The sequence below is a fragment of the Rhinopithecus roxellana genome, chromosome 14 (genome assembly GCF_007565055.1).
Source record: "Rhinopithecus roxellana isolate Shanxi Qingling chromosome 14, ASM756505v1, whole genome shotgun sequence".
Lineage (NCBI taxonomy): Eukaryota > Metazoa > Chordata > Mammalia > Primates > Cercopithecidae > Rhinopithecus > Rhinopithecus roxellana.
In genome coordinates, this window is record NC_044562.1 from 66,155,137 (window position 1) to 66,256,905 (window position 101,769).

The 101,769-nt window shown below is 50.9% G+C and overlaps 5 protein-coding genes across 12 annotated transcripts; 1 reads left to right on the forward strand and 4 right to left on the reverse strand.

The window, feature by feature from the left end:
• Positions 1-11,208: 11,208 nt before the first annotated feature.
• Positions 11,209-43,706, reverse strand: EIF4E2 (eukaryotic translation initiation factor 4E family member 2). 3 transcript variants are annotated; one of them, XM_010354554.2, is made up of 8 exons: positions 43,552-43,706; positions 37,779-37,893; positions 36,292-36,426; positions 30,477-30,581; positions 27,875-28,027; positions 27,642-27,778; positions 20,520-20,598; positions 11,209-13,854 (listed from the first exon to the last, which is right to left on the reverse strand). In XM_010354554.2, the coding sequence occupies exons 1-7, from the start codon at positions 43,569-43,571 to the stop codon at positions 20,553-20,555; spliced, it is 711 nt and encodes a 236-aa protein (XP_010352856.1). In that variant the 5' UTR covers positions 43,572-43,706; the 3' UTR covers positions 11,209-13,854; positions 20,520-20,552. The 3 variants fall into 3 exon arrangements, with proteins under 3 accessions (XP_010352856.1, XP_010352857.1, XP_010352855.1); XM_010354555.2 differs by lacking the exon at positions 20,520-20,598 and having other exon boundaries at positions 11,210-13,854; XM_010354553.2 differs by lacking the exons at positions 11,209-13,854; positions 20,520-20,598 and adding an exon at positions 25,642-25,907.
• A 5-nt stretch (positions 43,707-43,711) lies between these two features.
• TIGD1 (tigger transposable element derived 1) lies at positions 43,712-46,318 on the forward strand. Its single transcript, XM_010354556.2, has one exon. The coding sequence runs from the start codon at positions 44,407-44,409 to the stop codon at positions 46,180-46,182; it is 1,776 nt and encodes a 591-aa protein (XP_010352858.2). The 5' UTR covers positions 43,712-44,406; the 3' UTR covers positions 46,183-46,318.
• A 2,856-nt stretch (positions 46,319-49,174) lies between these two features.
• On the reverse strand, positions 49,175-55,164 carry CHRNG (cholinergic receptor nicotinic gamma subunit). 2 transcript variants are annotated; one of them, XM_010354557.2, is made up of 12 exons: positions 55,110-55,164; positions 54,781-54,920; positions 54,487-54,531; positions 54,201-54,310; positions 53,382-53,537; positions 52,381-52,478; positions 51,815-52,015; positions 51,508-51,622; positions 51,200-51,314; positions 50,340-50,553; positions 50,018-50,148; positions 49,175-49,404 (listed from the first exon to the last, which is right to left on the reverse strand). In XM_010354557.2, exons 1-12 carry the CDS (start codon positions 55,162-55,164, stop codon positions 49,231-49,233), a joined length of 1,554 nt encoding a protein of 517 aa, XP_010352859.1. In that variant the 3' UTR covers positions 49,175-49,230. The 2 variants fall into 2 exon arrangements, with proteins under 2 accessions (XP_010352859.1, XP_010352860.1); XM_010354558.2 differs by lacking the exon at positions 53,382-53,537.
• A 3,255-nt stretch (positions 55,165-58,419) lies between these two features.
• CHRND (cholinergic receptor nicotinic delta subunit) lies at positions 58,420-68,861 on the reverse strand. 4 transcript variants are annotated; one of them, XM_010354561.2, is made up of 12 exons: positions 68,754-68,861; positions 68,345-68,490; positions 67,600-67,644; positions 66,702-66,779; positions 66,385-66,540; positions 66,070-66,179; positions 64,915-65,115; positions 63,619-63,730; positions 63,425-63,539; positions 60,947-61,151; positions 60,740-60,858; positions 58,423-59,952 (listed from the first exon to the last, which is right to left on the reverse strand). In XM_010354561.2, the coding sequence occupies exons 4-12, from the start codon at positions 66,749-66,751 to the stop codon at positions 59,770-59,772; spliced, it is 1,251 nt and encodes a 416-aa protein (XP_010352863.1). In that variant the 5' UTR covers positions 66,752-66,779; positions 67,600-67,644; positions 68,345-68,490; positions 68,754-68,861; the 3' UTR covers positions 58,423-59,769. The 4 variants fall into 4 exon arrangements, with proteins under 4 accessions (XP_010352862.1, XP_010352863.1, XP_010352861.1 ...); XM_010354559.2 differs by having other exon boundaries at positions 66,670-66,779; XM_010354560.1 differs by lacking the exon at positions 67,600-67,644 and having other exon boundaries at positions 58,420-59,952; positions 66,670-66,779.
• Positions 68,862-69,312: 451 nt separating this feature from the next.
• Positions 69,313-74,604, reverse strand: PRSS56 (serine protease 56). 2 transcript variants are annotated; one of them, XM_010354562.2, is made up of 13 exons: positions 74,297-74,604; positions 73,566-73,673; positions 73,139-73,189; positions 72,845-73,034; positions 72,392-72,491; positions 72,157-72,316; positions 71,813-71,955; positions 71,438-71,600; positions 71,071-71,244; positions 70,813-70,977; positions 70,646-70,708; positions 70,176-70,282; positions 69,313-69,812 (listed from the first exon to the last, which is right to left on the reverse strand). In XM_010354562.2, exons 1-13 carry the CDS (start codon positions 74,391-74,393, stop codon positions 69,522-69,524), a joined length of 1,812 nt encoding a protein of 603 aa, XP_010352864.1. In that variant the 5' UTR covers positions 74,394-74,604; the 3' UTR covers positions 69,313-69,521. The 2 variants fall into 2 exon arrangements, with proteins under 2 accessions (XP_010352864.1, XP_030772796.1); XM_030916936.1 differs by having other exon boundaries at positions 71,071-71,247; positions 74,297-74,529.
• Between the last annotated feature and the right edge of the window lie 27,165 nt (positions 74,605-101,769).

Genomic DNA, 101,769 nt, shown 5'->3' on the forward strand with positions numbered 1-101,769 from the left:
ATGCCTGTAATCCCAGCGCTTTGGGAAGCTGAGGCAGGCAGATCACCTGAGCTCAGGAGTTCAAGACCAGCCAGGGTAGCATGGCAAAACACCGTCTCTACAAAAAATACAAAAATTAGCCAGGCACGGTGGCGTGTGCTTGTAGTTTCAGCTACTTGGGAGGCTGCGGCAGGAGAATCACTTGAGTCCAGGAAGCAGAGGTTGCAGGGATGCCACTGCACTCCAGCCTGGGTGACAGAGCGAGAGAGACCCCATCTCAAGATCTGGGTGTAAGGTGTACTCATTGCTACTGGGTGTCACTGCCTCCAGTCTGTCTTAGAGGACAAATCTTGGGAATATGTCTACCTATATTAACCCACATGTACACACATATCTATATGTCTGTATCTGTCTGTGTGTCTATTTAACATGATTGTAGGCTATGTCCTACTCTGATCCAGCATTACATGGTTCATTCCAGTCTCATGTAATTTTGAAGGCTCTGTGGTGGTGGTAAATGCTGTAGGCTGCTGGGAGGCTACAGTAAATGGCAGTTATCCCTGATGACTTCAGTCTTTCATCTCCAGGTACCCTTGACCTGGCAGACATTTTGCTGCTTGACATTGGACTCATCAAGATGAGCTGATGTGCTGCCAGAAGGACCCTTCTGCGCCCAAACTCATCCTGGATCTGCCCTGAGGCGCAAGTGATCTTAACTAAGCAGAAACAGAGCCGGGACTAGGAAATCGGGTCTGGGCTGTTAGCACCACACCCGCACTGTGCTGCCCTGTCATTATTGAGGCACCAGGAAAAGGCTAGGAAGTCCATGTGGTTGGGCCTAAGATGAACTGACAGGGTCTCTTGCATTTAATTCATGCTCCCTACTTCAGTGGAAAGTTTAACAGCGACATAAGTTAGGGCAGCAATTTATAACTGCAGCTGACACTGGACTCATGGGGGCCGGGTCCAGACCCTGCTGATGATAAGGCACAATCAGGACTAAGATGTACTGAGCTAAGGGATGGTGAGGGCAGGCTTTAACCCTGGCTTTGGTCTTTCTTTGATCTTCAACATGTCATGATCCCGGGAGACATCCCGGACCCATACCTCCCCGCCTTCATGGTTCCTTGGTCCAAAGCATCCGGCCTACCAGCCGCCCTCTCCCGTGGTTGCCCTCTGGCCTTTGCCATCACCTGAAATTGCTCTTTCTGGAATGACTTTCCTTCTAGTTGTCTTCTTCTCTGACTCTTATGCTACCTGCTGTTTGCCTCACTAGGGCCCCCAGAACCCCTAACCCTCCCTGTTACTCTGCCATAACTCACCTCCCTCGCCTGCTGAGGCCCCTTGGTCAATCACTTCAGGTACCGTGACTGGGGCCTTCTTCAGCTTGTGCCCTCTGTCTCCAGCCCACCAGTTCTGCCAATTCCTGAACCTGGGGATCCAGACTGGATTAGTTCCTTCCTGGTTTGAGCCATGAATCCATGTCCTCGGCACTCCCGAGCATCCTTGTGTGCAGGTGTCGTGGGTTTCCATCTCCCCACCCCCTGCCCTACGGCTCTTTCAAACCTTTAGTCTTCTCTATAAATAGATCCAGGTTTTATAGGAAAGGGCTTTCAAGTATGAGTCAATCTCCCGAAGTCATAAAAAGAAAGACTGATTCATTCAAATACATAGCAACAAGACTTTGGATGTAAAAACCCGTTGGGCGAAACAAGACAAGCTTGGAAAGAACACCTGCAGTGCTGCTGGTCAGCTATTGCAAGGAGAGCAAACAAAATCACCCAACACCCCAACAGACCAGAGCAAAGGACTGTCTGTAGAAGACAATGACCATTAAATAGAGGAGAGAACTAAGCAAATCAGCAATTCACGGCCAGAATCCTCATTCACCCAGTCCAGAGGGACAAGAGACAGTGGAGCTGGACAGGTCATCAGTCCCCACCAGCAGGAGGCGGCTGGAACTCCTCCCACTAGGAAGAGAGGCAAAATGCTTGCATCACCCTCTTGGTACCTGGGCTGCTTATATCCTGGAGGCTCCAAAATAAGTTATCTAGGCAGCCACTTTAGAGTCAAGCTTGCCTGCATAACAACAGGTTTTCCTGTTCAGATACAACTCATCTTTGACTCTCTTGCCCACCCTTAGCCACCAGCACGGTAAATGCCTCATCCTACAACACTGGGTAAGCCATCCTGGACTCCTCATTCAATTGTGTTGGTTCCTGCTCTGGTCAAGCTAATATTACAAACAAAGGGATAATCTCCTTAATATATAAAAAACCCCTATTAGTCAATAAGAAAAAGACCATCAACTCAATAGAAAAATGGTCAAGTTATGAACAGAAAACCCAACACAAATTGTCCTTAAATATATGAAAAGAAACTCAATCTCACTCATAAAAAGAATGACATAGAAATACCATTTTTTACCTATCATATTAGCAAAAATCTAAATTTTATAATATATTCTCTTTGTGGGGCTGAGACAAAACACATGCATTGCTGGTGAGGGTGTAACCTGGGGAGCAATTTGACAATATTTATCAAATCAAATATCATGTACTCTTTGACCCAACCTATATGTGTATGTATGAGGAGACTTATTATGGGAATTGGTTCAGGTGATTATGGAGGCTGAGAAATCCTACCATCTGCCGTCTGCAAGCTAGAGGGCCCGGGAAATGCAGTCTGAGTCTTAAAGCCTGAGAACCAGGATCGAGAACCAGGAGCTCCAATGTTGGAGGGCAGGAGAAGATGGATGTCCCAGTTCAAGAAGAGAAAGCAAGTTTGCCCCTACTCTGCCTTTTTGTTCTGTTCAGCTCTCAATGGATGGATGATGCCCACCTACACTGGTGAGGGTGAATCTTTACTTAGTGTATCAACTCTAATCTTCATCTCCTCCAGAAACATCCTCACAGACACACCCAGAAATCATGTGTTACCAGCTATGTGGTCATCCCTTGGCCCAGTCAAGTTAACACACGAAATTAACCACCACACAGTCCAACAATTCAAGTTCTAGAACTGATCCTACAAATATGTTCCACACATGCAAAATAATGGGTGTATATACAAAGCTATTCACTTCTTTCAGCAAAATACTGGAAATAATCCAAATGTTCATGAAATCAGTAGACAGGACGAAGCACAAAGGGAACCCATGTAATCCTTGTTACTTGGGAGACTGAGGTAGGAATATTGCTAGAGCATGGGAGTTCAATGCTGTAGCGCACGGTGATCATGTCTGTGAATAGCCACTGTGCTCCAGCCTGGGCAACATTAGCGAGACCTCAACCTCATCTCTTAAGAAAAATTAGGTTACAAAAACATGGTACATCCATATACTCTCCCATACAACTTTTAAACTTTCTCTTCTTCTTCTTTTTTTTTTTTTTTTTTTTTTGAGACAGAGTTTCTGTCTTGTTGCCCAGGCTGGAGTGTAATGGCGGGACCTTGGCTCACCGCAACCTCTGCCTCCTGGGTTCAAGCGATTCTCCTGCCTCAGTCTCCCGAGTAGCTAGGATTACAGGCATGCGCCACCATGCCCAGCTAATTTTTGTACTTTTTTAGTAGAGATGGGGTTTCACCATGTTGGCCACGCTGGTCTCAAACTCCTGACCTCGTGATCTGCCCACCTCAGCCTCCTAAAGTGCTGGGATTACAGGTGTGAGCCACCACGCCCGGCTCTTCTCTTCTTTAACAGGACAGAATACATTTCAGCTCCAAAACCAGCATCGTATTTAATGGGATTTCATTTAATCCTAGAGGCATTCCCATCAAGTTAGGAACAAGACAGCACGACCACTGTTACCAGTGTGAATCAACAATGTACTGGAGGTGCTAACCAACACAATGAAGTAAGGCAAAGAAAACAGATAGGAAAGTTGGAAAGGAGAAAGTAAAACCTTCATAATTTGAAGATAATAAGATTATAAAGCCAGGAATGGTGGCTCACACCGGTAATCCCAGCTCTTGGGGAGGCTGAGGTGGGAGGATTACTTGAGCACAGGAGGTCCAAGACCAGCCTGGGCGACATAGTGAGGCCTCATCTCTACAAAAAATACAAAATTAGCTGAGTGTGGTGGTGTGCGCTTGTAATCCCAGCTGAAGTGGGAGGATCCCTTAAACCCAAGACGTGGAGACTGCAGTGGGCCAAGGTGGTACCACTGTACTGCAGCCTGGGGCACAGAGCAAGGCTATGTTTAAAAATATATATGTGTGTGTATATATGTGTGTGTATGTATATGTATATACAGGTGTGTGTGTGTGTATATATGTGTGTGTATGTATATGTATATATATGTATACACATGTATACACACATATATATACATATATGTATATGTATATATATGTATACACACACACACACCTGGCAAATGCAAGCAAACGATCTGTGAAATGCTACAAATAGCAATAATTAATTAATTATCAGTGAACAAACCTCAATCATAGAGGTCAGCAGCTCTCACATTCCCGCTTTAGGATGATGGGGTACCAGTAAGACCAGGGACCTCCATAAACATGAGCCTGAGGGAAGAACATGTAATTTCCCTCTACCTTCATAAGTTGATAGCTGGAACAAGCCTTCTGTAACAAAAGACAGATTAACAAGAGAAAAGCCATTTTTATGTTAATGTGCACAGTTTACATCACCTGGGAGGAGCCTCAGTTGAAAGGTGTAGCTCTCAAGGCAGTGGCTTGAAGCTCTGCCTTATATAGTATTTTATCAAAAAGCCATAAAGCTTTTTTATTTTATTTTATTTTATTTTATTTTTGAGACAGAGTCTCGCTCTGTTGCCCAGGCTGGGGTGCAGTGGCCGGATCTCGGCTCACTGCAAGCTCTGCCTCCGGGGTTCACGTCATTCTCCTGCCTCTGCCTCCCGAGTAGCTGGGACTACAGACGCCCGCCACCACGCCTGGCTGATTTTTTGTATTTTTAGTAGAGACGGGGGTTTCACCGTGTTAGCCGGGATGGTCTCGATCTCCTGACCTCATGATCCACCCACCTCGGCCTCCCAAAATGCTGGGATTACAGGCATGAGCCACCGCGCCCAGCGAAAAGCCATAAATCAGCCATAAATCATAGAGTGTTGACATGACAAAGGAGAGTCTTGCAAAAGCAGGAAAACTCTGGGAAGAGAGTAAAGTTAGCTCCCAAATTTCCCTGGTCCCATTGGCACCATCTCTGAGTTGATGAGTGAGTTGTTTGAGGAACTTTTCCATCTCTGCTTTTACACAGGAAAGCTGGAGGGGAGGTAGAAGGATCTCTTGTCTCTTTGAGTTGCTGTCCTGCCATCACGGAAGCAGAGGGAAAGGCTGAGTGCCCTCCTGCATTTAGCCTTCTTCAGCCCAACAATCACAGCATTTTATTTATTAATTAATTAATTATTTATTTATTTAGAGATGGAGTCTCACTCTGTAGCCCAGGCTGGAGTGCAGTGGCACGATCTCGGCTACTGTAACCTCTGCCTCCCGGGTTCAAGTGATTCTCCTGCCTCAACCTCCCAAGTAGCTGGGATTACAGGCGTGAGCCACCATGTCCGGCTAAGTTTTGTATTTTAGTAGAGCCTGGCTATGTTGGCCAGGCTGGTTTTAAATGCCTGAGCTCAGGTGATCTGCCTGCCTCGGCCTCCCAAAGTACCGGGATTACAGGTGTGAGCCACTGCGCCCGACTGGCAGTATTTTAATTAGTTTATTTATGTAGTGTTTTACGCTTATGTAACACTCAGTATTTTAGAGAGAAATATTTAGGTTTCCTTCAAGCCCACTGCTGCACTTCATTTGCTGTGAGATGAGTTATTCGGTGAGAAGCAGTGCTAGGTGGAACAGCACACGATAACTAAGGCATTTTATAAATCTGTTTGGCAGGAAGTTCTCGGCAGCCGGCATCCATGCCAGGCCTGTTCAGAGATGAGGAAGTTGTGGTCCCTGCCTTCTTGGAACCTACCCCAGCAGCCAGAACAGACAAGGACACCTGCGGTTCCAATCTCTTGGGCCCAGTGCTGTGGGAACATAGGAGGTGCCCATGATTAGGGCGGGAGGGGACCAGGGGCTCCCTGGAAGAGGCAGTACGTGAAGGGTGGCGGAGGTGGGCAGGGTGAAGGGTGGAGCAAGGGCCTTCTACAGCAGGGAATGAATGGCATGACAGCAGGGAACAAGGATGTATCTGAGGAACCCTGGGAACTCTGGTCAAAACTGATATGGTAGGGCTTTCAATGAAGCAGCATACGAGGTCCTTCAACAGTGCCAGGCTCAATGGCATGAGCACGACATGGACTGGGGCTGGCCAAGGGTGTTGCAGGGGGCAGGAGCACATCGATTAGATGCGGGGGAGATACTGGGGATGCGTGTGTGTAAAGTTGTCCAAGGAGGCCAGGGCATAGGTCCAGGGGTGGTAAGGAAGGAGGGTCCCTCCAAGGTCATAGTCCTGACCTGGGCTGCCCATCTGAGCCTCCCACGAAGCACTGCGCTAAGATGAGGAGCAGGATCTCCTCCCAGGGCCTCTGGCCATTCTGTCACACAGGAGGGACCAGCCACCTGTCCTCTGTAAAAGGGTCTTGGAAATCACTCAGAGATAAAGTGAGAACTGGTCAGGAGACAGAGGTGTGCGTGCTGCCCATGGGTGGGGCAGGAGTGAGCTGAGGTGAACCTGTGGTGGAACTGGTGACAGCAAAGGAGCCTGGCAGTGAGTCAGCCAGGGTGGCTGCAGCCAGGGCAAGGTGGGCACTGTGAGCCACAGAGCATGGGGTGGGAGGCCAGACCCCCGAGCCCTTCCAAGAGCCTGGTGCTAGGTGGTACCCAGCCAGCCCGGCCACAGATGAGCTCAGCCTCTGCAGGGGCTCTCACCACGTTCTGGGAAATATCCTGAGGGGGGTCAGGGGGCTGGGACCCTGCGAAGAAGAATACACGAGGCCACAGGACAGGGCTCCGGCTCTTGGGGCATCAATGTTAACAGTCCTCTTGTCAGGGACAGGAGGAAGGTCACCTGGAGGGGGACGTTGGATTGACCTACCTGCCTTCTTGGGCTCACAGGGGAGAAGACCTTGATGCCCCTTTCTCTGTCCATTTGGAGTCCTGAGAGGGTGGAGGATGGCAGGTAGAGGGTGCTCTGAGCATTCCTCCCCTGCCGCCTCACAGAGACGTCAAGATGGAGGGCAGGCCCTGGTGTGAAATACTATTGTCTATGTTTACTACAAGGAAGAGGTGGGGTGAGATGAAGAAAGGGAAGTTTTGCTCTCAGGGTGGGAATTTTACTTCCCATACAGTTCACGGAGAGGGTCTGACAGGGCCCGCTGGACAAATGTGGAGAGAATAATTCGGGCAGAGCCAGGCATGGCAGCATGTGCCTATAATCCCTGCGACTCAGGAGGCTGGTGCTGGAGTATCACTCAAATACAGCCTGGGCTACATACCAAGACCTCACCGTAAATTTTTTTTTTTTTTTTAAATAAGGTCAGGCACAGTGCCTCATGCCTGTAACCCCAGCTTTGGGAGCTTGAGGCAGGAGAATCACTTGAGGCCAGGAGTTCAAGACCAGTCTGGGGAAGGATGCAAAACCCCACCAGGGACCTCCATAAACAATGCAAAAAAAAAAAAAAAAAAAAAAAAAAAAAACCACCGGGGCAGGGTCGGGCAGAGGGACTTTAAGGGAGTATTTATGGTCTGGTTGTGGAAATAGGGAACAGAGATGCCTGGAATCTACATGCCATGGATTTAGGGTAAGGCCAATACTCAGGTCAGGAGGAGGGTGTGGGATTAGGGGAAAGGACAGAAAATGTCACCTTGCTGGCAAAGCCCTGTGCCCTCTTGGCTGTTCCCAGGGCCCCAGGAGAGGCTGCCTTGCTCATGGCTCATGGCTCTTGATCCTCCTTGGCCAGTGGGGTGGGGCCTCTGATCTACTAGGATCACTCTGCGGCAGCAGGAGTCATTTTGGAGCTACATCTGATTCAAAGCCCTCTTTCCCAGCAATGAAAATGACTTGCAGACTAGGTGAGCTATAACCTATCCATGTGACAGGCTTAAGAGCTCTGGAATTCTAAATCAAATCCCATCTCTGCCCTTACATGGTGAATGACTTTTTGCGTTACTTAACCTCTGCCTGTTTCTTCATTTGTGAAATGGGGAACCCACAGGGCTCTTGTGAGATTTAAATGAAATATGCATGTAATTTTAGTGTCTAGCAGTTTTCAATAAATGGTACACTTTACAACATATGATACTAATCTCACCCATAGGCAACATCTCCAGCATGAAGCCCACTGGCCTCATGTCTGCACTTCTGGAGTCCAGATGAGTGAAGGTCACCTGCCCACTGGACTTGGCCCACATGGAGTACACCTGAGCCGCCAATCCTCTTGGAGGCCTTCTTGCCTTTATTTGCTGCATTCCTTCTTCTCCCCTTTGGGCTGCGAGCTCCTCAAGGGAACAGCCTATAGCTTCCTATTCATCTCCCACTCACCCTGCCTGCCACACTGGCCAGCCCACTGGATGGGAGGTAACAGTGTGCTGGACAGACATTCTGAGGGCTGCAGAGGCCCCCTGTGGACCCTGCTCTCCTGCAGCTGGCCCATCAGTGTGCTCTACTTCTACAAATTGTTGGAATGGAGACAGGTTTTTTGTTTTTTTTTTTCAGGATATTTGTTTGAGTCAAAATGATCTTGACGGGGAGCTCACTGTTACAGGTCTCATGGAAATAGGCCTGGGGGACAAGATTTGGCTGAGGCTTTCAAGTGACATCAGACAAGACTGCAATCAAGGGAAAGCAGACCTGGGGCCCATGGGCAATCACATGAGATGAGAAATACCAAAAATGTGGACCGTCCAGGTAGCTGGGGGACACAGCTCCAAAAAAGTGATGGTGATGCTGGATTAGTTCCATTGCCCTTTGGCAAACCATGTAAATAGATGCATATTCTAGATGTGAATTTGCATCTCCTGCTTCTCCCAGCATGATCACCCGTGGACTAATGGAATGCCTTACTCACCAGCATAGTATTCCATATTGCTTTTAATCAAGAAACAAATTTCACAGCAAAGAAAATGAGGCAATGGGCTTGTGACCAGGTAATCAGTCATACCACATCTCAGTAGGAGGAAGCAGCTGGACAAACATTAGAGCGAAACGCCTCATGAAGACTCTGTTACAGCACCACTTGGGAGACCACCTTTGGGTGCTGCCCCAAAGGTTCTGCTTTGCATGTATTGTCTCTCCCATAACCAGGATTCATGGGTCTGGGAATCAAGGGATAGAAGTAGCAGCGGTTCCTCTCACCTGTCCCCTCAGCTGGAGTTCTGCTGGTTTGGAGGGCTTGGTTTTTAAAGGAGGAATGCTTCCAGGGAACAACGGCTCACTGAATCGTATCCTGAGGCTCACCTGCTGTTTTGGGCCCTTCTGGGCACTGAATCAACAAGCAAACAAGGGGTTTAGTGACTCGGGTGTATTACCAAGGGAAAACAAACGCTGCTACATTCCAGGGCCAGGGAGAACTGTCTAGAACCCATAATTTTCTGGGGTCCCTTTTACAAAAACAAAAGACTGTAACAAAGGAAGGACAACTAATTCAGACACCTTAGGAATAAAGGTTTGGATCAACCATACCCAAAAAAGAATCCTGAGCAGTGGAGATCCTGGCTGAGGGCAAAGGAAATACAGAATAGGCAGTGGAAAAGGAAGTGATACATAACCGACAGCTTCATGATCATTATAGATGATGTACATATTTTTTTTTTTCTTTTTTTGAGATGGAGTCTCACTCTGTCGCCCAGGCTGGAGTATAGTGGCGCTATCTCGGCTCACTGCAACCTCCGCCTCCCAGGTTCAGGCGATTGTCCTGCCTCAGCCTCCTGAGCAGCTGGGGCTACCGGAGCACGCCACCACGCCCACCTAATTTTTGTATTTTTAGTAGAGACAGGGTTTCACCATATTAGCCAGGCTGGTCTCGAACTCCTGACCTCATGATCCACCCACCTCGGCCTCCCAAAGTGCTGGGATTACAGGCATGAGCCACCGAGCCCGGCTGATGTACATATTCTTGCTTGTTATGTGCACAAATTTTCTTCTCTCATCATTTCATGCAAATTTTTCTGGAAGTAAACTTTACCCTTTAGTGTTTCGGTACCATTCTCTTGTTCTGTATTCTATTCAGAAGGGATTGAAGCTGAATTAGATGAGTCAACACAGCTCTGAGATTGACAGTGACAGGTGGGCTTCACATGTCCTCATTTTTGAGAGAGGGTAACAGCTTCCAATTAATTACATCTTCTTGGGCACAAATAATTGCTTTTCTGGTGGGACAGAAGTTCAAAGGTGTAGAAGGCTGTGCGCAGATGCTGAGTGGCTAACAGGGGCTGTGCCAGTTAGGAAGCTCTTGTCTCTCAGTTCCACACCCGCTCTTTTTAGCTCTGCCTTTGTGATACCAGGGATAGAACTCCACAAACATCTCTGCTTTGCCAGCTGGCATCCTGTTGGATTTTTCCAGTAGATGCCAGTAGAGGGAAGCGTCCACGCTGCAGGTGATCCCAGTTGTCATTTCTGACCTGCTCAGAACCAGCTTCATGATGGGCTCAAAGACCCATGACCAGGTGAGCAACACCCATCCTCAGAGCACTTCTGGAAACTGCTACTTCATTCTTGTGTGGGTTTTTTGCTTTTTTGGTTAGTGTGTCAGTAATTCTTTTTATCACATTATTGAACTGGCATGGTTTCTGTCTCCTATTTGGACCATGACTGACAGACAGAGAGGAGATTTCTATCTACAGAAACTAAGTCTCAAGACTGTATTGTTTTAAATCCTTTGTCAACAATAACTGAGACTCAGCAAAGCCTCTTTCTCCCTCAGTGTTTCATGTGGGCACCAGCCATCGGCATGCCCATGTGTCCCTCCTTAGGCTAAGCTACTTAATATAACAAAAACATTCCAAGCTTAGGCTGAGTGATTTTTACATCAAAATCAAATTCTTTAAACTTTCTTCTATTCCAATATTCCTTACCCCAAGTTAAGGAGAGTTACCAACTATATTTTGATAATAAAAATGTAAATTGAGTTGTGGCAATGATTAATATCAATCAGAGAATATTTCCACAATACATTTGTGTCACTGAGATTGACATTGCCTGGACTATTCCACATATTTCGTTTTGGGATGCTGCTAAGCTTGAGACTCATACACTGAAGGACAGAATTAGTAACAGTACCCCCGGTTCCCTTGTATTAACAAGTCCACAACCTGGTTCTTGCTGATATTTTCCATTTATTACTGCAGTAGATAATTGCTCTGAAAGTGCAACACTAAATCACTCTTGTCATAGCCTCTGCTCCATTTCCACTGGCAAATACTTGGAAATTCATTCTTCGAGCATTGTGGACCACAAGCTTCTCTCTGGGTGGAAAATTATTGCCACTGCCAGTATCACAGGGAAAACACACACACACACACACACACACACACACACACACGAACAGGAGGATTCAAAAAGCAGAGCACTGGAGAGGAGTAGGGGCCAATTTCAAACAGAAAACCCAGCAAAGGGGTTAGAGGAGAACAGCCCCAACTGTGCAAAGTGGAGACCGACTCTCCACTCTCCTCACATTCTGGTTACGTTGGCCCTGGTAGACCTTTCTCCCTTTGTCTCTATAACAGGTGATACCATAATCATAACCGTATCACATCTCAGCATATCAGAGGCCCATGGAGTAAAAGTAGATGAAAAGACCTCTCAAGCTAGTTGGGAAAAATAGAGGGTTTAGATAAACTATTTAATCTCCCACTTAAACCTGTTAGGCAGAACATCTGGGAGAACACTGGGGGTAAGATGCTGCCTAACAGACATAACCCCTTGCTCTAACCAGCCTAAGGCCAGTATGTTTTTGATGGAAAAGACAACTGTCAAATACTACAACGACAAAGAGGAAGGGGAAACATGAGCAGCTCTAGAAAACATAAGATTCAAAACTCTGAATTAAAAAAAAAAAAAAAGAAAAGAAAAAGAAAAACTATGGACAACACACCTAACCAGTAGGCTTGACCACTCACTCACTCCTAAGCATGCTGTACACATACACACTGACTTCCCCACACACACAACAGTCAGGTAGACGCCCAAAGGAGGGCAAATCCAAATATCAGATCTCTTTGGAATTTTCATGGCAAATCTGAGTTTAGGCAAAAGTGAAGACCTTCCTGGGGTTTTCAAAGACAGCCTTTGCTCCCCATGTAGCCAATGGTGCTCTTGTATTTGCCGAGCCCTTCACAACTGTCTGGACACTAGAATGCACTCTTCATATTCCTGGAATTTAAATCACTGCTAGATCTTATTTAACTTGACCTGTAATAGAAGCACCTCCCTTTTGGCCCCTGTACTCCCCGTTCTTTCAGGAAAAAAGCATCCCCAAAACAGTGGTAATTAGAGGGTGTTCAGGAATGGAAAAGTAGGAGGAGAGTAATATAAATACAATAAGGAAATGCCTGTTATTCTCGTATGATTTCTCTAAGACCAGGTGGCCAAGGATCCCCTAGTCTTCTAGGATATGTTTTAAAGAGAGGCCTTAATTTAAGGTACTGCAGTCTTTGCTCACAAGAGCCAAATAAGACAGTGCTACTTGGAGGTTGCTATAGGACTCTGACTCAATTTATTTGAATCCTAGGTGCTCTTTTGACCTCTCTGACTTCAGTCCTTCGGGAGTCAGATCACCCAGCTTCTCTGATGAGTGACTGGTCATTTTTAAAGCATGTCTGCAGTAGTCTTCAAGAGGTTTCTGCCTGCGCATCACGATCAGCACACATTTGCTCATACACATAGCAGGTGATAAGGACTCAACCACTGCAGACAGGCAGAGCCATGCAAATAAAGCCATCCAGCAAGGTCGCCTTTTCCTCAGATGCCCGTTTCGGGATGATAGAATTTGCATACTAAGTGTTAATAGGCCTGGCAATAACCAGCTTTTGCTTCCCTTCCTCAATGAGGGACATGCCAGAAACAGGCTTGCACACAGGCTCTGCTCATACGGGAAACAGGCCTGACACACAGGCTCTGCTCATATGGGAAAATGATTTCAATCACTGTCCAAAGCTCCAAATTCTGTACTTGGAACCTAGATTATAATCCAGCTCCTAATCAAACTAGATTCTGCTCCAGTTCAGTTTACTAAGGCATTCCCTCTAAGCTGCCTCAGTGAAACCTGTAAGAGTCACTGGATTACAATTCTAAGTGTAGCTGTGCCTAAGAAGGAGAGAGTCCCACAGGAGAGGAGACTGGAGGGCATAAGGCAGGGGATGATACAAAATCCTGGACAGTCATCACATCAGTAACACAGCTTCAGAAAGTGGTGGGCTTGGAGGAGGGGAGAGAAAGAAACAAAGTGTCCCAATAATTTAATGGCATAGCTAGAAGAGAGCATTTACAGCTATTCTGGGACTCTCCAACAGAAAGCTTTTCCTGGATGCACGGACATTCATAATACTGGTAACTCTCATCAACAGCTCTGGCATCTACACGTGGCCATGGTACCCTTCGTACAGCACGGGAAGAGAACAACAGGATGCCCAAGAGGCATCTGGACAGGACACAGCGAACAGAAAGGCTGAACGCCCCCCACGGAACCCCATTAAAAAACAATGTCTATTACAAAGTCACGTTTTCCATTTCTCCGCCTTATAAAGTCAGCGATGCTGGAGGGTGTCTAGCGGAATCCGTCCTCCAGGAATGAGTGCAAAAGGGGAGCGCACGGCTCAGGGACGTCCCTTCAGTGAGCAATGGAAGGACTGGCTGGAGGCCTCCCATCCATTTCGGACAAACACACACATACAGAAAAGGATTATTGCCAGCTTGTGTACTTTCACAATGTGATTTTTGTATTTCGAAAGCTTGAATTGTCCCTGAAAGAAAAAAATGGGAGAAAATAGCGTGTTCAATACAAGGATCATCTATATAGAAGCACATATATACAGGGGGAAGCTGACTCATCAGCCTTTGGGGTCTCCATGACATATCCCGGGGCCTTCTTCACTTGCCAATCTAATGCCAAAACAGCAACCCACCTCCCAAGTCCCTTGTAAAACATCTATTCAATTTTTTTGCAACAGCAAAACATTAGAAACAATTCAAATGCAGATCACGAGGGGACTGGTTAAATATTAATGCTAGGGCACATTCATAGAAATAAAACAGGAAGCTCTCTACTGCTGTGGAAAGGGCTCCAAGAAAAACTGATAGCTTAAAGTAGAATGTGTACACACGGTATGCTACCTTCTGTGTAAGTGGGGGTAGGGAAACAAGGTTATAGGTTCATATTTGCTCATATATGGATTATGAAACTTTGCAAGGCTACAGAGGAAACCAACAACAGTGGTTACCTGGGGCAGTGGAGGTGAAAGGGGCACACTAGAAACTGGGCAGATGGAGGAAGCCTGAGAAGGAGACATTCTGTCTCTCTCCCCTTCTTCTTTTAATCTAACAACACACTTTTGAAAACATTGTGTGATTCACCTGGTCTTATGTGAACAACAACAACAAAAAACAACCAACCAACCAACCAAGTAAGAATCCTCAGTTTAAAACTTTGAGCTGCTTACAGAAGGAAAGGATATTCCAGGAAGTAAAATCTGGGTACCTTTCACTTTACAAACATGGTTCTAATTCTTATTCTTCAATATGTGTGTGTGTGTGTGTGTGTGTGTGTGTGTGTGTGTTATGTATGTGGGGGATCCCAATATGTGTCCTCTTAGTTGCCTTTTATTGGATGTAGACAGGCTTGGCCAGCCACTAGTGACCTTTCCTGTCCCACCCTAGAAATCTAATGACATCTTAGCAGGTCCATCACCATCTGAGTCTCAACATTTCAGGTTGGCAGGGACTTTAAAGGCAACCAGTTGCTGTCCTTGCCCAGTGCTTTGGACTTCAATTTGTCAGAAAACTTTACCTGGATTTTGGAGTCATTATTTCTCTTTCATTTTAAAGGGACATTCTAGAAGCTCTGGCTTTGACCTTTGTTTTGTTTTGTTTTTTGAGATAGTATCTCACTATGTTGCCCAGGTTGGTCTTGAACTCTTGGGCTCAAGTGACCCTCCGGCCATGGTCTCCCAAAGTGCTGAGATTATAAGCCCAGCCTAACCTATCTTAAAATTGTTATAATTAACGGGACATATGGCAATTGGTTCAGAGTAAATATGTGCTAAGGAAAGAATATGCTCAGCCCAGCCAAAGAGCAGTTTCTTTCTGTTACTGGCTAACAGATCCTCCTCCACGATGGCGGTCAGCTGACAGTGACCAACAGCGCCCACTACACAAAGAGAATGACTGCAGACAAGAACTGAGAAGGGAAACTGGAGCTGGGATAGGTAAACTCAGGCTGGGAATAAACTGATGCTATCTCAAAAGTTCGTTGGTATTTTATAGCTGGCATGACAACTGTGTGGTTCATTTATCAATGGCTACTTAGCACTTCAACTATCTTCAACTAAAGAGCTGAAGGTTGAAAACCAAGTTAATAGGGTGGTCATCTTTTTAAAAGGCCAATGGTATTTTAAAAAAAACTCCTTTCAAAAGGATAGACCCCTCTGAGATGCTACAAGTAGCTAGCAAAGGATAAGGAACATACCTGATCATAACACAGAGAAAAGCAAGCACAACTGCTGTGTGTGTGTGTGTGTGTTTGTGTGTGTGTGTGTGTTTGTTATTTCTGAGTTCTCTTAGGGACAATGTGCTGTGTTACAGAGATGCATTATAAAATACACTTTTTTTTGTACCTACACTTAATACTAAAGAAAGTGATTACACAGGAACAGATGGCTCTGTTCCATTTCTTCCCTTTTACTGGCACCTCTATGCTCATCTAATCATTGAACACCAGAAGTCTATCAGTAGGGATTCTGCTCTTCTTATTAAAAGAGAGACTAGAAAGTCAGGGGTATGGGAAGGTAGGAGCAGAGAATTTGCTGACTTGGAGAATTATCTATCTTGGAATGAAGGAGATGGTAAGCAAGTGTCTGGCCCCAACTCTTTCAGCTGTTTAGTGATGGAAAGAGGATTTTCAGGGTAATCATTACCATAAGCAGGTCATCTTATCTTTTGGAAGAATTCCTCTATTATGCTAGGTGGGGCAGAAATAAATTCTTTCTCTGTAGCAGATAAACTGGAGAGCTTTAAAAACACTTTCTCATCCAGATTTTTTTTTTTTTTTTTTGAGATGGAGTGTTACTCTGTCACCAGGCTGGAGTGCAGTGGTACAATCTCGGCTCATTGCATCCTCCGCCTCCTGGGTTCAAGCAATTCTCCTGCCTCAGCCTCCCGAGTAGCTGGAACTACAGGCGCGCACCACCACACCTGGCTAATTTTTGTATATTTAGTAGAGATGGGGTTTCACCATGTTGGCCAGGATGGTCTCGATCTCCTGACCTCATGATCCGCCCGCCTCGGCCTTCCAAAGTGCTGGGATCACAGGCGTGAGCCACCACGCCCAGCCTCATTCAGATATTTAATATTTTTGTTATTATAGACCACTTTATTGTCAGAAAACCTAAGAAATCATATTCTAAGGTCCATTTGCAAAGTGAAAAAGGGGAGAAAAGTAAAGGAAAAGCCAGGAGAATCCAGCTGTGCTTTTCCAATTTGATTTAAGAGGAAAACAGAACAGCAAGTGGGGGTGGCCTGCTCCTGACAGTGACAGACTAACACAGGTTGGTGGCAGTGAGGCCCTATGGCTTTGGTCCAGCCTTCTTTAAAAAAGTGGGTTGAGAACAGCTTGATGCCAAATTTGGTCTGAGGAATGTGTTCACCTCAAGCCAGCTGGGAAGTGATACTCCATTACATCCCTCACCCTGGGCTCAGTGCACAGAGAGATTAGGAGGCAGGAAAGGGAGAAGTAGACGGGAAGGGGCAGAGGCCACAGATGACCCTTTAAAAAACAACGTGCTTCTGTTCTTTTAAAAGCAAACTAAAATTTAGCAAATCCACAGTGAGCTCCTGAAAGCTGGACCTCTAGTAATCTGGCAAAGCTGTGATAGCGCATGGGCTATGCTTAGGACACCAAAGAGGACATAGAAGCTGACAGTCCCACAATGCTGGAAGAAAAAAACAGAATTCTTTCTCTACCGGATATTCCTTTGTCCTGATGATGTCTCAGAAATATCCGAGAGCCCCATTCAGAATGGCTTCCAACTTCACATTCCCAGGTATCTTGGGGAAAATAGTTGTCCAAATACTCTGAAATAGCTTTCCAATCTGCTCTACCTTAAAATGGTCATCTTTTAGTACTTTTAGAGAAATGGACAAGTTCCAACTCTGAAAACAATGAGCTACAATAGAGATTAACTCCTGAAAACGGATGACAGAGGGGCAAATTGGTCATTCAGAATGCCCCCCCCCCACTTTGGAGTTACCTGCCACTGTGCTGGTGCCTGGCAAGGACACCTAAGTGATTCTGGGTTCTCAAGTGAAAGCTGGGAGTCATCCAAAGAGGAAGGCTACCTATGTCTCTGCTCTGAAGAGTGGCTCTGAGGGGTGGCTCTGACTGATACCGTAGACCTAAGTGCACATGGTCTTCAGGAGAACATTCTTTGGCCATTAGCTGTCCACCCCAGGCCAGTTCTGGCTTCCTCTTCTCTCCCTGCATATTCAGTAAAGCTGCAAACTCTTTCTAGTTTCAGTGAGGCAAATTCCAGTCTCTCATCTTCAACTTTATTTTATTCCAACTTCATTTCCCAACAATATAGACTCACTGTTCTGTATATACCAGCCCAGACAGCTAAGTAATCAGAATCCTTTCCTAGCAGCTCACTGACACTTTTACTGAAGTCATAGTTAAAAGGACAATACTTATTTGAACGGAAGTCAAATGAAATTGTCCTAAAATACTAGCAGTCACATGTAATGACATAAAATAGCAGATAAATTGAGGAAAAGTATTTATGATTCATCAAGAATTATTTAAATAGCAGTTTTTCTGCCAAATTTCTTTATAGATCTCGATCTGTGTGAAGGAAAAAGAAAAGGGAGAGAAGGAAAGAGGGCTAAAATGTTAAGGGGCCTCTAAAATGGCAGTCCCAACAAACATAAGCTAGGGATATATATCTTCTCAGAACATCTCTTTCACTTACAGCGAGGTTAAATCAATAGAGATGCAACATGAAGTCCTTTTCAAGTCTATTAAGACAATGAAGTGAGTGGATTTTTTGTTGTTGCTGTGTAAATTCATTTTCTCCCCCACTTTCAGAATAATTTTTGGTTTAAATTCAAACACTCCTCACGGACTTCCAAGCCTGTGCTTTAAGGAAAATACCTGAACCATGAGTGTTCTCTTCGTCTGCCTCCCACACTGTATAAAAAAGACACAGGGGCCACAAAGAGACCACAAAATGGCAATTATGCAAATATATGACTTTTTACAGCAATTCAAAGATATTTTTCCTGGGGGATTAGTGTCTGCCAAGAGGGGTGGGAGTCATTTTGAGTTTTCTTCCATTCTGACTATTCCACTTTCATTTTAAAGACTTTTCACTGAACCTCAGATGCCATCAATTTTTAAAGGTACCTCATTTTATGTACTTTAAGAAATAAACACTGCCCATTAAACAGTGACAAAACCCTTTTAAATCACATTCACCGTAAGCATCCCAATTTTTTTTTTTTGGGATGGAGTCTCGCTCGGTTGCCAGGTTGGAGTACAGTGGCACGATCTCGGCTCACTGCAACCTCTGCCTCCTGAGTTCAAGTGATTCTCCTGTCTCAGCCTCCTGAGTAGCTGGGACAACAGGTGTGCGCCACCACGCCCAGCTAATTTTTGTATTTTTAGTAGAGATGGGGTTTCACTATGTTGACCAGGATAGTCTCGATCTCTTGACCTCGTGATCCACCCGCCCTGGCCTCCCAAAGTGCTGGGATTACAGGCGTGAGCCACTGCGCCCAGCCAAGCAACCCAATTTTAAGAATATTAAAAGCCTTACAGAAGGAACAGGATTGAAAAAAATATTAAAAGCCAAAAAAAATCTTAGAAATAATTAAATATGGTAGTATTTTTAAAATAGCTCCATTATAGCACCCGGCTTCTGAAAATTTAACTTAATATCTTATTTCAAATATTTACTATTTTTTAGCTTACAAATCAATGATTTCTCTACTATTAGAGCTGATACCTTTTTCCTCCCTCTTTGTGTATAGTAGCAGACCTCTTGGAATTCTATGTTGACTATATATACAGACACTTATATATATGCACAAATACACAGACATATATTTAGAAACAGGGTCTTACTATGTTGCCCAGGCTGGCCTTGAACTTCTGGGCTCAAGTGATCCTCCCACTACAGCCTCCAAGTAGCTGGGACAATAGGCACGTGCCATGATACCAGGCACTAATGTTGACTACATCTTAAAGAGAATCCTTTTAAATTTTGAACCACCAGAAGACTGAATTTATAATAAAGAAATCAAACTATCAAGACAAAAAAGGTATGGGTGGCATCACTTGTGTGTGCAGGAACTCTGCAACTAGTTTTATCTGTATATCATACCTACACCCCCGAGCTCTCAGGCGCTGGCCACCTGCTGCTATCCCTCAGAGTCTCATCTTGTCTCTTCTAGCCCATGTCTCAAGCCCTGGCCACCTGCTGCTGTCCCTCAGTGTCATCTTGTCTCTTCTAGCCCACGTGAGGGATGCAGGTCTCCTTTTCTGGAAAACACTCATCTCCTTCTTGGGAAGGGGGAATTCTGAGGTAGCTATTCCAGTTGACATATTCTGTTCCAATTTTAGAAACACTATTTCTTAGGGGCGTTAGCGGCAGGGATAGTTTGGTGTCCAGGAAAAGGCTGTCATCTCCAGCACATGCAGATATTGACCTTTCATCCATCCCTCTCATTCAGAATAAATTCACCCAGCTCCCTCTGCTACAGAGACAAACATGGACTTGATACTCTCTTAACTGAAATACAAATACTCCCAAAGTCAATGCTTTCGTTGCCTCAGTCTTTGTATCTCAGTGCCTCTCCCTGCTAGTACAGTTGCGCTGGTCTAGTGAAAGTACAGCTTGGAACAACTGCTACACACACAGCCCTGAAATCCAGCCCCGCTACTGCCATTGTTGAACCCCTGAATTTATATTACCGTTTCCTCACAACTGACACATGACACCAGCAAACAGGAGACATACCTCTCATGTAACTCATGTTGGGGCCTGTGGAAATGCCCTTTTAGTCATAGGACATTGCCAGATGGCTTAAAAATGGCATTTGAGCAAAAAAGAAACAGCATCTGTGGCACATTTACCATCATGAAATGTTAGCATCAAAAGAGATCTCACAGACGTTTTCATCCATGGAGCCTCACTTTCCAGATGAGAAAATAGGGGCGTAATAAGGTGAAGTGGCCTGCTCAGGGGTTCACCAGGAGACATGCGACCCAGGGAGGATGAGAATCCAGTGGTTTAGGACTTATGTTTTTCTCTGAGGCTCAATGTTGACAGAGGCAAGTTTGGGGGTAAATGGGAAGAGGGGTCCTATGAATGAGAGGTATGTCACAGGGTTACAGAGAAGATAGACAAGGCCCTACCCTGAGTGTGAGAGACAGAGGGGGAGCGTCCGATCAGCGGCCGCTGCTGTTCACCAGGCCATGAAACTCCTCCCAGGCCCTGGCAAACCAGAGACAAAAAAACACAATAGCACATTCAGATCAAAAGCTTTTGAACACAGAGCAGACACAATAACCCCACATCCCCCTTCAGATGCCCTCCAAGTCGAGGGGAGCCACAGGTACCTGGGAGCAGAGCAGCGAGGTCCCACTGGACTTTCCTTTCCGAGGAGCAGTGCAGCCTACCCTTTCAGGGCCAGCGGGCACTTCTGCTTGCTTCACTTGAGAAGTCTGCCCCTGTTCCCTCAAGGATTTGCACCAGTGTTCCTTCAACAAAGCTCCAGGGGAGGCCAGTAAGGTCAGAGCTGATGCTCAACTGTCACCAAAAACACTTCCAATTTACAGTAACACTCCCTGTCCTTTCTGCCTTGGGTATGTGTGCACAGGTGGCAGAAACAATTTTTCTTCATCAGGCCTCACTGAGGGTAAGGGCCAGTTCCCAACAGCATTATGTCTAAAGATGCAAGGAGGAAAGTATACACTTTCTCTGCTTTCATATTTCCAACCTTCTAACCCTTCTACACTCAGACCTTCAATGTGTCAGTTTCCACCTGTTTCTTAAGTGCTTATGTAACACTATCTGAAAATTTAAAGTCACAGCAGTTCAAAATTTCCAGGGAACAATGCCCATTACAATTTTCATGCTGATTAGCTTAATTCTGAAATTAGGTTGGGAAGGGATAAGAAATGTGACAGAGGGGGTACGTGGCCTTTCAGAATGGTGCTCCACAGAGAAAAGACTCTTGGTGACTGCTGGACTAGTCACAGGAGAAAATCAGACCCCCTATGCTTCTGGAGGCTCAAACTCAAGTTTTCTCAGGGGAGCTGATTTCCTCCCTAAGCCCTAGCCACTTTTCAGCCCCAAACTGATGAGTTCCTTGGGAATTATAAATAAAATATGGTGCTTCTAAGACTGAAGTTCCTCATTATTGTTACTCCATTCTTGGTTTAATTTGGTGACATAGTATCCAGGGTGACAATACACTACATTTATAAGTTAACCATCTACCTCTTAGAGGAGGTAGATCTGCAGTTCATGTTTTTTTCAGAGAATTATTACCAAAGCTCCTAGTGTATGTGCTAACTAAATTAAGAAAAAATGTAAGACTGCCAAACAAGTATGCCAGTCTTTGTCAATTCCCAAACTCAGTGTCCACAGCAAGACACCTGTTTCAGAGCTCTTTCTGGAAAGATGGTGATGTGATGTACTTTGTGAATCCCTGAGTGACATCAGAAGGCAATCTCATTCTTTACTCCAAATGAAGACAAGGGCAAAGCAAAATCCAGTGCTTCAGCAATGACCCAGGGTAACCCCTCACTGTAATAGTGAGATTTAAATTCCTTTTTAAACCACTTAGGTGTCAACAAGAAATTACACGGCTGTGTTGAAGCTTCATGTCATTTACCCTTTTGTTTCCAGGAAGGGCCATCCTTACACGAGCCTGCACTGAGCAGTTCTCTATCAAGAACCTGAAGAAATACGGACTTCACGGCTCCGTCCTACTCCATTCCAGTATTACATTCCCCTCCCAGTTCCTTCATTAGTATCTTCACTGTATGTTAAACCTCAACATGAAGAATCTGGGTTAAGAAATTTCCTCACGGCCGGGCACCATGGCTCATGCCTGTAATTCCAGCACTTTGGGAGGCTGAGGCGGGCGGATCACCTGAGGTCAGGAGTTCAAGATCAGCCTGGCAAACACGGTGAAACCCCGTCTCTGATAAAAATACAAAAAAATTAGCCGAGTGTGGTGGTGGGCACCTGTAATCCCAGCTACTGGGATTCTCCCAGCAGGAGAATCCCTTGAACCCAGGAGGCAGAGGTTGCAGTGAGCAGAGATCATGTTACTGCACTCCAGCCTGGGTGACAGAGCGAGACTCCATCTCAGAAAAAAAAAAAAAAAAAGAAATTTCTTCACATGGATTCAGCGGAAATAAAATACTGGGCCATAATCTTTGGTATAATCACTCTTATTCTCATAGGCCCAGAGCTCGGCCAAAAGGCAAATCTACCACCTAAAGCCAGGTGTGAATAGTCCAGCTATTTTCCATCTGGCATTCCAGGCATACTGGGTAATATTACAACTTTCTTCTTTTAAAGGTAAAGAAAGAACAAGTTAAATGTAAAAAGTATCATATGACTGGAGTTTCTAAAAACAGAAATTACTGAGATTAATATAGCCAACAGGGAATTCTGAACAGATTCAAAAGACAGAGGAACAAAGAGTTCTTTTAAGACCACTCTTGTCCCATCTCACGTACCAGAAAGCAAATCCTGTACAATTCTACACTTCCCCCTACCTCCACCCAAAGCCTGCAAGGTTCGCAGCCTTGCACTCACTAGCTCTCTATACTTAGGGAGGGGCTCAGCCTCTTGCTAATCTGGGCTCTTTGCTTTGACTACCAGTTTGGTGATACATATCACAGATGCAAAGCCAGGCCAGCAATTAAGCTGGGGTAACCTGGTGCTACTGGCCTATGATTTAGCCACGCCAGGAGAAGGGAATGGGCTGGTCCTTGCCTATATATTAAAGTTCAGTGTTGAAATACAATGATATTTAGATGTGGCAAAGTCCCCACAATTTGACCTGTCTCCCCTCTAAGATAAAGGAATAAAGAGAATCGCCCACCCTCCACTCCTGCAGAGAAGCTGGGCCAGTCTTTTCCAGTGCTGTAGTCCACTATGGGAAGTTGGCCTGTTTTCCTTTTCCATTCCAGGCTAGATGCACAAAAGGAATCAGTGGGACTAATCCAAAGAGGAGTTTCTTCACAAAAGACATTGGTGTTTCATATGGTTCCGAGCCCAGTTTTATCCTGGTAGCCTCATGATTCTCACTGCATTATGAGATTTCTCCTCAAAGCAGAGAACATGGGGAACCCACATCTATGAAAACTCGACTACAAGTTGGCCTCATTAAAAGGAGCTATGACCTGAGCAAAAACTCAGTTTAACAAGTTGTCCGCTTCTTAGGGGTGAACTGTCAGCTATAAACAAGAGCAGGAGCCCTCTGCAGCACGGCAGCTCATCACCCGCCTGCTCTGTGTGGCAGGCAGTGCCTTGTAGCACACTGAGGGGAGCAGCAGGAAAAGGCCATAAGCAGTGTGATTAGGGAAAGGCTGGAAAAACCCAACAGCTGAGGAAGGACATTGGAAACTGGGCCAAAAATAGCAAGCAGGAATCAGGAACACCTGACTGAAAAATCTAAGCCACTCCTAAAAAAACTCCCCTCACCACCAGCAGCCCTATCTTCAGAGTACTTGCAGGAAAACGAATGTTGGCTCCTTCTTCCTTCATTTTCCTTGGAATTCTTTTTTTTTTTTTTTTTTTTTGAGATGGAGTTTTGCTCTTGTTGCCCAGGCTGGAGTGCAGTGGCACAATCTTGGCTCCTTGCAACCTCCGCCTCCTGGGTTCAAGCAATTCTCCTGCCTCAGCCTCCCCAAGTAACTGAGATTATAGGCCCTGGCCACTATGCCCGGCTAATTTTATATTTTTGGGAGAGATGGGGTTTCACCATGTTGGCCAGGCTGGTCTCCTGACCTCGTGATCTGCCCAGCTCAGCCTCCCAAAGTGCTAGGATTACAGGCATGAACTACCTCGCCCAGCCTCCTTGGAATCCTTAAGTCTCAGTAGCTTCTGTTCCTTGGCTCAAAGCAAGCCATATCCATGGAAGAGCCACAAGGAATAGAAGAAAGCAGAAGTACTTCTGACTTTTGTTCATACTGACAAGGATCAGAAGGGTCTCGAGGTCAGTTTGGTGCTTTCTAATCAACATCGACTCTGGGAGGTGACAACAAGCCTCCCTCCCGGAGCAGTTACAATACAGCTGAAATTAAGCTTAATACATGTAACAATTTTTACGGGCAAGAGAAGGTAATTCTTTGACAAATACTAAAAACATAGAGAACGGGCCTTTCCATATTCCAGCAAATCTCTCATTTTATAGGGACTTCAACCAATTTTGGATACGTAATAAACAAAGATGCAATGACACAAACACCCCTAGAATATTGAGCCCACAGTGCTAATCCTAATAGGTGTTATACAGGATCTTGGGCCACATGGAGATCAGGGGTAAGGCAGGATGGTACAAGCACAGGGTATCACTGCCAAAGTGGAACAGCCACTCTGGAAAACTCAACCTTAAATCCACAGCCACTTTCACAGATCCTCTCAGGCCGACTGACCCAGTGTTTGCAAAAAAAATGATTCTTTATTATGTTTTTGGTGGTAGCTCCTAAGAAAACCTAAAGTAGCATGAGGCTTGCTGAAACTCTACATGCAGGTTAGGGGCCTAAAGGCCAAGCTGCAGCACATACAAGCCAAAGCCACAAAGCACACAAGGGGTCCGTATGTGCTACGGTCAGATATCCTACAGAGTAAACTCACACGGGATGAAGATGTTTCCCTACCCCAGATCCTGATGTGCAGTAACACCGGGCCCAGGAGAAAGGGAAGGACTATAACCCTGAGATCTTGCAAGCAGGGCTAACTCAAAGAGGAAGATGACCTGGCTCTAAAGGGAAAGCAGAAGGGAGAAGGCTAGAAAAGAGCTGTGGCTTAGGCAGCTTTGGCACCAGCAAGAAAACCCCGTTAGCACAAAGCAAGGAAGCTATATACATACAGCCACACAGACGGAAGCAGGGATTTACCTCCAAGCAAGAAATTTCTTTGAAGTAAAGGCGAATGGAAGTCAGCGAAGCAAAGGCCAAGGATCCCCCTTTCCAACCTGAACAGACTTTCAAGCTGAATTCTATATCAGAAATCACTCTGTTCTGGTCATCGGCGTGACTAGATGGGACCTCAAATTTAAGTACCAGAAAATGGGGTCTTATTTTGAAAGCTAGATGTCACCTTATTATGTCAGGCCTCAGCAGTCCTGGAACAAAACACCACATGACACTACACAATGGGCTTATGGAAATGAGGCTGCATTCCCCGGATGGCCCTCCATGGAAAAGTCTGTGCCATCCCTTAATATGGTGACAGTCAGTCCGAAAGGTCACATCTTTGATGCACCATAAAGAGCAAGAGCATGAGACAAGCTAGTTTAGCACCATTTATTAAGTGATCTCAGCTGTTGTTGTAGCTGCTGTGTGTCAGCCTGTTCTTAAAACATAAAATGCTCTTCCAATTCCTCTTGTCCAGGACAGAAGGATCTTCCAGGTAGCACGCCAACAGAACAAGAGACTCCGATGACGCCAGCTTCAATGATGGTGCCATCCAGAGAGGGAGAGGGTCATGGCACATTCAACCGCGGCTTCCAGAGGTTTTGAAAAAGGAGCCTTTGGGGGCCCAGCCTGCCTGGCATTCTAGTGGAAGTGCAAAAGGTTGGCTCATTGGGAAAGGAAAGAGAGGGGGACGCAAGGAAAAGTAGCATCTGGGTCTCAAAGAGGGTTGGTTTTCTGGTCTCTACAGCTATAGGGCTGAAGTCCCAGAGGCAGACCTCTGGATAAAGCAGGGAGCAGCAGGCCAGTCTTTCTAGCAGACTAAAGCAAAAAGCCCACAGGCTCTCCTAAACTGTGTCAGGACATGTACATATGTATCTATAAAAGTCACAAAGAACTGCCTTATGGTATTAGAAAGGGAGAACAGCAGAGAAGGGGAGAACCGATGAAAAATACCTCTTTCCCTCTCTTATCCAGGTGGAAAACTTATTTTGGGGGTGAGTGGGAGTGGGGGATATTTAGAGACCTTGAAAACAAGAATCCTAGAAAAAGGTGTAGATCTCTCCAGCCTGGACTGAATGAGGCTAGAGGTCAGAAACTACTTCTATCCCAGAACAGAGAACAAGAAAAATGTGCCTAGAGAAAAACAATACTAACACAGGACTGCTAAGGCAAGCAACCAGGGTCAAGGCTGGCCAATAACTGTTGGTGACTATGATGAGTCATGCCAGCCGTTTGATCGTGGACCAACTCCCATAGCAGTGCTCCCACTTAAAAACTGGTACTTGGCTGGTTTAAGCCAACTCTACTCATAACATTATCTGTGAATGCATGGGAAAGAGATTCCCAAACGGTCTGTCTGCTGAACATAATCGCTGGGCTCACTACTAGTCTTCAATAATAACAACATGATGATATTCTTACTAATGATGATGATGATGATAGCAATACTACTACTTGGCCCTGTAAGAGCATTCTCCATCTGAGGACCCTCAGTTAAAAGATTAAATCAGCCTAACAATAGCCTTGTTAGATAAAGTACTGTCTCTCACTTTACAGATGGAGAAACTGAAGCAAAGTTGCAAAGACGCTTGTCAAAGGCACATATTGGTACAGGGCCATAGGACAGAACTAAACCTAAGAGTCCTAACTCTTAGCTGGCTAGCTCTCCCTCCAGCTTTGAGACAATCTGACAGCCACTCCCCACACTTTTTCACAATAGCCTGAGCTTACTTCTGACACTCAATCACTGAAGGAGCAAGCCTAACAGTGATTCTCACTGTGGACAGAAAGCTCTAGTTCCCTGAGTCCTAGGGAGACTGCAAAGCTTATTTTCCCTGTGGCCTTCATGCTTCCCTTTGATTCTGCTCTCTCACACACACACTATCCCCCTTCTTCTATGAGTCAGCTCTATACACAAGGAAATGGAGTCATTCCTGATAAGCAGTCAGTATCCCAGGACAAAGAAAACAGACTGAAGCTAACGAGTTAAAAAGACATGCAGAAGTGGGGTGAGGGTGGGCAGGGTGAAATTATCTTAAAAAACAGCAAGAAAAAGAAAAGCACTTGTCTTTCATTTTAATATAGTGGTTAGAATATGAAAGACAGGATAGCCTGTAGAAATTAAGCAAGCCCAGGCAGTGCAACTGGGTTTCTGCAGACAGGCTCTCTCTGCTACAAAGCACCTGGTAGTATAGGTGGCAGGGAGCCTCGCTGACAAAGAACTGCAGCAAGTAGCCAGAAGCCCTGGAGGGAAGGCCTGGTCTGTCCCTTCTCCACAAGTAAGTCTCCTGTCCGGTCATATTCCTCTGGGCCCAACTACAGATCTACTTCTGCTAAGCTTAGGGACACATCCTCCCATAACCCCCCAACACGTACTTGATGCTGTCGGTGTGAGTTTTGTATTCCATAATGGTGTTGGGAGGTAGGTTAAGCACTCGCCGAAGTGTGTCCCGGATTCGGGCTGTGGTTGCTTGGTCACTGGCAGTCTTATTCCATATTGAAATAATGTCCTCCTACCAGAGGAACAGAGGGAATCATCAAAGCAAATCAGAGGCAGCGAGGAGAGCAAAGGCAACACAAGAAACCAGACTGGCCCATGAGTGGCTTACCTGAAAGCGGACAGACACCACAGCCCCACAGATCTCCTCCCCAACCATGAACTGTTCCCCCAGCATGGCCAAAATGAGATTCTCCCAGCAACGGGAGGCTAAGCCCTTCCGCAGCCGAATAATCCACTTGCCACCATTTTTATTTGCATCATCCTGTAAAAAGACAGAAAGCACTGAAGTTAAAATACGGTTTCACAGTTTTGTTTTGTTTTGTTTTGTTTTGTATGAAGGCAGTAAAAAGCCAATAATCTCTTAAACACTAAGAAGTCATATCATTTTCCAATTATTCAACTCTATAGAAAAACTGACGGTAGGACTACGGAGAGAAGAAATGGGGAAAAAAAGAAAAACATGGCTGGGATCCTTGGCATAAGCCATATATTAAAATGGCTTAACAGACCTTTTAAAAATAATCCCCTTTACTTGAAATACTTTAGGAATCAAAATGAAATGATGTCATATTTCAAGCACGGATCATCCCTTCACTTGCTAAAAGTACTGAGTGTCTGCTGGGCACGGTGGCTCACACCTGTAATACCAGCACTTTGGGAGGCCAAGGCGGGCGAATCACGAGGTCAGGAGATCTAGACTATCCAGGCTGACATGGTGAAATCGCATCTCTACTAAAAATACAGAAACAAAATTAGCCAGGCGTGGTGGTGGGTGCCTGTAGTCCCAGGTACTCGGGAGGCTGAGGCGGGAGAATGGCGTAAACTTTGGAGGCAGAGCTTGCAGTGAGCTGAGATGGCACCACTGCACTCCAGCCTGGGCAACAGAGCAAGACTTCGGCTCAAAAAAAAAAAAAAAGTACTGAGTGTCACTACATACCAAGTACACAGACATGAAGCTCTAATCTAGTTTTTTTTTTTTTTTTTGAGACGGAGTCTCCCTCTGTCACCCAGTCTGGAGTGCAGTGGCATGATATCGGCTCACTGCAACTTCTGCCTCTCGGGTTCAAGCGATTCTCTAGTCTCTGCCTTCTGAGTAGCTGGGACTACAGGCGCATGCCACCATACCCGGCTAATTGTTGTATTTTTAGTAGAGACAGGGTTTCACCATATTGGGCAGGGTGGTCTCGAACTCCTGACCTCGTGATCTGCCCGCCTCAGCCTCCCAAAGTGCTGGGATTACAGGAGTGAGCTACTGCGCCTGGCCGAAGCCCTAGTCGCTACTTAGATCCAGTCTAGTAGAAGAGACAGACAAGGATATTAATTACAGCAATGCTACTGTAATTTTAAGTGCTGCTGTTAACAGATATACACACTATGTTAAGGAAGAACACGACAGGTGGAAACAGTCAAGAAGGGGGTCTTTTTTTTTTTTTTTGAGATGGAGTCTCGCTGTGTCACCCAGGCTGGAGTGCAGTGGTGCAATCTCAGCTCAGTGCAACCTCCACCTTCTGGGTTCAAGTGATTCTCCTGTCTCAGTCTCCCGAGTAGCTGGGATTACAGGTGCCTGCCACCACACCTGGCTAATTTTTCTATTTGTAGTAGAGATGGGGTTTCACCATGTTGGCCAGGCTGGTCTCAAACTCCTGACCTCAGGTGATCTGTTCACCTCGACCTCCCAAAGTACTGGGATTACAGGCATGAGCCACCATGCCCTGCCAAGAAGTGGGTCTTAAGGGCAATAGGAGTGAGTCAGGAAAAGCAGGTGAAGGGCACTGCGGGCACTGGAAAGAACACGTCTGTGCACAAACTGACAGGAGGGTCCACCTGCAAGGAAGGGAAGATTTAGAGATGATGGGAGATGAGGGTTGAAAGGTAAATGAGGTGCAAGATCATGTGAGCAATGAGGAGCTGTGTAAGTTGGGTGGCGTGGATGTGACCACGTGTCTACTCAAAAAATGCCATGGCATCAGAATAGAAGATGCATTACACCAGGGCGCAGCCGAATACTGGCTCTGGAAACAGTTCTAGATCTCCAGTTACTGCCTTTAAGCTTATTTTCCTACCCACTTTAATCATATGTGTACTATGTAAAAATATTTCACACATACACAAACAAGTTCTATAGGGATAAAGGTAACTGAAAACAAAAATCCTTTAATGTTCTTTTTTTTTTTTTTTTTTTTTTTTGAGACGGAGTCTCGCTCTGTCACCCAGGCTGGAGTGCAGTGGCCAGATCTCAGCTCACTGCAAGCTCCGCCTCCCGGGTTCATGCCATTCTCCTGCCTCAGCCTCCCGGGTAGCTGGGACTACAGGCGCCACCACCTCGCCCGGCTAGTTTTTAGTAATTTTTAGTAGAGACGGGGTTTCACCATGTTAGCCAGGATGGTCTCGATCTCCTGACCTCGTGATCCGCCCGTCTCGGTCTCCCAAAGTGCTGGGATTACAGGCTTGAGCCACCGCGCCCGGCCCTTTAATGTTCTAATACCATTTTAGTCATAAAACAGTCTTTAAAAAACACCCAGCACCAACCCACACAGACAAAAAAATGGCATCAGTGCATTTCTCTAGAGGCTCAGGTTCCAAGGATATACTGGAGAGTGATGCAGTTTTGAGAGAAGACTTTAAAACACTTTTAACCTTGGCAGGCTAAGAGACAAAACAAAAAAACCCAAACTTGCTCAAAAAAGCAGTCAGAGACCATTAGTCCTTACCTCCCACATGGGTTTAATTCCTTCTTTGAAGAGATGGAAGTCACTGTGGCCTGTCAGGTCCCCGGGACGTACCATGTGGCTATAAAACCTCCAGAACTGCTCCACCTGCAGAGAGAAGACCCCAGAGGAAAAAAGATGTGTCTTGTATTTTTCTTTGAATGCATCCCGAAGTTGAGATTTAGTTAAGAACATAAGCACGGAAGACACTACACTACAGGCTGTCCTTTTCAGAGGACTCATTTTCATGTGTGGCACTGTGAGGGAAGACATATTAGAAGAAAAGTGTATCATCTAGTTTCACGAAAGAAAAAATGTAACATTAGCAATATAAGAATAAAATCTTTGGTGAGAAATGCAAGCCTGAGCCAGGAGCTTTAGTTAGTGAAACCATGTTAATACGCACTCTCCCACTCAAGCTGCAGGGCAGTCATCCCGTGCAGTAAGAGGACCAGGTTTTTGCACAGTGGAAACTCTTTAGCCTTGAGGTATATTAAGTGCCACACAGCCTCAGCCTGAATGCATTTTTTAGAACCAAATCACTTACTGATCAAAGATTGTTTAACTGGCAAATATAGCATTTGCTGAATGAAATACCTCTTAGACCTGTTAAGTTACTAAGCGTAAGTGATAGAATCAACCACTTGTACCACACATACTACTCTACATCATGGTGCTGTTGCTAAAGTCCAGGCCCATCCAAAATCGTACAGGACTTAGCTTCTCATAGCTAGGGTTTAAGGCCTTCTTCTTAGCTAGAAAAATTATGTTTCTCCTTGCTGCTCCTTCACAATCCCATGAGAAAACTAGATTTATATTTTTCTATCAAGTATATGCTTATTTGTATTCATCACAGTAGTCCCATTTTTCTCATTAGTGTCACTTCCCCCCTTAAAAAAAAGAAAAAAAAAAAAAAAAAAAAAACAGGGTCTGTGCAGCAGTATGATCATAGCTCATTACAGCTTCTAACTCCTGGTGTCAAGGGATCCTCCTATCTCAGCTTCCCAAGTAGCTGGGACTACAGGGTCATTAGTGTCTTGATAGGACAGATTATTTCCTTATTCACAGAGGGTACCTAGTAAGTACTGGCCAGTGAAGAGGCACACTTTAGGAGGAAAGAAAAAACATGGAACACTCTGATGAGAAATAGCTGGTATTTGCCAACTTGCTGAGCAGGCTCTAAATCAACATACAGCAAGATACCACAACTATGAAGCTGACAACGGGTACTGAGTAGACAAAGATTCAGGTCATACTTCTAGATTTCAGGAGCACCTAAGGAGAAATCAACCTTACACTGGGTGAAATGGCTGCCCCTTTAGTTCCTCTCTGGCACAAGAACATGTGATGCATCTTACATGTTAAAAAGAAGTCGGGAACTAACGCCATCTATAGGGCTTCAAGGCAGTGCTTCATATTCAGCAACTGCTAAGCTTAGCTGCATGTAGTGACTTGGAATAGTAAGTGGTCACATGAATACAATCGGCAATAATCTAAACCTTTATCCACCCTAACATAGTTGAAGAGAACCAAGTACACCCACAAGCAGCTCATTGTGAATAAGGAACTGAAAGGGGCTTGGTGAGGAGAAAGTATGCCAACCATCTCCAGTTCCCCAGTCAACAATCACTTTAATAGTTTGGTCTCCTCCAATGTTACAACTACACTGCACAATCTTCTTTTTTTTTGTTTTTGTTTTTTTTTTGAGACGGAGTTTCACTCTTTTTGCCCAGGCTGGAGTGCAACGGTGCAGCCTTGCCTCAGCTCACTGCAACCTCCACCTTCTGGGTTCAAGCAATTCTCCTGCCCCAGCCTCCCAAGTAGCTGGGACTATAGGCACATGCTACCACGCCTGGCTAATTTTTGTATTTTTAGTAGACGGGGTTTCACCATGTTGGCCAGGCTGGTCTCGAACTCCTGACCTCAGGTGATCCACCTGCCTTGGCTTCCCAAAGTGCTGGGATTACAGGCGTTAGCCACCACGCCTAGCCCCACTACACAATCTTATATGCAAAGAGGTGAAGTTAAACAGCTCGAGACCATCATTCATTCATTCATTCATTCATCATTCGAGATGGGGTCTTGCTGTGTTACCCAGGCTGGAATGCAGCAGTGTGATCATGGCTTACTGCAGCCTCGACCTCCCAGGCTCAAGCAATCCTCCTGGCTCAGCCTCCTGAGTAGCTAGGACCACAAGTGGGCACCACCATGCCCAGCTATTTTTTAATTTTTATTTTTTGTAGAGATGAAGTCTAACCCTGTTGCCCAGGCTGGTCTTGAAGTCCTAGATTGATCCTCTCTCCTTGGCCTCCCAGAGTGCTGGACTACAGGCATTAGCTACTGTGCCTGGCCTGAGAAATATTACCAAACTTTAAAAGATTTGACAGTTCTAATTGAAACCAAAAAAATAAGTGTTCACAGACTCAGAATATGAGGTGCAGAAAGGACTTCAGAAATCATCTCAACAACTTGTTTTATAGTTGAGAAAAGTTTCAGGACTGAGTTGCTCTAGCCGAGAGTCAAGCATCAGAATAGATGAGCTCTGATTACCAAGTCCAGTGTTCTTTCCAAGATGATGCCTTCCTAGTCACCCTGACTTTAAGAACTTTTGAATGTTGTTAATGATTAGGCTAAGAATCACTGGGAAACACTGCTTTTTGATAAAAGGATTAATAATGTAATTATTTATCTGTGATGAATTTAATATTGTAAGCCATTTCCTAATGACCTGAATTACATAATAGACTTTATTTCTATTTTCAGGTCCAGACCTACAAAGTCAAAATGACAGACTTTAAATACTGTCACACATCCAGTGAGCACTGAAGAAGCCTTAACCTGAGATAGTCCTGATGATAAACCACTCCTTAACACATACACTGAAAGAAAAGAAAAACTCTCCTTGTACAATTTCGGTAAATTCTTATATGCTTTTTTTTTTTTTTCCACAAGAGGGAAATAAAACTGCAAGAAGTATGCATAATTACTCCAATTTTTTTTTTTTTTTTCAGATAAGATCCCACTATGTTGCCCAGGCTGATTTTGAATTCCTGGCTTCAAGTGATCCTCCCACCTTGGCCTCCCAAAGTACTGGGATTACAGGAATGAGCCACCAGGTCTGGCCAAGTTCTTTAAAATTGATCTTAAACCCACCTCTTCAATGGCAGTATTCCCCAAACTGGAATCAATTCCTTCTTTCCTCCAAACTCCAAGAGCACTCTACATGCCTTTCCCATAGTACCACTTATTGTCTACCCTGTATTAGAAATTCCTGGGGACATCTTATTTCCCCAAGGACAGGATCTGTGCCTTCATTCCTTTTAGAAGCCTACTAGGGCCTTGAATTCATTCAACAAGCATTTCTTGAACCAAATATGAACCAGTACACAAGCTATATTATTTCAAAAACCTCTTCTAAGTTAGCCGATTCTAAGATAGCACTGGCGAACTAAACAAGATCTTTGCTTTAGGCTGAAATTTTATCAGCTCAGCATAGTAATGATGTTGATTTCATATTAAGCAGATTATAATTGAGTTGTAAGAGTATTCTAGATACAAGTATTAGATATGAGTTGCAATATTTTCTCCCATTTTGTAGGCTATCTTTTCACTTTCTTGATAGTGTCCTTTGAAGCAGAAAAGTTTTGAATTTTGACGAAATCCTATAGAGATAGGGTCTCACTATGTTGCCCAGGCTTGGTCTCAAACTCCTGAGCTCAAGTGATCCTCCTGCCTTAGTCTCCCAAAGTACTAGGATTACAGGTGTGAGCCACCACGCCCAGCCAAGTATTTAATCTTTTGCTACTTATGCGTTTAGTGTGTTATTTAAGAAGGCTTTGCCTAACCTAAGTTCATTAAGATGTACTAATATTTTTCTTCTAAGAATTTTATAATTTTAGCTCTTACATTTAGGTCTATGATCCATTATTAGTTACTTTTTGTACATGGTATCAGGAAGGAATGCAAGTTCATTCTTCTGCACCTGGAAATCCAGTTGCCTCAGCACTGTTTGTTGAAAAGACGATTCTTTCCCCAGTTATTGTCTTGGTACCTTACATTACTGGTTTATTGTAAACAAAGGATACAGATGAAGAGATGTGTAGGGCAAGGTATGAGGGAAGGTATGGAGGAAGGTTCAGGGAGCTTCTATGTCCCTTCTAGGCACACCACCCTCCAGGTACCTGTATTCAGCTATCTGGAAACTTCTGTACCTGAGCTTCAATTACACTGGCTCCCCCATTTAATCCAGTGAATTATGACTGACTTGAGAATTAAAAAAAAATTTTTAAGATAGGGTCTATCTCTGTTGCCCAGGCTAGAGTGCAGGGGCACAGACATAGCTCACTGTAGTCTTAACCTCCTGGGTTCAAGTGATCCTCCTGCCTCAGCCTCCTGAGTAGTTGGGGCCACAGGTGCACACCAACATGGCCAGGATTTTTTTTTTTTTTAATGTTCCCCTTTTCTTCAAGTCAGCTAATTTTACATTTTTTTGTAGAGGCAGGGTCTCGCCATGTTACCTAGGCTGGTCTCAAACTCCTGGGCTCAAACAATCTTCCTACCTCAGCCTCCCAAAGTGGTGGAATTACAGGCATGAGCCACCGTGCCCCACTGTAACTTGAGACTTTAGATCAGATACTTAACCCAAGTTTTACTTTCCTCATTTGTAAAATATGGACAATATCATGACCTCATAAGGCTATTGAAATGATGGAAGGAAATGACACAAAGAAAGTATGTGTTATACGTCCTTCCTCCTTAGCAGTTTGTTGTAGTATTTCCTACTGGAGTATTCTTTTCCAGTTTCTGCATTTTAAACGGACTTATACTTTACCAATCTCAAGAAAATGACAAACCTCACATTTGACTCTGCCCAGAGATTGAACGTACAGCACACACTGGGTACATAACAACCTTTGTTCAACTAGAGTGGTGTTAGTTGCAGATGGATTCTTGGGGTACACAAACCAAGTCACCTGGGAGAGAGATGAGACGGTCTGGGCTCTCTGACTGACAGTACCCACAAAAGCAATTATTAGAGATTTCATTTTCTTTCTGAACACAGGAAAAAGATATTTTATGTATAATCATTAACACAGCCAAAACCCTAATGGGAGCTTCTTAAATACAAAACTTTCAAAATTTTTCAGTTTACTGTTAAACTTCATGAGGATAGACAACATGTATTATAAACCTTTGTATTTATGACACTTTGAACTTAGTAAGGACTCCATAAATATCTACTTAAACAAACAAAACAAAACAACCAAAAAAACAGGGCCAGGTACAGCCGGTCACTCCTGTAATCCAGCACTTTGGGAGGCCAAGGCAGGTAGATCACCTAAGGTCAGGAGTTCGAGACCAGCCTGGCCAACATGGTGGAATCCTGTCTCTACTAAAAATACAAAAATTAGCTGGGTGTAGTGGCACAGGCCTGTAATCTCAGCTACTCAGGAGGCTGAGGCAGGCGAATTGCTTGAACCCAGGAAGTGGAGGTTGCAATGAGCCGGGATTACACCACTCCACTCCAGCCTGGGCGACAGAGCAATTAAAAAAAAAAAAAAACAAACCCAAACCTGTTCTTTTGTATTATGCCCTTCTGATCAACTCTACAATTCTCCTATATGTTGACACCTATATGCTAACCATGGATATCTAGTGAGAAACCTAAAAATGAACAAATCTGACTCCGGAGACTCAGGTCAGTCAATTAAGAAAACCAGAATCTTAAATAGGTTACTAGGAAGGTAAATTAACATCATATCAATGCAGGCATGAATGAACTACCAAGGCACACTCCATTAAATCACCAAGAACTCACAGAGGCAAAGGTGCCGATCTGTTTGATATTCTGTTCATAGCTCTGTGAGCTGGTGGGACGGCCGGGGGTTCTCCTGGAGTACCAAAAAGTGTAGTTGTACTGGAGAGGATGCTCTGCTGGTCCAGGAACAACAGCCTGGGAAGTAAAGAACGCGTGTTAGTGCTGGGCATTTGTTATATGGTCTGAGACTGAGAGAACATTTTACAGTGTCAATCTTTACCACCTCCACAATTAAAAAAGGATATACAACCTCAACTACCTGCAATGTGCCCAAGATTCTGCTTACACAGTACATTTCCTTAGTGGTTAACCGATTCCAAATTCCTGTAACCCTTTACCTGTGTTCTTATGGCCTTTGTAACTTTCTGCCTCATATAATAATAGGTATTCATGTTTGTATCTTATCTCAGCCTATGCCCAGTCCAAGCACTGCTTTCTCTATGAGATTCATCACTGTCAAGTTACTTAACCTGTTTGTGCCTCATCTTCTTACCTGCAAAATGAGGAAAATAATAACAACTATCTCACAATACTGCCGAGAGGATCAAATGAATTAGTGGATACACAATGCTGAGTAACTGGCAGAGAGTATGTGCACAACAGATGTCAGTACTGTTATTACTGGTACTATTAAACGTAAGCCCCTTCCACAGTCTCATCCCCTTGTGTCCTCTTAGCGCCTAGCAGAAAGTGGCTTGCCCTCGGAGGCTACTCAATATTGCAGAATAAACGAATTAGTGAGTGCTTTGATATTTCTTCTTTTGTTCGTTTTTTATTTTGAAACGGAGTCTGTTGCCAGGCTGGAGTGCAGTGGTATGATCTTGGCTCACTGTAGCCTCCACGTCCCGGGTTCAAGCGATTCTCCTGCCTCAGCCTCCCCAGTAGCTGGGACTACAGGCATACACCACAGCACCCAGCTAATTTTTGTATTTTTAGTAGAGATGGGATTTCACCATATTGGCCAGGATGGTCTCGATCACTTGACCTAGGGATCCGCCCACCTTGGCCTTCCAAAGTGCTGGAATTACAGGCATGAGCCACTGCACCCAGCCTGCTTTGACATTTCGAGGAAAAAATTGATCTCTCTCTCTCTCATTCCCTAAGCTTTCCCTTTTCCAAGTCACTCTCACCTTAGACTATTGTTGACTCAACTGTCTAAAATTTAAAAGGGTGTGTAGCATTTGAAACACTCAGCAGTGGCCTATGAAGCAGCTAATAGCCTTGTTAAGCTCCAGGGCTAATCTCCTCTATCTCAGGCTAGGAGAATGCTGAAAGCAAGGCAGCATCTCAAGATTTTGCGGCAAGAGAAAAGTTCTAGGTCCCAAAATGAACGTCAATGATTGTACAATGTTTTTCTGAGAACAAAGTCAGATATTTCAACACAGGATGCCATCAAGTTAATCTGATATCTTCCAGATAAACAGATTCCACAAGACAATAAAGTCTCAAGTTCAAAGGCAACTACAACTGTGCAGCGCAAAACTCACCTTTCTCTTGCTACTGCTCTGATTCTTGTCTCGTTCCGTTTTTTCCTTCTCACCATCTTTCTGTGTGCTGTTTTCTTCATTCTGATCATGGTCCCCACTGTCATCATCTTTCAAACTGAATGGAAAGGCAACATAACACAATTCTGTGATGAAGTCAATTCCTGCTTACCTAACAAAGCCACCAGGTCATATGAACTATATGTAATCAACCCAAAGTCACTCAAATTCAGGCCCTGAGATGTGAGAAGGGCAAAATAATACAGACAGGCAAATTAGGAGGATTAAACAAAAACGAAATGCCCATCAGCTAACTTGTGAACTCCAGAAAGCACTGTCTTTCTTTCAGTTTTCTAAAAAGGCACACAAAAAACCAGTTAAAGGGACTGTTTAAGGTATACAGTTTAAGGGATTGTTTTCCCTGCCAAAAATGGAGTAAAAAATGAGAAGAGTCTCTAATGCTTTGGCATTTCAAATGAAGGTTAAAAATGTACTATCTGCTTTGCCACTTCTCCTTACCACCTCTTCTACACCTCCCCACTGTCACTACTTTAGTCTAGGCCCTCTTCTCCTGATATCTCAATCATATCATAAATTCTTCAGTGGTCTTCCTGACACAAATCTCTCCCTCTCTATCCACCCTTTCACCAGCATTATCTTTTTAAGTTCAAATCTGACATTTAACTTCCATGTTTAAACTTTCAACGGTCCCTCGCTTTTTGATGCCTACCCTCTAAGATAAAGTACAGCAAAACTTAAGATCCTCTAGAATCTGACTCCTGCCAGCCAGGATCCTCCACCTCTAGCAATCTATATTCCCGTATTGGTGCCATTTGCAAACACCATCCCTTCAGTCTGCCACACCATTCCTCCCATGTCTGTTTTTCCCACCAGAGAGAGAGTTTCCTTAGAGTAGTGTCTTATTTCATCTTGGTATATCTCCTGCACCCACGGCAAGATGCTGCCTTAACATGCAGCACTAGAACTTCATGCTGCATAAATGGTAAACCAAAAGGAAAAATAAATGACTGAAAGAACAAATGTGTTCTTGCTTCATAAACACAGACTCAAACGTACTTTAGGGATTACTCTCCCTTTCATGAGCAGTGAAACTACCCCAAGGTTTTCAGGTACACCTAAAAATCACTGGATCCAGACAAAAAGATAAATGGAAGGCGAGTTTGCAAAGACAATAAGAAAACCATTTATTCTAGGGTTGGACCATTAACTCATCACAGATCTCTCCAATCATCTTTCTCGCCCCAATAACTATATATGTGGTCAAATGAAATTAGGCAGTTCTCAAGAATGGTACAAGAAATGCTCCAATTATAATTCAGATACTATCCTATGCAGATACATAAACATGTTGCAGGGTACTCTGTGGTCTGTTTTTTTTTTTTGCCCATGAATCCCCAGTGCCTGATACATTAAAAGCACCCAATAAATATTAGAATGAATGCACTAGTCACATGTTGGGGTCCCTGCTCTGCCCATTTTACAGCCCTAGCTGTAGGATATACTCAGGAGGTTATGCCCTGTGCCATGAACCTTCCCATCCCTACCCTGGTCAAGACACAACTAGGAAGGGCACCTGACCAAAGGGCAGTCCAGCCTGGGCAATAACCTATGCCCCAGGGCCTTGCTCAAATATATAAGCAGATTCGTCCCCTCAGCACTCATCTAGGAGGTGAAAGATCATAGACTCAGGAGTTGGGGCAGCCATATGGGCCCCATGCAAGAAGAATCCTGAAAGAATTAAGACAATGAGCAAAAGCAGAGAAAGCCAGTAGGAGATAAGAGAACAGAGCAGATGAGCAGAGAAAATGCAGGGGACTTTCATTTTGTTGCTGGTGCTACCATCTCTCTGGCTTTTATTCAGCCTCCCTGGACTTCCAGGAGACCATCATCTGTGCTTATGATATTCCCTTCCCCTTTATTTATTAAACATTTGGTTTCCTTTTCAAAAGGAGCCTGTCTAGCACACAAGATCTATGGATTAAAAATTACCAACATCTACCAAGTATCTATGGTGTGTATGAGCTACCAGAGTGCTTGTCCCCAAGGACCTAGCTGAGGAGAAAAGGTACACAGATATATCCACGCCTCAGCATGATGCAAAGGCCCCTGCTCTGCTCACATGTCCTAATACCATCTCCTTCCTGGTCCCAACAAACTCTTTTCACTCCAGTTGTATCATCCTAATTTTGATGCCCCAGTTTTATCCTTCTGCTGTGCTCATCATGTGGTCTCTCCTCAAGAAGTCCTTCTTTGCTAGTTAACTTGTTCTACAGGACTCAGATCGAGGGCCACTTTCTCTTGGAAACATTTCCTAACCTCTCCCAACCTAGGCTAAGTTGGGCTCTCCTCTTCTGAACTTCCCCATATAAATGTCTGCACTTGTTCCAGCTATACTCTCATGGCCAGTTCTGTCTCCTGATCAAGAACATCTCAAGAGTACTTCTGCTTAGGCCCAGGACAGCTCTCAACTCTCTTCTTTAGGGCACACCCCTGGGATGCAAACCCTATTCCTCTCTTCTTAGCTTCCAACTCCCACTATAGCCTCTGGGGTCCCTTGCATTTAGATCTTGGTTGAAGGGGGTATAGTCATCCCAGCATCTTGTTTTTGCTAGTCCCAAGAAAAGCATATACCTTCCTTTCTTTTTAGTGGTTTTGCTGCTGATCACTACCAGGAAACAGAGAAAAAACTAACAAAAATAATTGTCAGAGAAGAAACAATGTTTCTGTGATCCCTGGACCACTTCCGATTCCTTTCTAAGATAGTAAATGGGAACCCTAATGGATCTACATCTAGTGCTTTTATTACCTGAGGGTGGAACTAACCAACCACTCTGCCCTCTAAGCCTACATTTAAGGCAAATCTTATAAAGCTACTCTTTCCAGCTTCAAGCTGGATTTGAGTCAAGATACCACTCAGCCTGAAAAATCAGTGCTCTGTAAACTCAGGTAGTCAGGTAGCAACTCTGAGGCTGTCCAGACTGAGAGGAACTTTAGTTAGCTTGCTAAGCTTCTGCCCAGGTATTTCCTCACCCTCTGAACTAGACCAATTCCTTGTGGGCAGGACCTTGGTTCAATTCATCTTTATATCCCCACCATCAGACAGTGGCGTAAAACAAATTTCCATTTAACGAATGGGTCTATAGAATCAAAGCAATGAGTGCCAAATAAGTGGTTTAGACAATAGTTAGGAATGGGCCCAAAGTTAACCATATAGAATAAAAAGCAAATGATGTAAAATACGGACAAAATCAAGTACAGTTGTCTAGATCTGAAACCCATGTTTAACTATGTCAGGACTGCAGTTTTTGTGAAAGCATCTTAGGGTTTTACATATCAATAGGATCAATGGCAATGCAATCTAAGGACTTGATAGGTCTACCCCCTCTCCACAAAAGCAATTATAATCAAAGGTTTCATTCAGAGAAGTTGAGCCTATACAGTAACGGAGATTAGAGCTAATCTTTAATATGAGCCCATTAGATTATATACTACTGTACTCAGCTCCAGCCACTGGACTTCTGGAAGAATTCTGGCAAACTGGAACATGTCTCTAAGAGCAATGTGGTAAAGACTCCAAATATGCAGCAATGGCCTGAACACTGCAGAATTTCTGAATGAAAAACAACATAAAAAAATAAAAGTAGGGGCAGGAGTGCTGTTTTCAATTGCTAATTTCAAACGAAATAAAGCTTGTTTTTCTTTCTTTTTCCTGCAATTCTAGAGGGTAGATGTTAAAAGATTCTGGCTCAATATAATAGTTAATAATTCAAAGTGATTAAAATGATCCAGGTTCCTCAATCATAGAAGAGCTAAGATAAAAAAGCGGACAAGTTTAGTTTTTCTCACAAGGTGCTTGAACCAAGGTTACACAACAAACCTGGGATAGCCCTTCCTGTTGTCTTGGGCATCACTTAATCTCAGAGTCTCATTTTCCTTATCTGTAAAAGGAGATAACAAGATCCCCTTCACAGAATTGTTAGGGTAGAAATAACATATGAGGCTGGGTGTGGTGGCTCCCTCCTGTAATCTCAGCACTTTGGGAGGCCAAGGTGGGTGGATCTCTTGAGTCCAGGAATTGGACATCAGCCTGGGCAACATGGTGAAACCCTGTCTCTACAAAAAATACAAAAAAATTAGCCAGGCAGGATGGCACATGCTTGTAGTCCCAGCTACTCTGGAGGCTGAGATGGTAGGATTGCTGGTGCCCGGGAGGTTGAGTGGGCAGTGAGCTGTGATCACACCACTGCACTCCAGCCAGGGTGACACAGTGAGACCCTGGCTCAAAAAACATATATATATGAAAAGTACCTAGCAAGATCCCTGTGGAAGTCCATTATTACCATTCTTACTGCAGACCCCCAAATGATTTGGGTAGGCTTGAGCTAGATGACCCGTAAGATGTCTTCTTAGGATGAAATTTGATTTGTGCAGATCAGTGGAGGAAGGGGTATAAAGGTTCCAGAAAGCTCCACTGAGGCAGGATGTGGATCTGGAGCTAGGTGTTGCAGGGTTTACGATAGAGAGGAAATGGGGCGGCAGTGTGGGAGAGGTTCGTAGAGGGATAGGCTCAGTTAAACAGAAGGATAGAGAAGAGGTCGGGCAAAGACTTTCTCAAGTAGCAGAGACCTCTCAGCAACCAGCAAACATGCCTGAAGACCTACCTGCCTGGAGTGTTGGAAATCCAGTATTCCTTGAATTTGCACAGTACTCTCTGCATTGGAAAAACCCTAATTTCCCATCAAAAGCACAAGGTCACAACCTCAACTAATAGTAATTCCACTTTACGTTTATATCTCAGTAGTTAGCAATGTTCACAAGTATCTTTAAGCATTGCTGAGTATGATTTGACCCTTATCACACCCCGCTGTGGCAGCAGGGTACTAACCACTAACGTGGTTTGAGCAACAATGGCTCAGAGACTGGGTAACTTTTCTACAGTCAAACAGCTGGTAAGTGGTGAATCTGGGACTAGAAATCCAGGCTTTCAGATGAAGAGACAGATTTACTAGACTACTAGAACAGAGGTAGGAACATATTCTACCTCAAGATATAGTCCTTGGAGGGAGAAAAGTAAAAATACTTCTGCATTTTCCCTCTGTACCTCCAAACTGAAACTAGAAACCGGAGCGGGCAAGAGAGGGCGACAAGAATAACCAAGTCTTGGCGAGTGTGTTGGAAGACGGGAACGGGAGTGGGAGGAGAAAGAAAGTAGGAAGAGTCTCAGGAAGGTGCTAATTCCTAAGCCAGCCTTCCACCGTGTGGAGGGCAGCCGCCACGTTACCTCATTGCATCCTCCAAACTCTAAGACAAAGGGTGTTACCGTCCCCACTCTGCAGATGAGAAAACTGAGGCTCAGAGGGGAGAGGGAGTGTGTGGGGAAAGCTGGATTCAGAGACAGCGCGGCCAGACTGCGGAAACACCCAAACCGCCGAGGTCCCCACCCCTCCACGTCGTCTGCAATCCGCATCCACCGGGGCGGGGCGTCCGAAAATCTCCCCCTACCGGGCGGCACAGCCACCCCTCCCCCGGGCTCAGCTCTTCGCCCTCGGTTCGGACGGCCCTGGGGTCTCCGGGACCCCGGGATCCATCGCTCCCCAGCCCCCTCCTCCCCGCCAGCCCAGGCCAGGTCCAGCCGCAGCCTGATCCCGGCAGGGAAGCCGGGGCCGCAGGGTTTGCGCCGCCCCAGCCCCAGTGGGGGCGGGCGCGGGGGAACTGTTGGGGGAAGGGGCCCCGGGGGCGGCCACGAGCCACTCACGCGTCGAACTTGTTGTTCATCCTCTCGCCGCGGCTGTCGCCACTGCCTCAGGGAGTGACTTCCGCTCCACCGGGTCCCTCAGCCTTAGGCCCGGGTACTTCCGGTTTTGCGCGGGGCACAGCGGAACGTCCACGCGCAGGCCCGGTTTGGGGGCGGCTATCTCGGGACGCCAGCCCAGGGCGGCTGCGCAGAGGGTTGGCCTCAGCGGCGGAGCTGGCTTCAGGCCTCAGCTTTGTCGGCGTCCAGGTCCTGTGACCCGCCCGCTCTCCTAAGGGAGCGTGTCCAGGCGCCCTCCCGCAGCGCCTCCGAAAAAAGGCAGCACTGCGTCGTTGACAGCGCGGGCTCTGGACTCGCTGCTTGGTAAAAACCCTCCTCCTCCTCCAGTGCGGGACGCCCTCTCCAGTATCTCTCTTAACCTTCCGGAGGCTTTCCTTTGGCGGCAGCGCCACTATACTACGGCATACCTCGTTTTATTGCGCTTCGCAGATAGGACTTTCTAAAAACAAATTGAGGGTTTGTGGCAGCCCTGAGTCCAGCAATTGTATTAGCGCCATTTTTCCAACAGCATGTGTTCACTTCGTGTCTGTGTTACATTTTGGTAATTCTCAAAATATTTCAAACTTTTCATGATTTCTGTGTCTGTTATGGTGATCTATGATCAGTGATCTTTGATGTTGCTGTTGTCATTGTTTTGGGGTGCCACATACAGCGTCTTTTATAAGACCGTGAACTTAATGTTGTGTGTGTTCTGACTGCTCCACCCACAGATTGTTCCCCATCTTTCTCCCTCTTCTTGGGCCTCTCTATTCCCTGAGACACAACAATATTGAGATTAGGCAAATTAATAACTCTGCAATGGCCTCTAAGTGCTCAAGTGAAAGGAAGAGTCGCACGTCTCTCACTTTAAATCAAAAACTAGAAATGATTAAACTCAGTGAGGAAGGTATGTCAAAAGCCGAGATAGGCCGAAGGCTAGGCCTCCTGCGGCAAACAGTTAGCCAAGTTGTAAATGCAAAGGAAAAGTTCTTGAAGGAAGTTAAAAGTGCTACTCCAATGAACACACGAATGATAAGAAAGCGAAACAGCCTTATTGCTGATATGGAGAAAGTTTTAGTGGTCTGGATAGAAGATCAGACCAGCCACAACATTCCCTTAAGCCAAAGCCTAATCCAGAACAAGGCCCTAACTCTCTTCAACTCTATGAAAGCTGAGAGAGGTGTGGAAGCCACAGAAGAAAAGTTTGAAGCTAGCAGAGGTTGGTTCATGAGGTTTAAGGAAAGAAGCCGTTTCCACAACATAAAAGCACAGGGTGAAGCAGCTAGTGCTGATGTAGAAGCTGCAGCAAGTTATCCAGAAGCTTTAGCTAAGATCATTGATGAAGGTGGCTACACTAAACAACAGATTTTCAATGTACATGAAACAGCCTTCTATTGGAAGAAGATGCCATCTAGGACTTTCATAGCTAGAGAGGAGAAGTCAGTGCCTGGCTTCAAAGCTTCAAAGGACAGGCTGACTCTCTTGTTAGGGGCTAATGCAGCTGGTGACTTTAAGTTGAAACCAATGCTTATTTACCATTCTGAAAATCCTAGGGCCCTTAAAAATTATACTAAACCTACTCTGCCTGTGCTATATAAATGGAACAGCAAAGCCCGGATGACAGCACATCTGTTTACAGTGTGGTTTACTGAATATTTTAAACCCACTGTTGAGACCTACTGCTCAGAAAAGAAGATTCCTTTCAAAATATTATTGCTCATTGACAATGCCCCTAGTCATCCAAGAGCTCTGATGGAGATATACAAGGAGATTAATGTTGTTTTCATGCCTGCTAACACAACATCCATTCTGCAGCCCATGGATCAAGGAGTAATTTCGACCTTCAAGTCTTATTATTTGAGAAATACGTTTCATAAAGCTCTAGCTGCCGTGGATAGAGATGTCTCTGATGGATCTGGGCAAAGCAAATTGAAAACCTTCTGGAAAGGATTCACCATTTTAGATGCCATTAAAAACATTCGTGATTCATGGGAGGAGGTAAAAATGTCAACATTAACAGGAGTTTGGAAGAAGTTGATTCCCACCCTCACTGATGACTGTGATGGGTTCAAGACTTCAGTGGAGGAAGTAACTGCAGATGTGGTGGAAATAGCAAGAGAACTAGAATTAGAAGTAGAGCCTAAAGACGTAACTGAATTGCTGCAATCTCATGATAAAACTTTAACAGATAAGGAGCTGTTTCTTATGGATGCGCAAAGAAAGTGGTTTCTTGAGATGGAATCTACCCCTGATGAAGATGCTGTGAACATTGTTGGAATGACAACAAAGGATTTAGAATATTACATAAACTTAGTTGACAAAGCAGCAGCAGGGTTTGAGAGGATTGACTCCAATTTTGAAAGAAGTTCTACTGTGGGCAAAATGCTATCAAACAGCATCGCATGCTACAGAGAAATCTTTCATGAAAGGAAGAGTCAATTGATGAGACAAACTTCACTGATGTCTTATTTTAAGAAATTGCCACAGCCACCCCAACCTTCAGCAGCCACCACCCTGACCAGTCAGCAGCCATCAACCTCGAGGCAAGACCCTCCACCAGCAAAAAGAGTACGACTCACCGAAGGCTCAGATTGATCATTAGCATTTTTAGCAATAAAGTATTTTTAAATTTAGGTATGTATATTGTTTTACTAGACAATGCTATTGCACTCTTGCTAGTCTACAGTATAGTGTAAACATAACTTTTATGTGCATTGGGAAACCAAAAACATTCATGTGACTTGCTTTCTTGTGTTGGTCTGGAACTGAACCTGGAATATCTTTGAGGTATACGTCTTCCTACCTCCTTAGGTTACTGTATGGATCCCATGAGACAGTAACCTATAGTAATGGCAGCCAATTTGAGTGCTTACTGTGTACAAGGAGCTAATCCTCTGCCTTCTGAGGCTTTCAGAGAGGTTGAGAGACTTGTGCCAGATACACAGCTAGTAAGGGGCTTATGGGAAGCTGAAATGACCCCACTGATCAAAGTTCTCTCCCTGATCAAAGTTCTCCCCCAGATTCCCTCCTGATTCCCTCCCTGATCAAAGTTCTCCCCCACTCTCCCTAACTCCTCTAGGACTCTAGGGCTCTGACTCTGCTCTTGCTTCAAACACACTGCTCATGCACAAGCACAGACACACACTGGAGTAAATAAAATGAACTTGCTGCCGTGATTGAACCCCAAAGACAGCAATCCTGTGCTTGGAGGGAGGGCATATTTTCAAGGTCCCCTCCTGCGATCATATCCTTTTGTCAAGCCTTTATGTGGCACTTTCACTTTTTTTTAAGTTTTCTAATTTTTTTTTTTTTTTGAGACAGGCTCTTACTGTGTCCTCAGGCTGGAGTGCAGTCACATGATCATAGCTCACTGCAGCCTAGACCTCCTGGGCTTAAGCGATCCCCCCCACCTCAGCCTCCCGAGTAACTGGGACTACAGGTATGCATCACCACGCCCAGCTAAGTTTGTATTTTTTGGTAGAGACCGGGTGTCCCCATGTTGCCCAGGCTGGGTTCCTGGGTTCCTGGGCTCCTGAGCTCAAGCAGTCCACCACCTTGTCCTCCCAAGGTGCTGGGATTACAGGTGTGAGCCACCACACCTGGCCAGGAATGGATTATTTTTTGCACCTTATTTACCGATGAGGGAACAGGCTCAGGGAGCATAGGTGACTTGCCTAAGGGTGTCCCCTGGTTACCAGCCAAACTCTTTTTTTTTTTTTTTTTTTTTTTTTTTTTTTAGAAGGAGTCTCGCTCTGTCACCCAGGCTGGAGTGCAGTGGCCAGATCTCAGCTCACTGCAAACTCCGCCTCCCGGGTTTACGCCATTCTCCTGCCTCAGCCTCCCGAGTAGCTGGGACTACAGGCGCCCGCCACCTCGCCCGGCTAGTTTTTTGTATTTTTTTTAGTAGAGACGGGGTTTCACCGTGTTAGCCAGGATGGTCTCGATCTCCTGACCTCGTGATCCGCCCGCCTCGGCCTCCCAAAGTGCTGGGATTACAGGCTTGAGCCACCGCGCCCGGCCCCAGCCAAACTCTTGTGCCAGCTCTAATCTTAGAGCAGGACCTTGCCTCTCCCACAGGAAGACCCCAGCTTATTGCCTTACTACCTGATGAGTGTGGTCAAAGGAGGCCAAAGTCTTCTCCTGGAATGAAGAGCTTAGTGGCTTTCTGTTAACTCCAGACTCCTCTTGCCTAGCTCTTCCTTGTCTCAACCATCCTTTGGGAAGAAGGGCCTGTTTTTCAGGCCATAGAATCTTAGAATGTCAGATTGGGTCAGAGTCAGGAATTCTGGACTTCAAACCTTGTTTAGCCACCAGTGTTGTGTGGAGTCCATCTTAACTCTAGGCTCAATTTGCGTATATAACATGGGGAATAATGACTCTTGCTTGTCCATACTGCTGTGAGGAGCTCTTAATTAAAATGAAGGCCAGGTGACCTGGCGTGGTGGCTCATGCCTGTAATCCCAGCACTTTTTGGGAGGCTGAGGTGGGCGGATCACAAGGTCAGGAGTTCGAGACCAGCCTGGCCAACATGGTGAAACCCCATTTCTACTAAAAACACACACACACAAAAAAATTAGCTGGGCATGGTGGTGTGCACCTGTAATTCCAGCTACTCAGGAGGCTGAGGCAGGAGAATCGCTTGAACCCAGGAGGCAGAAGTTGCAGTGAGCCGAGATTGTGCCACTGCACTCCAGCCTGGAGGACAGAGCAAGACTCCATCTCAAAAAAAAAAAGAAGGAAGCCAGGTACAGTGGCTTGTGCCTGTAATCCCAAGGCTCAAGTGGGAGGATCACTTGAGCTCAGGAGTTCAAGACCAACCTAGGCAACATAGCAAAACCTCATCTGTACTAAAAATTTAAAAGTAGCTGGGTGTAGTGGTGCATGCCTGTGGTGCCAGCTACTTGGGAGACTGAGGCAGGAAGATCGCTTGAGCCCTGGAAATTGAGGCTGCAGTGAGCTGTGATCATGCCACTCTACTCCAGCTTGCATGACAAGAGTGAGGCTCTGTCTCAAAACTAAAAGCAACAACAACACATCAAAAACTAAAAAAAAAGGATTACAAAACTCAGGAAATCGTCTTGTGGTCAGTGGTAGAAAAATGCACATGAATGGAAAGGCCGCTGGGGCTTTTGAGAATTGGTTGTTTATTGTACCCAGAAGGCACAGTGGGGAGATGCCAGCTGGCATGGGCTGCTGCCCTGCTTTGGAGAGAGCATTGGCTGCTACTCTTCACACCTCTCTTGACTGCCCTCTTTCAGGGAGAACTTGTAAAAGGGGAGCCAGTCCCAAGCCCGAAGGTATTACACAAAACAGTCCTTTGGGCTTCAGATTGATGGGAATGAATAATGCTTGGCCTAAGTGAGGGGAGTGCGCTGAGTGGAGGAGTGGCTGGTGCCAGGACAAGCTAGCCAGTCCCGCATGCATGCTGACCGCAGCAGCACACTAACCACAGCCCACCCCCAACCACTCCCGGACGCCAGCTCAGACTCTTTCCCCAGCTTTTCTCAGGGCTGTTTGGCTCATACAGCCCTGAAGGGCACTTCCCAAAGAGTACACTTAGGACCTCAGTAGGAGAACGTGGCTGATAAGACTCAGTGTGACCCACGTGTGTGACTCCCACATGCCCCGCAGTGGTTGGTTGGCTCAGTCTGGTGAGGGCAGGTAGGGGCGTGGATCTCCAGGGAATGGCAGTGCTGGCACCCGGTTGTAGTGGGCCATGAGGAAGATGCCAGCCGTGCCACAGACGAAGAGCGAGAGCATGGCCAGGAAGCAGACACGGTCCAGCACTCGGCCCACCAGGAACCACTCCTCATTCCCCTGAGGGTGGGAGTCAGATGTCAGATGGCCTGCGGCGGCACCAGTTCTTCCCTGGGTCCCGTTCTCATCCTTGGGCTTCCAGCAGGCCCATGTCTCCATTTCTTGGGGCCCTTTTTACCTATGTCCAGGTCCCAACTGGTGGCTAATTCCATGGTCCCCTGGCCCTGAGATGTCCCCGCTGCCCCTGTTCCTTTTTCTTTCTTTCTTTCTTTTTTGAGACAGAGTCTCACGTCTCACTCTTTCACCCAGGACAGAGTGCAGTGGTGCGATCTTGGCTCGGCTCACTGCAACATCCACCTCCCAGGTTGAAGCAATTCTCCTGCCTCGGCCTCCTGAGTAGCTGGGAATACAGGTGCCCACCACCACGCCCAGCTAATTTTTGGTAGAGATAGGATTTTGCCATGTTGGCAGGCTGGTCTCAAACTCCTGACATCAGGTGAATCCACCTGCCTCGGCCTCCCAAAGTGCTGGGATTACAGATGTGAGCCACTGCTCCCGACCTCCTCTTTTTCCATCCCACTGCCCTATCTTGGCCACCTGACTCATCCTGTCTCCATCACAGGTCCAAGCCCAGGTACTCACTCCACCTCCACCCCACCCTGACTCAGCTTACATTGTCAAAGTGACTCTGCTGGTGCCGGGCACGGGCAATGAGATTGCAGGCTTCCACGCAGGCCTGGATGGCTGGGGCAGCCTGCTTCAGGCTGCCACAGAACTGGTTCGGCTCTAACTCCGGGCCTTTCTCTGATAAAGAGAAAGGATAAGGTTTGGGAATAGAATGGAGGAGAAACAGGCAGAGAAGATGGCCTCTCCTTAGGGACCCCAGCTCCTCTCTCCCTGACCTGGACACTTCTCCAGCACTCATCTGCTGTGTCTGGCTCCCCATCTGGAGTCCCAGGGGAGGAGTGTCCCCAGGCACATCTGCTATGTCTCACCTAGCTTCTCCAGCGCTGCTGCCACCAGCCCTTGCCGCTGCCACTGCTGGAAGAGGAGTTCACTGCGAGGCAGGCAGAGGGCCACCTCCTCCCCAGTTGTGATCGACCATCCCAAGGAGCCATTCTGTAGCCGGGGCTGCGTGTCCTGCACAGCTGCCGGGGCCAGCGGGCGAACGTGCATCCTCAGCAGCTGGGGCAAGAGCCTCAGGAACACCTAGAGAGGGGGTGGCTTCACTAGGGCAGCCAGGCCGAGCTTCAGAGCAGAAGCAGGAAGTTGGCGTTAAGGGCTTGTGCTGCTAGGCACATACCAGGGCAGTGACGTGGCCTTGGTAAAGCTCTGTACTGGACATGAGCCTGGGTCCCCAAACTTCAGTGCACATCAGAATCACCAGGGCACTTTTTACAAACACAGATTCCTGCCCCCAACCCTCATGCTATTCTGGCCTAGAATGCCTGGGGAAGGCCTGGGAATCTGCATGTGCAACAAGGGCCCAAGCTGAAGGCTGCAGGTGGGCTATAGATCACAGACTGAAATCAGACTGCCCTGGCAGACTCTTGCTTATTTGACTTCATAGTGCACTTTCTTGGGCAAGTTACTTAACCTCTCTGCGCCTCAATGTCCTCATCTGTAATTGGAGATGATATGGATTTTATGAAGATGAAATACATTAACATTTGTAATATCCCTGGCACCTAGGAAGCAATTTCGTTACTGTATTACTGTACTCGATTTTGGCCCATACACCCAGGATGGGTGTGCTGTGGAATGTCACAGGTGAGGAGTATGGCCAGGGGCGTGCGAGAGGGAGGCGTAGGGGAGTGGGCAGCAGGATGTTGAAGTGGGCAGGGAGGGTCCTTGCCTTGCGGACCCCTCGGGCCATGGAGTGTGTGTGTGGGGACCGCAAGGACACGTTGAGCACGACCACAGCATTCACAACAATGAGGATGGTCACCGCCAGGAGGAAGGTCAGGTACCTATCAGGGTGGGGTGGGCAGGAGCTGGCAGCCCATACTGTGATGCTATCCCCACCCTTAGTGACTGCCCCCCTCAGGCCTCCTGAATTGAGGATGGTGGGGTGGATGGAGGGCAAAAGGGCAATGCAGGGGGCCATTGTGCTCCCAAGAAGGGAGAGTGGGGTAGGCGGGTGGGCATGAAGACCAGCCTTACTTGCTGATGAGTGGCACCGCCTGGGAGGTTTCGGGCACCTTCTTGGCCACAAGGAAAAGGAAGACAGTCTGGGCCAGGAGCACGTTGATGGCGACGGTACACTTCTGGCCCCCAGCTGCCCGTGACCGAGAGGCTCTCAGAGCAGGTCCGTACCTCCCCCACCCACAGAGGAACCCCTTACCCCAGAAGTAGCCCGCTGCGTCTGTCGTGGGTCGTAATGCCACTCTGTGCCCCAGGCAGGGCCCGCCCCGGCCTCCCAGGTATCCCCTGTGCTACTGGACGGCTCTCTCCCATAGCCTCCAGGTACCCTTGGCAGGAAGGAAGTAGATGAGGATGGCGACGGAGGAGATGAGCACGCAGGGGGCGATGATGTTGATGACGTAGAAGAGGGGCTTGCGCTGGATGAGCAGGTAGAACACCACCTTCTGGTGGCCTGCCTCCTGGGCTGGCGCCGCTGGGTCCAGGAGCATCTTGGCTGGTCGGTGCTGGATGGCCCACTCCCCATTCTCTGCGGGCAGGCAGGCAGGCAGGAGTGGGCACAGAAAGTGTGGGCTAGGCAGATCCCTGCAGCCTGAGTGACCCAGCTGCAAGGGCAGCATGTGTCCTAAGGAGCACCAGCAGGGGAGGCACCATTGCGGGACAGAAGTGGGGTGGGAGATTGGATACTTGAGCCTCTCCTTCTAAAATTGGAGTCATTATCATGAGGAAAGTCAGAGCTTTGTTGGACGTTTTAAAAAACATATTTTATGGTTTGCTGTAGTTTTCATTTTGAGTTACATGGGAGGGATTTGACCTTGGTCCAGCCTTGACCACAGCTCGGTCCAGCAGGAGCCCTGGATGAGGCTGCCTGGGGAGTCCTTGGGTGGGGGTTACCTGTGAAGGCCTCAGGGTCAATGAAAATCCACTCGATGGTCTGGCCGTCTTCCTGACTCAGCTGCAGATCAATCTCATTGGTGCTGTAAGTCTGGGACCTGGGAGTCACCGAGGAAAGAGGCTAAATGTGAGTGGATAGACCTGCCATGACTGCATGGGGATGACCATCTGGGGACAAGTGTGGGCAGCTTTGCTTCAGCAAGATGCAGCCCCATGCTTCTGAGTTCTCCATAAAACCCCAGTGGTGAGAGATGGAGAGCAGGGGACCTAGGGCTCTTTGGGGTCAGGAAGATTGAGCTGAAGGCCCAGGAGGCTGCAGGGCCCTCACCTGGCTGATGGGCCCAGGGCCACTCTGCGTTTGTCCCTCCCACTGCTGTCTGACAGGAGGGGCTGGTGATGGCAATGTAGAATATACATGCCTAGCTAAGGACGACCCTTGTGTCTACCGAGGGGAGTCTCCCTGCCAGGTTTGCTTGTGGAAAGACTGCTACTCTAAGATACAGGAGAACCCTCCCTCAGGCCCTTCTCCCCACACTTAACGTTTGAGGAAACAGACCCAGAGACCCCCAGGGGTGGCTTGCTTGCATATATGCTTCCGCTGGATTCCCTGCCAGGGCCCCTCTCTCACAGAACAGCCCCGCCTCCCTGTGGGCCTGGACTGTGCAGTGGTTTCGTGTGTGCGCAGACATGCATGTTGTGTGCATGTGTGCCTTCTCACCCACGCACCCCAGGTGTGAATGTCTCCCCTTGGGGCACAGGCAAGGAAACTGAGGCAGTGAAGAAGGATGAGTGAGGGGACTCGGGCTTAGCAGGGAGAACCCGGGCACCTTCAGGCGTCTTAGCCTGAGATGGGCACAGAGGCCCAGGGGAGATGGAGCCAGGCCCTTGGCCTCTAGGTGCTGCCGGAGCCAAGGCCAGAAGCCTTGCCCAGGCCTTGCCCCACCCCTGCCCAGGGCCCTCTGAGAGCAGCTCTCTTAATCCTCCCCCATAAATGGCCTCACTGGAAGATAAGGGAGCAGTTCTGCCAGTCGAAGGGGAAGTAGGTGACTGAGATAGAGCAGGCGGAACGGAAGATGGCAGGCGGCAGCCAGTAGATACAGCCGTCAGGGGACACGAGCACGTTGCAGTAGAGGGCCACCTCGAAGACACCGTCCACGCTGTGTGCACAGAACAGGCCAGGCCACGAGGCTGTGGGCTCAGCCCCCGACACCCCAGCCCCAGACCAGCCCCTCTGCCCCATGTGGATAGGGGCCTGGGGACACAAGTTCCTACCAGCCTGTCATGCCCTGAGTGCTTCCCACCCGGACCACTAGGTCCCCCCAGCAATCCTCCTGCCACCCCTGCCCCAGACAGACTTCCTCAGGCACCACCTCCTAATTTCTGCTTCTCTTTCTCTCTCTTGTTTTAATAATAATAATAATAATAATAATAATAATAATATAATAGTGACTAACGTGTTAAGCCCACACCATGTGCCAGCCCCCAAGTGATGCACTTTTCATGCCTGTCTTATTGACTCCCACCAGCTTCTGTAGGACCCGTCAGTGGCCCCATGTTACAGGGAAGGGAGCAGCCCACCAGGTGGCCCAGCCCAGAGGGGATGGAGCCTGGCGTAGGGTCTGGTCTGCTGGCCCTGGGGTCAGAGGCCATACCCAGGGCCCTGCCCTTGGCACCTGCTCCATCCACTTCTTCCCTAGCCGCACAGGTGCCCGACTTGCACCCCCTGCTCATCTTTCTCTTTTCCCAGAGCCCCCTTGTTCTGCTGGGCCCAGACCCTGTGTTCTTTGTCCCCCACACCCCTGCCTGCGCCCCCTCCTCACTTGTTCTCCAGCACGATATCCGGCCGCCACACCATGGTGGACGGAACCCTCAGCACCCACAGGCCTTCGTAGTCTCGCGGATCCCAGCGCAGGCGATAGTCGCACCACTGCTGCAGGGGGAGGGGCAGTTGCTAGGCCTCTGCCCTCTGCTGCACCACACCCCTAGGAGTGGGCATCCAGCCCAAGAGGACAGAAGAGGCAGGAAGGGGGCAGGCAACTCTCAGGAGGCCTTGGAGTGGTGAGGTGGGGCCCCTGATGGAAGGAGGGTAGCAGAGTGGCCTCTTACCATCTCTATCCAGACGTTGGTGGTGAGGGCTTCCTCTCGCTCGTTCTAGGGGTGCAAGGGTGCAGTATGGAGGGCTCAGACCCCAACTTCAGTGCCAGTCCCCACAGGCCACCGATGGGGCCAAGCATCCCCCAGCTTCTTGACAGTACACCCCCCACAATCACGGGGGTGTTCCAGACCCCAGCCTGTCCCCTGTGGGGCCCTCCAACCTCTTGGTGGCTGGAGTCACCCCATGCTATCTCCAGCGGGTCCCAGGGCCTGGTACACTGACCCCTCCACCATCCTGCGGCTTACCAAGGAGATGAGGTTGGTGAGGGTTAGCTTCAGGCTGACATTGACCACATCCGAGTCTCGTTCCGCAGGCCGCAGGTTGGGGTCATAGTTTTGCATCAGGTCTGCGAGCAGGCGCTCCTCCTGGTTCTGGCCCTGGACCCCTGCAATAGACAGGCGTGAGCCTAGCAGAAGCTCGGAGGCGGAAAGATTGGGGAGGCCCTGGGGGTGTGAAGTGGAGACTCAGGGAACTGGATCCAGGGCAGGCCCCAATAGCCCTCAGGCTCTCCATCCCCTGAGGCCATGGACCCCAGCTCTGGGACTCCCTAGGCTGAGATTCCTTTGTGTCCCACCCAGGCAGACAGCCAGCAGCGGCAGGAGGAGCAGCGGCCCCTGGCCCCCATGCATGGCGCCTCAGCTCTCTGCAGTGACGGGTGGGACAACAGCTCCAAGGTCTGGGGCAGAGAGAGATGGGCTCTGGGTGTCATATAACAGCCTACACTCCCACCCCAGCCAGCCCAGCCAACCCGGCCCAGCCCCACCAGCTGTCTGACCACAGCCTTGTCAGCTGTTCCAGGATGGACACAATGCTGGGCTCAGATTACCTGGGCTGGAGAGGGGAGACAGGGGCCCCGTCTGCCCCAAAAGAGACATCCACCTTCCAGTCCCAACTCGGGCTCAGTTGTCCCAGCCCCACCTCCGTGTTCCACATGGGGGCGAAGGACATAGCCAGGGCCAGCTGGGTGTGGTAGGGAAGGCAGGTCGCCGAGGAACCTGATGGCAGCTCCAGAGAGGGCTGAGGTGGACTCCTTCCTGCTCCCTCCAGGGAGTCAGGATTTGGGTGGGTGTGAAGGCTGTTGGGTAGGCAGGTGAGGATTTTTTTGTTTGTTTTTTGCTGGAGTGCAGTGAGCGATCTTGGCTCACTACAACCTCCACCTCGATTCTCCTGCTTCAGCCTTCTGAGTAGCTGGGACTACTGGCACGTGCCAACATGCCTGGCTATTTTTTTTTTTTTTTTTGTATTTTTAGTAGAGATGGGGTTTCACCATGTTGGCCAGGCCAGTCTTGAATTCCTGAACTCAAGTGATCCGCCCATCTTGGCCTGCCACTGGGCATCTCCCTCACTGCGCATCCCCCTCACTTGGCATCCCCCTCACTCGGCATCGCCCTCACTCGGTATCCCCCTCACTCGGCATCGCCCTCACTCGGTATCCCCCTCACTCGGCATCGCCCTCACTCGGTATCCCCCTCACTCGGCATCGCCCTCACTCGGTATCCCCCTCACTCGGCATCGCCCTCACTCGGTATCCCCCTCACTCGGCATCGCCCTCACTCGGTATCCCCCTCACTCGGCATCGCCCTCACTCGGTATCCCCCTCACTTGGCATCGCCCTCACTCGGTATCCCCCTCACTCAACATCCCCCTCACTGCACATCCCCCTCACTCCGTATTGCCCTCACTCAGCATTCCTCTCCCTGAACTTCCCCCTCCCTGAGCTTCCCCGTCCCTGAGCTTCCCCCTCGCTAGGTTTCCCTTTCCCTGAGCTTCACCCTCCCTGAGCTTCCCCTTAGTGTGAGGGAAGCTCCCCCTCCCCCCACTGAGCTTCTCTCTGTGTGGCCCACTTTTCCTGGAATTTACAAAGCCCTTGTGTCCTTCTCACTTCTGAGACCCTTGCTTTTCCATTTTGCCCTCTGGTCCCCCTAGATGCGGTTTTCTTATCCTCTTTTGCAGACCATTTTCTCTCCACCTCTTTACTCTCCTTTATGACCACACTTTACCAAATTCATCAATGGCCTCCAAGATCAGGAAGCACTGCCAAACAGTGGACCACCTGTCCCTGCATTCCCTGCCCCTGCCCCTCCTGTTTTCTCCCTCTCCCTGCTCTGGGAGAGACGGCCTAGAAGCCTTCTTGGTGTTCTCCAAAGGGTAAATCATCAATGAGGAATGGCAGTTTCTTGGAGAGGTTACGTGTGCAGGGACAGGACCCATTCAGAGAAAATCATCTGTAGAATTGTCTAACACTACTTCTCCTTTGCCACCGTCTGTTATAATGGCTGGTAGAGCAAAACACTCATTTCCTAGTCTCCCTTCAGATAGGCTAGCCATGTGATGTTTTGACCTGTGGGATGTCTGCAGGGACTTTATGGAAAAGTTTTTGTTTGTTTGTTTGTTTGTTTTTTGAGATGGAGTTTCACTCTTGTTGCCAAGGCTGTAGTACGATGGCTTGATCTCGGCTCACTGCAACCTCTGCCTCTTGGGTTCAAGCGATTCTCTTGCCTCAGCCTCCTGAGTAGCTGGGATTACAGGCGGGCACCACCAAGCCCATCTAAGTTTTGTGTTTCTAGAAGAGAGGGGATTTCACCATGTTGGCCAGCCTGGTCTTGAACTCTTTACCTCAGGTGATCCAGCCGCCTTGGCCTCCCAAAGTGCTGTGATTACAGGCGTGAGCCACTGTGTCCGGCCTATGGAAAAGTTTTGCTTCTTGATGAAAGGGGTCAGAAATGGCTGGCCCTTTTCTGCCTGAACATAGGTGCTAATTGTGCAGCTGTTGCTGTCAGCTCACAACTTGGGGCCAACAGGTCTGAGGACAGAAGCCAACTTGCCATGGAGGCAGGGGTGGGCAGATGGCAAAGTGCCTGGGTCCCTGATAGCTTTGTTAGACAGCTGAGCCGATGTGATCACCTCTGCCTCCCTATTATTATGTGAGAAAAAGGAAACTTTTTGTGTTTAAACTACAATTCCTTGAGCTTTCTGTTCCTTGCATCCGAGTGTATTACTGATTCACTGTCCATTGAAAGAGAGCAGATAGCCCTGTTGGTCTGGAGAGAGTAAGAAACACTCTCTGGCTTCCCGGAAAGCTGTGCCTGTGAGCATGACTTCCTGGGGACAGAATATGGAGTTCCATGTCAGAGTGGACCAGTCCTGACAGCACCACAGTGCTGGGGGAGTGGGTGCCGCTGGTGGAAACCGTGGTTTCCCTGGGAGCCTGTGTAAGAGGCACCCCCCGGTTTTGTGTGACATTTTGGGGATGTCTTCTCTGGAAGTCCACAGCCACTTGAGCAGGGCCTAATAGAACTGAGGACTCAGCTGGTGGTTGAACCAAGACCTGTTGCCAACAGCGCCACCATGAGGCAGAGAGAAGCAAAGAATGTGGCTGAGAGCCCTAGACTCACTCTCATCTCTGTACGTAAGACGGACCCTCCCTGAGTTGATGGACTATTCCTGGCGAAGTCTCAGACTTCCTGCTCACCTGACGGGTGTGAGAACAAACTGGCTTTCCCATTTAGACAGGAAAATAAAAGATTTGTACCTTGAATTTTGTGAATATAGTTCATGCTGGAAGGCAGAAGTTACTGGGGTCAGTTTTGGTTTTAAATGGTTTTTCTTTTTCCTTGGTTACATCTAAACATTAAAAATCTCACCTTCTATATATCTGAGTTAATGAGGTCACCAATTCCCCACTGAGGGAAATGGGTTAAATCACCACCCATTAAATGGGCAGGTCACATGAAAATGCTACTACTAGAAATTCAATTTTCACAACACCCCATGACTAGGACTCACTAGACACACATTTTGCAGATTAGAAAATGGAAGGTAGGAGATGAAGAGCAGCTCACTCAAGGTTACATTGCTGGTATAACAAATGACACCAAAACTTTGTTACTTAAAACAACACACATTTATTATCTCACACAGTTTCTGGGGGGTCAGGAATGCAGGAGCCACTTAGCTGGTGGTTCCGGCTTAGGGACTTTCATGGTGCTGCATGTAAGATGTCTACTGGGCTGTGATCTCATCCAAAGGCCCTACTGGGGCAGAGGATCCACTTCCACATTCACTCACGTGGCTAATGGCAGGAGGCCTTACTTCCTTGCCGTGTGGGCCTCTCCATAGGGCTCCTCAACATGCCAGCTGGCTTCTCCAAAGTGAGAGATCCAACTGATGTGAGAATGAGGGTGAATGAGCAAGAAAGAGGCCGTAGTGTCTTTCCTAACTGAATCTGGGAAGTGAGGTACCATCACTTCTGCCTCATTCTGTTGGTTACCCAGACCCACCCTGGTACAGAGTGAGGGGACTGCACAGGAGTGTGAATACTGGGTGTCACTGGGGCCATCGTGGAGGTGGGCTGCCACACAAACAGACCCTTGTCTCCCAATTCCTGCAGTATTGGCCTTTGGCCCTCAGGATAGGATTGAATGGAGGCTGTCTTTGGGATAGGGTTGCTAGATTTAGCAAATAAAAATACAGGACAAATTTCAGAAAAACAACAAATGATTTTTTTAGAATATGCCCCAAATAATGTATGACAACCCTACTTTGGGGAGGAGTAGGTGCTGGGGGGTAGGGGTCCTTTGGGGAGAGGTGCTGCATTCTGGTCCTCTAGGATTGTGTGTGCGACCTCAGGCTGACCCCAAGTCTTTGTGGATGTCAATCCTGACCTTTCCACTCCAGTCCTCAACTTCCCAAAGGGACCTAGGCAGAGTGGTCAAGGCAGAAAGAGCTAGGAAAGGATACTCTGGGGTCTGGAGGGAGGGAGGTGTCCTCAACCTCAGTCCCAGGTGAGGCCTCAGAAGCCTGAGGTTGAAGGGTAGGTGGGAAGAGGGAGGCTGGAGGAGCCAGGGAGTGAAGGCGCAGATTCCTGCTTGCTCTACCCCACACCTTGGGGGAGGAGGAGCAGAGAAGGGGCCCTATCTGTCTCACCCCTATCAGAGTTCTCCCTGTGAGGCCACCCTGAGTGGCCTCCTCCCTGGCCCCCGAGCCAGCCTCCTGCTTCCCCACAGATCATCCTGCCCACCCGCTGTAGCTAGTGTCCACCCTCAGACCATCTCAAGTGGCCCCGTCTTGATTTCAGGGGAGCCATTGAGCATTGAGGAGTGGCTGCTCCCTCCCTTCCTTGGACTCTTCCCCAGTCTGAGGGGCGCGAGCCTCAGGGCTAGGAGTGGGTCTCATTAGGGACCATGGCTCCTCTCTCAGACCCTGCTGTCTCCTGGCTCCCCCACAGGCCCACCCTAGATGAAGCGCTTGTCCTGCACGTCGTAGGAGTAGGGGTCCCCGGGAAAAGGCTGGGGCGGTGGCTGGTTGTAAACACCCTGCAGGAAGATCCAGGCTGTGCCCACCACCATAACAGGCGTCACCACAAAGAGGCAGAGGCGGTCCACTGTGCGGGCCACTCGGTTCCAGCTGTCTTTCTCCTGTGGGTAGGAGCAGAAAGAATGGGGTGAGAAGGGCCTCAGGCCACAGAGCCCCACCCCCAAGCTGGGGCCCAGCCATGGAGCAGAGGCCCGGCTCAGTGTGCCTGCAGAGGCTGCCTCTGGCTTGCAGGATACTGCCAGCTTGTCCCCAGCAAGGTCCCAGGCGCCTCTGGCCACAGGCAGGGCTGAACACTCTGTTGAGGAGGCAGAGAACAGACCATAGCCTCCCTCTCTGCTATAGCACAGGGCTCTGGGGCTAGAGAGGAACTGAGGCCCAGGGGTCGCTCCTAGGGGCTAAGGAAGGTGGATAGACCCCTCTCCTCTTTCTCCCCCATCCCAGCAAGTCAGGGCTGCTGTCAGCCCATATGTGAACTGGGAATAGATGCCTTTTCTCAAGAGAGAATTTTTAGAAGTTGTATAATGTTGAATAACCATATATGGCTACCTTTAAAATGTCTGGTTCCGTCTGGAGTATCAGGCTTGAAACTGAGTAGGGACAGAAAATGATTGACAGCTGGGAGAAAGAAGGGACCCTAAGGGATGCTCAGAGTGTGGCCTGGACAGGGTGGAGCTGTATGCCTATGTGTGTGTGCCTGGCCCCAGTGCTGCTATAGGGTGCCAGGCAGGAGTTCTCTCTCCCTGGGAGGGGCCTGGAATCTGTATCACCTTAACTCCCTCATCTAAGTTGGTGTGTGTCTCTAAGGGGAACCCTGCCCTCTTAAGATAGAATACGCTTAATCAGTGCCCTACTTGAACACCTGTACATGGCAATCCTGTGGTCCCTTACCTCATTGTAATTGTTCTGGTCCCTCATGTGGTTAACAATGAAGTTTGCCCCATCTACAGCTGGCTTCAGCTCATTGAAGAGTTCCTGCTGGGCCTGCTCAGAGCTTGCTGGGGGCCGGCCTATGGACAAGGGGCCAGAGTGGGTGTGAGGCCTGCCCCCACCCACCTCCCACAGACGGGCTGAAAACCAAGACCAGCGGGGACCCACGTGCAGTGGTGAGGCGCCTGGCCAGCCCATGCCGCTCTGACTGCTTCTCAAACATGAGGTCACTGCGGGACTTGAGCAAGAAATACTCCTCAGCCTTGGAGATGTATCCCAGGGAGCTGCTCCTCCGCACCAGGGCCCCAGGGCTGGGTCCGTCCTCTGCTGGGCGGGACATGTGCAGGAGCTCTGGCAGGGTCTCCAGGAAGAGCTGGGGCCGTGTCAAGGGGCCACAAGAAAGGCGTTTGGTTATTGTTGTTTTGTTTTGTTTTGTTTTGAGATGGAGTCTCACTCTGTCGCCAAGCTGGAGTGCAGTGGCCCCATCTCGGCTCACTGCAACTTCCACCTCCCGGGTTCAAGTGATTCCCCTGTCTCAGCCTCCCAAGTAGTTGGGACTACAGGCACATGCCACCATGCCTAGCTGATTTTTGTATTTTTAGCAGAGATGGGGTTTCATCATGTTGGCCAGGATGGTCTTGCTCTCCTGACCTCATGATCCGCCCGACTCGGCCTCCCAAAGTGCTGGGATTACAGGCGTAAGGCACCGCGCCCGGCCAAGAAAGGCCATTTTACAAGGATGGGGTGACCTTTATACATCCTAACATACGTGACTTCATTCCTGGCTGCCACAAAGTGCTCCCCCGTCTGACTCTGTCATTGATTCCCCGATCTCCTACTGATGCACCTGTAGGTTGCTTCCGGCTCTGGAGACCACATCACCCATGGTGCGGAGGAGAACCCATTCACTAAAAATGATTAATTAAAGACCAAAAACTAAGGTAAATGCTCCAAATGCTACAGTGTCCCTCCATCAAATGCTGAAAAGAAAAGGGTTGCTAAGGCCCGTCATGGTGGCTCACGCCTATAGTCCCAACTATTTGGAAAGCCGAGGCAGGTGGATCACTTGAGGTCAGGAGTTCGAGACCAGCCTGGCCAACATGGCAAAACCCCATCTCTACTAAAAATGCAAAAATGAGCTGGGCATGGTGGCATGCGCCTGTAATCCCAGCTACACAGGAGGGTGAGGCATGAGCATCACTTGAACCTGGGAGGCAGAGGTTGCAGTGAGCTGAGATCGAACCATGGAACTCCAGCCTGGGCGACAGAGGGAGACTCCATCTCAAAAAAAAAAAAAAAAAAAAAAAAAAAAAAGAGTTGCTAAACTGACTTCAGCTGTCCCAGAACAACCAGCCAGCCCTGCAGTAGCCAAGAGGCAAGGGCATCCCTCTCCCGGGCACCCTGCCCACTCAGTCCTCTCCTTCTTCCTTCTGAGTTGCAGCAAACAGTGGAATGAACTCATTAAGTATATAGCTAGAAGAATTTTTACAGATGCATTCCCCTGGGTAAATCCCCGGTGATGAGATAGTGAGCATGATCCCCAAAAATCAACCTCATACCTGCCCCCGCTCAGTTCCCTCCCAGCCCCAGAGATAGCCACCATTCTGACTTCTATCACCAAACATTGATTTGGCCTGTTCTTGAACTTCTTACAAAGTGAGGCCTGCAGCATGTGCCGCTGTGTCTGGTTTCTTTCAGGGATCAATCTGCCAGGAGGTTCACGCATGCAGGGGTGCAGTAGCTGCGGGTGCTTCTGCACTGCTGAGCAGCACTCCCGTGGGAGTATGTGGCCAGTGTCTTTATGTATTCTACAGATGGCCTTTGGACAACTTCCAGATTTTTTTTTTTTTTTTTGGAGACAGAGTTTCGCTCTTGTCACCCAGGCTGAAGTGCAGTGGTGGGATCTTGGCTCACTGCAACCTCCACCTCCCAGGTTCAAGCAATTCTCGTACCTCAGCCCCCCGAGTAGCTGGGATTACAAACGCATGCTATCATGCCTGGCTAATTTTTGTATTTTTAGTAGAGATGGGGTTTCACCATGTTGGCGAGGGTGGTCTTGAACTCCTGACCTCAGGTGTTGATCCACCCGCCTCAGCCTCCCAAAGTGCTGGGATTATAGGCATGAGCTACCACACCCGGCCCCTGCTTTTTTTGTTTTTTGTTTCTTTTTTTAGAGATGGGGTCTCAATCTGTTGCCCAGACTGGGGTGCAGTGATGTGATCATAGCACATTGCAATCTCCAACTCCTGGGTTCCAGGGATCCTCCCACCTCAGCCTCCTGAGTAGCTGAGACTCCAGGTGTGAACCACTGTACCTGGCTCAATCTCCAGCTTTTGGCTATTGAGAGTGCTCATTTCCTTTTTTTTTGAGACAAGGTCTCACTGGAGTGCCCTGGGGCAATCACAGCTCACTGCAGCTTTGACCTCCCAGGCTCAAGTGATCCACCTCAGCCTCCTGAGTAGCTGGGACTACAAGCATGCGCCACCACACCTGGCTAATTTTTTGTTTGATTTTTTGTAGAGATGGGAGTGTCACTATGTTGCCCAGGCTAGTCTCCAACTCCTGGGCTCAAGAGATTCTCCTGCCTCAGCCTCCCAAAATGCTGGGATTACAGTGGTGAGCCATTGCGCTGGGCCGAATACTCACCTTCTTGACCCCCTCAGACAGCACATGGGTGCTGGGTGTTCGGAAGTGGATGTTGAGCACGATGACACAGATCACCACAACCATGGTGACCAGCACCATGCCGAAGAGCAGGAACCTGTGGGCACACACTCAGCTTGGAGCCCCCAGGGCTGGGCTGGGCAAGCAGGGTGGGGCCGGGCTTGGGCATCACTCACTTGCCGATAAGGGGGATGGCCATGGATGTGGCGGGCAGCCGCTTGGAGATGAGCAGCAGGAAGACAGACTGAGCCAGGAGCACAGAAATGGCCACTGATGTCTTCTCACCACCTGGGGAAGCCAGACTTAGCTTCTTTGGGGAAACTAGGACCTTGGGGCCCTAGTCCTAGAGGGTCCTGCTGTGGCCCCTGGCACCTCTGTAGTAGTACCATGGTGCCCTGATGAAAATCATGGTTTATGGAGCTACAGTGCCTGGGTGCAAATCTCAGCTCTGCCACTTACTAGCTGGGTGACCTTGGGCAAGTAGCCCAACCTCTCTGTGCATCAGTTTTCTCAACTGTTGAATATGGTGAGAGTGTGTTTAACACACATCACTCTGCCTGGCACTGGGTAAGTGCTCATGAAAATCAGCTGTCACAACCCACCCATGCCACTGAACCCTCCTGGAGCACAGATCTGTGTGCATTACTTCCTGCTCAGAAAACACCAGGGTGTCATCATAGCACCAGGATAACACCCCAACTCCCAGCCCCTCACTCGGACACCCCAGCCCAGTGCTATCTTGCTCTTCCCACCTGAGCTCCTGCAAGGGCAGGAAGGGGGGCTCCGCTGCTGAGGCCCCCTCAGCCCCTGCCTGGCCCCCTCCTCATCAGCATTGCCCCTCCTGCCGAGGGTAGCCCCACCCAATCCTGCTCAAGTCCATTCCAAATCCACCTCCTCTCCACCTCCTCTAGGAGCCCTCCCAACCCCACTGCAGATGGAAGGTGCCCCCCTTCTCCCTCCTGATGTCCTGCCAGGGGCAGGGGCTGGGTGGCCTTTGACCCTGGGACTCACTATGCCCTGCTCATAGTAAATATTCTGAACTTGTAAACCACTGCCTCCTAGAGTCAGGTGAGCATAGACAGGTTTTCTGCCTCACACCCTACTGTCCTAGAGACCCTGTTATTCACCCACTGGTTCAATAGTTGAGGGCCTTCTGTGTGCCAGGCTCAAGGTCACATACTGGTGACCATGAGGGACTTAGTCTCTGCTCTGACAGAGGGACAGTTTAGTAGTTCTTCTGCGAGTCCGTGGGAAGTAGCATCTTGGAGATGCCCTGCCCTGTCCATTTGGGAATGTTGCCCAGAATCATACGGCCCTCCCTCTGGGTGACCCTCACACTTGGCCCAGGCAGGGAGCTCCAGGAATGGAAATCCCAGGTGGCTCCCAGGAGGAAGTGAGGGGGCAGGGCTGGGGCTGGCCGTGTTTGGGTGGGCATGGGGAGGGGGAGCAGGGAACAGGGCCTGGAGGCTCACTGTCGGCCGGTAGGTAGAAGACCAGGTTGACCATGAAGGAGATGAGCACGCAGGGCACCAGAATGTTGATGATGTAGAAGAGGGGCTTGCGGCGGATGATGAGGTAGAAGGTGACGTCCTGGCGGCTGGGGCTGTCCAGAGGGGCTCTGGGGTCCACATTGACCCTGGCCGGCCGGTGCACTATCTCCCACTCCCCGTTCTCTGAGGGCGGCACATGGACACCTTAGGGTCAGGCCAGGCCAAAGGGGCTAGGCAGGGCCTGGGGACAAAATGAGGGGCTGGGCGGGGCAAGCCAGTCCAAGACGCGGCCAGCTGGTGGGTGTTGTTCCCTGGGGGGTCGGGATGGAAGTTTCCATCTGTGAGGGGCAATCTTCCTCTGTGACTGATTTCTTTTTTATCTTTTCGGAAAAAGTAGAAGCTGAGCCCATACAGGACTCAAATAAGGGGTATCTTTTGGCTCAAAAGATACACGAGCCAAAAATAGGTATTGCAGATTAAAGAGACCAAGTCAAACAAATGCTCTCAGATATTGAGCCTGTCTTCCTGAGTAACAAAGAAAAACCTCCTGGACATTAATTGAGCCACTCCTCCTCGGCCTGGGCCTGGGGGATAACGAGCCAGTGACAGTAAAACTATCCCTGCCATGACGTGCCAGCCTGAGACAGTGAGACAGGGTCCCTTCTGATGGACGGGGTGAGCGGTAGGCCCCATGAAGAATCCGAGCCTGGGTACAGATCGGGGATGAGGATGTCAGGAGGGGTGGCAGATACCCCCCATCAGGATGACACAGCCCTCATGCCAACCACACCCCTGGGTTCACCAGATACAGGAAAGACTAAACCCCTGCCAGCCACAGGCATCTCATGTGTGAGAAGCATGACTTCCGGGCCTGGGCAGGGGCAGGGGAGGGCACTGGCACCGTCTCTCTCTGCCTTTGGGATAGCTTTGCATTCACGAAGTGTGAGTGTCTGTGTGCCTCTCTGTGGGCGGGCATGTGTCTGCCCTTCTGTGTCTAGCTGATCGTGTGAGTAGCTGTGTATCGGTGTTCTAGGTATGTGTGTGTGCACGTGTGTATCTCTTGGGTGGGCAGTGCCAGTGTGTCTGTGTGTGTGTGTCTGAGGGACCTGCCCACCCACTGGTGGCTGCTCCCAGCACCTGTGAAGCCTTCAGGGTCAATGATGATCCACTCCACGGGGTAGGTGCGGTTCTCTTCAGCATCCTGCTTCAGGCTCAGTGTGATCTCTTTGGCCGTGTACTTGAGGGAACTGGGGAGGGCAATGGGCAGAGAGTGACACTCAGTCACTGGCTGGGGCCACAGAGCGGGGAAAGGTTAGTAAAGGAGGACCATTGTGGGGAGGGCAGCACTAATCCGGACAGGGCAGGGGCCTCTGTCTGGGGGTGCTTCAGTCACCTCCTTCGGCCCTTGGTAGGGTGCTTTGGGGTGAGGGGTGGCTGGATAAATGGGAGCACCTGAACTTGAGGGAGCAGTTCTGCCAGTCGAAGGGGAAATAGGTGACAGAGATGGGGCAGGAGGAGCGGAAGATGGCAGGTGGCAGCCAGTACACAAAGCCGTAGTCGTAGACAAGCACGTTGCAGGAGTAGGAGATCTGGAAGGAGCCATCATTGCTGGGGAACAGGGACAAGAACCACAGTGAGCTCTGGCGACTCAGGACTGGCAGAGTTGGGGGATGCAGAGGAGGCTTAAGGAAAGGAGGCAGGGTGACAGAGAGGAGGTCAGGGAGGGCTTGGCTCAACTTGTTCTCCAGCACAATCTCTGGGAGCCACACCATGTCTGGGGGGAGGCGCAGGACACTGATATTTCCAAATTCTTCAGCATTCCACTTCAGCCGGTTGTCTGTCCAGCCCTGGAATCCCAAAGGCATGTCAGCAGTGCACTCTGCAGCTGTCCAGGCTCCTGGCTCCCCCTACTTCCCTGAGAGAAGACTGAACAGGGTCTGAGAGCTGTGACAAAAGAGGTTTGGGGAAGGCAGGTACAGAGTGTGGATTCAGGTCTGTCATAGACAGTTGTGCAGGATGCTCACTGCACAACTAAGAGAGCATTATTTCCACTGTGAGCATAGGAGATTTGTGTTTGTACTGTGGACTTTTGACAGACAGGAGGAGAATGTTTTCTAATAAAAACCAAGATAAAGTGGCAGTTTTCCAACATGTGAATCCTAATCCACTTGAAGGTGACACTAGGGGCTGGTGAGGGCACTAGGTGGGGGAAGGACAGTTGGGCCTGGGGCTTCTCTGTAGGGAGGCACCAACCCCTCCTGAGAGACAGTGTCCAAGGCAGATGGGATCTCCAAGTGGAAGCAACCTGGAGCCCTGCTTTCCCCCTACCCCACCGGCTCTGGGAGGGGCATTAATTTTTTTTGAGATGAAGTCTTGCTCTGTCACCCAGGCTGGAGTGCAGTGGCACAATCTCGACTCACTGCAAGTTCCCCCTCCTGGGTTCACACCATTCTCCATTCTCCTGCCTCAGCCTCCCAAGTAGCTGGGACTACCAGCGCCCCCCACCACATCCGGCTAATTTTTTGTATTTTTAGTAGAGACGGGGTTTCACCGTGTTAGCCAGGATGGTCTTGATCTCCTGACCTCGTGATCTGCCCACCTCGATCTCCCAAAGTGCTGGGATTACAGGCATGAGACACCGCGCCCGGCTGGGAGGGGCATTCTTACGTGCTCTATCCACACATTGGTAGTGAGGGTCTCCTCAACTTCTTTCTGTAATTAGACGGTAGAGCCATATCATTCTTTTATACGCACACATTCACCCACTCTCTCTGTATTTTTTTTTTTTGAATCTTGTTCAATTGCCCAGGCTGGAGTGCAGTGGCACGATCTTGGCTCACTGCAACCTGCAACCTCTGCCTCTTTGGTTCAAGCAATTCTCCTGTCTCAGCCTCCCTAGTAGCTGGGATTACAGGCGCATGCCATCACACCCGGCTAATGTTTGTAATTTTAGTAGAGACAGGGTTTCACTATGTTGGCCAGGCTGGTCTCGAACTCCTGACCTCAGCTGATCTGCCCACCTTGGCCTCCCAAAGTGCTGAGATTACAGGCGTAATCCACCACGCCCGGCTTACATTCACCCACTCTCAACTGGCACCCAGGGACACCATGGCATCTGGGCCCTGATCACTCACAGTCAGGAGTGGGTGGGCAGCTAGGGAGCAGAGAGGACCGGTGGCCTCTGAAGTGTGTCACAGATGGGTCGTGCTATGGGTGTGGATGGGGGACACCCCAGAGCTTACACTGGAGGGGCAGGAGAGCAACCTGTCAGGGCACAGAGCAGCTCCAGCACATTTCCCAGAAAGGAGCCACCACAGGCCAGTCGGGGGCTTCTATATTCCTCCACGGCTATCCTAGTCCTGGGAAGCTGTCCCTGCTCTCCCTCCCAACCCCGCACCCGAGGGCCTCTCACCAGGGAGATGAGGTTGGAGAGCGTGAGGGCCAGGGTGACGTCCACACTCTCCTCTTTGTGTGCTACGGGCCGGAGCTCCTTGTTGTAGCCCTTCTCTTGAAACAGGTGCCGGATCAGCCGCTCCTCCTCGTTCAGCCCCCAGATGCCTGGGGAGGGTCAGGGACAAGGACTGAATGGGGCCCTGGGCAGGGGACTCAGGAGGGAAGCTGCCCTGAGGTCCTCCTGGACCATGAGGTTGGGATGAGCAGGGGGAAATCCAACCACTCCCTGGGAGTGGGGACCCCAGAAGGCGGCCCCCCAGCAGGGAGAGATGGCAGAGTGGGAGTAGGGAGTGAGAGGAGGCCATGCTGTGGGGCGCCTGGGTGGGCATCATGGGGGACCCCAGGGTGGGGAGGATGTCTACCCTTACCACACACCGCCAGGGCGGCCAGCAGCCCCAGTGTCAGCACTGGCCCCTCCATCCCAACCCTCTGACTGGGACCTGCATCTGCACCTCCCATCTACAGGGCTGTGGAATGAGGGTGGGTGGGAGAGGGGACAGGTGTTGGTGGAGGAGGGAGTCAAAGGGAAGAGGCAGCCGGAAACACAATCTGACACCTCATGGTGGTGGGGGACGGGCCAGCCAGGGCAGGAGCCCAAGGACGTGAGGCAAAGATCCCAGGCTGGGACTCCCCGCAGCTCGGTGGCAGGGGGCGGAGCAGGGAGGACGTTGTGGGGGCGGGGCGCTGAGTGGAGATGCTGGGCAGTGGGGCCAGCGCTGGGCAGCCATGCGTAGGGGTGGGGCGACAGGCAGGCCAGCTGCTGCCACTTCTCAGAAGGCAGGAGACAGTCTCAGATGGGGACCTCACAGCCTCTCTCCAGCCTCTGTGACCCTTGCCAAATGCTTCCAGAGGCAGCCCTGCCTGGATCCCACCCCTGAGACTGAATGTCCACCCACCAGGTCCCATCCCAAGAAAGCTCCAGAGTTATTTCCATGTATTATAAATAACATTTATTAAAGCAGCTGTGATTCTCTGATTGTAAACCTGGGAAGACATAGAGGGCCCAGGACCCCCACCCCATCCCACCCTCACACACCCACCAATGTGGCAGCGACAGTTTGTCATTATGCTCCTGAGTCCCTCTCAGCTCCTGGGAGCAGTAGGTCCTCCCCAGGGGCTGGGGGCCCAGACATGGCTCAGGGTTGCCTGGCGGGAGGTACCTGAGGGTTGAGTGGGTGGTGCCCCTTCCTCTCCAGTCCAGGCCCCTGCCCTACATCCATCCAGTGTCCCTCAGGCTCCCCTTCTGCCAGGGCAGCCACGCGGAAGGCCTGCAGGGCCTGCACCAGCAGTCGGGGGAGGCTGCGAGCCAGTGTGGCCGGCTCCAGGCCCACCAGGCCACTGAAGGCCACATGCCGACCCCCCAAGCCTGCCCGCACCCAGGCTCTGAAAAGCCCGGTCAGTGTCTTGGAGCCCAGATCTGCCAGGACCTACAGAGGGAGGAGTGGGGATCAGGGGCCCTGAGTTGGAATCCCAGAGGTCACCCCCTCTGCCCCTGGGCCCCAGAAACTCTCACCTAGACCCATGCTCCTTCCTTTCTCCCAGAAACCCTGCTCATTTCCCGCTCACGTGGACACCCCCACCCACCCCTCTACTCACTCTCCCCACCACCATCCCCAGTGGCCTGGCTCACACTCCGTGGGCCCTACTCCCTCTACCTACCCCCAGAGCAGGGGCAGAGGCGACCCCAGGCTGCTGGGAGGGCATCGGGGCTGGGCCCTCTGCACCTTCCCTGGGCTAGGTCTCAGCCTTCCCAGGCCACCGTGAAGGAGTCTGGAAGCCTGGGGACCTACCTCATGAAAGTTCATGGCCAGGTGCTCCGAGGGGACCTGCAGGATCCAGGCATGGGCCCCCTGCAGGGCAGCCAACTTCTGTCGTAGGGGCTCCAGCCCAGGGCAGCCTGGAGGAAGAGGTGAGGCCCCGGGAATAATGAACGGATGCGATATGGAACTGGAGGTGGCACTCCCACCAGCACTTCAGGACGGCCTCCCAGGAGACACACTTAGCCTCTTATGATATAGATGGGGAAACTGAGGCTCGGGGAAGTTAAGCAGTAACACCAGGCAAAGCATCTCTGACACTGATGAGAGCTAAAACCACAAGTCCTCCAAAAGAGTCATACGCTCTATGGCGGGGAGGGGAGAGTGAGTTCACTCTGTTGCCCCACCGGGTGAGTGCTTCCCGGAGCTGCCTAAAAGCGCTTCCGACCTCATCCAGGCCCTCGACCTATCCCCTCCCGAAGGTCGGCAGAGGGCGTCATTACCGTTGGCTTCTCCGCGCGGCTCCGGCCTCCACTTCGGGAATCGAGTGCCTGCAGCCCGCGATCCTGGGGAGGCACAGGGTTAGGGGACCTCCTCGGCCGGAGAAAGAGGCTCCGCCGCGCGGGTGGAGCCGGGCCAGGGCTGGGCTGGGCTGGAGGGCGCGGGGTACCTGAGTGCAGCCGCAGCTCGCGGGCAGGGTGCCGGGGAGACTCCTGGAGCGCTGGAGCGGGGCGAGCCAGGGCGGGGGCCAGGCGCCGCAGCCCCGGGCGCGGGCCGAGCAGCTCCTGGGCGTTCCGCAGCAGGCCCAGCAGCGTGTGCGCCAGCGAGCGCAGCTCTGCAGACCGTACAGGAGTCGGAGCGGCGGTCAGAGGTTGGACAGGCCCCTTTCCCTACGCCCCCCATCCCGGTCCCGGTGAACAGAACTGACCGCATCGCCGCCGGCGCTGCAGGCACTGCTGGTGCGCCAAGCGCGCACAGGCGCCCTCGGATCCCGGGCACAGGCGGGCATAGAAGGCGCAGAGCCGGGCGGTGTCTGCCTGCAGGTCCTGGGGGGGTTCCCAGGCCAGAAGCTCCCTGCAACTGGGCTCGCGACTGGAGGAGGCTGCTGCGGGCGGGACAGGGGTCGGCTCACCCTGTGTTTGGCGCCCTAGCTCCCACACTCCTTCCCCGGAGGGAGACAGGCTATGCCGAGGCAGAAGGGAGCTGGGAATGGGCACGGGCCGGGTGGAAACGGGCTTGTCCCACGGTTGTCCGTTGGGACACTGGGAACGGGGCATTGGAAAGAGAGCGCTCACAGCTCATCTGCTCCTGGAGCCAGTCCTTGAACACGGCCACGCGGGTGTAGACTCCGGGCTTCCCTGGCTCCCCGCAGCCGTCCCCCCAGGAGGTGACTCCGAAGAGGACTTCTCTAGGGCGGGGGCCAGGCTCAGAACAGGTCAGGGGGCCTCCCGAGTCACCCTGCGGGGCCAAGAGAGAGGACGCTGCATTCACCTGCCCCCTGTGACGCCCGCCTTACGCCTGGCAGGTGTGAGCTGCCACTTGTATCCATTTTAGCGATGAGGACAGAGAGGCTCAGAGAAGTCCAGTGACAGCCAGACATGGAGGGAAAGGAGGCCGTCGTGGCCCTGGGGAGGCTCAGCCGGCCTTTTCTCTTCAGACTAGGTTCATACCTGGCACGAGTCAACGCCCCCCGCCAGGTACCCGGCGCAGAGCATGGTGCTGGGGCGCAGCCCGGGCCCCAGGGCCCTTCGGCAGGTGTCGGCGCTGAGCAGGGGAACACGGGCCTCTCTCACTGCCTCAGCCTCAGGCCCGTCTGCAGGGAAGGGGTGGAAGGATCAGGTTTGGAGGGCAAGAGCTCCGCCTTGAGTGTCCCTTTCCCACCGCCCCCCCCCCCCATTCCTCCCCCTTTGAAAGAGCAGGCAGCATTTTTCCAAGGCAGCCTGGCCTCCCCATACTCTATTATCTCGGACCTCCAATTCTTCCCACTATGGGCCGGCTCACCCACGCCCAGTACCTTCGAAGAGGGCCCCCCAGCCCGCGATGGCGCAGGCGGTGCCGGCAGGGGGCTCCTGGGGCTTCTGGGGCAGGCACACGGGGCGCGCCGGCCCCCCTGGGCTCACCGGCGTCCACAGCTGCACCAGGGCCAGGTCGTTGTGGAAGGTCCGCGGGTCAAACTGAGGAGGGGGAGGTGGAGCAGGGTCAAGGAGGTGCGGTGCCCAGCCTTGGGGGCCTGGAGACTGCCTTCTTACCTTGGGGTGGGGCAGGATGCGGTTCACTGGCACCTCCTCCGCTTGCTCTCCCCGGGGCCCCTCGGCCAGCGTCACAGTCCACAGAAGCTCATTCGGGGCGCTGTGGGACGAGCGGTGGCTGAGACGCAGGAAGGACAGGGGCACACGCAGCAGGCCCCTCGGAGACCCTACCCCTCCGCCCGCACGCAGGGCTTTCTCTACTTGGGGGCAGGGAGGGCGGGCCGGGGAGGGGTCCCGTCCCAGAGGGGCGAACGCGCCCGGCGGTGCCACCCCCTCCGGGCTGGCATCCTGGCGGGGCGGGCTCGGCCCCTTGAGACTGGGAAGCCCGGGACCGGTAGCCGCCAGGGGGCAGCAGAGACCACCTTTCCCGCGCGTCGCCTGCCGGACAACCCGGCAGGTGCGGGGCCCAGCGCTGGGGACCCCGGCTGGGCAGGGCCTGGGGGCCCTACTTACCCCACAAAGCAGTGCGCTGCCGTGAGCACCCAGGACGCCGCTACCAGGACGCCGCCGCACAGAGGCTGCCCGCCGAGCTGCAGCCTCACCAGCCAGGGCCAGGCCCCGGGCGGCGCCGCGCTGCCCCCAACGATGCGGCCGTGGGCCCGCGTCACGTTGGCAGTGCTCGGGCGCCTCTCGCCGCACCGCCCTAGAAAGGGGCAAGGGGTGTCACGAGGGACATGTTCTGGCCATCCTCGCCTTCGAGGCCCACCGGGCTCTCAGGCCTGCCCTCTCCAGCCTTTTCAGCCTCACCTGGCTCAGGTGGGTCCTGGAGAGGAGCTTGAGGCCTGGGGCGCCCAGATCCTGCGGAGAAACAGGGTTTTGAGTCTTACTGCCGCCCTCTCGCCCGTCCTCACCCCAGGCTGGGCCGAGCCTCTTTCTCCCCATCTCTCAGCCCTCCAGCCCACACAGGTTCTATTTCAGCAACCATGAACTTCTCCTGGTCACCACAGGAGCACAGAGTGTTTCCACCTCCCTGTCTTTGCACAGGCCATGCCCCAAGCCTAGCGTGTCTCTTCCACTTGGAGAGACAGACCTTCACAAATATCGTCTTGGTTGCGGCCCAACTCAGTCTCTGCCTCCAAGAGGGGAGTTAAGACTGAAGGGAAGGGACAGGGGCAGCAGAATGGGCCCAGGGTAGGCAGCAAGTCCACTGGGGCATGGGGGGCAGGGTGGGCACCTCGGCACTCGTGCGATCTGTGCTGGATCTCCATCGCCACTCGGTTTATTGCCCACTGGGCACTCCTCTGGGCTGCCTGCAACGCCTGAGTCCCCTGGGCCGACAGAACTGCTGGGACAGGGGGCACACAATCATGCGTGGTTGGGGAGGAGCCTCAGCCTTATCCTCCGGGTTCCAGCCTTGAGCCCTGCCTCAGGAGACCCACAAGCCTGGGACAAAATGAGGAGGCGAGTGAGCCCCTGGGAAGCTGGGCCCAGCACTCAGAGCCCATGGTTCCAGGTTCTCAGCCCAAGATATCTCCCTAATTCAACTGAGCTGGACTGGAATCTTTGAAAGGTGTTTTTCCTTAACAATTTTTTTTTTAAAGACACCACCCCAAAGATACATCACAGAACTCAGTCTTACTGACTGAAAGTAGCTGTGTTTGAGTGGCCCACCTTTGGCCAGGACAGCCAAGGGTGTGGTACTGCCCCAGGCTGTTTCTCTCTGCTCCACAGGGCCTTCTCTCCATTCCTTTCGGCATGCTTGACAGCTCCCCTTCCCTCTCCCGCCACACCCCTCCTCTCCCACCTATATCTCAGTTCTTGGCCCCTTCTCGCAGCAGGGTGGGCAGAAGGGGCCAAAGGTCCTTATGAGTAGGGGTGACAAGCTCTTCTGTCCTCTTCCGCCCAGGATCCCACTTCCTCTACATTCTTCCCGACTCCGCGGCTCTCAGACCAGCCTGGGCTTACCTTGCAGGGTGCTGGGGGGCAGGCGCGTGTACAGTGGGTGCCCGTGAGCAAACCATGGACTTGGGAGAGGTAGCAGTAGCAGCACAGCCAGCAGCATGGTGACCAGGAGCTGGGGTGAGAGACCCCCGTCCTCTCTCCTCCTCGGAGTCCACCTTCCGGGCGCCTATCCTTTGGTGCCCGCCTTCTGCTGCCTTTCGGCCCCCAGGCACTGAATTCTTGTCCCTCAAATCATCTGACCCCGTTCTCTTACATCAAAATTACCCGCCTCCCTGGTCAGCCCTCACCTGGCCCTTAACTCCTAGGAGCCCACAGGGGAACGGGGCTGCGGGGTCTTTATAGAGGACAGCCTGGGGGAGGGGTGCATGGGAGGGTGGCCAAGACTGGGGGAGGAGTGGAGTAGTGGGCTTGACCTTCACCTTTCAAGTCTCATCATCCCAGCTCCGAGCCCCCCTTCTGTCAAAGGAGCCCTTGTTTCTGCGGCTCCATCAAAGGGGCCAAGACAGGGAAGAAGAGCTGACGGTTGGGCTGCAGGCCAGGCAGAGGGGGCTGCTGGGTGGGGGCGGGCCCTGGCTTCAGGGCTGGGATGGGGGGGGATCCCCATCTGCCTCTACCCCCTGAGGAGCTTACAGCTATGACGGGGGCAGACACTCCTGGAGGGAGGAGGGCAGGGGGTGTCTGGGGTTTCTCAGCAGCCCCACCCCCTGAGGAAGCCCTGGAGCTCCCCACCCCTCTGCCCCTAATTGCTTGGCAGAGTCCCTCCCCAATGTGGCCATTTCTAAAGATGATCAAAGCAGCCTAATTAGCGCCGTAATTGCTGCACTGGGGGTGGTGGGGTGGGAAGGGGCAGAGGCAGGCAGCCGCAGGAGTGGTGCAGAAAGGGAGGCGGGAGATGAAAGGCCCACAGTGGCCCAGTTCCGGGAGGACAGGCCCTAGCAGCTTCTGACGCTCTCCCAGACCCCCTGGCCCTGCACGGTGCTCGCTCCGCCTGTCCGACATTGTTCTGTGACCCTGACTGGGCAGTGGGGATTCTTCTGGAGTCCTCTGGAGTCTCATGGGTAGGGTCACGCAGCTCTCCTGGGATCAAGTTACCACCTGGGGTAGGGTAGTGCCCGTCTGCACTGCCCAGGCTCCCCAATTCATGTGAGGTGAACTGGTGAGAATATTTATCAGCAAATGCTATGACCCAGGGCTCTTTCCCCCTGGAGAGCCAGCTGTTCCACAGTCACCAGCACACCATGCTAAGGACCCCTTTCCCCAGTTATCACCGCATCTCACCGTGACGTACCTCTGCTTCAGGAATGCCCTGAAAATACTGTCTGCGGATGATTCTGGTGAGTGAATTTGGTGACGTTGGAAAGGACTCTATTCACCAGTGTCTATCCATCTTGCAGGGCATCTTTTTATCAATGACCTCCAAAATCTTAGCAGACAGGGCATCAGCTCAACACAGCTTGAATTTTAGCATACACAGAGAAAGAGTCCAAAGGAAGATCACCTGTGGTTCCCAGTAAGAGCCATTAAGGCAGGGGACCCAGGAACAGAGAAGGTGGTTGGGAAATCCTCATAGGCCTCTGGATGGAGAGGCCACAGTTTCGGCACCGCTTCTGCCCTGCAGGTTACCGCATCCAAGCTGAGGGGATAAGCAGATGGAGCCAGCCCAGCAGGCAGCTCTATGGACACCTCCCCTAGGGAATCCCTCCAGGAAGGTATGTCCTGCCCATTCTTGCCGAGTCATGCAGGCCAGGCCACAGCAAGCCCACACAGAGTCCCTGGGCCTCCCTCCTGCCTCTGGTCTTCAATTGGGAGGCAGGGTGAGAATCCAGCCACTGCCAAAGAAAACGGAGGGACATTTTGGCATGGACCGTACTGCTCAACCCCGTTCTACTGTTCTCTGTTTCCTGTGCCCACAGCTGGGTCCCGAGCCCTCTCCTCTCTTCTGTATGGATCCACCCCCAAGTCTGGCTCAATTTTGTCCACTCCCACAGGTCACCTCTTAGAAACCACATCAAAATCCCACCTCATAAAATTACTTTGTTTATTATTAAGTGTGCACTCACTCCCTGTCTGCTTCCTCCATTGGAACGTGATGGAGAGACTTCCAGGCCTCTATCCCTGCAGTCTTGTTCTCTGTAACACAACCCTCTTCTATTTTCTTTATTTTTTTGTCTTTACATTTGAGACAAGGTCTCACTCTGTCACCCAGGCTGGAGTGCAGTGGCACAAATCACGGCTCACTGCAGCCTCGACTTCCTGGGCTCAAGTGATCCTCTTGCCTCAGCCGCCTGAGTAGCTGGGACCATAGGCATACACCACCATGCCGGCTAATTTTTAAATTTTTTGTAGAGGCAGGGTCTCCCTGTATTCCCCGGGCTGGTCTGGAACTCCAGGGCTCAAGTGATCTGCCCACCTCAGCCTCCTATGGTGCTGGGATTACAAGCATGAGCCACTGCACCTGGCCCCGGACTTTGTATTTTCTTTAGAGTATTTATTCCTGTGTTGCAGGATGTTGAAGGGGGTTCTTGGCTGTTATAAGGAGCTCAGTCTCCCATAGTCTAGTTAAGAGGGTACCAGCAGTTGGCCCCAGACCTCCTGCCAGTGAGCAGCTCGATGCCAGGGACCTGCCAAAATGCATGCCATCCTCTATGGCTCCTTCCCCGAGTGAATAGGAAAACAGGACGGGGCGAGGGGCCTTGGTGGAGCACAGCAGCCTCCCTCGCTTCCCCAGCCAAGCTGGAAAGGACAGGTGAGGTCTCAGGAGGAATCATGGAATTTGAATTCCTTGATCAGGAATCAAGGAAGCTGGTAAGAGGGAGAGGCTTGCATTTCAGTTCCCAGTTGGAGGGCAGGGCTTGTCTGTCCGGCTCCGTGCTGGCCCAGCATCTAGACCACAGTCTGACTCATGCATGTTCTAAATGAATGAAAGATCAGCCCTGAAGGCCAGATGTGGTGGCTCATGCTTGTAATCCCAGCACTCTGGGAGGCCGAAGCAGGCGGATCACTTGACGTCAGGAGTTTGAGACCAGCCCGGCCAACATGGTGAAACCCCACCTCTACTAAAAATACGAAAATTAACTGGTGTAGTGGGGGGTGCCTATAACCCCAGCTACTTGGGAGGCTGAGGCATGAGAATTGCTTGAATCCAGGAGGCAGAGGTTGCAGTGAGCCGAGATTGCACTGCTGCATTCCAGCCTGGGCAACAGGGGAAAACTCCATCTCAAAAAAAAAAAAAAAAAAAAAAAAAAAAAAAAAAAAAATCAGCATTGGCCCCTCCCCTGCTCCAGCTGCATCTCTTGCCTCCTGGCACTTCTATCTCAACCTGCCCAAAGCAGTGCTGGGATCTCCCCTCCCCTGCCAGCTCCCTGTCCATGCTCTGCTGCCCTTGCTCTCACGGCCGCACCTGGCCTGTCCAGTCCCGGTTGCCCTCCTCTGGCAGGTCCAGCACTTCCTCTTCCTTCGAGTTTGGGTCAGACAAAGAGAAGCAACATTTTCTGAGGGGAACTTAAGGCAGCTATTTCCAGATACAGGGAGAGAATGTGGCTCAGAGAGGTGCAGAGCTCGCCCCCACCCCTGCTGTCCCAGGCTCTCCCTCTTTCTTCTCCTTTTGGGCGGGGCCTGGTGACTGTCCAGGTTGCAGGAAGGTTGCAAAGGTGACCAGGAAAGCCCCTAGTTCTCCTCTTCCTTCCTCACTGCCTCCACTCCAGGCTTCCATATCTCTTCCCTGGGAGGAGAGAGGTCCTGGTCTGTCACTTGCAGACCCTCTCTCCACCCCTGGGTGTCCTCCGAGGTCACAGCTGCTCCATCTCCATCCTCCCCACAGGCAGAGGCAAGCCTTGGTCTCAACCTTCCCATTTCAAGAAGAGACAGGGAAAGAACTTTGGACCTTGTCGCTGTTATCTCTGGAAAACCCCAGCAGGCTCCTGTCAGGAGGTTCCAGTGGGCTCAGGTGATACAAGTCAGTCCCACAGGCTCCTCAGAGGAGGAATGAAGGTGGGAAGGGCTGGGCCTCCGGAAATGGAAAGGAGAGAGCCGGCACCTGGAAGGGCACCCGCCTGTGATGCAGCATCTCTGCAGTTGTCCTTTGGGGAAGGGCCTTCCTCTTCCAAGCCCCTGAAGACCCCCCATGTCACAGAGGTGCTTGTCCTTCCCTCCTTCCCAAACTCCCCTGACCTCCTAGTCCTCTCCAATGAAGTGGACAAAAGCATAGTAGGAGCCTGGGCCACACGGTGAAACCCCATCTCTACAAAAAAAAAAAAAAAAAAAAGAAAGAAAGAAAAAATACAAACATTAGCTGGGCATGTTCACGTGCACCTGTGGTCCCAGCTACTCGGGAGGCTGAGGTGGGAGGATCACTTGAGCCTGGGAGGTAGAGGTTGCAGCGAGCCAAGAATGCGCCACTGCACTGCAACATGGGAGACAGAGCAAGACATTGTCTTAAGAAAAAAATAAAAAATAAAAAATGAAAAAGGCAGAGTGGGAGCAGCAGCTGAGCAGGCTGCCTTTGGGGCTCTGTCCCTAGATGGGAGGGTGGGACCTGCAGCTAGGCCAGCTCTGCTGACCACAGTGCGGCTGCCCTATGACGGTGTGAGGGGAGGTTGAGGTAGGGTCTTCTTGGCATGAGACCACAATTCAGAGTTTGGCATGGAGATTCAATTGCACCTCCATGTGACTTTGGGTGAATCTCTTCCTGTTATGGGCGGAATCGTGTCCCTGAAAAGATATGTGGAAGTTCAACCAGTACTTCAGACTATGACCTTATTCAGAAATGGGGTTGCTGCTATAGTAGTTAGTTAATAATGAGGTCACACTGGAGTTGGGTGGGCCCTTCATCCAATATGACTGGTGTCCTTACAAGAAGACACAGAGACAGAGACACACAAGTGAATGTCATGTGACAAGAGAGGCGGAGGCTGGAGAGATGCAATTCAAGCTGGGGAATGCCAAGGACAGTTAGCAATAACTGGAGCTATGACAGGGGCATGGGACAGGTTCTCCTGGAGAGCCTTGAAGAGAGCAGGGCCCCACTGACCCCTTGTTTAGACTTCTAGCCTCCAAAACTGTGAAAGAATAAATTTCTGTCGTCTGAAGCCACCTGGTTTGTGGTAACTTGTAACAGCAGCCCTCAGAAACGAATATACATCTCCTCTCTCAACCTCATGTCCTCATCTGGGAAATGGGCTAGTAACCCCCATCTTGTTGGCGGGGATTAAAGGAGCTGACACAGTTAGGCCTCCTGCAAAGGGCTGCCAGGGATTGTGGTCATTGCTCTAGATCAGCTCTTTGTAAATGGGACGGAAGAGATAAATGCTGTTTCCCTGCATGAACAGAGAGAGGGCAGGGACGGCCTGAGCTTGGGAGACAGCAAGGGAGCTGTGGGGGCCCAGAGAATGATGCGAAACTGCAGAAGGGGCAGGGGCTCCCCAGGTTGTGTGTGGCCTGGGCCCCAGCTTGTCTGAGTAGGGGCTCACTTCACCCCACGGGGCCTTCCTCATGGACTGCCTCTCTTTCAGCTTTGCTTTCTGTTCTGACCTTCCCTATCCCTCATGGGCTGAACTTGACTTTTTTTTTTTTTGAGACGAGTTGTTGCTATATTGCCCATGCTGGTCTTGAACTCCTAGGTTCAAGCAATCCTCCTGCTTCAGCCTCCCAAAGTGTTGGAATTACAGGCACGAGCCACCATGCTTGGCCTGTATTTGACTTTAAGAGGGCTCTGAAGACGCCGAGGTGCTGTCTAGCCCAGGAGGGAGCTCTGCTGAAGCTGGGACGCCTGCAGGCTCTGTGGGTCTCTGACAATGGAGTGATCCTGGAATCTGTATCCAGGGCTTTCTGTAGTAGGTGAGACCTGTGGCCTCCCCACTCTCTTCTCACCCAATATTTTGGGCATGGACACATCCAGACCACTACCGATGCCACTGAAGACCACTGTTCAATCCTGTGATAAAAGAATGCAAACCATTTCACAATTTTACTTGTTTCTTCTCCTGTTCTTTTTTTTTTTTTGTCTTTTTTCTTGTGATCTCCATAAGTTTTCTTTCCTTTCTTTCAATCTGGCTGATGGCTGTGTTTCTTTGAAATCTGCTAATTTAACACCTTCAATTTCTATGCTACTATTAACATTCTCCCCTCCTCCTACATAGTAGAGTTTCCCTGATCAATATTTCCCATTGCTGTTGCTTTCAAATCTTTTTGTTAACTTAGATGATTTTTTTTTGAGATGGAGTTTCACCCTTGTTACCCAGGCTGGAGTGCAGTGGTATGATCTGAGCTCACTGCAAACTCTGCCTCCCAGTTTCAAGGGATTCTCATGCCTCAGCCTCCCAAGTAGCTGCGACTCCTGTGTAGCATGGGCCATGCCTGGCTAATTTTGTATTTTTAGTAGAGACGGGGTTTCACCATGTTGGCCAGACTGGTCTCAAATTCCTGACCTCAAGTGATCCACCTGCCTCAGCCACCCAAAGTGCTGGGATTACAGGCGTGAGCCACTGCACCCGGCCTTAGATGATCTTTTTAGAAAACACCATCTCTCTGATGCAGAGACGTTTCTTGGAGTCATGTGGTTCTCTTCTTGGTTACTTCTAGTAATTTACTGCTGCCAACATAAACTCAAATTAGATTTCATAAGTCATATTTAAAATTTTCAATAGGATCCCTCCTTATAGCAAATTTCTAGCAATCTCTCTCTCCAAGCTTTTATCTGCATCAATGCAAAAATAAATTTTTGGAAATGGTGGTTATTTATTAACAATGCCTTAATTTCTGAAATTGAGATTTATTTTATTGTGTTTTGCTTTTTACTTTCTTCTGTGTGCTTTCCTGTGTTATTTGAATTGTTTAAAATCAGCAGGTAGCATTTATACAAATACAAAACATCAAGAGTAAAAAAAAAAGGACAGGCATCAAGTAGAAATCTTCTCAATGAGACAGTTTATTGACATAGTATTTCACCGAGCAAATATTCATTAATGTCAAAAGCTGATTGAGTAAAGGGAATTTCATGTAGTTCGATGTATTACAATGTATCAAACCTTCACAATAACTGTTTGAGGCAGGCTGTTGTCAGATCCATTTTACAGATGAGGCCACTGAGGCTCAGAGAAGTTGATTGACGTAGCTGAGACCACGCTGGTAGGAACTGGAGAAGAGAACTGGAGTAGGCTGTTCTGCCTACTGCCAGAGGCCACACCCTCAACCTCTGCCCAGCCCTGCCTCGGGAGTCCATAGGTGCCTTCTGACTGCTAACCCTGCAGGGGTTTTCTGAGGTATCCACATAAAGGTTGAAGGTTCTTGAAATGGATGAAAGGGTTGGGGCCGAGGCCTTGTCTCCTCTTGCGGGGGACTCAGCTGTGTGAGGCAGGAGTGGGTGAGGCAGAACAGCTGAGAAGACACCTAGGCGTGGGGTTGGGGCCTGTAGATGATGGGAGACCAGGGACCTAAAGGGGAGAGAGGAGGAGAAACCAGAGACACGGGTGCCACCAAAGTTCCTCCAGTGTCCCTTCTGCATCTATCTTGCACCCTCAGACTGGCAACCTCCTCAGAGCCCCTGAGGTTGGGGAGGCCTCCTGGGGGTGCCCCAGCTACTCTCTCCTGTGTCCAGCCACCAGGCAGGGAGCAGGAAGGGGTAGGTGCCTAGATCAGGGGGCCCTCCGCAAGGCCTCACTTACCCTCCCGCTGGGCATGTCCAGCCCCCTGCCCAGAGCTCCAAGCTTCATCACTCAGGGCCAGGTGGAGGCCATGTAGGGTGCAGGGAGAGCTTACAAAGCCAATAAATCCCACGAGGCAATTACAGCGGTGAGCGAGGCATAAACAAGGCGCTTTGCCTGCCGCAGCCACCCCTCCCCTGTACACACGTGCGCATGCACACACACAGGAATACACACACACACACACATACACACACACACATGCTGGAGCCAGCCCATTTGCAGGGTAATGGCTTTGCGACAGCAGAAATTATCTGCAGCATTAGAGGCAGCCTGGCCAGGCAGGGCGAGCTGGGGGCAGGGCCTCAGGATGAACCTGGGGGATACTAAGGGAGGAAGCAGGTGCTTCCAGACCCTCAGGCTAGGGTCTGGGCCCCTGGAAACACTGCAGGACTGGGGGGAGTGGGTGCAGGCTGCAGAGGGCTTGGTGAGGGCCAGGACAAGTGGCGAGTCCCTGCCCACCCCTGCCCACAGCTCTTTCCCTTTCTACTTCCAAGGCCTGTAAGTGGGCAGATAACTGGGAGCAGCAGTGACTCAGGACCTGAAATCATAGCTGAGCAGCCACTGGCTCCTGTCCTGGCCTGAAAGCCATGTCCTTTTCCCTAGCCCCAGGGGGCCATACTTGGTAGCCTAGGGAGAGGGGCATGGGGTGATTAAGGAATGAAAGGGAGCCCCAGAAAGGAGGATGCGTGTTGTGGGTGTGGTGATGGGGATGGCAGGGTTTGCATTAGCTGATTGTTTCCCTCCGTGACTGTCATGGGAATTAGGGCTGGGCTGCCCGGCAGTGCTGGGGAGGAGGGGGCTCTGGAGGGAGGACCTCCTCCTTTCCCAGGTCAGGAAACTGAAAAGAGCCACCACCTGGATCTTCAGAAAAGACTTCTGGCTGCCCGTTTTAGGCCAAGGACAGAGAGGGCTCATCTCCCCCTACACCCCTTTAGCCAGCTAGCATTGGTAGGGGCAGCAAAACCCAAGTAAAGAGAGTGGGGCAAGCTGGACTCCCAGGTCTATGGGACTTTGAGGTTTACAGTGATGTTGGGGTGGGAACAGTCCCAGGGGTCCTTAGCATCCTGCCCCAGGGCTTGGCTAGACCTGGCATCTGCGGTGGGGGTGCTCGCTGGTGAATCATGCCTGTCAGCCTGACAATAAAGCTGGGCTCTGTGACTCTGGCAGCAACGGAGCATCCTGCCCACCTGCGGGCACACCCAGATTGCATTTGCTGAAATAAATTGCTGGAGAAAATAAATCCTGCACACATGATTAATGGGAGGCAGGGAGGCAGGCAGCCAGCATGAGGAGCCACTGGGGACAGAGTGACAGTTGGGCACAAAGCCAGCACAGCCACGGGGCCTCCGGGAAATGGCTGTAGCAACTGTATGGCTACCAGGGTCACTGTGGTCCCTGCCACTGCCACTGCACAGGGAACCTGACCATGCAGGCTGACAAGGCCCTTAGGGACTCAGGCCAGCTCCCAGCTTGACTCTGCATCACTGCAGGTGGTGTGGAGGGGCTGATCCTGGGCTTGCTACTATGACCTGGGCCAGACTATGCCTCCTGGGGACTGGAGACCCCACGGACCAGAGCAGGGAAGAAATCAAGCCAGGATGTTGGGAGGAGGGGTGGGGGTGAGGGGTAAGGACTTCCCAGCTGGCCAGCTGTGAGTCCTTGAGCAAATTATCTCCTGTCTCCTCATCTGCTCAGTGGAGCTAATACCAGGGCCTCCCTCAGAAGGTTGTTGAGGGGCTCAGCTTAGGCCAACCAGTCAAAGCATCTGCTAGGGTGCTGGGCACACAGGGGGCTGTCCCAGATGACAAAGGTGTGCTTAGCGTCCAAGACATGCCCATGCTGCACTGAGGACTAGGGCACAGTCTCCGCCCTCATGGAGCTTATAGCCTGGTGGTAGGCAAATGGTAAAGAAGTAATAATAGTAAGGACTGGCCGGAAGCAGTGGCCGGAAGCAGTGGCTTGCACCTGTAATCCCAGCACTTTGGGAGGCCAAGGCGGGCGGGTCACGAGGTCAGGAGATAAAGACCATCCTGGCTAACACGGTGAAACCCCTTCTCTACTAAAAATACAAAAAAATTAGCCGGGTGTGGTGGTGGGTGCCTGTAGTCCCAGCTACTCAGAAAGCTGAGGCAGGAGAATGGCAGGAAGCTGAGGCAGGAGATGTGAACCTGGGAGGTGGAGCTTGCAGTGAACCAAGTTCACGCCACTGCACTCCAGCCGGGGCGACAGAGTGAGACTCTGTCTCAAAAAAATAAAAATAAAAATAAAAAAATAAAGCAAAACAAAAAAACCACCAAAAAAAAAAAAATTAGTAAGGACTATGTAAGTCATCTCAAATGCACATGGCGCTGTACTGGAGAAGCCTTGAGTGCTGGGGATGGGGGGAAGAGGCTTGCTTACACTCTGGAGGTCAGGGCAGGCTTCCTGGAGGAAAGGGCACTGAACACAAGTGAATTTATGGCAAAAATCCAACAGTTTGATTTTGGTGAGTCTGTTGAGAAACAGTCTCATTCACTGCTTTTGGGAGAGTCACAATGAGAGTTGACAATGCCTACACAAATACCTACCCACAGTACACACACTCTTATTCTCCTTTGAATTTTTACTTTCTCTTAAATGAGACAGGGTCTCATTCTGCCACCTAGGCTGGAGTGCAATAGCGTGGCCACGGCTCACTGTAACCTGGACCTCCTGGGCTCAAGTGATCTTCCTGCCTCAGCCTCCTGAGTATCTGGGACCACAGGCGTTTGCTGCCATACCCAGCTAATTTTTTAAGTTTTTTTATAGAGAAGAGGTCTAGCTGTGTTGCTCAGGCTGGTCTTGAACTCCTGAGTTCAACAGTCCTCATGCCTCGGCCTCCCAAAATGTCAAGCCATCGTGCCTGGTCTCACGCATTCTTATTCTTTAGTACTCCTGCTTCAGAGCATTTTAACCTACAGATATGTGCAGAAACACAGTTATATAAAAGACAGACGTACAAAGATGTTCAATAACAGACGTACAAAGATGTTCATTGTTAGAAAGCGCAAAAAAGAAAAGTAGCAATAACTCAGGTAGTGATGGAGGAAGGACTGAGTTGAATAAACTATGTACAAGACTGGGAATGGTGACTCATGCCTGTCATCCCAGCATTTTGGGAGGCTGAGGTGGGAACTGCTTGAGGCCAGGAGTTTTGAGACCAGCCTGAGCAACATGGCAAGATCCCTATATCTGCAAAAAAAAAAAAAAAAAAAAATTTTTTTTTTTTTTTTTTTTTTTTTTTAAATTAGCTAGGCATTGGCTGGCTGTGGTGGCTCATGCCTGTAATCCCAGAAATTTGGGAGGCTGAGGCAGGTGGATCACTTGAGGTCAGGAATTCAAGACTAGCCTGGCCAACATGGTAAAATCCCATGTCTACTTAAAAATGCAAAAATTAGCCAGGTGTGGTGGTGCATGCCTGTAATCCCAGCTACTCAGGAGGCAGTGGCACCAGAATTGCTTGAACCCAGGAGGCAGAGGTTGCAGTAAGCCGAGATGGTGCCACTGCACTCCAACCTGGGTGAAAGAGGAAGACTCTGTCTCAAAAATAAAAATAAAAATAAAAAAATAAATAAATAAATTGGCTGGGCATGGTGGCATGTAGCTGTAGTCCTATGTACTCAGGAGGCTGAAGTGGGAGTATCACTTGAACCCAGGAATTTGAAGTTGCAGTGAGTTATGATTGTACCACTGCACTCTAGTCTGGGTGACAGAGAAAGATGAAATATTATACAGCTGTGAAAAAGGAATAAGGAATCTATTGCTGTGGAAAGAATGTCAAGATAGATTAAGTGGAAACAAAATGAGGAACAGTGTACATGGCATTCTACTTTTTGTGTGAGAAAGGACAAAAAGAAAAGCACATATTTTAATTTGTTTTAGACTACACACAGAATTAAAGTAGCCCCCTGGGGTTATGGGGTGGAAGAGGAAACCAGGTGCATGGGAATGGGAGTGGCACTTTGAATTGCTTTGATTTTTTAATCATATGAGTGTATTATCTACAGAAAAAAATTGTAAAGATATTTCAAGGGCTTTGTTTCTTTCTGGAGGGCAAAGGGCACATGACTGGAGGGGCTGGGGCAGGGAGCTGGTTCAGGGATAAACACAGTGACTCCAGGCCTTACCTTAACCTGGGGTGGCCTCGCGGTGCCAAAAGAATACCAAAGTATCAAAATGCCAGATGAGTCCAAACAAACCATGTCTGGGAACCTTCAGGAAGCGATGGAGGCTCAGAGAGAAGAGGGTGTGCAGCAGGTGTGGCCCTGCTAAGGCCGAGGACTCAGAGGGTGGGGACTGAGGGAGTGACGAGAAAAGCTGACCGTGGATGGAGGTGCAGCAGCACTGGGGCGCGAGTCTGTGGTGGGACACCTGTCACTCACCTAGTGTGGCTGTGGGTGTGTGTGTGAACTGGTGGGCGGCGGGGCAGGGGTCTGTGGTCAGGGCAAGAAGCGCTGGGAGGTCAGGAGAGATAAACGGTCACCCTGTGATCGTTGATTCTGAGCCGTGAGGCCTGAGGCCCAAAGACCCTCCCCACCTCTACCCTGAGGAAGTCCCTCCTCCCCACCTGCCAGGCTGGAGGGTCCCAGGGCCCACTGGGTGAGCGGGTGTGGGGGTGCCTCCTGGTGGCGTTCAGTGAGAGTCACAGGCCTTGAAGGACTAGGAAGTCCTGGGCAGCCCTGGGCCAAATTCCACGACCTCACAAGGGCTGGGAGCTCAACAAAACCAAGGGGTCGAAGCCGGGAGATTTAGGGGGAGACCTTGGGGCAGGTGAGGGAAGATCACAGTGGCTGTGGATGCCGCAGTACCCATCTCCCCATGACAAGCCCAACCTTCCTCCCTCAGCTTACCCAGCAGGACACAGCCTCTCTGCCTTGGAGTATTCTGGGGCTCAGGGAGGTGAGCCTTCTGCTTTTCCTGACTCCCCATGATCTTTCCACTCTGCCCCCCTCCTTCTCCAAAGTTGCCTTTCCTGTTTCCATATCACCCCTTCCCTGTTCAAGCTGCCCGCCAGGCAGCTTTGCCCACATGTGCAATCCCAAGTGAGCTGCAGCCTCCTCACTCAACAGTTACTAAGCAATTCACAGGGGCAACAGCACAGCGGGACACCAGGTGGGGGCCGCCTGCAGCGGGCAGCTCCGGGAGCTGAGCAGGGCGAGGGCTAGGGCTGCAGGGGAAGGGGGTCCTGATGAGGAGGGGCTAGGGCTGCAGCGGAAGGGGGTCCTGATGAGGAGGGGCTAGGGCTGCAGCGGAAGGGGGTCCTGATGAGGAGGGGCTAGGGCTGCAGGGGAAGGGGGTCCTCTACTCCCAAGCACATGGGGCCCTAGGCCTGGTTTTGGGGGTCTCCCTCACCTGACAGCTGTGCCTGAGCATCTCCACTCTGGGAGGTTCCCAGTCCTTCCCCCAATTGTGTGCACATGTTGGGGAGACACTGGCTGGGGATGGCTGTCCTGTCACAGTGGATCAGGCCAACGTGCTGGGCCTCCAACCACAGGGGCAGCACCCTTCCCTGGGCAGGCTGCTCCTGGAGGAGAGGGGTCCTAAGAGCAGAGGGCATCTGAACCAGGCTTCTGTGGGCTTCCTTACCCACACCACTTCCATGGAGTCTCACAGTGTGCCCATTCTGCAGATGCGGAAACTGAGATGTGGATAGGTGGATGGCTTGGCAAGGTGAGTCAGGACTGTCAGGTCTGGGCACGAGCCAGTGGGGAGAAAGGAAGAAAAAGGAGGAAGAAAAAGGAGGTGCAGGGACTTGTTCTCAGTGTCATCTTGTTTACACAGACATGGCTGGGCCTAGAGAAATAATAAGATAAATGATGACTTGTGGGTTCGCTGAACCGTTAGCTCATGGCACCTGGCTCCGGGAATCCTCCAGGTACAGGCTCAGTGACCCCCACAGAAGCTGCATGCAGGAGGGGCTCTAATCATAATCATACCCCTTCACACATGGGGCCATTGAGTGAGGCACAGTATGTCACACGACCCGCATCGGGTCACAGAACAAAAAGGGATGGAGCTAGGATTTGTACCTGGGCCTGTGGGGGCCAGGGAGGCTGGACTGTCGTGACAGAGAGAGGCAGGCTGCCCCCAGAGCCTGTCAGGAATCCCCTCTGCCTGTGTTGCTCTCCCAGCCTCTTCTCTCCAGGCTTCGCTCTCTCCATGCCTTGCTCTGGGCCTGGCTCATCTTCTCCAGAGGTCCCTGACCCAGGCAGCCCTGCATTTCAGAACTCAGGCTGTGGGGGTCTGGGGCTTGCAGAGCAGTGCAGGAGCCCAGAGCTGGGGCTCACCCTCTGTGCTGGTCCCTGTGTCCCCCCTCCCTGGGGGCCGGGACCCCGCTCCTCCAGAAGCAGGCTGCCCATGGAAGGGTGCTGCCCCTGTGGTTGGAAGCCCAGCACATTCGCCTGAGCCACTTATGAGAGAATGGTCATTCCCAGCCAGTGTCTCCCCATCCCGGAGGCTCAGGATCAAGTAGAGGGACGTCAGGGGGCCAGCCTTGAAGTTCTGTCTCCAACCTGGCCCTCCCTGGAGGGCTAGGGACACAGCCCCCAGTGGGCATCTGAAACCCCCGAGGGAGACATCCTTGCCCTGTGTGAACACAGGGCCTCCCCCCTCCACCTGCTCCCCTCCCTCCAAGTTTGTCTCTTTGTCCTTCTTTCCTCTCTCCTTCCCTTTCCCTCCCCACCACCCTCATCTGGGCCTCTGCCTCTGTCTCCCTCTGACACCCCTGCTCCTCTTTCTGTCTCTCAGGAAGCCTGTCTATCCCCATCACCCTCCCTCTCTGCTTCTTCTCTCCCGGCCGTGTCTGTTTCTGGGCATCTCTGTGGCCTGTCTCCGTGTCCCTCACCCCACCCTCCCCCTTCCCAAGCCCTCTCTGGAAATCCCTCAGCTCCCCCAGCCCTTCCCAGGGGCTCAGTCCTCAGGAAGCCTCCCTTCCTCTCTGGCCTCTTCCCGGCCATGTTGGGAAGGGCACGTTTCTTGTCGCCCAGACCTAATATCTTAATGCAAGGCCATTATTCACCCAGAGTCCAGGCAGAGCAGGACTCTCCCCTCCTCGTTTGTCATCCAGAGTGAAACCTCTGCACTGCTCCTCGGGGATCAGATTAAGGGACTGACAGGCTGGCCAGGAGCAAATGGAGCTGCCAGCGCCTCCTCCATTCCTCACTCCCTGCTGCCCCAGCCTCCCAGTCTCCGGGTCCCTGAAGTGTGGCCTGGCAGAGACCTCAGACCTTGGAGCAGGGGCGGCCTGGGGCCTCAGAGGGTCCTGTTTCTTACTTCAGCTCCTCTTTATGCACCTGGCAAAAGGTTAGAGGCAGCAGGAGGCTTTTCTCCTGAGACAGAGAGAGAAAAAAGGATGGGGGTTCAGAGTGACCTGGACTCCTGGGGCTGGGGAGATCTATTCTAAAAACAGAACAGCCAGCCAGGCGTGGTGGCTCATGCCTATAATCTCAGCACTTCGGGGGGCCTAGGCTTGTGGGTCACTTGAGGCTGAGTTTGAGACCAGCCTGGCCAACGTGGTGAAACCCCGTCTCTACTGAAAATACAAAAATTAGCTGGGTATGATGGCGCGCTCCTGTCATTTTAGTTACACAGGTGGCTGAGGCAGGAGAATCACTTGAACCTGTAAGGCAGAGGTTGCAGCAGTGAGCCGAGATTGTGCCACTGCACTCCAGCCTGGGCGACAGAGCGAGACTCTGTCTCAAAAAAAAAAAAAAAAAAACAAAAAACCAAAACCAAAACAAAACAAAACAAAAAAAAAAACAGAGCAGCAAACACTGTAGATAGTCCGTAAAGCCTGGGAGGACCTTTACCTGTATTCACATATTGAATCCCTACAGCAACCCTATAAAGCAGGTCCTATAAATATCCCTATTTCACAGAGGCTCAGAGAGGCTAAGTGACTTGTCCAAGGCCATAGAGCCAGTGAAGTCTATGTGTCAGGCATAGTGCTTTTTGTATCTTTGTCAATTTTCTCAGCAGGGTATGAGAGAGGGGCTGGATCATCCTCATTTTATAGGTGAGAGAACCGAGGGGTTCTCCTGGGTCCAGAACTCTCTGGCATGGGCACTCTCTGTGCCCCACTATGGTCCTGCCTTCCCCTTTTCTTGTTTTGCAAGGAGAGGATCTGCTCTGCACTGCTGTCTGCAGGGCAGGTGTGACTGCAGCAAATGTCCAGCAAATAGGATAGTGAGGCTCTCTTGCCTGTCTCGCTCCTCTGACCCACCTTTGGGACCACATCCTCCACCAGGGCTCTTGGCTTGTCAGGGCAGTGTCTAGCATAACTCACTATCATAGAACCTCCCTCAGGTCCCATCAGGACATGTGCCATCTGGAACCCAGAGCTGAACACCAAGGTCTGCTTCCATGGAAGGGGCAGGGGAGGGGTGCGAAACCTACCTGGAGCCTTATTGCTGCCTGGACACCAACTCTCCACTTTCCACATCAGCCTAGTTCCCATAGTAACCGCCAGCTTGCTGTCTCCTAGCAACTAAGTGGTTCTCAGAGGCAAGGCAGTGTATTAGAGAGTAGTTGACATTTGAGGCCAGAGCACTGGGTTCAAATCCCAGCTATGCCATGTCGTAGCTGTGACTTTGGCAAGTCACTTAACCTCTCTGAAACTCGGCCTTTTTAAACCTTCTCCTGTCTGTGAAATGGGGATGATACTGTTCATGGATTAAACATTCAAAATTAAGTTGCCAACAGGTGAAAGTGGGAAGGGCCAGGCAAAGGTGTGGGAGTTATGTGAAAGGCCCAGTGAGTCACTGTCGCGACCTGGTAGGAGCAGAGGGAGGCAAAGCCTGGGTTTGGGGTGGGATCCCTGGTGTGGGTGAGCCTCCCCATTTCAAGGGACCCTATCTCGAGGGACCCCAGCCTGGCCCACCTGGCAGCCCCACAGACTCTTCCGCCCTTTGCATCACCACAGTCCTCACTGTGGTACTTCCATCACTTAAGTGCCCAGGGATCTTTCTAGAGAAGCCACACTCCTGCAGCAGCTCTGCCTCCCCAGTGTAAAACCTCAATGTACTGGCTACCAGAATCTGCTAATTTTAAGCCCCTCGCACATATCATTGAACTTCCTAGAGAAGTGGGGTCTCCTCATTACTTCCCAGTGTCAGAAGAAAGGGGCTGAGAGGCTAAATTACCTGCCCACAGTCTCACAGGAACAAGAGGTGGGGCTGGGGCTCTGGGAGCCCAACTTCTAGCATCTTTCCAGTGCTCTCATAAGTTAGGAAGGAAAGAGTGGGGGAGAAGGGGTAACCAGAATGGAGGTGGGGGAAAGGAAGGCAGAGAGACCCAGGGACAGATCCGCGGTCTCAGCGGGAAGGTGTTGGGGCCCGAGAGCCCCATCCAGAGCTCCAGGCTAGAGGAAACCTCCCTGGCTCGTAAACCGCTAGGACAAACTGCCTGCGGGGCTCCTCGCCCTGCAGGGGGAACGCTCTGGGAGGGTCGGGGAAGAGCGCGGGGAAGTGTTGACTTGAACAGTCGCCCCCTCCCTCCCCGGGCTCGGGAATTAGCCGCCTTTCTCGACACCCGCGGAGGGAAGCGAGGGTAGAAGAGGGGGACCCACCCCGAGGGGCAGGTGCAGAAAGAAGGGCGCGGGGAGCGTCCTGCCGCGCCGCGTCCGCCGGGGCCCGGTCCACAGCCAGTCCCCAAGGTCCACCAGGCGGGCGCCAGGCCCCAGGCCTCGGTCCTCACGGTGCTGGGGAGGGAGGCTGGGCGGGACATTGATCTATATTTGGAGAGCGCTCAGTCCCCCTCCCGAGTCCAGGTGAGTCCCCTCCTCCCGTCCCCGCACGCAGCCCTCCAGCCTGAACCTCCCCCAGCCGCCCGCCCAGACCCCTCCCTGGGGCCAGGGCCGAGGTCGCTGCCGCAGCTCGGGCCGCCTGGTTCAATGAACTAATTCCCGGCAAGACAGATGTGCCATTCCCCGTCGCCTGCCATTAGCGGAGACTGAGTGCCCGCGGGCGGGGGCGGGAGCGCGATGGGGGCGGTGAGGTGACGTCACGGCCCAGCCGCTGACGTCAAGGGCGCCGGGCCAGGAGTCCCGCAGCGGCCCGGCCCGCCCCGTCCTGCCGCAGAGTGCGTGTTTGTGCGCACACCTGTGTCTCTGGGCCTCGGGGTCTGCACTGAGTCCTCAGTTTGACCCAACTGGGCTGACTCCTACGGATAAACCTCCCTCCCGCCCCCGCCTCTGCCTTCCCTTTGTCGTCTGATCTTGCCTCCCCGCTCCCTCTCCGCCCCCAACACCACCGCCCTCCATTCCCCACCACCTCCCGTCTCTTCCGTCTCTGACTTCAGTGGTACTTTCTGTGGGCGCTTGCACGGTGAGGACGCACGCATACATGCGTGTACATTGTCACCCAAGCATGCACACGCGTATGCACACGGGGGCCTGTGAGCACATGGGGGCCTGTGCGCACACAGGTGTGTGTCAGCCGGAGCATACTTCAGACACGGACACCGTGGTGCCCAGGGACACATGCATGCACGCAAGGGCACAGGAGTCTCCAAGCAACACCTGCACACACGCGTGCGCACACACAGCCCTGGGTCTGGCTGGGGGTGATGCAGGCACTGGGGGGCCCTCTCAGCCTTAGAGAAGCCCAGCCCATAGCCTCAGCCCCTCCCCAGCCAGGTTTCTGGGCCCTTGAGGAGCATTATAGCTGGGGTTGGAGAAGGGGCAGGATAGGGGGAAGGGAAGCCTTGTCAAGGACACCAGCAAGGGAAAGGAAAAAAAAAAAAAAATAAAGTGGAAGAAATAAAATCAAAAGGCTTTTAAGGCTGCTCTCCCCAAGTAGTTGATGTCTTGGCTGCGATTGCCGGCAATGAAATATTGTGCTCTCTGATCGCTTAATGCACGGAGCTCCGCAGCCCCTCCCCCTGCCCTTGGGAGACCCTCCCCTCCCGCTCCTCTCCCCCCCTCCCCCTTTCCCTGGCCGATCTGCCTCCTTGCTCCCAGAAGGGCCCTGAATGTTTAATGGAGGGCACAGCTGATGCCCATGTCCACCCTGGCACTGACCCCAGGAGGGGTCCTGAAAGCCACAGCTGGCCAGGACATCCCAGTCCACAGCCTTCGCAGGAGGGGACAGTCCAGCCAGGAGATGGGAACCCTGCCCATGCCCAGCAATTGTGGGGCCCAGGGCTCTCTCCCTGCAGAGAAAGAGCTGGCTCTGGGGGTCTTTAAGGTGTGACAGCATCCTCAGCCCGAGGAGGAAATGAGGCCCATGTGTCACTGATTGTGATCCCCTGCCCTTGGAGCTCTGAGGGGCTGGTGACACAGCCGAGGCTCCTGGAGACTGTGTGTGTTGGAGCGGAGGAATGGATAGGTGGGTGGGGGGCGGGGGTTGAGTGGATAGGTGGAGGGTGTCCTGCCCTAATTTTCAGCCTTTAGTTAAAAACTGAGCTCAGTAATGGTTCAGAGGCCTGGCTTCAAGCCTCAGCTTCTATTCCAGCTCCCTCACTTCCTGGCTCTGTGACCTTGGGCAAGCTCCGAGCCTCCTGTGTCTAAGTTTCCACACCAGGAAGGATAGAGCAAATAATAGAACCAGCTTCATAGGGTTATTGGAGGATTAAAAGAGAAAATATATGCAAAGTGCTTAGCACAGGGCCCAGTGCACAGGAGGGGCCCATAAGTAGGGCTAATTATCTTTGTAATCTCTGCAGTGGCTCCACCCCGCCTTGCCTGGACTAGGAGGGGCTGGGCTGGCAGCAGGCCGAAGGTGGTGGAGCCCACAGCCCCTCTCCTTCCCATCTTCCTCCTCCTCTTCCACCCTGGCTTCCACACCCGCCCCGCCCCCAGGCAACGGTTCACTCCATGTGCCTTTCTGTCAAGGCCGCAAAATTGGCCAAATCTCCGTAATGCTAAAAAATTGGTCCATTAGCTGGCAGGGAACACTGACAGGAGGGGAGAGCGGAGAGCATCACCACCACAGATGTGCCAGGGGCAGGGGGAAGGGGCTCCAGAGCCAGCCCTGTGTGTTTCTGCACATATATGTGTATGCACGTGTGTGTATGCGTGGATGTGTGTGTGTGTGTGTGGCTGAGGCCTTGCTGTGTGCTAGACATGCTACCACCCAGGACGTTCACAGCATCATCTCATAAACCCCATGACAGCCCTGAGAGGCTGGTCCTGTTATTACTCCCATGTTACAGATGAGGAAATGGAGGCTCAGAGACCAGAAGGGCTCAAGCAGGGTCACTCAGCAGGTGTCAGGGACAGAGCTCACCCTCTGCTCTGGGACTCCACTGGCCTCTGTGGGGCCCCTTCCCAGATGTCCCAGTGGCCTCAAACACCCCATGATCCTTGATCCTGCAGTCTCTGCCCTCATGTACACGCGTGTGCACTGTCTGCCTCCTGGCCCTGGAGCTGCTGGCTGGGGAACTTCATCTCGTTGGGGTCAGCCATGCCCAGTTTCTCCTCGTGGGGAGAAATGATGGGTGTGGGAAGTGATCAGTGCCTGGAGGAGGATGGGGAGGGAAGCTCAGGCCTTCTGACTATCCCAGACTTCCTTCCTGGAGGGAGGGATGGGCTTGGACAAGGACTGCCCAGAACTCCCTGGCTGCCCATCACGGGGACAAGGCTCTTTTCTGCCCTCTTTGGAAGTCATCTCACTTAAATCTAGCCCAGGTAGATATTACTGTCCCTGTTTTGGGGCCAAGAAATTGAGGCCTAAAAAGGCAAAGTAACATGTCCACAGCTAGTGGAGGGTGGCGCTGGGATTGAATCCAGAGGACTCTGACTCCAGAGCCTGGGGTTTCAATCCTTTCACTTCAGTGACGGGGAGCACCTGCCTGGGTGTCGTGTCCTATCAGGACTGTTTGAATCCTGAGAATGTGTTTATTCGTTCTTTCCTTCCATACATATGAAGTACCTCCGTGTTTATTCATTCTTTCCTTCCATACATATGAAGTACCTCCTACTGCCAGCGCTGTGCACTGGGGACACAGAGATGAACCAGCTCCTTCCCTATCCCCAGGCCCAGGCTGCTGCACACAGCTGAGACAGCCCCTACCCGACTCCTGCAGCCCTAGGAATCCCCTGCGTCTCCTCTCAGGGCAGCTCGGCAATCCTCGCCTCTGCCCCTCTCCCTCTGTCCCTTGCTTCCCAGATCTGCTTAATTCTGAGTCAGTCCACCCAACTGCCTGCACACATGGGTCCCCATCCCTGCCTGTAAGAGGTGAGCACCTGTTAGTGGGCCTCAGGACCCCCAATTCTTACTCTGCAGTCCCCCCGGTCCCCCATTTCCCACCCCAGCACCCCCATCAGATGGGTAGTAGGGACATGGCTCATGTCTGGGGATGTGGCTGCCCACTCCAGCCACCCTAAGGGAACAGTACTTCAAGGCCAATGCCCTGGGCTGTGGTTGGGGACAGGGAAGGCTGAAGAGAGGGAGGCTGGCAGGCTGGGGAAAGAGTCTTCTCTTGGCCATAATCTGTCCTGAGACACCAGCAAGGGTCTGGCTGGGCTACTGCATGGCCCCGGCCTCACTGTCTATTATGAACTGCATATTAGTGTCCCCCCAATTCCCATGTTGAAGCCCTCATTCCCAGTGGGATGGCATCTGGAGGTGGAACCTCTGGGAGGTGATGAGGCCTTGAGGGTAGATCCCTCATGATGGGATGTGTGCCCTTCTAAGAAGAGATGGGAGAGAACTTGCTTCCTCCCTCTTCTCTCTGCTGTGGGAGGAAACAACCAGGGGACAGCATCTGCAAACCAGGAGGGCCCCAGCAGAAGCCGACCATGCTGGCACCCTGGTCTCAGACGCCCAGCCGCCAGGACTGTGAGGATACACACGCCCTCTTGAAGCCACCCAGCCCATCATGTTGCTATAGCAGCCCGAACGAATGCACTGTCCATCCTCAGCCTGGCCGCCACCCACGAGAGGTGAATGAGTGCCCCCAGAGCCAGCCATGGCTGGAAGTGAGGGCATGTTGAGGGAGATGGGACAAGCTGGCCTCCATCTGGCTGGAGACAAAACTAGGATTCAGCTTCTCAAGTCAACATAGTCCCTTTTAACATCCCCTCTCTGCAACTCTGTAGGGTGGAAAGCTCAGCCAGGGAGGCTCGGGCACAACTGCCACGCACCGGCAGGGGTGGAGCACAGGCTGGCTGCAGGCAGGGCCTGCCTCTGATGCTGCTGCTCCTGAGTAGTCCAGGTGGCAAGTGGCAAGTTGATCTCTCCCACTTTTCTTCCTCCTTGCCCTCCCCTCCAGCTTGATTCCTTAGAACCCCTTAATGGACTGTGGTAAAGTGCAGTGGTTATGACTTTGGGCTCTGATGTCAAGCAGTTTAGGTTCAAGTCCTACCTCTGACACTTCCTGGTCATAACTTTGGAAAAGCCCCTTCATTGTAAGCTGTGGTCTCCTCACCCTGCAAAGTGGGAGAACAATAATGGTACCTGCCCCTTGGGAGGTGTTGCAAGGATTCAGTGAGATGCAACAGTGCTGGTACAATGTGAGTCCTAATGGCAATGATGGTGGTGACGATATTGTTGAAAGGGATGATGATGATGATAATGATGATGATGGTGGTGATGATGATGGGGAATTCAGTGAAAAGGATGACCTAGATAAGGTGATGGTGCTGATGGTGTTAGAAAAGGGGAGGATGACAAGGATGGGGTGCTGCAATTCAGGCCCAGTGAAGAAAGACAGCAAGACAGATAGGAAGCTTGGTGATGCATGAAGCTGAAGGGTGCTTCTCTGTGGATCCTGTGCCTACCCCACCTGCTGTTAACCCCCTTGCCTCCAGCCAGCCCAGGAGAAGGCAGAGGTCTCTCTTCTTTCCTGCCTGAACCTGGCTGGGCATTATTCCAGCTCTGGTCTCACCATGCCCCCCTGGCCCCACCTAGGTCTTTGGGAAGCATCCACGAGTCCTGGTGGCCAATGTGAATCCCAGTTCTCCGGACCCAAAGGACCTGTCAGCAGGTGGTCATGGGGTCCAGAGTGGCAGGCATGGACTGGTGCATGAGTCTTGAGCAGAAGTCCCAAGGCTGTGGCCCATCCTGTGGGCTCTGAGGGGGGTCAGGGTAGGGCTGTGGACCTCAGGTGGGGTCCACAGGAGGAGGCAGTTATGTGGGTTGGATGGGCAGGCGGCTGTAGTGCTTCCGAGTTTGGAGTCAGACCTGTTCACATCCAGTTCCACCACTGACAAGTCAGAGATTAAGAAACCCTGGCTGTTTTGTAATCTCCCCGAGTCTCAGCTTTATCTCTGTGCCAACACATGGGGTCATGATTGCATTTTTCACAGGTTGGGTGGTCAGCAGAACACCTGCACCTCGGAGGAACCCCAGAGACATTGCTGACTTCGTTATCATGACCTTCATTGGCTCTGATGGGCTGCACAGACCCTGGCCTGGGCTGCACCCGGGACAGTCATGGGCCAGGCCCAGGCCGGGCTGGGGCTCCTGGCAGGCAGGCTGGGCTCAGATGCTTCACCTCCCTGACCCCTCCATGTGCCAGCTCTCCACTGCCCCCACCCCCCAGCCTCCCCCTGCGCCCTCTCCACAGGCTGGCGAAGGTTCTGACGTGTGAAATAAAAAGAGATTTTAATTACCTCTCAGCAAAACAGCAATTAGAGAGAATCACAGCACAACAGCGGTCCCCTCCTCCACTCCCCCAGCCAGGTCCGCCTTCTCGCCTTTTCTCCCCGCAACCTCAGCGTGAGGCTGGATGTGACAGGAAGTCCTCCCATTTAGCTCAGGGCCCCGTCCCTGTACCCCAGGTGTGGGGTGGGCGAGCCAAAGGTCAGGAGGCGGTCTGTGCTGGGGATGGGGGTGGGAGGGTGCCAGGGGCCGTAGGGAAAGCCCCCAAATGACGAGGGCTGCTTGGGCAAGTGGGGCCTCCTTCTGCACACACCTCGAGGATGGCCACGACCCCATCTCTCTGGGGTCTGTGTGCAGACCACCGGGCTCTGCATCCACACCACATGTGCCCTGGCAGTGCCCATCCCTGTGTGTATGGCTGGCACGTGTGAACACCCGTGTGTTCATGTGAGCCTGGCAGCAACCTGGGGCGGTGCAACCCTCAGGATGAGCAGGCTGCGCTGGACAGGCAGCGCATTCTCCTGCAACAGGCTTTTAAAATAATTGCCTGTGACCCTGAGCAGTAGCTCTCTGTCTACTGGCTGCCCCTGCCCCAGGCCCCTGCTGCCAGGGGTCACTGCTCTGTCCATCTGCAGAGACTTGGACACCTGTGCTGTACTTGGGGATGTGGCAGGGAGGGCGGGTGAGGTGTCCCTATGGGTGGCCTGAGGCTGGGGGCGGCGGGTGGCGGGTGGCTGACTGAAGGGATAATTGCAGGCAGCAGGCCTTAGCTAATGCATGCTATGATAAAGCCCCATTACTGAGGGAGGCTGCTGGAGCATGGGGGTGGGGCTGGGGGGGAGGCTGCCTATAGGGGGCTGACAGCCTTTCTCATGGGAGGGGGAGTGGGCAGCCACTGACACCTCTGCAGTCTCCTACCTTCCAGAGCTGCAGCCAGAGGAGTGGGGAGGGCCGGGCCCCAGGGGTAGGAGGGAGCTGTCCCACAGACACACACGACCAGCCCTGGGCAAAGGTCTGTAAGCCTCCACTTCAGCTGTCTAGGGGCCCAGCCCCCATGGAGGAGGAGCAGCAGTTTCCTGGCCATGCATCTTGAGGTTCCTGTACTGTGAAGCCTCCCAGCCTCAGTGTCAGGGAATATCATCACTGGGTTGTAGAAGTCACACTGGACCAGGTGAGGTGGCTCACCCCTGAGATCCCAGCACTTTGGGAGGCCGGAGAGGGTGGATCACCTGAGGTCAGGAGTCTGAGACTAGCCTGGCTAACATGGTGAAACCCTGTCTCTACTGAAAGTGCAAAAATTAGCCGGGCATGGTGGCGGATGCCTATAATCCCAGCTACTCAGGAGGCCAAGGCAGAAGAATCACTTGAAACCGGGAGGCAGAGGTTGCAGTGAGCCTAGATCACACCACTGTACTCCAGTCTGGGCAACAAGAGTAAGACTCTGTCTCAAAAAAAAAAAAAAAAAAAAAGTCAGACTGGCAGTGAATGAACAGCTGACAGCAGGGACCCCAGCCCACTGGGTGTCACAGATGCCAACTACCTGTGGTGGGGGCACAGATTAGTCTGGTGAGTCCCTGTAACGTGGCCCCAAGTCTCACCCACTTGTCCATGGGGAACAGACCTCAGCATCCATTTCCCAGAGGCCCAGAGTGGGTACATGACTTCCCTAAGAACACACAGCCAGGGCTGGATCAGACCCCACATACCCCTAATCTCTCAGCATGGTCACTTACCAGCTGTGCGACTGTGAAAGTCACTTCATCTCTCAGGGCCTCAGCTGCTTCCTCTGTAAAATGGGATAATAGTAGCAGTCACTCCTAGGATTGTCCTGAGGAGTGAATGAAATAAATCAGCACTAATGCCCAGGGCCTGGCCTGGAAGTCAGCTGCTTCTATTCTCAGCACTGTCTTTGTTCTCTGACCCACATCCTTGTGGTAGGCAGAATCCTAAGATGCCCCCAAGATTCCTGGCCCCTGGTGTGCACATGCACATCCCACCACTATTCAACTGAACACAAATCTGGGGACCGGTATGAAGGGATTTTGCAGATGTGATTAAGTTCCCAAATGACTTGACCTTAAGATGAGATTATTGGGGTGGGCCCGACCTAAGCACATGAGCCCTTCAAAATCAGAGAATTTTGCCAAATGCAGTGGCTTACGCCTGTAATCCTAGCACTTTGGGAGGCCGAGGTGGGAGGATTGCTTGAGCCCAGGAGTTTGAGACCAGCCTGAACAATACAGCGAGACCCCACTTCTTAAAAAATAAGTAAATAAAAGCAGAGCGTTTCCTGGGCTGGTCAATGTGAGGAAACCAGAAACTTGAAGCACATGGAAGATTTCACTGGAGGGAGGGATTCTCATTGCTGGCTCTGGAAGTGGAGGGAGCCTCTGGGAACTGACAGCAGAACCCCAAAGTGGACACCTTGATTCTGGCACTTCAAGGAACTGAATTCTGCCACAAACCCTGAGCTTAGCGAAGGCCCCTGAACCCCAGATGAGCGCCACATCCCCAGCCAACATCTCGATTTGGCCCAGTGAGGCCATGGGCAGAGAATCGCATGCCGTGCCTGGACCGTTGACTACAGAAACTGTGAGGTCATCAAAGTGTGCTGTTGTAAGTAGCTATGTTTGTGCTACTTTGTTTTGCAGCAATAGAAAACTAATAACCCTCTTTGGTAGTTCTGTCACAGGCTCTGGGACCTCTTGCCAAGAGGGGATCTTGGTGCCAGGCTGAGGGCAGCCCCAGGCATAGCTGGCACTCTCCAGTGATATGTGGATATGCACCTTGCTGCTGGCTACTCCTGGCAGGCCTGAGCGCCTGCCCAAGAGGCTGTCACAGGTGGAAGGGAAGGCAGAAACTTGATACCCATGCTTCCTGCTCTGGCTGTCCTGGAGTTGGGGGAAACTTGTACCCAGTTGCCCATCCTCCAATCTGATCTATCATCACAACAGAGGAGGAGGCCTGTGGGAGGCCCCGCCATGTGCTGTCCAGCCCACAGCCCTGGGGTGGGTGGCAGGGGGCAGAGGTGGGGCAGAGGTGGGCACTGATAGTCACAGTCATGCAGGGTGAATCGCAGGAGCACCAAATCTGCTTCTCTAGTCCTTTACCCACTTTAAGGAGCCTCTGACAATGCCTGAACCCCCAAACACAAGGTCTGGAAGGAGGCCCCACCAGGGGCCAGGGCCCTGTGCCCAGCCCCCCACCTGCCAATATCCCCCTCCCCAGACCCTCTATCTCCTCCCCTGCACAGCCCTGCTGTCTCTCCAAAAGGGACAATTAGTGGCCTCAGCTTTAATTAGCTAACGATCCCCTTCAGCTCCAATCACTTGAAATGATGATGGAGTGCTGGGGGAGGGGACTGCAGGCCCAGGGACCCTGGGAGCCAAGGAAGAGGCCCTTCAGGCCATTCAGGCTTCTCTGCCTGTCCCAGGCTCGCCCTTCCTTGCAGTCCCAGGCAATGTGCCAAGGAGATCCTGACAGGAAGGGGTGTCCCCAGCCCCTACAGCCTCGTTTGCATCTCTCTTGCAGCAGGAGCTGAGCTCCTGTCGTGGTCTGCCCATCAGATGGGGAGCCCAAGGGACCTGCTTGTCAGCACTAGAGGCCACTGGCCGGAGACTCTCCACTGCCCCCTCCTTCTTGTCCCTCATAGCCACAGACTCTGGCTCTGCAAATCTGACCTCCACTCCTGACCCCCTGCCTGTGGCCAAGGCCTTGCCACTTAAAGGTTGGGTAGGAAGGACAAAGCAATAGGAAAATCTAGGGTTCCAGCAGAGCTGAGGAAGAGAGGCTGTCGTGAAAATACCGAGTCACAAGATAACGTCAGGTAGGGACAAATGCAGTATGGGATGCACCCAGTGCCACAGACAGAAAACGGCTTGGCCTCTTCAACTAGGGAAATCCAGGAAGGTCCCGTGGAGGTGGCGACATCTGGAAAGGAGGCCAAGGTCCCAGCTGCAGGCCCTGAGATGCCTCCTGAGGTCGCTGAGCAAAGCCACACTTGGCACCTCGACACAGTTTCTGGGCCTGAGGTCCCAGGCTGGGCCCCTGGCTCCCAGCTGCCATCACTTGGGTTCCTGAGTGCCCTACTGCCCCCTGCAGAGCTGTTCTTCCATCTCCCAGCTCGCAGTGTGCATGGCCCCAAGACTGAATGCAGCAGACACAGGGTCAAGTCTCCATTTCAGTAGAGTCTCTGCGTGAACCTGGGCATCTT

Excerpts from the sequence above, each read along its gene's own strand:
- EIF4E2 (XM_010354553.2), bottom strand. The coding sequence starts at position 43,571 with ATGAACAACAAGTTCGACGC. Across the intron at positions 37,894-43,551 it reads ATGAACAACAAGTTCGACGC|TTTGAAAGATGATGACAGTG; the intron begins GTGAGTGGCTCG and ends CTTTCCATTCAG. Across the intron at positions 28,028-30,476 it reads GAATTAAACCCATGTGGGAG|GATGATGCAAATAAAAATGG; the intron begins GTAAGGACTAAT and ends GTCTTTTTACAG.
- TIGD1 (XM_010354556.2), top strand. The coding sequence starts at position 44,407 with ATGGCCTCTAAGTGCTCAAGTGAAAGGAAGAGTCGCACGTCTCTCACT.
- CHRNG (XM_010354557.2), bottom strand. The coding sequence starts at position 55,164 with ATGCATGGGGGCCAGGGGCCGCTGCTCCTCCTGCCGCTGCTGGCTGTC. Across the intron at positions 54,921-55,109 it reads GCTGCTGGCTGTCTGCCTGG|GGGTCCAGGGCCAGAACCAG; the intron begins GTGGGACACAAA and ends TGTCTATTGCAG. Across the intron at positions 52,479-53,381 it reads AACTGCTCCCTTATCTTCCA|GTCCCAGACTTACAGCACCA; the intron begins GTGAGGCCATTT and ends GGTGACTCCCAG.
- CHRND (XM_010354559.2), bottom strand. The coding sequence starts at position 68,844 with ATGGGAGGTGCAGATGCAGGTCCCAGTCAGAGGGTTGGGATGGAGGGG. Across the intron at positions 66,780-67,599 it reads CCAATGTGTGGATAGAGCAC|GGCTGGACAGACAACCGGCT; the intron begins GTAAGAATGCCC and ends TTGGGATTCCAG. Across the intron at positions 61,152-63,424 it reads TGTCTGAGGGGGTCAAGAAG|CTCTTCCTGGAGACCCTGCC; the intron begins GTGAGTATTCGG and ends ACACGGCCCCAG.
- PRSS56 (XM_030916936.1), bottom strand. The coding sequence starts at position 74,393 with ATGCTGCTGGCTGTGCTGCTACTGCTACCTCTCCCAAGTCCATGGTTT. Across the intron at positions 71,956-72,156 it reads CTGGGGGGCCCTCTTCGAAG|ACGGGCCTGAGGCTGAGGCA; the intron begins GTACTGGGCGTG and ends CCTTCCCTGCAG. Across the intron at positions 71,248-71,437 it reads GCTCCAGGAGCAGATGAGCT|CAGCCTCCTCCAGTCGCGAG; the intron begins GTGAGCGCTCTC and ends TCCCGCCCGCAG.